Below are 144,179 nucleotides of genomic sequence, written 5' to 3' on the forward strand. Positions count from 1 at the left end.
CCCTCACACTCTCAACTAAACTAGAAAAGGATGTGGATCTAGTTGATCCAGAAGAACGGGTTTACAGATTAAAGTCGCAGGTAGGAACTTTGCCAAAGAAAATGTCTCCCTTTCCTCTCTCCGGGTCCACAGTGCCAAGGGAATGTCTTTCCTCTCTTGGCTGTTCACAGTTCTCAATGCAACATCAGGGTGATTAGTTCCCTTCCCCTGGTCTTCCCCAGGTTTCACAATGCCAAGAGGATCCCTTTCCTAGCTTGGCTTTTCACAATGCTCTCAACACAACAGCAGGGGGGATGTCTCCTTTCCCCTGACCTTTCTTACAGGGACATCATTTCACCAAAATGTCAGGGTTAGCGGAAGCGACATCACAAGACCCTTGACCTCTGATGACATCACACAAAGTGATGTCATTTGACCACACCCCAAAGTGACATCACGGGAAACAATGGAACATGGTCTTTCACCCCTTGACAAAACATTTAGTGTCACCACAAGGCATTGTTCCTAAGAACACTCGAAAAATATGGTTACGATATCACTGTTATATGATATACATTTCATACAAGAATGGATTACCATATTTCAAGGTCTGTTTTTTGACAAGTTTGGTGAGGTTTCGTCAAGGGAGGGCAAAGTTATACGGGGGTCGCAAAAAAAATGCCATAGATGCAATGGAAAAACAAATTTGCTCACGCCTACAGCCGAAACCGCCAGACGGATTTTCAACAAATTTGCGGCAGGATCTGGTGCTTGGTCCCAATAGCGTGCTTTTGTAAATTTGCTGTAAATATGTCCAGTAGTTTTCTTTAAAACAGGCAAAATTTAGGTCCCAAAATATTAGTGATATCTGGGTCCATTCTGGGGAACCACTTCCCAGTTCGCTCTGCGGACAGGATCCCGATTGGTCCGGAGTATTGAGGATTTCAATCTGGCGACACACACCTTGGTCTCGGCCTAGTATGCAGCGCACGACTGAAATGCTTATCTTTTTATATTGATTCAATATTGGGATGGTACACCACTCATATCACACCCCCTTTTCAAATACCCCGGGTCACATTGGACCATGAACCAGGCTGGTTGGTAAAAAACAATACTTATTTATTTATTTTAAAATTCAAAAGAAATCATACACTTTTTAATATAGGGCAGCAATCACCAATGGGGTGATAATTACAATGAGAATGTGAATAAATTCACTGTATTTAACTTTCTAGTGAAACAGATACACAGCACAGCGGAATAGAAACACTTTTTGATTAGTAAGGATAACAGCCAAGTTAGAATTTCCCCCCGCAATGTTCCCTCAACCCACAAATAATCAATTCTGAGTGGATCAGCAGAAGCAGCAGGTAATCAGGAATAATAAGCAAGAATCGGAAATACAATCTGACCTTCCCTCCCCAAATAGGAGAGAAAAACGGATTTCAAACCCCTGGCAATGTTATCAAAAGACACTCGGAAATTGACAAATAAATAATGAATGTGTGTTAAAAACCTTGAAGCAAATATAATTCCTCACTAAAGTAACAATGCAAACACACTAACACTCACAAAGAATGGATTACCAAAAGCATAGAGTTCAAAAATGAGTGGAAAATTTAAACTGATTGCAGCAAAATGACATGTGTAAAAGTTGCATTTTTTCCATTCCAGCCTAAAATTAACCAAACGGTTTTTAATAAAAACAGGTGAAAAACACTGATTTGGAGTACACTAGAGTATTCAGGCTAGGCCACCAAGAAGGGACACAATACGCTTTGGGGTTGATTCACGAGTTCAACCCTCTCACCCCAGCGCCCAACCCTGGCAGAACCAGTCCGGTCACTCGAAATAGGACTAAGGGCTTAGGATTACACAAGACAAAATCACTAAAGAGATGGCGCTAGCACTAGAAATCAAGGGCATGGTTGCAAGAATGATTATGACAGTTTTACAAGTTATTAGGGTAAGGATAGGATGACTGGGCAGTTCTGGTCACCGGATGGTACTGCACTGGCAATTCTGGTCACGGGATACTGAAGATCAGCTGGATGGCAGGTTTGAAGGATGGCAGGCTGCTTTCCCCAAAAACACCACAGCTTTCCCCTTTAGTTATTTGGGAATTTTAGTGGGTTTTCAGAATTTAGGGCTTGCTGGAGCAGGATCAACAATGCTTGGGTTTTGCAGTGGGCCCTGGAGTAGGGTCAGCAATGCTTTGGCCTTGTGGTTGGGATCTGGAGTCTGGATGGATGGAACAGGAACAGGATTTTTATTACTCCAAATTCTATGACTTTATACATGGGTGTGGATGATCATAAGGTATGTATGTACAAGAATGTGCATTTGCAACATGAGTGATTTTCCTGTAATCCACCATACATCGCCATTTCTGTCCCCAAGGTGTCAATGAATTCTACCAAGTCTTAAAATAAAGCCCAAAAATTCACTTTTACACAGCGAAAATTCTCCATTTTTACAAAGTTTTGCTGCAGAGATAAAAGTCTTTAAAGTTTCTTTGTGAAATAGTCCTTGGAAACAAATGGCAGTCCTTTGTCACTGGGTCATTATTTTTTCCTTCCTTCAATTGCTACCAACTGTCATTTCCCCCAAAGCAAAGTGGGGGTTTCTCAGCTTGATTGCAGGTTTTATTGCCCCTTCACACTTCAAACGTCCTCTCCCTGGGATTCCCATTGTCTGTGGGCTGGCCTAGACAAGATTCTTTCCAACCTAGCAATTTTCCTTTTGGTGTTAGTATCTGCTGAGAGTTTATGGTGTGCTCCCTTCCTTAGGGGGAGGTTTCGGGCACGGCCATTTGGAATAACTGGTTTTTGAGAGCTTGCAAATTCAGCCCATATGTTTTAAAATCTTTATTTTCTTATTTTGGGTCCTGAATTAAAACAAACCTGTGAAATAAAATAGCCTATGTGTGTTTTATCACCAACAACACAACCCCTATACATTGCTAAAAAAGGCAAACTTTCATTCACCAATTTCCTTTTTAAACAGGCATTTTTTTTGTTTAGTTTGCAAGGCCCCTTTTTACATGTGTGGTGAAAGCTAGCATTTCTTTCTTTAAATTCGGTTTGGCAGCTCCATCAGATTCCCCCACTGTCTTTGCAGCCAAAGTCATTTTCTTGAAAGCAGGAGTTTTATCTGAAGCACAGATATATTGAAACTGACCAGGCTCAGAGAGTTAGACTCTCTTTGAACTGCTGGCCTTTGAATACTTTTGGAAAAAAATAAACGCGTGTTCCTGTGCGAATAAAAAGTGAAGTTCCTTGTTGATTTCTCTCAGAGTTGGTTTGACAGGGCCTGTCATTCAGGAATTATGCCAGGTTTTGCTGAGGCAAAATGAAATATCCTGGCAATGGCAGGGCCTTTTAAATCACAGTAGTTTAAGAGAGAACAGATGGAATTAGCGTCAAAGCAGCATTTTTAAAGGGTGAAAAAATTTCATTTTGAAGGGGAATTTTGGGTCTTCAGCAAAGCAGTGCTGCCTTTTTACTTATTCCATTTATATGTTTCAGAACACACTGGCACGCTCCTTCAGTGTGCTTCCTTGTTCCATACTGCCTGAAGTGTGCTTGGCAGGATGGTGCAGCCATCTTTTTGTTGTGCAAAAATGCAGTTTTGAGCTACTGGCGTGGCACAGGAGCCAGTGCAACCATATTGCTGTTTCTTGCGCAAATGCAGCTTGGTGATATGTGGAAATGCTGTTGAGTGGGTCAATATATCCCACAAACACCCCCCCGACTCTTCTGAGATTTCGAGTCAAGGGACAATCGGGCAAGTGGGATTTCTTCATGGGACAAAGCAGGATCAGTCAGGTATGAGTCCTTCTTCCATCAGAGAGTGGTGCATCACGCTCCTCTTGCTGTCTCAGGTTGGAACGTGGAACGACACCCCCAACTTTCTCCTGGATCTTTCCTTATGGTGTTGAGCGACAACCCCAGACTTCCTTGGGTTTCTTCTTTCCGGGTCTCCGAGGAGGTCTTCCTTGGTAGTGATGGTGCAACCAGTGGAAATCTGTGAAAGAGAACACAAACCAGTTACAACCATTTCCCACTAACTACCCACCAATCGGATTGACAGCAGTGGGATACACAGGGATTCAATGATAACAATTGATAATGAAGAACAATACTCCCTGTTACATAATTATACCACCGACTCTATCTGTTCCCTTCTGGTTTTTCTTTTTCCTATTCTCATGTTTCAGGTGTGTCCTCTATTTGATTCTCTCTGGGCTCCTCAATTTGTTGCAAAGTGTGCTTAGGATGAAAACTCTTTAGCTGATTAATATGGACCCATTTCTCTTTTGGTGGTTTTTAGATCATACTGAGTCTTCATCCCCTCTGCAGATCTTTCTAGATTCTGCTGAGCATACGCAAAAGCATGTTGAAGGTGTTTTCTTAGATTCTCAACATACTCATGAGCTGTGGAGGCATTTATCAGTGTCTGCTCCTGCGTTCTATAGAGCAAATGCTGAGGTAACACCATCCTTCACCCAGTCATCAGCTCAAATGTAGACATCTTGGTTGCAGAAGAAGGTGTAGATCTGATGGCCATCAGGACAAGCGGTAATCGGATGTCCCAACTTGGCCCAAAGTCTGCCACAAACTTTTTTAGAATGCTCACAATGGTTTTATTGTACCTCTCAACTCCACCAGTAGAGGACAGTTGGTATGCAATGTGAAGTTTCCTTTTTACCCCAAGTATCTCCCACATCTTTGTCATCACTTCGCTGGTGAAGTGACTACATCGGTCTGATGCAATCATTTGGGGTAGGCCAAAATGCGAGAAGATGTGGTTGATCATCAGGGCAGATGCTGTTTCTACCTTGCAATTTGGGGCCGGGAAACATTCCACCCATTTGGTAAACAAGCATGTTATGGTTAACATTTACTTGTTCCCCCTAGAGGAGCCAATCACGGGCCTGATGAACCAAGGCAGTGTCATCCCCCTCTTCTGAAGGGGAGCTCGGTGTGTGATGAATGATGTGGGATGAAATTGTGCACACACAAGACAACCCTTAAAGTATTGGTTGAGGTCCTGTCCTGTGTGTGGCCAGTATGCAACCTCTCGCAAGATTTCTAAAGTAGTGTGAAAACCGCGATGACCGGCTGTGTCCGCGTCATGGGTGTGACCTAGCATCAGGCTTCGGAATGAGGTAGGGACCACACACTGGTCACAGCCGGTCCCTAACAAACCGTCTTGGATTCGGAATATTTTTGGACATTTCATCAACACTCTGAGGTCCACTTTCCCAATGTAATCGGTATCCATCAGGGGAAAGTACTCAGGGTCCTCAATGTGTTGATAACATTTACCAATAATCGGATCCCCTTTTTGTGCCATGATTAAATCAGCATCTGGGGTCTCCTTACTCCATTGGGCAGTTGAGAGTTCATTGTGAGCATTTGTCTGGGACCTAGTGATAGCAGTGACCTGGATTTCCCCCAACAGGGACTTGATCTCAAGGAGATACCCCTGGATGGCTCCGGTTTTGGCCAGCAGATCAGCTAGGCGATTTCCAGTTTTGTCTGGTCCCTCTGATCTAGAATGACCCTTGATCTTCTTGCAATAGATGGTCATCCCACTAGAGGTGACCAGATCATTAATATTTTGGATGAGCTTGCCATGTTTACTCGGTTTATTATTAGCACATAGCATGCCTCTGGTTTTCCAACCGGTTCCGGACATAATCTGAATCAGTGATTATCACCAGTTTGTGGAGTTGGTGTGGGACGGCAGTGAGGATGGCTTGATGAACCGCCATCAACTCTGCCACCTGACTACTATGGGGACCGTTTTGTACCCAGCGGAGGGTTCCGGGTCATCATTCACCCAGGCATTCCCAAAGCCGGCCACCAGTTCCTTTTTTCCCCATTGTTGTCAACATGGTAGGAGCACCCATCCACATAAACTGTGGGCATTCCCGCGCACTTGTCTTCTTCATAGACTTTCAGCAGGGAATTCAGGTACGCTTCCATGTTGTCCTGGGTTTGAAGACTTTCGTCCTTGAGACAGTTTTCTTTGACACAATCATGCAAGTCAGCCAGACCTTGCGCGAGGGGACTCTTCTTATTTTGGCCATATATGACCTCTACAGGAAAGCCTTGCATTCACAGAATCCAGGAAGTAATTTGGTTATTACTCACATTTCCGTCCCGGATTCTGTCACTTTGGAGGTATTGCAAAGGCTGGTGTGGAGTCTCCACTATGATGTGTTCACACTGGATGAACAGGCAGTAATTTTTCAATGCCCACACTGTTGCCAGGAGTGCCTTCTCACAATCGTTGAATTTTTCCTCCACAGAGGATGAAGTCTTGCTTGCATAGGAGATGACTTTATTGACCTTGTCATGCCTTTCATATAATACTGCTGTCAAGCATGCATTCGAGAACCCTGTCCCCAAAAATAACTCCTTGTTTTTGACAGGGTAAACTAGACAAGGCGCTTGTGAGAGGCTTCTTTTGAGTTGCTTTACTGCCTCAGCTTGTTCCGGACCCCACTCCCACTTGACCCCCCCTCAACAGATGGATCAGTCATCTTGTGATCTCTGCGTGATCCTCAATGAACTTCCTACTGTAATTGGTCAGTCCAAGGAGGCTTCTTAGCTCATGCAGAGTTGTGGGGTCTTTCAGTTTTAGGAGTGCTTCCACTTTCTTCTCCTGGGGACAGAGACCCTCGGGAGTTATTTCATGCCCCAAGAAATTGACATGGGTTCTGCACCACTATGCCTTTTGGAAGGATAGTTTTGCTCCAGCAACCCTCAACTGTGTCAGAACATAATGGATTTCCGCTATGTGTTCTTCCACTGTTGAGATTTTTATCAGGACATCATCCACATAGGCCAGGTTACCCCTTTCCCCCAAGTCGAGCATGGCCTTATGTAGGAAGATGTTGAATTTGTTGCCGGAGTTGATGTATCCGAAGGGAGTACGGGGCCACGTGTATTGCTTCCTCCCTAAGGTAAAGGCTAGCTTGCATTGGTCATCCCTACTAGCATGGATTGGTTGTAGAGGTGCACTCATGTGTCACAAGATAGAAATAAATAAATTGAGCAATGAACCAAAAAATTCTAGGTACTTACCTATTAGATCTGTTCTACCAGATCAAACGTACATTAGAAAACAAACAAGATGTCTCAGTAACATGCTAGACGCAAATAGGTGCACACTGGTACAATCGACAAGATTGCAAATGTATTTCCTTGATTAATGATAATTCATACAAAAATAAATGACAAGTTCTTAAAAAATAAATTTGTAATTTTATATGGCTTTGCAGACCAAATCAATTCATAACAGCCAGTGAAGGCAATATCACAAAATAAGGATTCACATAAGAAAACTGTTCACAATCACAGTACTTTGTAACTAAATAAATTAATGTACTTTGAAAATGTAACTAATAACGAACTCCAGTTCTTAATTTGACTTCATATGCATGTCACGATATCTGGACCAGGTGTTTGTTATAGATGTTTGTCTTAATATGCTCCACTAGTCTATTACTATGCGTTTCGCAGTTTTGCCCTTCTTCAGGTATTGATATCGTTGTAAATCTTCCTAATGGGTCATTAAAAATAGATAATAGTAAAATATTTATGTTGCTTCTGCATTCATTGTTAATACTATATATAAAGTATTAAATCAAAAGTAGGAATCATTACATGGTTCCATACACTAACCTGTGTCTTCTACAATGGTCAATCAGAAATATACAATGTTAGCTGTCGGGTGCATGAATAACACTCCTAAGATAAAATCAAAGTAAGGGAAATAATAAGCTATAGGGATTGGACTTCGGAGTACAATACTTCACTCAGATATACTAACAGTACCAAACAGAAGATCTGAGGTGGGACATTTTGCTGAAAGGCGCGGTGTCCCGCACAATAAACAGATCTTCAAAAGTACGAGAGATACATGTGATTGTTAATTAATCATCACTTCTTAACAAAGTCTCACCTCTTGGTATCTGTTCTACTTAAGTCGGACAGTCCTCAAAGGGTTGTGCTCAGTTGACAGAGCACTCTATGTGTTGAAGCACTTCCACTGTGAAAAAGAAATATATAGCCATCCTCCCTACTGCCAGGAACAGTCCAGTACCCATTGGTCAGGTCAATGGCAGTTTATACTTTTTACCCTTCGATCTGGGCCAGCCCATGGTCAATGTAGGGGAGAGGCCTTCGGGACATGTGGACCCGTTTATTCAGCTCCCTTAGATCAGCACAGAGTCTGCACTGGCCGTTTGGTTTTAAAATCCCCAGCACCGGATTATTAAAGGTGCTGTGGACTGGACGAATTATCCCACAAGACTTGAGGTTTTTGATGATTTACGTCAGGGACTCCATGGATGCGAGAGGCAAGCAGTATTGCTTCACAAATTCGAGGGTCCGTGGGAATTGTTGTATGGATTTCGATGCGACCACAGTCATACGAGTCCACTGCAAAGAGATCTTGAAAATCTAAGAAAACCTGTTTCAACTTTTGCTTTTGCTCCAGAGTCTCACAGGCATCAGCTAGGTTGGCGTGCTCTGAAACCTAGAAAGACTTGCGGTTTTGCTATCTCAGTGGCCTCCTCCAGCTGGGTGGAGAGGTCCCTGGTTAGAGTCTTGACCTGGATAGAGGGTTTCAGGTAGGCAAGGCCGTCATTGTGGACCTGGAAGATCACCTCATCCTGCCTGATGTCACAAGTCACTTCTTCCTCACCGTAAGGACAGGAAGAGTACACCAGGAAATTCCCACCTTGCCAGGTGAAGATCCTGTCTGTTGGTAAGTCATTGTCACTATCACTGTCAAAGCAGTCATTGGGGATTGGTCCTGTCAGTTAATTACCTAGATCCATGGTATAATGTCGGTTATCAACCGCCATTCCAATAATGGTGCCTGCGCCCAGAGTGATACTCCTAAGGTCGCTGTTATCCATCAATATTGGAATGGTGTTGTGTTCTACATTTACTAATGGTGTTGTGTTTAACATGAGGTGTACATATGCGTCAGGATTTTTCAGTTTCTGTCCTCTTTTAATTTTTAATTCAAGTGGGAATAGTCATGTCCGTCCTGGGATGGTGACCTCTTCTCCAATTTGAACTTCAACTGCATACAACAGCAATTGGGCTGACCAAAATGCTTTTTCTGAATCATCAGAAATCCATGGGCTTTCCCCCTAGTCGGGACCAGGCTTTGTAATTTATCAGGTCCAAATTAATGGCAAAATGATTGATAATGTCACTGCCTAAATAGAATGCAGCAGGGACATCTTGCACGACCCAACAGTTGTGTTCTATGCTTTTGTTACCTACAGAAATGTTGAGCATACACCTGCTAGGCAGGAGATGTTTGGAATTGGGAGTTTCCATGCCCATTTCCCACTTATAGATCAATTTAAATGTGGGAATTGCTGGATCTTTTAGGAGCTGTCTGTACGTGGCTTCGCTGATGAAGCTCTTCCCGTTGTCCATGCACACTCAGGTGAGAACAGATTCATTCCCCTCATACAACTGAATAGGGATGAACAACTGTTCTCTAATTTTCTGGAATGTCAGCTAAACTTTGAGCTGGTTTCTCATCACTTTTGACTATAGGATTGGGATTTTCAGATTGTGAATCAGTATTCAATTTCAAAGTATTTCCTTCCAGTGTGGAATGCCACTTAAAACTGTAAGGAAGGTTGATTTTCAGGAATGGAGAGGAGTTTCCATCACCAGTTTGTTGTCCTACAGAAATTACTGTCACGACAGGTATTTGATTGTTCTGGAAATTAGACTCAATATGATTAGGTTTTTTTTCAACCATGTGGCATGTGCCATTTAAACTAACATGGTTGACACTCTGTTTTAATTTTATTGGCCTGTTAGTCTGAGTCCAGAGGACCTTGTTCGCACAGTCTATTAGGGGGGACAACCTGTGCAGGATGTCATTCACCAGTAGACAGGCTGTGCCCTCTGGAGTCACGAGTATGACAGGGTGTTTCACCTTGTGTCGACCAATTTTTATTTCCAACTCTGCTCTCCCTTCGACAGGAATTTCATTCCCGTCGAAGTTCTGGAGTTGGCCAGGAAGAGGGGTGAGAGGGATCTGGTATCTCTCCCCCCTTTCTGAATTTAGCTGCTCAAAGGCCCTTTTTGACAGAAGAGTAGCTTGGGATCCAGTGTCCACCAGTGCTGAAAATGTACATTGCCCTTGCACTACCCTCCTTCTCCTCAAGCAGACAAAGGTAATGTGCATTTTGAGAAAGCTGGGTGGTCATTTTCTTTATTTTGGAGTCTGACACGGTGGCATTCGGGACAATTTTCTGTGTCAGAGTTTGGGGATCTGTAATAAAAATGTGACATCCTGAAATAGCAGAGATTTGGGAATCCCCTGTTTCCCTTAGCTCTCTGCTGTCCCCGCTTACTGGGTGGCAGTCACTACAACCAATTTATGGGGAGGATCCCTACACTACTATTTTCTTCTCAGGCTGACAATTCTGGGGTTCAGGGATGGGTGACTCTGAATCCGTCCGCACACCCATCCAGTTTTCATTTAGATCTCTTGGGACCCATTTTTCTTTGGGAGGAGTTCCCCCATCCCTTAAGGAGAAGATGGTTTTCCCAGAATACTCTAAGGATTCTTCCCCTTCAAACTGGAGGACACTCACTTCCTCCCAAAATGGGCCTTTTGAGGTCTTTATTTCTCTTACCTACCGTCTGTTCCCTGTGTGGAAGATTTTCTGGGGCAGGAGATTTTTGTTCCAGTTCTGGGGTGTCCAGGGCCTTTTCATGTGTGAGGAAGGAAGCATCCTCTAGGGCTTTACATTCCTCTTCCCCCCGTGCCTCCTCCTCTGGAACCAGTGAATTGTCGGGGTTCTCTCCCCGTCATTGTTCTGGGATGCCAGATCTTTGGTTTGTGGGGTTCTGAGCCAGCATGTTCATCTGAGGGTTCTGTTGAGCCCTCAACATGCGACCCAGATCCCGGGTAAGGTTCTGGACCTGGCGCTCCAGTTGAGACACCCGTTCCAGCTTGTTCAGGGGGTCTCTGTTCAAATCTAGGTGGTTCACGGGAAGGGTAACTATCCCTTCTCCCGTAGTACCCTGAATATGGTGGATTTTGGTAGCCCTCCCCCCTTGGGGTCCCCTCTCCCAGATTGGGTTGTCTGGGCTCCTGAACCTGGTGAAAGAAAGGAGTGTTGCCCTGCAGGTTGGGGTTTTGAGGGTACTGGGGAAAGAAACTTAACCTGGGATTTGGGGAATTACTGCCGTCCTGAGGGAAGTTAGCAGGGATGATTCCTGGGGGAGTACTTACCTGGTGCGACCCCCCCTTGGGCTGGAGGAGTCCATACATACCCCAAGATAGGCCGTTTGCCCTTGTACATGGGACATATATACTCAGGAGAATTAGGGGTCCCGTTAGTGGGATTACCTCCCTGATTGCCACCTGTTTGTGATTGGCCTGAAGGCCTTCTTGGCCTTTGGTTTTGCTGGTTTGGGATTGGTGCATTTTTAGGCTCCCCCATTTCTAGGTCTAAAATGGGGGCAAACTTCCCCTCCACCACCTTAGCAGCAGCAGGGGTGTTGGCTGGCTTGGAGTTTTTACCCAGATTTCTATTTTCAGCAGGCTTTCGGACTTCATAAAAATGCGGGTCGCTTGCTCTATTACCCAGTCCAGAGATCTTTTATCATGGAAATCCCTCACCAGCTGGGTCGTGAAATAATTTGGGAGTGCATGAAAGAAGGTAGGTATAAACTCCCTGCTATCCGTGCGCACCCTGTTAGTGTTTTGTGCAAAGGCGCGTTTTAGCTCCTGCACAAATTCTCGTGAGGCCTGATCTTCCCCACAATGCAAATTGTAGGCTGCTTTGTGAGCCTCTTGGAGATTTCTGTGATCGGAAAAGTGTTTCAAGATGGCCGCCCTGTAGGTGGACCATCTTGAATGGTTGTGGTCCTCCAGTCCAGCAAAGACGTTGGAGTACTCTGGAGAGAGCGGCCACTTAGCATACTCTATGCAGTTCTGGTTGACTTTAAGATGAAAAGTGTCCATCACCTGCTCATAGAGTCCCAAAACTTCCCAGACAGAATATTTGGCATTTTTGTGGTATGGGGTTATGAAATTTCCAATGGCCTTAATCTGCCTAATGGGGTCTTTTGCCATAATTCTATTTAGTTTATTTGCCTTCTTTGACTTTGTCACCCGAGTCCACTCGCCCTCAGACTCAGAGGCGCTACTGTTGGAGGACCCCTCCTGATCTTCTAGGCACTCCCGGATTCTTTGAGCTTGGGAGAGGCTTGCAGAATGTTGGTGCCTAGTTTCTACTCCCCTGTGATGCACAAGAGAGTAGTCCTCTGACTCCTCCCTGCTTCCAGGGTTGGCGGAGGATCCCCCCACTGCCCTGATTGGGTGGAGGTCTTCAAAATGCTCATTTTGGGCCTCATTTAATTCGGTTTTTCATCAAATTGAACCAACTGGTCCCTGGGCAGGTAGTATTTTTGTAGATCTAATTCCCTGACTTTCCCCTCACAGGAGACTTCCTGGTCAGAGACATCAGCCTTGATGTTTTGGTATCAATACAGGGATGCCCATCCATCAATTTATGGGGTACGCTGACCTGTCAGATCCATCATACTAAACCTATTTAATTCTGCCTGCCTCATGGTTTCTGGTCCATATGGACCAGTAGACAGGAAGTCAGCAGTGTTCAATGTATTAAATGGGTTTGAGTCACTTAGTAAAGAGGTCATCATACTATGATCGGGGGTTGCCCTGTCCCTCTCTACCTGTTGGGGGTCCCTCCAGTTTGTATTAGATCTAGGATACTCTTTCTCCAACCTTGCTAGTTTTTCCTTCTTAGTCCCTATCTCTTGATAATAGGCAAAGATCTGAGCCTTTTGCTCGGCTATCAGGGCTTTACTGGCCTCTATGATCCGCTCTTGAGCTGCCACTTGTTTGTGGAGTCCATCATTCTCCTCACAGAGGGCCTCCTTATCTATTTGGGCTGCCTGTATAATTTGGGCACCCTGAGCCAATTTTTGTTGTAGGACATGAGCCTCTCTTTTCTGCACATTTAATGCTATGACTCAAGTTCCATTTGTCTCCTATGTCCTATTAATTTGTCATATTGTTCTTTTAGGCTGGTCAGTCCCTGAAGATTTGACTCCCTTCTCTCCAGATTGGTTTTTAAATTACACATTTCCTGTTGGAGGGCCTCTTTCTCCTGACACGGGGCGACCCTTTGTTGAGCCAGGTCATCTCTTTGTTGTTCACCTGAGCTTACAGCATGGTTAGCTGTCATGAGCCGGCCCTGTTATATGTTGATTGTTGAGTCAGCTTCCCTTGACTCTCTTCCAGAGAGTCAGCCTTTTGCTGACACTCTAGTCTTAATGCGTCTAATTGGGGCTCTTGGGCCTGTTGGTCTACATTATTCTGTTGTTGGTGGAACACATCCTCTTTTCATTTTTTTAATGTAATCTCCAGATTCTGCCACAGAATCTTGGCTCTTTTGCAATTTTTGTTCTGCAAATTTCAGTTCAGTCTGGATTTGAGCTAAAAGTTTGGATTGATTTTGCCCAAGAGTTGTATTTTCCTCATGCTTTTCCCGCATCACTCCCATATGAAGATACATATATGCCGCAATTCTGACAATTTTACTCTGCTCCTCTTTAATTAAGAGTCATGTATAACTCATTTAAAGCTTGGTGTAATAGGCCACCGTCCTGCCATGTATCCATATCTATGGCGGTGACCTGTTGCGTTATTTCTTCGAGCCAGACTTTTTCATCTTGTTCTGGCCATCCCCCCCCCTGACAAATAGTTTGTGCAGAAGGTGCTACCTAGCTATGTTGATCTGTACTGTGTCCATTTTTGGAAAGTGTTCTTTCTTCATTAATTTATTTATGTAAGGGTAATCAGTCTAGACGAATGTCTGATGAGCGTGCAAACTTTCTTTGTCTTGGTCCATTCAAAGTTTTCAGGCTAGCAATTATCACTTTCATGTCCTGGGTGTGTATGGTGGTCCCTTTTGGTGGAAGCCTTAGCTTAGCCAGCAGGGAAAAACCTGTTCTGGAGCTTGCAAAATTCAGCCAATGCAGTTTAATTCCTTTTATTTTATTTTGTCCTAGTTCAAAACAAACCTGTTGGATAAAACATCCCCTCTATGTTTCCCAGCAACAAACCCAGCAACAAAACCCTTTACATTGCTAGGCACAGACATGGTACTATTAAAACAGGCATTTGTTCTGGTTTGCAAAAACCCATTTTTCCATGTGTAAAGCCAGCTGGCATTTTTCTACAAATTCAGTTTGTCTCTTCCATCTGCACTTCCATATTGTTTTGAAGCCATAGTTAGCTTCTTGTACACAACCGTCTGTACAAGGCCAAGGTCTCTTGAGATTGACATGTGCGCAGAGAGCTAGAATTTCTTTTAAAGCAGTGATTTTTGACATTTTGTAGCAAAAGTCAAGAGTTTTCCGTGTAACTGAAGTAAAGCTTTTGTTGATTTTCCCAGATTTGTCTGACAGAGCCTGACATTCAGGGATCATGCTTTCTTCTGCTGAAGCACCATGTGGATATGGATGGGCATGGCAAGGCCTTGTTAATAAAAGTAGTTTGATGAAAAAGAGATGAAAACAGCATCAGAGCAGCATCCTTTTCAATGTATAATATTCCCTTTTTCAGTTGGGTGTGCATGAATGTTTGTTTTTGTATGTTTGTGTGGTGTATGTTGAGATGGGGGGGTGTCGGGTGTGCATGAATGTTTGTTTTTGTATGTTTGTGCGGTGTTTGTTGAGATGCGGGGCTGGGGGAGTGTTGGGTGTGCAAGAATGTTTGTTTTTGTATGTTTGTGCAGTGTTTGTTGAGATAGGAGGGTGGGGAGTGTCAGGTGTGCATGAATGTTTGTTTTTGTATGTTTGTGCAGTGTTTGTTGAGATGCGGGGGTGGGGGGATGTCGGGTGTGCATGGATGTTTGTTTTTGTATGTTTGTGCTGTGTTAGTTGAGATGCAGGGGTTGAGGGGGTGTCGGGTGTGCATGAATGTTTGTATTTGTATGTTTGTGCAGTGGTTGTTGAGATGCAGGGGTGGGGGGTGTCGGGGGTACATGCATGTTTTTTTTGTATGTTTGTGCAGTGTTTGTTGAGATTCGGGTGTGGGGGGTGTCGGGTGTGCCTGAATGTTTGTTTTTGTATGTTTGTGCGGTATTTGTTGAGATGCAGGGGTGTCGAATCTGCATGAATGTTTGTTTTGGAGTGTAAGTGCGGTGTATGTTGAGATGCAGGGGTGGGAGGGTGTGGGGTCTGCATGAATGTTTGTTTTTAAGTGTGAGTGTGGTGTATGTTGAGATGTGGGGCGGGGGGGTGTTGGGTCTCCATGAATGTTTGTTTTGGTATGTTTGTGCTGTGAATGTTGAGATAGGGGGTGGCGGGTGTGCATGAATGTTTGTTTTTGTATGTTTGTGCAGTGTTTGTTGAGATGCGGGGGTGGGGAGGGGTTCAGGTGTGCATGAATGTTTGTTTTTGTATGTTTGTGTGGTGTATGTTAAGATGGGGGGTCGTCGGGTGTGCATGAATGTTTGTTTTTGTATTTTTGTGTGGTGTGTGTTGAGATGCGGGGGTGGGGGACTGTCGGTGTGCAAGAATGTTTGTTTTTGTATGTTTGTGCAGTGTTTGTTGAGATGCGGGGGTGAGGAGTGTCGTGTGTGCATGAATGTTTGTTTTTGTATGTTTGTGCAGTGTTTGTTGAGATGCGGGGGTGGGGGGATGTCGAGTGTGCATGAATGTTTGTTTTTGTATGTTTGTGCAGTGGTTGTTGAGATGCAGGGGTGGGGGTGTTTGGGGTTCATGCATGTTTGTTTTTGTATGTTTGTGCAGTGTTTGTTGAGATGCGGGGGTGGGGGGTGTCGGGTGTGCATGAATGTTTGTTTTTGTATGTTTGTGCTGTGTTTGTTGAGATGTGGGGGTGTCGAATCTGCATAAATGTTTGTTTTGGAGTGTAAGTGCGGTGTATGTTGAGATGCAGGGTTGGGGGGTGTCGGTCTGCATGAATGTTTGTTTTTAGGTTTGAGTGTGGTGTATGTTGAGATGCGGGGCGGGGGGTGTCGGGTCTCCATGAATGTTTGTTTTTGAGTGCAAGTGCAGTTTATTTTGAGATGCGGGGGTCGGGGCGGGGTGTCCGGTCTGCCTGAATGTTTGTTTTGGAGTGTAAGTGCGGTGTATGTTGAGATGCAGGGTCTGTATGGGTGCATGCTTGAGAGTTTGTATGCTGATTTGGGGATGGGGGTTTGGGTCTGTATGGGTGCATGCTTGAGTGTGTGTGCTGCGTTGAGGGCTTGGGGGGGTTCAGGTCTGTATGGGTACATGTTTGAGAGTTTGTGTGCTGAGTTGGGGGGTGGGGGGTTTGCGTCTGTATGGGTGCATGTTTGGGAGTGTGTGCTCATTTGGGGGGTGGGGTGTTCAGGTCGGTATGGGTGCATGCTTGAGAGTTTGTGTGCTGAGTTGTGGGTGGGGGGTTTGGGTCTGTATGGGTGCATGCTTGAGAGTTTGTATGCTGAGTTGGGGGGTGGGGAGTTTGGGTCTGTAGGGGTGCATGTTTGAGAGTTTGTATGCTGAGTTGGGGGGTTTGGGTCTGTATGGGTCATAGTGTTTGGTTGGGGGTGAGGGACATGGGGCATAGTGTTTGGTTGGGGTTGAGGGACATGGGACATAGTGTTTGCTTGGGGGGTGGGGGCCATGGGGCATAGTGTTTGCTTGGGCGTGAGGGACATGGGGCATAGTGTTTGCTTGGAGGGGTAGGAGCCATGGGGCATAGTGTTTGGTTGGGCGTGAGGGAGCCATGGGGCATAGTGTTTGGTTGGGGGTGAGGGGGTCATGGGGCATAGTGTTTGGTTGGGGTTGAGGGGGCCATGGGGCATAGTGTTTGGTTGGGGGTGAGGGACATTGGGCATAGTGTTTGCTTGGGGGTGGGGGCCATGGGGCATAGTGTTTGGTTGGGGGTGGGAGCCATGGAGCATAGTGTTTGGTTGGGGGTGGGAGCCATGGAGCATAGTGTTTGGTTGGGGGTGAGGGACATGGGACATAGTGTTTGGTTGGTGGTGAGGGGGCCATGGAGCATAGTGTTTTGTTGGGGGTGAGGGACATGGGCCAGTGTTTGGTTGGGGGTCAGGGGGAAAAGGGGCATAGTGTTTGGTTGGGGTTGAGGGACATGGGGCATAGTGTTTGGTTGGGGTGAGTGGGACATGGGGCATAGTGTTTGGTTGGGGGTGAGTGGGACATGGGGCATAGTGTTTGGTTGGGGGTGAGGGGGACATGGGGCATAGTGTTTGGTTGGGGTGAGGGGGCCATGGGGAATAGTGTTTGGTTGGTGTGAGGGGGCCATTGGGCATAGTGTTTGGTTGGGGGTGATGGACATGGGGCATAGTGTTTGGTTGGGAGTGGGAGCCATGGGGCATAGTGTTTGGTAGGGGTTGGGGGTGGGGGTCATGGGAGATAGTGTTTGCTTGAAGGGTGGGGGCCATGGGGCTTAGTGTTGCACTCCAAGAGTGAACCCAATAATAAAGCTAAAACAGGCACAGTTAGGAGATGTACATCCTTTGCTTTTTGAGGAAACCTGACTCAACGAAGGTCATACTCCTCTTGAGCAACCCAAACAGCAAAGTATAGCAGTCCAAAATAACGGAATGTCCAATCAAGGGTCAATAAAATATATATAATTTAATTAAACAGACGATATACAATAACTAAATAGAAATACATTATAACAATGAAAAATGTGTAGTACAAAATGTAAGTTTGAAATACAAATAAAAATCGTTACCCCTCAAAAACATATTCTTTTTCCATGTGTTTAATACAAATTGGGGATTGAAAAAGTCTCCTGCCACGCCCCGCCTACCACCCCGCCTACATTTACTTTTCGGCCCACTATAGCCATCATGTAAGGTACTTTTGGCCCTCTGTCAAAATCAGTTGTGCACCCCTGCTGTATAAACAGATAAGGACACCTTGACAAGGTGGGCTCAGTGATGTGTCATCCTTGAACGCACAAGTCCCTAACCTGACATAATTGTAGCGCAATGCAATCATGGTCAATTGGGATATTGTTGCCACGTCATCTGCTCCGTGCTATGTGGCGTCTGTCACGGATGTACTCGGTATACACGAAGAGAGAGTATGTCCCTGCTGAAATTAATTTAATTATTTTTTAAATTGTGTTCCATTGTTTAGAATCCGATTGTGACTCACAGCCAATTAATGGCAGTCTTTTAGGCAACCTGGTGGGGCAAGAGTAGTTGACATATTAAAATCACTGGGTTTATTTCTTAAAGGGAAAGAGCTGCATATAGCCAGTGTATTGAGCAGACAGTAGACACAATTATGTTTGATTTTAAACCTCCGCAAATCAACGCAAAACATACAAAACACGTTGAGCCTGATACCCAGAAGCCTTTTAAAATGGTGCAATCCCATTGAAAAATGCTCTGTGAATCAGGTTGTAACCAGGGTCAAAAGTGTCCATGTTTCGACCCATCCAAGTATAAAAGACGAATAGATTTACAAATATTACATAAATAAAAATGCACACGTACATTACAAACAATGTGCATCCATAATTCTTCTAAAAAAATGCATTGCTCAAACAGTAGTAAAAACTTCATAAAAACAATAATTCACTCATCACTCCAATTTCATAGGAATCAAGCAATCAAAACGGGCCAGATGGTCAAACAACGCAGGTTAGATCAAATGGTTGAAATAGGTCAACGGTCGACTGGGGTCAAGAGGGAGATTGGAAAGGGAGAGCTGCTCGAGGGCTGACTGAACCTCCCCCCTGACCCCCACCCACACCTCCCCCTCCACCTTCGTTCTGGTTGGTACGCTCACAGTATGAAGCTAAGATGCCCTCCTTTAAGTTACTGGGCATAAAATATTGGAACACAATCGCGGTCTAAAAAATATCAAGTCTTTAATTACTGAATGGTGGACTTGCCGTGGTCAGCTGTAACAATAAAACGAGAACGCGTTTTTAGGAGTACGACGTCTAACGTCGTCAGCCGAATGATTGATCCCGCCAAGTGTGTGTGAGGGAAATGCGTGGGCGAGGAGCACCGATCAAAGCGCAGTCTCCTCAAAGCGCGCGCTATCACAGCAGGGTGGAGGCTGCCTCGGTCCGTGTCACGGGAAAGCTCCACGTGCCGCCTTTCTCGCGCGCAGAGAGCAGTTTCCCTGACACCCAGACTCAAAACAAGCTCTAATGCACCGGGCACGACGTGCGAGGCTGTGAGTAGAAGGGGAGCGGACATCCTGGGGGCACGAGCGGAACGCAGACAAACCTTCACTGGCAATCTACTAAAAGGGGCACAGCGGCAGGTGCGTGGGACCGCCAGGACCCAGTATGGCTGTAGTGCACTCTAGAGAAACCAGAGTGTGTGCTGTGCTGAACGTATACCACACTGGCTAGTTGAGGTACTCCGTAAATATGTCGTTTTGATTGTGGTAACTGCAAATATGCCACAGAGGTTGTGCCAGCTAGAGACACGCACTTGAAGCTGTACCACACTGCAGCGGCTAGGGCACAGCACTAGTGCTTTCTATGTGATTATGGCTGTGGTACGAGTTGTGTATCCAGCACTGGTGGTGGTTCACTATGCTTCTCTGGCTGTGTTATTGTTAGATATATCACTATATCTATGGCACACTTCACACGTAGCAGTGTAGTTGTGGAACACTAGATAACCCCACTTTGGAGGCAGTGCAATCCATATATTGCAATGGGCCTCTATACAACTCTGATGAAGTGCAGACACCGAAGGCAAAGTGCCCGCCATTGCAGAGCAGCTAGGTTAGGCGGGGGATGGCCAGGATTTCCCCTTAAATGGAGGGGCCAGAGGGCGAGAAGAGCACAGTTCACCACCTCACCCTGCAGGAAAGATCTGAGCTGCCGCGCTCCCGCCGCCTGACCTGAGCCGCCAGAGCCGCCGTCCTCACCATTTTCCCCATCCCACGCACCCTTAAGTTAGGGGTGCGAGGAGGGTCGTTTAGGTGGGGGAGGAGCATGTGAACACTGAGATCCCCTTCCAGGTGACTCCAGAGCTGGAATAGTGCTGAGGGGAGAGTACAGCCCCCACGCCCCCCTTCGAAATGGGTATAAAGCCCCTCGGGGGTTGCAGCGAGAGAGGTTGGGGGGCGGGATCAGGAGACAGCTTGAGCCGGTAACGTAGGGGCTACTTCCTGGTATCGCCCCCACCAAGAGCATGGTGGGCAGGGGATTGGAACTCCCCACCATGCGCCTCGTTGGCGGGAGCCAAGGTCCACCTGCACCACTTGTCAATACAAGAATGTTGAAATACAATGATTTTGTTGTAGAGTGTTTTTGTTAGGAATGTCACAGTTTTGGTTGAAAAATGTGTGTTTCTGCTGTGTAATAAAATGTGGCCTGAATGGCATCCAAAAATAATGTGTCTGGTCTGCTCACTTCTCCCCTGGCACTGCACCCCTGCAGACCCCAAACACTGTGACTGTGGCATATTGCACTACTATGGTTATGGCGCTCTGCGTGTATACCTCTGTGCTTACGGTACAACGTAGATATACCACAATGCCCCGGTATTCTCTTCTTCTGTGGATGTGGACACCTTTGATAAACTGCCATGGCTTTCTAGATATACTCCTATAACTGAAGGACACTAGACTTCTGAATCAGTGCACATTTATCTGCATGTATCACTAAGGCTGTGATGAAACCTATTACACACACCGACATGACTCAAGTTGCAGCGCTCTCTGAGTGCATCATTGTGACACTGGTGCACTGTCAATATGCCACAATGGCTGGCACATTGTATACCACTTTGTGTTTCTACATGCTTCACATATACCAGTATTCCCATTGTATACTCAGAGATAACACTGTTATACACAATAGACCTGAGTGACTAATCCTAGATGCAGGAATACTACATATGCCACAGTCTCAGGTGTGCTATATACCGCTGATGTATACACACTGAATTCCACTATAGTTTTGGTAGAATATATGCCATTATGACTGTGGTACACATTAGATAACCAGCTGTCACAAACTTTAGCCACACCACCAGATAAGTGGTACACTCTGGGTATACCACTGGTTGATAGGCACTCCTGCAATGCCTGTGCCACTGTGCATCCCGCTGTGTACACGCTAGACACGCCACAATATCTGTGGTACACTACAGATGTGTGACTGTGGTACATTCTAGATATGCCACGTGGCAAGTGGTGTGCTCTAGATATACCACTTGGTGAGGTACACCCCCTCCAGTATAGGCATGCCACCATGGCTGTGGCACTATCCAGGTATGCCAATTTGGGACACTATATATGCCTCCGGGAAAAACTAGAGACACTCCCGCATGGCTGTGGCACATGCCAGATGTGTGACTGTGGTGCACTCTAGATATGACTCATGTGAAGTGGCATACTCTAGATATAACTCTTATTCAGGTACATGCCCACTGTCCTTGCGCCCCTATCTGTACAGCTGAGCACATTCTAGACATGCCATCATGGCTGGTGTACACTTCATGCCTGCCCTTTTGACTAACTCCACATATCCCGTGTTTACAAAGGTACACAAACAACAAAAACCTGAGGTCCTCCACTATTTTGATTTTCTATGTAGGGAGAACGTGGAGATCCTAACACAATTCACAAGAACAATCTCCCATACCATATTTAGTATCAACAACAGTGGTTTGGCTCAATTTAACGTCACTCAAGGTGATTTAATTCAACACTTTGAACTCACAAACCCAATACACAATTCATTTCACTCTAAACAAGTATGGGCAACGTAGCTAGACATGTGCAAATAACGCAGCATAGTGCACACAACACAATTCCAATATTTACTAACAAAGTGACTGCTATTATTACAGTCTGGAAACATTGATGAAGAGTATAATTTGCCCAAAACAATATTTTAACATTTGCATGACGAATGTTGTCACCGAAATAATGAACTTTAGAGTTTTAGTAATTTTATTTTACACCAATAAGATCCAACATTTTGAATTAAATCACCCTGGGTGGTGTTAAATTGAGCCAAACCACTTTTGTTGATACTAAAATATGGAATGGGAGATTGTTTTTGTGAAATGTTTGCACAGGTAGACATGCTAATGTGGCTCTTCTACACTTGAGCTATGTCACTGTTTTACACTCTAGATATACCACATGCCATGGGGTATACTCCAGGCATACTACTTGCTTAGATGTATTCCCATTATTACTGAAACAAGCTCCAGATGTGAACAAAGGCAGTTAAATATCCGTAAAAGCCAATTGAGGTGCAGCCGCAGAGATAGGGTGCTTTGCTTTGGGATTCTAGCTATGGATGCCAAAACAAAAAAAAACACACACACACACACACACACACAACACACACACACACTCTCTCTCTCTCTCTCTCTCTCTCTCTCTCTCTCTCTCTCTCTCTCTCTCTCTCTCTCTCTCTCTCTCTCTCTTCTCTCTCTTTTTAAAGGTTAGCATAAAAGGAACAGTCTGGCATGAGCATCAGGAGACCTGACTGATTTAAGGACTTGGAGAGTGACTTTGCACAGAAGTGCAGATGGTATCTCCCTGATATAAGTGCTGGTTCGGCAACATGCCAGGGAGTGCAATATTGGGAGTGCGGTGGCAGGCCTATGGAGCGAACTGGAGAGGAGGATCTGGCGGCAGTCTGCGTGGTGACGTCATCACTAGGCGCGGCCACCTGGTGCCAGAACTCCTTAGGCATCCAGGCTCTCTGGTGCAACATAAGATGGGGAGGAAATGGGCCCCCCCCTTTTTGTCTAGCGCATCCGAGACCCGGCGGCAAGGGTTGGAGGGAGCTGGAAGAGCTATTTTCTCTGGGCCTTATGGGGAAGAAGTCATGGCCGGCGCTCACTGAACGGTTCTTAACTGGTGCAAGGGTTGAGGGAACAGGACTGTGGGGGTGTGGGTCATCTCACATGGGTGTCCTCATTTTCCCAGGATCTGGTGAGCTGTATGGCCACCCTCCCACCCCAATTCAGGTTTAGGCGAGGTGCGTTTAGGGTCAGGGTAAGTGCGGTAGGTTTGGCACATGGCATTGAATTGATATTGTTGCCAATCATGTTGGAATACGGGAAGAGAGATTGTCTTCCTACTTGAGAGTCAAGGCTCAGGGCCTTACAGTGAATCAGTCGTGGCTGGCGCACACAGAACATTGCATAACTAGTAGATGCACAGGTGTGGAGACAACAGGAATGTGGGGTTTTGGGTCAGGTCACAGGGGTGTCTTCATCTTTCCAGGAAAATCCTTTGGGCATGGGGGAGATGGGGAGAATGACTGCCCTACGTGTAAGTAGTGATGGGCATGGGGGATGCTAAATATGATTGAATGACATGCATTCTCTTCTGTTGCATTTTGTTAAAGAATGCTCCCAAATTCCTTCCAAAATGATTATTATGTCTTGTCTCTCCTTGACCTTGCCGCTTATGTCGCCCAATGAAAAATCTGTGGAGAGTTTGTGTGACCCCCAATGAGCCTGTAACACAGCGGACAGGACACATGGCTGCTCATATGTGAGGGGGCTGGGTGGGGGTGCTAGCCAATCAGTATGATTATAAAGCAGGCCATATGCTGAAGGGCAAGTTTACATTGCAAGAGTTTGAGTGTTGCACTCTCCTCCCCTCGCTGCCCTTCCCTACTTACACCACCCGTCAGCCACCCACTTTTCTTTTAGCAAGCTCAAACGTATATAGCGAGGCAGATGTGCATGTCATCTATAGTGCCCGCCCCCTCACCTCCGTCATATTGGAAGAACAGCAAGAAGACACTGTGTGTGACACCAGGTATCATCCCAATACCGCATAAAAGATATGAGAGATGTTATGCGCTCAGACAACCATATTGAATGTACCATCAAACTTGCATGGTAGAAGGATGTCTGCAGACACCATTAAACATATTAGAGCTATCAGGGAAATTTGACAAGTGTACAGTGACATCATAAAAAGAAGACACAGGGACGCACTGAAACGATATATGACTACTTAAAGAATGAAGATGTGACTGAAGTACCAAAGTGAACATTAATGTGAATACGAAGAAATCACATATACTGAGAAGATAAGTGAGAAGAGATGCAGGTAGACAAACAAAACAAAAGGTAGATGAGGTATAGATGAGGTATATAGAAGCTTGCTGTGGTAGAATATATAACACGGGTAAAGCAGCCATGATGATAGTAAAATGAAAGTTGACTCTGTATAAATATTAAGCAAGAAGCCTGAAGGAGAGAAACCAAGGCTACAGAGCTGACAGGCACTGGAATACAGCTCTGTACAAAAACAAAGAATGTTTTCTTGGCTGGGGATCAAGGATTCCACAGCAAGAAGCAACTGCAAGGCACGAAAGGAGTTGAAGAGGATAAGCTACATACGCATGACATATTTCTCTTAGATTAAGCAAATGGGTAAAGATTTGCAAGTGCCAAGTATTGAACAAACATGAGGAAAACATATTTAAGACAGAGTAACCAAGTCTCCATGTGAAAAGAAAATCAAAATATCGAGGCTGAGTACCCCAAAAGGAAATACACCGAACACGGGTTACAAAGGAACATACTAAGTACTTTATTTTATACTGAATCCAGTTACAAAGAGCAAAACAAAAGAATCAGATAGCTATCGGCCCTCAGTGCAACACAACGAACTCCAGCGTGGTTTAGTGTGTTCAGTGAGAGACGCTGTACATTACAATGCATTGGCTTTTTATACTTTTTGTGAGCATGAGGTCCAGCCCCACTTCGGGTTAATATTCCACTAATACATCACTGATCTAGGGTTCATGCCAAGTCTCGCATATCCGCATATAACTGGTTTGCTTTTAATACATATATCAACAAGCCTATACGCAACTGTGTATTCTGGGATTTCCATGTAGGTCTTCTTAAACATTAATACAATGTAGTTAAACAAGTGTTCTATGTTCAGTATTTGAATACATTGTCTTTATCGTATACTCGTGGATTATTTTCATTGCACGAGTAATCCCTTACACACAGGTCAACGAAAGACAAGGTCTTAGTTCACAACCTCAACAAGTGGCCTGCAGGCAAGTTACATATTAGCTACGTACAGAGGTCAAGACAGCCATGTTGTATTTTGGAATGACATTGTTCCACCATTTTAACTCACAGGGTGACTTTACAAAGCGAATCCTAAAATGGCGGATTAACCTAAAATGGTGGCTTACATTGATTTTAAGGTCAGGACCTTGCAACACGGATTCTTTCGCAAGCGACTTATGAGCAGCTTGGCAGAGGCCAATATACATATATTTATTGCATTAGGAGGCACGATATAATTTCCCTTTTGACAAACCCTCCTTTTGGCCTATGCCAAGTGCAAAAACTACTTTGGATCTCCTTGCAAATAACTCCATGCATCATCGTCCATGCACCCTGAATCGCTGTCGGAAATATCTATTGCCATTAGGTCATTTGCTAAAATTTCTTTCAACACATATTCTTTAGATGTTTTATCTGGGGCATACACTTTATGTCCTATCGAACCTATCGCTTGTGCACAACCTCCCCCTAGCATCGAACATATACCAGGTAGACACTGAATATAGCAACAAAGAAACAACAGGATTCCCAAAATAATCAGCAAGACCGAAAGGACTTTCCAACTCCAAGACCGCAAGAAGTCCCAGAATCAAGCGCTAAGATCCCAGTTTCCCTCGGGAACATGCACTTCTGAACTAAGGATGTGTAGATTCTTTATTGCCTTGAAAATGGTTGGGGAGGAATCTGGTACGAAAACACAGCAAGCGGACCCCACTAATTTACAGACTCCACCACGTTCAGCCAGAATGACATCTAATTCCATCCGGTTTTGAAGTGCTACTAGTCTTATCGCCTTCTGTTCTAACGTCATATTATAGAGTATGTCTGTGGTCCGGTTGATGGTTCTCTCCAGTACTCTCGCTAGTCTTCTGATATCCTCTGAATTCGCTATCTTCCCCCACAATGGCACAACTTATTTTGCTATATCTCCCAAGATTTGTGCTGGGGTGTCACCATTCTCGTCCCGCCGTGGACAAGCCTTTGAAACTTCTTTTGTACTAGCTATAAACACCCCAGGTAACAGGATCCCTAAATAACAGCTTCCCTGCCAATCCCTGGGCAACCATGGGAATGCTACATTACTGCAGACAAAGTAGAGAGGTTTGCCTAGATACAAAGGTCTGTTTTCCCCAGTCAAATTTGCAACGTTGGCACAACATAGAAAATCTCCCATTGACTGAGTTCCATTCCTCTGTATGCAAAAAGAAACTGAATCGGGGCTATGATTAACAGTGTAAGAAGGATGCATGGAATCCTTATTGCCTATTGGAGCCATCTTAAAGGAAATCAAAGATTGGAAAGGACGAGACAGTCTGTCAGAAGCCCTAATAGAAGCAACGTTAGGTTTACTCCTGTTTGCGAAAAGTGAGCATCCCAGGGGAGTCAAAACACGTTTCTCCAAACTATTCAAATTGGGGCCATCAAAGTTCCCTGAGATGCTATCATTCCAATGGCCAAAGAACAGTGCTCTAAGAGAAGCATAGCAAGCAGTTGTCAGAGGTAAAGGATGAATATGCCAACCTAACCCCTTATCCCCGTGTTGCGGTAAATGTGAGCAGACCCAACAGTTAGACTTATTAAAAATGGCATGCGTAGCATTCATGATAAGTAGTAGAGTATTATTGTGGTACCTTTGTGCTGAGAGTCCCTAGCAGACAGAGTATGAAAATGTACAAAGAGAGTAGGAACAGCAGGTATACTTTCAGTGGGCAACAAGGATTCTAAAGGATGCATTTCCTCAAGGTACCACAATCCTAAAACAGTGACAATTATAAACCCAAATATCAATACAAAAACACAGCAATACGTTTTCAGGGAACAGGCATTTTGTCCATTGTCCCGGTTGGTCACCCCCTCATTTACAAGTACCATACGAGCGGTACCCGTAGCAGGCATTGTAGTCTGTATTTGTATGTTTGTGCAGTGGTTGTTGAGATGCAGGGGTGGGGGGTGTCGGGGGTACATGCATGTTTTTTTTGTATGTTTGTGCAGTGTTTGTTGAGATTCGGGTGTGGGGGGTGTCGGGTGTGCCTGAATGTTTGTTTTTGTATGTTTGTGCGGTATTTGTTGAGATGCAGGGGTGTCGAATCTGCATGAATGTTTGTTTTGGAGTGTAAGTGCGGTGTATGTTGAGATGCAGGGGTGGGAGGGTGTGGGGTCTGCATGAATGTTTGTTTTTAAGTGTGAGTGTGGTGTATGTTGAGATGTGGGGCGGGGGGGTGTTGGGTCTCCATGAATGTTTGTTTTGGTATGTTTGTGCTGTGAATGTTGAGATAGGGGGTGGCGGGTGTGCATGAATGTTTGTTTTTGTATGTTTGTGCAGTGTTTGTTGAGATGCGGGGGTGGGGAGGGGTTCAGGTGTGCATGAATGTTTGTTTTTGTATGTTTGTGTGGTGTATGTTAAGATGGGGGGTCGTCGGGTGTGCATGAATGTTTGTTTTTGTATTTTTGTGTGGTGTGTGTTGAGATGCGGGGGTGGGGGACTGTCGGTGTGCAAGAATGTTTGTTTTTGTATGTTTGTGCAGTGTTTGTTGAGATGCGGGGGTGAGGAGTGTCGTGTGTGCATGAATGTTTGTTTTTGTATGTTTGTGCAGTGTTTGTTGAGATGCGGGGGTGGGGGGATGTCGAGTGTGCATGAATGTTTGTTTTTGTATGTTTGTGCAGTGGTTGTTGAGATGCAGGGGTGGGGGTGTTTGGGGTTCATGCATGTTTGTTTTTGTATGTTTGTGCAGTGTTTGTTGAGATGCGGGGGTGGGGGGTGTCGGGTGTGCATGAATGTTTGTTTTTGTATGTTTGTGCTGTGTTTGTTGAGATGTGGGGGTGTCGAATCTGCATAAATGTTTGTTTTGGAGTGTAAGTGCGGTGTATGTTGAGATGCAGGGTTGGGGGGTGTCGGTCTGCATGAATGTTTGTTTTTAGGTTTGAGTGTGGTGTATGTTGAGATGCGGGGCGGGGGGTGTCGGGTCTCCATGAATGTTTGTTTTTGAGTGCAAGTGCAGTTTATTTTGAGATGCGGGGGTCGGGGCGGGGTGTCCGGTCTGCCTGAATGTTTGTTTTGGAGTGTAAGTGCGGTGTATGTTGAGATGCAGGGTCTGTATGGGTGCATGCTTGAGAGTTTGTATGCTGATTTGGGGATGGGGGTTTGGGTCTGTATGGGTGCATGCTTGAGTGTGTGTGCTGCGTTGAGGGCTTGGGGGGGTTCAGGTCTGTATGGGTACATGTTTGAGAGTTTGTGTGCTGAGTTGGGGGGTGGGGGGTTTGCGTCTGTATGGGTGCATGTTTGGGAGTGTGTGCTCATTTGGGGGGTGGGGTGTTCAGGTCGGTATGGGTGCATGCTTGAGAGTTTGTGTGCTGAGTTGTGGGTGGGGGGTTTGGGTCTGTATGGGTGCATGCTTGAGAGTTTGTATGCTGAGTTGGGGGGTGGGGAGTTTGGGTCTGTAGGGGTGCATGTTTGAGAGTTTGTATGCTGAGTTGGGGGGTTTGGGTCTGTATGGGTCATAGTGTTTGGTTGGGGGTGAGGGACATGGGGCATAGTGTTTGGTTGGGGTTGAGGGACATGGGACATAGTGTTTGCTTGGGGGGTGGGGGCCATGGGGCATAGTGTTTGCTTGGGCGTGAGGGACATGGGGCATAGTGTTTGCTTGGAGGGGTAGGAGCCATGGGGCATAGTGTTTGGTTGGGCGTGAGGGAGCCATGGGGCATAGTGTTTGGTTGGGGGTGAGGGGGTCATGGGGCATAGTGTTTGGTTGGGGTTGAGGGGGCCATGGGGCATAGTGTTTGGTTGGGGGTGAGGGACATTGGGCATAGTGTTTGCTTGGGGGTGGGGGCCATGGGGCATAGTGTTTGGTTGGGGGTGGGAGCCATGGAGCATAGTGTTTGGTTGGGGGTGGGAGCCATGGAGCATAGTGTTTGGTTGGGGGTGAGGGACATGGGACATAGTGTTTGGTTGGTGGTGAGGGGGCCATGGAGCATAGTGTTTTGTTGGGGGTGAGGGACATGGGCCAGTGTTTGGTTGGGGGTCAGGGGGAAAAGGGGCATAGTGTTTGGTTGGGGTTGAGGGACATGGGGCATAGTGTTTGGTTGGGGTGAGTGGGACATGGGGCATAGTGTTTGGTTGGGGGTGAGTGGGACATGGGGCATAGTGTTTGGTTGGGGGTGAGGGGGACATGGGGCATAGTGTTTGGTTGGGGTGAGGGGGCCATGGGGAATAGTGTTTGGTTGGTGTGAGGGGGCCATTGGGCATAGTGTTTGGTTGGGGGTGATGGACATGGGGCATAGTGTTTGGTTGGGAGTGGGAGCCATGGGGCATAGTGTTTGGTAGGGGTTGGGGGTGGGGGTCATGGGAGATAGTGTTTGCTTGAAGGGTGGGGGCCATGGGGCTTAGTGTTGCACTCCAAGAGTGAACCCAATAATAAAGCTAAAACAGGCACAGTTAGGAGATGTACATCCTTTGCTTTTTGAGGAAACCTGACTCAACGAAGGTCATACTCCTCTTGAGCAACCCAAACAGCAAAGTATAGCAGTCCAAAATAACGGAATGTCCAATCAAGGGTCAATAAAATATATATAATTTAATTAAACAGACGATATACAATAACTAAATAGAAATACATTATAACAATGAAAAATGTGTAGTACAAAATGTAAGTTTGAAATACAAATAAAAATCGTTACCCCTCAAAAACATATTCTTTTTCCATGTGTTTAATACAAATTGGGGATTGAAAAAGTCTCCTGCCACGCCCCGCCTACCACCCCGCCTACATTTACTTTTCGGCCCACTATAGCCATCATGTAAGGTACTTTTGGCCCTCTGTCAAAATCAGTTGTGCACCCCTGCTGTATAAACAGATAAGGACACCTTGACAAGGTGGGCTCAGTGATGTGTCATCCTTGAACGCACAAGTCCCTAACCTGACATAATTGTAGCGCAATGCAATCATGGTCAATTGGGATATTGTTGCCACGTCATCTGCTCCGTGCTATGTGGCGTCTGTCACGGATGTACTCGGTATACACGAAGAGAGAGTATGTCCCTGCTGAAATTAATTTAATTATTTTTTAAATTGTGTTCCATTGTTTAGAATCCGATTGTGACTCACAGCCAATTAATGGCAGTCTTTTAGGCAACCTGGTGGGGCAAGAGTAGTTGACATATTAAAATCACTGGGTTTATTTCTTAAAGGGAAAGAGCTGCATATAGCCAGTGTATTGAGCAGACAGTAGACACAATTATGTTTGATTTTAAACCTCCGCAAATCAACGCAAAACATACAAAACACGTTGAGCCTGATACCCAGAAGCCTTTTAAAATGGTGCAATCCCATTGAAAAATGCTCTGTGAATCAGGTTGTAACCAGGGTCAAAAGTGTCCATGTTTCGACCCATCCAAGTATAAAAGACGAATAGATTTACAAATATTACATAAATAAAAATGCACACGTACATTACAAACAATGTGCATCCATAATTCTTCTAAAAAAATGCATTGCTCAAACAGTAGTAAAAACTTCATAAAAACAATAATTCACTCATCACTCCAATTTCATAGGAATCAAGCAATCAAAACGGGCCAGATGGTCAAACAACGCAGGTTAGATCAAATGGTTGAAATAGGTCAACGGTCGACTGGGGTCAAGAGGGAGATTGGAAAGGGAGAGCTGCTCGAGGGCTGACTGAACCTCCCCCCTGACCCCCACCCACACCTCCCCCTCCACCTTCGTTCTGGTTGGTACGCTCACAGTATGAAGCTAAGATGCCCTCCTTTAAGTTACTGGGCATAAAATATTGGAACACAATCGCGGTCTAAAAAATATCAAGTCTTTAATTACTGAATGGTGGACTTGCCGTGGTCAGCTGTAACAATAAAACGAGAACGCGTTTTTAGGAGTACGACGTCTAACGTCGTCAGCCGAATGATTGATCCCGCCAAGTGTGTGTGAGGGAAATGCGTGGGCGAGGAGCACCGATCAAAGCGCAGTCTCCTCAAAGCGCGCGCTATCACAGCAGGGTGGAGGCTGCCTCGGTCCGTGTCACGGGAAAGCTCCACGTGCCGCCTTTCTCGCGCGCAGAGAGCAGTTTCCCTGACACCCAGACTCAAAACAAGCTCTAATGCACCGGGCACGACGTGCGAGGCTGTGAGTAGAAGGGGAGCGGACATCCTGGGGGCACGAGCGGAACGCAGACAAACCTTCACTGGCAATCTACTAAAAGGGGCACAGCGGCAGGTGCGTGGGACCGCCAGGACCCAGTATGGCTGTAGTGCACTCTAGAGAAACCAGAGTGTGTGCTGTGCTGAACGTATACCACACTGGCTAGTTGAGGTACTCCGTAAATATGTCGTTTTGATTGTGGTAACTGCAAATATGCCACAGAGGTTGTGCCAGCTAGAGACACGCACTTGAAGCTGTACCACACTGCAGCGGCTAGGGCACAGCACTAGTGCTTTCTATGTGATTATGGCTGTGGTACGAGTTGTGTATCCAGCACTGGTGGTGGTTCACTATGCTTCTCTGGCTGTGTTATTGTTAGATATATCACTATATCTATGGCACACTTCACACGTAGCAGTGTAGTTGTGGAACACTAGATAACCCCACTTTGGAGGCAGTGCAATCCATATATTGCAATGGGCCTCTATACAACTCTGATGAAGTGCAGACACCGAAGGCAAAGTGCCCGCCATTGCAGAGCAGCTAGGTTAGGCGGGGGATGGCCAGGATTTCCCCTTAAATGGAGGGGCCAGAGGGCGAGAAGAGCACAGTTCACCACCTCACCCTGCAGGAAAGATCTGAGCTGCCGCGCTCCCGCCGCCTGACCTGAGCCGCCAGAGCCGCCGTCCTCACCATTTTCCCCATCCCACGCACCCTTAAGTTAGGGGTGCGAGGAGGGTCGTTTAGGTGGGGGAGGAGCATGTGAACACTGAGATCCCCTTCCAGGTGACTCCAGAGCTGGAATAGTGCTGAGGGGAGAGTACAGCCCCCACGCCCCCCTTCGAAATGGGTATAAAGCCCCTCGGGGGTTGCAGCGAGAGAGGTTGGGGGGCGGGATCAGGAGACAGCTTGAGCCGGTAACGTAGGGGCTACTTCCTGGTATCGCCCCCACCAAGAGCATGGTGGGCAGGGGATTGGAACTCCCCACCATGCGCCTCGTTGGCGGGAGCCAAGGTCCACCTGCACCACTTGTCAATACAAGAATGTTGAAATACAATGATTTTGTTGTAGAGTGTTTTTGTTAGGAATGTCACAGTTTTGGTTGAAAAATGTGTGTTTCTGCTGTGTAATAAAATGTGGCCTGAATGGCATCCAAAAATAATGTGTCTGGTCTGCTCACTTCTCCCCTGGCACTGCACCCCTGCAGACCCCAAACACTGTGACTGTGGCATATTGCACTACTATGGTTATGGCGCTCTGCGTGTATACCTCTGTGCTTACGGTACAACGTAGATATACCACAATGCCCCGGTATTCTCTTCTTCTGTGGATGTGGACACCTTTGATAAACTGCCATGGCTTTCTAGATATACTCCTATAACTGAAGGACACTAGACTTCTGAATCAGTGCACATTTATCTGCATGTATCACTAAGGCTGTGATGAAACCTATTACACACACCGACATGACTCAAGTTGCAGCGCTCTCTGAGTGCATCATTGTGACACTGGTGCACTGTCAATATGCCACAATGGCTGGCACATTGTATACCACTTTGTGTTTCTACATGCTTCACATATACCAGTATTCCCATTGTATACTCAGAGATAACACTGTTATACACAATAGACCTGAGTGACTAATCCTAGATGCAGGAATACTACATATGCCACAGTCTCAGGTGTGCTATATACCGCTGATGTATACACACTGAATTCCACTATAGTTTTGGTAGAATATATGCCATTATGACTGTGGTACACATTAGATAACCAGCTGTCACAAACTTTAGCCACACCACCAGATAAGTGGTACACTCTGGGTATACCACTGGTTGATAGGCACTCCTGCAATGCCTGTGCCACTGTGCATCCCGCTGTGTACACGCTAGACACGCCACAATATCTGTGGTACACTACAGATGTGTGACTGTGGTACATTCTAGATATGCCACGTGGCAAGTGGTGTGCTCTAGATATACCACTTGGTGAGGTACACCCCCTCCAGTATAGGCATGCCACCATGGCTGTGGCACTATCCAGGTATGCCAATTTGGGACACTATATATGCCTCCGGGAAAAACTAGAGACACTCCCGCATGGCTGTGGCACATGCCAGATGTGTGACTGTGGTGCACTCTAGATATGACTCATGTGAAGTGGCATACTCTAGATATAACTCTTATTCAGGTACATGCCCACTGTCCTTGCGCCCCTATCTGTACAGCTGAGCACATTCTAGACATGCCATCATGGCTGGTGTACACTTCATGCCTGCCCTTTTGACTAACTCCACATATCCCGTGTTTACAAAGGTACACAAACAACAAAAACCTGAGGTCCTCCACTATTTTGATTTTCTATGTAGGGAGAACGTGGAGATCCTAACACAATTCACAAGAACAATCTCCCATACCATATTTAGTATCAACAACAGTGGTTTGGCTCAATTTAACGTCACTCAAGGTGATTTAATTCAACACTTTGAACTCACAAACCCAATACACAATTCATTTCACTCTAAACAAGTATGGGCAACGTAGCTAGACATGTGCAAATAACGCAGCATAGTGCACACAACACAATTCCAATATTTACTAACAAAGTGACTGCTATTATTACAGTCTGGAAACATTGATGAAGAGTATAATTTGCCCAAAACAATATTTTAACATTTGCATGACGAATGTTGTCACCGAAATAATGAACTTTAGAGTTTTAGTAATTTTATTTTACACCAATAAGATCCAACATTTTGAATTAAATCACCCTGGGTGGTGTTAAATTGAGCCAAACCACTTTTGTTGATACTAAAATATGGAATGGGAGATTGTTTTTGTGAAATGTTTGCACAGGTAGACATGCTAATGTGGCTCTTCTACACTTGAGCTATGTCACTGTTTTACACTCTAGATATACCACATGCCATGGGGTATACTCCAGGCATACTACTTGCTTAGATGTATTCCCATTATTACTGAAACAAGCTCCAGATGTGAACAAAGGCAGTTAAATATCCGTAAAAGCCAATTGAGGTGCAGCCGCAGAGATAGGGTGCTTTGCTTTGGGATTCTAGCTATGGATGCCAAAACAAAAAAAAACACACACACACACACACACACACAACACACACACACACTCTCTCTCTCTCTCTCTCTCTCTCTCTCTCTCTCTCTCTCTCTCTCTCTCTCTCTCTCTCTCTCTCTCTCTTTCTCTCTCTTTTTAAAGGTTAGCATAAAAGGAACAGTCTGGCATGAGCATCAGGAGACCTGACTGATTTAAGGACTTGGAGAGTGACTTTGCACAGAAGTGCAGATGGTATCTCCCTGATATAAGTGCTGGTTCGGCAACATGCCAGGGAGTGCAATATTGGGAGTGCGGTGGCAGGCCTATGGAGCGAACTGGAGAGGAGGATCTGGCGGCAGTCTGCGTGGTGACGTCATCACTAGGCGCGGCCACCTGGTGCCAGAACTCCTTAGGCATCCAGGCTCTCTGGTGCAACATAAGATGGGGAGGAAATGGGCCCCCCCCTTTTTGTCTAGCGCATCCGAGACCCGGCGGCAAGGGTTGGAGGGAGCTGGAAGAGCTATTTTCTCTGGGCCTTATGGGGAAGAAGTCATGGCCGGCGCTCACTGAACGGTTCTTAACTGGTGCAAGGGTTGAGGGAACAGGACTGTGGGGGTGTGGGTCATCTCACATGGGTGTCCTCATTTTCCCAGGATCTGGTGAGCTGTATGGCCACCCTCCCACCCCAATTCAGGTTTAGGCGAGGTGCGTTTAGGGTCAGGGTAAGTGCGGTAGGTTTGGCACATGGCATTGAATTGATATTGTTGCCAATCATGTTGGAATACGGGAAGAGAGATTGTCTTCCTACTTGAGAGTCAAGGCTCAGGGCCTTACAGTGAATCAGTCGTGGCTGGCGCACACAGAACATTGCATAACTAGTAGATGCACAGGTGTGGAGACAACAGGAATGTGGGGTTTTGGGTCAGGTCACAGGGGTGTCTTCATCTTTCCAGGAAAATCCTTTGGGCATGGGGGAGATGGGGAGAATGACTGCCCTACGTGTAAGTAGTGATGGGCATGGGGGATGCTAAATATGATTGAATGACATGCATTCTCTTCTGTTGCATTTTGTTAAAGAATGCTCCCAAATTCCTTCCAAAATGATTATTATGTCTTGTCTCTCCTTGACCTTGCCGCTTATGTCGCCCAATGAAAAATCTGTGGAGAGTTTGTGTGACCCCCAATGAGCCTGTAACACAGCGGACAGGACACATGGCTGCTCATATGTGAGGGGGCTGGGTGGGGGTGCTAGCCAATCAGTATGATTATAAAGCAGGCCATATGCTGAAGGGCAAGTTTACATTGCAAGAGTTTGAGTGTTGCACTCTCCTCCCCTCGCTGCCCTTCCCTACTTACACCACCCGTCAGCCACCCACTTTTCTTTTAGCAAGCTCAAACGTATATAGCGAGGCAGATGTGCATGTCATCTATAGTGCCCGCCCCCTCACCTCCGTCATATTGGAAGAACAGCAAGAAGACACTGTGTGTGACACCAGGTATCATCCCAATACCGCATAAAAGATATGAGAGATGTTATGCGCTCAGACAACCATATTGAATGTACCATCAAACTTGCATGGTAGAAGGATGTCTGCAGACACCATTAAACATATTAGAGCTATCAGGGAAATTTGACAAGTGTACAGTGACATCATAAAAAGAAGACACAGGGACGCACTGAAACGATATATGACTACTTAAAGAATGAAGATGTGACTGAAGTACCAAAGTGAACATTAATGTGAATACGAAGAAATCACATATACTGAGAAGATAAGTGAGAAGAGATGCAGGTAGACAAACAAAACAAAAGGTAGATGAGGTATAGATGAGGTATATAGAAGCTTGCTGTGGTAGAATATATAACACGGGTAAAGCAGCCATGATGATAGTAAAATGAAAGTTGACTCTGTATAAATATTAAGCAAGAAGCCTGAAGGAGAGAAACCAAGGCTACAGAGCTGACAGGCACTGGAATACAGCTCTGTACAAAAACAAAGAATGTTTTCTTGGCTGGGGATCAAGGATTCCACAGCAAGAAGCAACTGCAAGGCACGAAAGGAGTTGAAGAGGATAAGCTACATACGCATGACATATTTCTCTTAGATTAAGCAAATGGGTAAAGATTTGCAAGTGCCAAGTATTGAACAAACATGAGGAAAACATATTTAAGACAGAGTAACCAAGTCTCCATGTGAAAAGAAAATCAAAATATCGAGGCTGAGTACCCCAAAAGGAAATACACCGAACACGGGTTACAAAGGAACATACTAAGTACTTTATTTTATACTGAATCCAGTTACAAAGAGCAAAACAAAAGAATCAGATAGCTATCGGCCCTCAGTGCAACACAACGAACTCCAGCGTGGTTTAGTGTGTTCAGTGAGAGACGCTGTACATTACAATGCATTGGCTTTTTATACTTTTTGTGAGCATGAGGTCCAGCCCCACTTCGGGTTAATATTCCACTAATACATCACTGATCTAGGGTTCATGCCAAGTCTCGCATATCCGCATATAACTGGTTTGCTTTTAATACATATATCAACAAGCCTATACGCAACTGTGTATTCTGGGATTTCCATGTAGGTCTTCTTAAACATTAATACAATGTAGTTAAACAAGTGTTCTATGTTCAGTATTTGAATACATTGTCTTTATCGTATACTCGTGGATTATTTTCATTGCACGAGTAATCCCTTACACACAGGTCAACGAAAGACAAGGTCTTAGTTCACAACCTCAACAAGTGGCCTGCAGGCAAGTTACATATTAGCTACGTACAGAGGTCAAGACAGCCATGTTGTATTTTGGAATGACATTGTTCCACCATTTTAACTCACAGGGTGACTTTACAAAGCGAATCCTAAAATGGCGGATTAACCTAAAATGGTGGCTTACATTGATTTTAAGGTCAGGACCTTGCAACACGGATTCTTTCGCAAGCGACTTATGAGCAGCTTGGCAGAGGCCAATATACATATATTTATTGCATTAGGAGGCACGATATAATTTCCCTTTTGACAAACCCTCCTTTTGGCCTATGCCAAGTGCAAAAACTACTTTGGATCTCCTTGCAAATAACTCCATGCATCATCGTCCATGCACCCTGAATCGCTGTCGGAAATATCTATTGCCATTAGGTCATTTGCTAAAATTTCTTTCAACACATATTCTTTAGATGTTTTATCTGGGGCATACACTTTATGTCCTATCGAACCTATCGCTTGTGCACAACCTCCCCCTAGCATCGAACATATACCAGGTAGACACTGAATATAGCAACAAAGAAACAACAGGATTCCCAAAATAATCAGCAAGACCGAAAGGACTTTCCAACTCCAAGACCGCAAGAAGTCCCAGAATCAAGCGCTAAGATCCCAGTTTCCCTCGGGAACATGCACTTCTGAACTAAGGATGTGTAGATTCTTTATTGCCTTGAAAATGGTTGGGGAGGAATCTGGTACGAAAACACAGCAAGCGGACCCCACTAATTTACAGACTCCACCACGTTCAGCCAGAATGACATCTAATTCCATCCGGTTTTGAAGTGCTACTAGTCTTATCGCCTTCTGTTCTAACGTCATATTATAGAGTATGTCTGTGGTCCGGTTGATGGTTCTCTCCAGTACTCTCGCTAGTCTTCTGATATCCTCTGAATTCGCTATCTTCCCCCACAATGGCACAACTTATTTTGCTATATCTCCCAAGATTTGTGCTGGGGTGTCACCATTCTCGTCCCGCCGTGGACAAGCCTTTGAAACTTCTTTTGTACTAGCTATAAACACCCCAGGTAACAGGATCCCTAAATAACAGCTTCCCTGCCAATCCCTGGGCAACCATGGGAATGCTACATTACTGCAGACAAAGTAGAGAGGTTTGCCTAGATACAAAGGTCTGTTTTCCCCAGTCAAATTTGCAACGTTGGCACAACATAGAAAATCTCCCATTGACTGAGTTCCATTCCTCTGTATGCAAAAAGAAACTGAATCGGGGCTATGATTAACAGTGTAAGAAGGATGCATGGAATCCTTATTGCCTATTGGAGCCATCTTAAAGGAAATCAAAGATTGGAAAGGACGAGACAGTCTGTCAGAAGCCCTAATAGAAGCAACGTTAGGTTTACTCCTGTTTGCGAAAAGTGAGCATCCCAGGGGAGTCAAAACACGTTTCTCCAAACTATTCAAATTGGGGCCATCAAAGTTCCCTGAGATGCTATCATTCCAATGGCCAAAGAACAGTGCTCTAAGAGAAGCATAGCAAGCAGTTGTCAGAGGTAAAGGATGAATATGCCAACCTAACCCCTTATCCCCGTGTTGCGGTAAATGTGAGCAGACCCAACAGTTAGACTTATTAAAAATGGCATGCGTAGCATTCATGATAAGTAGTAGAGTATTATTGTGGTACCTTTGTGCTGAGAGTCCCTAGCAGACAGAGTATGAAAATGTACAAAGAGAGTAGGAACAGCAGGTATACTTTCAGTGGGCAACAAGGATTCTAAAGGATGCATTTCCTCAAGGTACCACAATCCTAAAACAGTAACAATTATAAACCCAAATATCAATACAAAAACACAGCAATACGTTTTCAGGGAACAGGCATTTTGTCCATTGTCCCGGTTGGTCACCCCCTCATTTACAAGTACCATACGAGCGGTACCCGTAGCAGGCATTGTAGTCTTCAGATGGATACCCCAATGTTCGCTGCTGGCGACCTCCCGGCCGTGCGACTTCTTAGTCCTTCCACAACCCTAGCCAACAGAATCCCCTTTCTCAAATTTGGGGAAAAACAAGCCCTCGATGATCCTTTTCTTCTTCGAATGCACAGCCGAACCGTGCCGTAAGTCTATCAGATGCACAGCAAAACCGTGCCGTAAGTCTATTTTCTTGGACGCAGATTGTACCTTACTTTTCCCGGTACTGATTGATCCGGAAACAATATGTCGTCACTTCCCGTTGGAGGCAACGTGTCAGAAACAAGTGAAGATGCCGAATTTGAAACAGCAGTTTCCGGATGCAAAACTTTTGGAGAATGTGGACACAACATGCCGGCTTCCCCAAGCCTCAAAGGAACAGAGAGATTCTCCGACACACTCTCAGTGCTACTTACTGCTTTGGGATCGTTGGTTGCAGCATTAGCGAGGGGTTCTGTTTCTTCTGTAACATGTGGCAGTGGGTGAGGAAGTTTCTTGACGTGGGACGCGTGGATCCAGTTCTTTCTTCCAGAGACCTGCACCGCTGTTTGGGTGACCAACAGGACTTGGAACGGCCCACGCCAGCGAGGCGCAAGGCAGGAAGAGCGCTCGAATGCCTTGATGAGCACCCAGCTTCCAGGCCGTATGCTGTAGCCCGGGCCCTCGTATCGCACAGGTAAAGCTTCTCGTACCTGGTGATAAATCAAATACAGGTTTTTAGTCAACTGTCTGCAATAATCTGAAAGTAATACATTTTCAACATTTCTCAATGAATTGCATTTAGGAAGGTTCCAAATATTCGCAGGTCTCCCCATTACCACCTCAAATGGAGAGAGCCCAGTCTTCGTTTGAGGGGTTGTACGCATGGATAATAACACGATCGGTAAGACGTCCGGACATTTCAGTTTGGTGTTGGCACACGTCTTAGCAAGCTTGTTCTTGATGATACTGTTGTGTCTTTCTACTAGTCCGGCGCTCTGAGCATGTCTGGCCGAATGGAACCAATTTGTAACGCTGCACATATCTGCAGAATTACAGCAGCGACAAAATGAGTACCATTGTCTGACCAGATAACTCTTGGTAGCCCGAACTGTGGGAAGTATTCCCTTAACATGGTTTTTGCAGTAGTCATGGCTGTAGCATCCTTAACAGGGAAAGCCTCAACCCATTTACTAGAAGCACAGATGACCACCAGTACATATTTCTTATTGTCACATCGTTCCATTTCAATAAAGTCAAAGTGGATAACTTCAAAGGGGACGGAGGGTGGCCCAAAACTTCCCCTTGGAGTTACTGTCCCCTTTCCCACATTGTGTTGTAGGCAAATCAAGCAATCCTGGACGTAGCGCTGGGCAATTTTCGAAATTTTGTCATTTACCCAAACTTTCTCTAACATTTTTGTCATCTGGGCGCATACATGCGTAGGACCATGGGCCATGATGTACATCATCATTACATATGCGTCAGGGAGTAGCCATTTCCCTTCCGCTAGACCCACCCAACACCCGTCATCATCAAGGTTCCCCAAGCCTTCAGCCCACCTTTTGGATTCTTCTAACGTGGCATCAGCTTGGATATCCCGTACAGACCCAACACCCTCATCCATTGCATAAGCATTTACAGTCTCCCTCGAAACATATATCTCCATGAGGGGATCGGTAGCAGTTTGTCTAGCTATCTGATCAGCGAAAGCATTCCCTTTCCCTATGTCATCTGTAATTTTTCGATATGCCACACATTTCATAACTGCTAACTGAGTAGGGAGCGCAAGCGCTGAGAGTAGTTGTACTATTAGGGAGCCATGTTGGATTTTGATGCCATGCGAAGTTAGGAACCCTCTCTCTGACCAAAGTTGTGAACCACCCCAAAGGCATGCTGACTATCAGTATATATATTTACTGCAAGCCCTTCGGAAAGTTCACAAGCTTGGGTCAATGCTATAACCTCTGCGGCCTGGGCAGAATTATGTGTTATTCTCTTAGTTTCCACAACCGTGCTTAATGTAGTGATTGCATAAGCAGCTGTGGATGTACCATCCGGAAGTTTGAAGCAAGAGCCATCACAGAACAGTTCTCCTTGCGGATTATCCAAAGGAGTGTCTTTCAAATCAATTCTACCCTTTGTCTCTTGTTCGGTAGTATACAGACAATCATGACTCTTCATCGCCGCAAGAAGTATCTTGCGGGAAATGTAGGAGTTCAGCTGGATTAAGAACATCTACAGAGTGAGGCACCATCAGGGTTAGATCATGACCTAGGACCAATCCCTCACTCTGTTTTACAGACGCAGCATCAGCAGCGACAGCGCGTAAACATTTTGGCAAAGCGCATGCTACAGGATCAAGGGCGGAAGGAAAGTAACCACACAGCCTATTTTTCCCTCCATGTTCCTGCGTTAATTCAGCCAAAGCACATCCATCACATCATGCACAAACAACACAAAGGTCTTTTCATAGTTTGGTGTGCACAAAACTGGTGCAGAGCATAATGCAGTCTTAAGCAAGTCAAACGATTGCAGGTGTTCCGCGTTCCATGGCAATGGCGAATAAATGCACTTCTTTGTCAAAGCCAACATCGGTTTGATCACTAGTGAAAAATGTGGGATCCACAACCTACAGTAAGAAGCCATACCTATCAAGGATCTAACTTCCTTCTGTGTATTTGGGACAGACATGCCAGAAATGTGTTTTATTCTTTCAGGTGTCAATCTTCTTCCCTCCTTTGACAGGAGATAGCCTAAATAGGCGACCTCCTGGCAACAATATTGACATTTTTTAAGCAAAGCTTTGTGACCATGCTTAGCTATATGGATAAGCAATAACACAGTACCCTCCTTACAGGCGCTCTCAGAGTCAGCAGCTAAGAGTAAGTCATCAACATATTGAAGCAATGTACAAGTAGAGGGCAATTCAAGGGTATCAAGTTATTCTTTCAAAGGCCTACTATAGATGCTAGGACTCTCTGTGTACCCTTGAGGTGCACAAGTAAATGTGAACGAGCGTCTCCCTAAGGTGAACGCGAACAAGTATCTACTATCCTTATGTATAGAAATACTAAAGAAAGCATTCTTTAGATACACCACACTAAAGTAAGTAGCTGTAGCTGGAATCATGGTTCGGATTGTCGTTACATCAGGCACAATTGGAAATTGTGGAACGACAACTTTATTAATGGCATGTAAATCAATTTTAAAACGGAATGGAATTGCATTATCGCCTTTCTTGTACACGGGCAAAATCAGATTATTACACAAACTTCTTGAAATTTCTTCAATCACCCCGCGATGCACAAAATCGGAATCAATGAATTTCAAAGCTTGCTCGCCCTCAACTGAAATCTTATACTGGGCAATGCGTGGCAGCTCAATTCCGTGTTTCAAAACTATCTTAACAGGTTCAATCTGTAAAACACCAACATCATTATCGTCAACAGCCCATGAGCTCTCTGGTACATTAATGAATTCTGGCGGCAAAGGTCTAGTCAAGAATTGCGAGACAGAAAATTGCTGTGGTGAAATCGTCAAGCGCATTCCATCAGAAGAACAATAAATCACTGCATTTAATTCTTTTAACGGATTCAACCCCAGCAAGTTCTCTTCACAATAATTCAAAGTCAACAGAAATGGACAGTGGTCCGTAAAGGGACCCAAAGAAATAGGTACCCGCGAAGAAATCGGACAAACAACTGGTGTGCCAGAAAACCCTACAGAAACATTGGTTTGCCCTGACAGTGGAATGTTTGGAACCCGTGAATGATCAATGAAACACTTCTGTGCTCCGGTATATATCAAAAACTGATGTTTCCTATTTCCCACCACCATTTCAACGTAGGGACCTTTCTGATTGACAGGAATAGGTGTAGGTTCCAAACCCTGCTTCGGGCAATCCTAACGAAACAGAATGTCATCAAAAGGAAGCTCTTCAGATAAATATGCAGCGGAAGGATGATCAAATATGTTCCTGGTGTCCACACTCGGAATCTGATTGTCCTGTGAGTAAGTTACCGAGGATCCTGTGTGAACTGACCTCTACTAGAGACCCCTACACCCGGGCGACCTCTGGATCGTCTACCCATATTCCCGAATGTGTTATTTGACCTTTGTTGTAGGACAGGGCATTGTGCACACCAATGACCCTCTTGACGACAATAGGCACACTGGTTAATGTTCACAGGACCCAAGGGCACATTCCCTTATGGGACATACTGACCTCTAATCTGAGAACTACCCCCTCTGGGGCCTCTAACAATTTGCTGCAATAGCACTTTAGTTTTCAAATCACCTTTTCATTTTTCAACTCTATCTTTTTCATTATTGACACGGTTCTCATAGCACTGAGCCATGTGCAGTACTTCTGATTGCGATTTCGCATGCCAAGCGCTCTCAGAAGACATAATTTGTGAATGGATGTCAGGCAGCAATCCATGCACAAATTTGTCCACAAATAATCTTTTCCCAGACTCTGTGCCTAGGTCTTGTCCACTGAAATCCGAGAATACCTGTTTGAACCGATCAAATAACTCGGTAGCACCCTCAGACTTTCCTTGGACACAGGCCGTAAGTTTGTCCCAAATCATTCTTCTCTCTGGAATTATAGTTTTTAATTTTGCAATAATTCTATAAGGCAAAGTCAATATCACCTGAGGCGGTCTTTCACCAGCTGACCTTTCTCCATTGAGTCTAGTTATATTCACCCATGTATCTCCCAACCCTGGCACATCATCTATAGTTCTAACTTGTTTCCACAAATTTACGGGCAGGAGTACAGGGAATAACAAATCAATATCACTTAAGGTGAACACTGAGGATTGCAAGACGGACTCTATTTCTTTATAGAATCCTGTCAGATTTTTCCTAATATCAGGAATAGATTGTCTAATAGTATTCACTTCCTGTCTTCAGAACGGGACATGTACGAACTGTGATACATAATGTGCAGGATGTCCACTGCGACTATACCCTGTGCAGCATTGGCCGCAATCTCAACCTTCGGGACAAATGTCGGAGGAACCTCTCTCATAGGCAACTGAGAAGTAGGTGGCTCCGAAAGCTTACTTAGCAACAGAGCTAAATCGATCGCTTAAGCAGTCGAAGAAGTGTCAAGTAAAAAAGCTCTCTTGTAAATACTCAATAACTCTGTGGGACAACTAATCTTTCTTTTTACACAATCATCCTGCAGGTACTCTATCATTACCCGGATCACTTTCCTCTGCATTTCTGGCGTATACTGACTATGGGCCTCATTCCAAGTATGGCGGTAAGGGATACCGGTCACCGTTAATGAGACCGGTGCCGGTAATCCCTTACCGCCACATTCTGAGTTCCCTTTGCGCCCTCGTCCTTAACGCCTGCTTTTAGCAGGCATTAGGAACGAGGGCGCAAAGGTGCTTTTAAGCCAATAACGGTGACCGTAAAGCACGGTCACCTTTATTTGCAATTTCCCCATTCCCATTGAGCCCTATGGGGGCTCATTTGGGAATGGGGAAGAGCCCTGGGGAATGGGAAATTACCGCCCTGGTCAACTCGGAATAGGGCGGTAATTTCCCATTCCACCAGGGCGGTGCCGGTACGGGTCCGGCGCCGACCAAGGCGCTAATAGCGCCATTGGTTAGCGCCAGACTCGGAATGAGGCCCTATATGTGTCATATACTTCAACTGGAGTTATCGACATATCCGAAATCCATCTAAGTGCGTCCTTCGTACAAATTCGTGCTTCCTCAGATATCGATTTACGACAAGGAAGGAACCGTTCCTGTACATACACACATACTTTCCTCCTCGTCATCCTCATTCTGCAACTTTTTTAACTCCTTTGTATACCCAAATAACTTCTCGACATGCTCATTTACTTTCTCCACAGTGTCTCTAGAAAACGCTAAAGTATTTAGATCCCTTAACCCTTGCGGGAGATCAGTATTATTTAATTTTCCCCACATTACACACAAATGAATCCCTAAACCTTCAATAAAAACATTTTTCTCAGGAAATGTATTCATATTACAAAGTGTGGCAAAAACATAAGCTTGATCATCCTTCTCCATACAATACTTAGCCCATGCAATCAAATCACGTTTCTTCTCTGGTGGTACAGTATTGCGAGTGGCAACTTTTGACCCTGCACCTTGATCAACTACAAGCGGCTCAGGACCACTTGGAAGAGAGGGAGCAGGCGAATTCAATGGAGGTACTGTAACTGGTGCGATAAGAAGAGTTGGAGGAGCTGGAGGAAGGGGAACATTAGGAGGAGCTTGAACAACGGGAACAACAGCAGGTAGAGTAAGAATATCAAGAGGAAGAGGCAAAGCATCAGGAAGAGGAACATACGGAGGTGGCGAAGAAGCACCAGACCTTCGTTCATTTAACAATTTGTCTATAAATTCATCGGAAGCATGGAGGTCTTTGGAAGGATACATTTTCTGAATTCCAAGTGAGAAAGCCCTATCCATATTCCTAGTCGATTCAGAATGTTTATCTTGGTCATACAATAATGCTTTTTCGGCGTTCGTCTTATGACGGCGCACATGTTTTTCTCTACTTTTAAGTTGCTGCAATACTTCTTTTTTCCAATACTGCAAAACATCAAAGGCTGCAGGTCTAGCCTTTTTCTTTAATAGAATTGACTCTAAATACTCAATACGAGGGATTTCAAAACTACCATTGATTGGCCACTGAAGTTCGGAGGCATGTCTGGTTTGTCTGTGCCAAATGTCATTAAATACTATACTTCCAATGCCATGCTTACAATACATAGTACATGCCAGCGACCCCTCCTGTGGTGCGGGATGGCTAAATTCCAAAGATTGTCTATCGCTGTGGAACAGCGCCCTGAAGCTGGTAGACAATTTCCCAGGCATATCAAATTATTGGTGTTACCTGGTCAATAATTGTGTCTGCAGATACAATGCGCCAAATTCAAATTTTCAGGGTTGAATTAAGAGCCGGGTCACACTCACCTGAACAAACCTAAGGAGGTCCGATCGCATTTCAAGGAATCTTACCTAACTAATCTTACCTCGTGTATGGTGATTTCGGCATATCTGCCCGCCTCGATAAGTGGACCCTCATCAAGATCCGTCTCGGCCACAAGCTAATCGTCAAGGGATCGGTTCATGCAGCGCTGCTGAGGTGTCGCGTCTCGTTCAGTGGGGACCCTTTCTGTCACACCGTCCGATCCCGGTCCGATAGCCTGAGTCAACCTTCAACAATACAGTGTCGGGGGGAAATTCTGCCGGGGTCGGCCGGGCCGTCCGCAGACCTCCGGGCAGGGAGGCCCCAACTCCTCCCGTATATCCCAAAAGAGATAGAGTATGAGACACACGCAAGAAGCAAGGTGACTCTGCTGTTTATTAGACAAACGGCAGGGATGGGTCAAGGAGCGTACGCGTCCGTCCTGACACACACACAATCGTGGGGCTCGCAGGCCCTTTTTACCTTAGTATGATGCGCTACTTGCATCACTTGGAAAGTTTAGCAAAAACCTATCTCCACTCTGGATTGGTTACTCGAGTGGTAGGGTTAGTATAGCGCACATATACAGAACGGTGTTAGTGGTTGAGGGTTAGTCAGGTGGTACACCTGGGCTGTCCCTTCAATTTGATACATGAAAATTGTTACATGAAGACCTCTGAGGATTGGTCAATGTTAACGGCGTCAGTGATAAGAGCCCCATGTTCTAATTGGTCCGCTCGCGAGCCTTCCAGTCTGGGACTATCGCTGTTCCCAGCTCGCGGTGCACCTGTAATTTGCAACAATGTTTTAATATGGGTAGGTGTAAACAATGTGAGGATTTATTCATATGTTGGGAGGTCGACTACTCCCACTGCTGCAGATGTCCAATGAGTCTTTTAATTGTATATGCCTGTGTCTTGAAACGTGGGATTCAGGCGTCTCCTTCCTCCTGGGCTTGGCATCTTGTCAGGTTTGGCTCTGTCACGTTAGGTGGGACCGTGTTTGAGGCAAAATTCAACATAATTAATATTGTTTTTCCTACTGTGTGCCTGGTTTATCTTGCAGGTGCGACCTTGGCGTTGGCTTGCAGCGTGCGAGATTGCAACATCGTGCCCTTGGCGGTGTGCTTTCGCCGGGCTCATTCTGCAGGGTCAGCAGCCCAGTTCTTGCTCATTCAATGTTCATGGAAGCTTTTGCTTGCAGCCTACTTGGGCCTGGTGCATAGGTGGAACCGTTTGATGCAGAGCGCTTTAGGTTACGATATCATATTGCTCTATCCTCAGTATTGTGTCTCCGTTATATTCTTCATTATGGTACATGGTTCTTAGAAGAAGCGTGAGCAAGCTTTTTTAGATAAGTTCATGATGCGTCTTGCGTTTCTGTATTTTGAGAGCCTATGTGGAAAATAATAAAGATGCACGTTCATGAGTATGTCTGTCGCCTACGTCATAGCACTGAGTATATCCTTCGTGTAGATTGGTGTGGAAGTGTCCGGTGTGTATATTTGCACAGGTGTGCTGACCGTTGGCTAGGTCGTCATGGCATCTCTAACGACGTGTAGGTTTAGTCGAGTTGATCCGTGCCGCAGGTGTCGGCATGGACAGGGCGGGCTACTGGGCAGGTAGGTGGGCACATCCGTATGTTCCTGTACCAGGGTATTTGGTCGTCTGGTAGATAGGCAAACTCCTCTCGTGGCGGGTGTCTAGGCCGTGATCCTCTAGGCCAAGCGCGAGAGGGGAAGGGCGGGAGCCTGGTCTTCCATTCTCCCACTTCAGTCCCCCCTCTGGTCGACTTGTCGACCACAAACATATCCTTTTCTTTATCTCCTCTTACTCTCCATATTTTAGTTATTCCTCCCAAATGTCCATAGTGGTTAACATGGTCTTCGAATGACCAATACATATATTCACAGGTTCCTCCAGGAGTGCAGTATACCCATTTCCCTATGTAGCTCCTTGGGTTTCTTGGGTTTTCGAGCTTCACAGATGGTGGGTCCAGGTGGTTGGTGATGATCTGGTTGCGCAACTTCTCTCTCTCTTTTATGATTGTGCCTGTGTGTTGGCCGTCATCTGTTGGCATCACGAGGTGTATACCAACCATTTCGATCATCTCGTCTGTGGTGCGTGCCTTCCGGGCTTTCCAAAGTCTTATTATGATCAGTGTAGCTCCAGCCAAAATAGTACATCCAACTATAATCTTCAGTCCATCTGACAGCCAAGATGGCATCCATGACCATAATATTGAAAACCAGCTCTCATCCTTTTTCACACCTTTACTTTCATCCATCATTTTTGAGTGCATTTGGGCCAATTGTGATACAGCTTCCGTGAGTGTGCCATTGTCAGCATCGTTAGCAGGAATGAATGTGCAGCATGATTGTCCTATCTTTGCGCAAACTCCTCCTTCCATTGCTGTGAGGAGGTCCAGTACATATCTGTTCTGTAGTGCAACCATTCTTACTGCTCGCAATTCCTCTTTTATTGCGTTGAATCCATTTACTGTAGAGTTAATTGTCATCATTAGTTCCCACCTAGTTATCTGGAGCCATTTTGCGTTTGCGTAAGCCTGCAGTCCAGGATGTATTATTGAGGAGAAGAACATAGCTGCTCTGCTGAATAGTCTGTGTTCCGGCGGGATTGAGGTCAGTGCTATTTCCGACCTTCCCCACAGGTAATTTCCTGTCAGAGGTTCACCTTGTCTTTTCCTTCTATTGAGGACAGTGTTGTTGCCGTTGCGTCTGTTCTCTGGCCCTTTCCGAGGCTGTGCAGATCTCTTCTTCCTTTTGTTCCCTTCATCCATCTTGGGGAAATTCGCCATATTCACATGCTTCTGGGGTACCACTAGTGATGGTACATTAATGTGTACTATAGTGCATACACCATTCCACAAAGGGGGCAGTGTGTGATACGCCTTGTCTCCACAGGCCCAGTAATGGTCCATTACTACTGCTGTTCCTGCTCCCCCCTCAGGTAACTCCATCACGCTTTCACAGTTGGTATTGTATCCTACATCCACCTCTCCTTTATGTTGGTAGCATACCTTAGGCGCAGTTAGCGGCAGTATTGTTATTGGGTCTTCATCCTTCTCCATCCACGTGAGCATGGGTACGTACTTGATCCAAGTCATCCAACATCTATGGTTATGAAATATTTTCTCTTGTTACCATGTTGCTGCCAACCACTCCTATGTCCCATTTGTTGTCCATGTACACCTTCCCTGTTATTATCATCAGTGGTCTTTCCCAACATCCGTTTTTACCAGGGACTTCAGTGGCGTACCAATCATATGGTAGGTATTGCAGTGTTACTTTCTTTGTTTCTCCTTTTTCAGGACCACTTGTTATGTATTTGAATCCTTCAGCATGTAAACTGCTCTTGTGGTAACTCAAATAAGTCTTGAGGAAGTTGTTTTCATATGGATATGTATCTCGTGTTTTCCACACCAGATGCACCACTGTCCCTTGAAATCTTCCTTTCGTCTGGAACAGTGCCAGGTATATTATACATCGTGCTATTTTTCCATCTATCTCCGTGGCAACAAATGTTCGAGAAGCGCGCATGGTGTATGGGATCAATGAGCAAACGTAGCAGCTGTCTTCTGTTGTCTGCTTACCTATGTGGGTCATGTGTTGATACCATATGTTGTTTGAGATGTGTGCTGAATCTTGTACGTAGTTGTCAATGCCTTTATTATCTGAGTATGTGCTGCGTTTAACTCTATTTTCCTTGTGTGGGATTTTACTAGTACCAACTGACATAACACATGTTGCAGCTGGGAGTGGGGGTATATTAGGTTTGGGTACAGCAATAATATCAATAGCATAGCTGTACTGCCATACAGAGGCAGCCAAGAACCCGGTGATCATTAAAATCCCTATCAATTTTATTACAAATGCTAATTTCACCGGCATTTTGCTCTTAACTTGCTGCAGTCCGGCAGCTTATTCTTGCAACGTTACAGTTGCCCGCCTGAAAACTCTTAATATGATCGTTATTAAGGTTAGTTATTGTTATTAAGCTCTCCCTATCAAGTAGTCATTCAGTGCCCAAGCGAAGAGCTGTTCCCACGCCAATCTAAGCGATCTATCTCTTAGGGCAGGCAAGTATGGTTGGAGGTGGGGCATTGAATGTTCTATGGCCAAGAGGAATGCTGTGTAGTAGACATGTACGCTCCTTCTTTTCAGGTACGTTGGCCGTTTTATTTCATATACAAATTGGTGTGACAATTCTCCTAGGTAATTATCGTCTGAGGGTACCATCTACTCCTGGGCAGTGAATTGGTTAGTTATCTACTTTCTTAACAGTACAATAATACGCTGTACCTGCATGTGCGAGAGAAAAGAAAGAGAACATTCAGGTGTTTACATGTGTATATGTGCAAAACAATGTCCTTCAGTTCAGTTGTTACTACAGTGGGTAGGGGGTCAATGGGCAGAGGGTTTGGGGCTCAACTGGCGGAAGTCTCTTTACCCTTTGATCGTGTAACCATGGGGTGAGCGGTATGGGGATCACCCCTTTCTTTTCTAATAGTTGTCTCTGGGGAATCTGGGAGGTGGCAGGGTATGGGGACACTTAGGCCGTTAGTTGTGGTAGACGTCTCTTCCTCCGTTGGTGACGCTGTCGTTGTTCTTCCAGTGGCCCTGTCGGTGGCGCTGGGGCGGGTCTGGAGTTTGTAAATCTTTACGTCGTGTAGGTGGTTCCAGGCATGTTTGTCCTGTAGCTTTACTGCTCTCGTTGATACCTCCTCTACCAGATGGGGGCCAGTGAATCGTGGACTGTTCCACTTTCTGTTGAAATTGCGAAGTAGTACGTGGTCACCTTTAGCAACTTTGCACAGTCCTTCCTTTTCCAATTCTTTATCCACGTCCTCTTGTTGATCGCTGTTAGACCTGCCCCGCGTGCGCTCGAGCTGTTGAGACACAAACGCTACACTAGTAATCAAAGAAGACACATATTGGTACATTTCATCACCAAGGACACTCGCAGTACTCTCGTGGTCGGTAAATGCTCTTGATGTTGGCGTTAGGGGAAGGCGCATTTGACGTCCGGTAACCACCTCGTGAGGGGTGAGGTGGTGGTCGGAACCTGGTCTATTCCTTAGCTCAAATAGGGCTAATGGAAGGCAATACAACCAACTCTTCTTTGTTGTTTGCTGTATTTTTGCAATTGCCTCCTTTAATAGGCCATTCAGGCGTTCACATATACCATTGGCCTGTGGGTGGTATGCACATGCAAATTTATGCTTGATGTTCAGCAAGGATGTGATGTGCTGGAACATTTCGTTTGCGAAATGTGGGCCATTGTGTGACCTCAGTACGTCGCACACTCCCCACCTGGGGAAGACCTCCCTCACTAGGAATTTAGCTGCTCTAAATGCATCTGGGTGTGAACAGGGCCCTGCTTCAATCCACCTCGAAAATGGGCATACTACTACAATAATATACCTATTTCCTTGACATACATTGATCATATCAACATAGTCAATATGGAGATGCCGGAAAGGTCCCTCTGGCCGGGGTATAGTACGTCTTATCACCTTCAGAGTGTGGCCGGCCGTAAACTGTTGACATGTGAGACAATTGCTGATAAAATTTGACACATGAGAATTTAACTCGGGGCAGAACCAGTCTTCCCTAATTCGTGCTGCAATTACTTCCTTGCCTGTGTGGGCTGGGTAATGTAGTTGGCTCAGGGCGGTGTTCAATAGTGCCAATGGTATTACAATATTTCCAGTGTCACCCTGGCGCCATAGTGCGTCGGTTGGTGACATTGTGCATCCTCTTTTTACCCATATTTCTTTTTCGGCCATTGGTGCAGCCGCTTGTAGCTCCATAATCTGTGTGGCTGGGAGATGGGTGTACCCTTCTCTTATCAACATCTCCTTAGCCATTCCCCTCCCTCTCCCTCTCTGTGACTCTGGGGGGTTCCATATCTCACCAAAGTATGCAGCATACTTCGCATGTGCGTCTGCTGCTGCATTCCCTTTTGAGATGTGGTCTTCACCATTGGTGTGTGCGGTGCATTTGACCAAAGCTAATTCTTGGGGGTCATTTATTGCTTCAATTAGTTCAGCCAATAGGAGGGCATGTTGCACTGGAGTGCCATCAGCTCTCCTAAACCCTCTTCTTCTCCATTTCGACAGCCCTGAGTGGACAGTGGATGTAACATATGCGCTGTCGGAATATATGGTCACTCGTTTGTCAAAGCTTTCCTTCAACGCCAAGATCAGTGCAACTAATTCCGCTGCTTGAGCGGAATAATGCTGTGGTAGTTGTACACATCTCATTGCCACACACATCGGTACCTCCATCATTTTTACCACTGCTGCCCCAGTCCTCCTTATACCATCCCTTTGGTCGATAGTTGATGACCCATCAATGAACAGGAGCTCACCTCCCTCTAGTGCGTTTTCTTCAACCTTTCTAGTACATGAGTACATTTCAGTTATTTGCGTACAGTCGTGGGCATAATCTCCCTCCACAATTACTTCTGCTAGGAACCTTGCAGGGTTGACCGTGCTACATCTAACAATTGATAGTTCAGCTCTGGGTAAAATGATCTCATAACCTGATGCTCTTTGCGTGGTTAGGGTGGACTTAGGTTTATTCAATATCGCAAATAGTGCATGTTCCACAAACAGTGTAGTTGGGCACCCCATGGTGATTGCTGATGCTTTCTCTTGTTCGCAAGGGAAGTGACCTAACATCACAGGATCTAAGTGGCCGCTGTAAAATGCTACTGGTTTGTAGCCCATGCTTGTTTTTTGAGCCAACACTGCTTTCATTACTGCTGAGTCGCAATGTGAAAATATATATAAAATTGTCGCTCATAGTCTGTGGATGCCAGTACCGGAGCAGTTGATATCGCATCTTTCAAATCATCAAAAGCCTCTTTCATTTCCATTGTCCACCCCAACTTTTTCTCCCCTTTATTAGCTTCCTTTAACGCCTCAAGCAGGGGTCCTATGTATGAACTGTAATCAAATACCCATGCTCTACAGTAGTTGCACAGACCCAGGAACTGCTGCAGTTCCCTCACTGTTTGTGGCACTGGTGTGTTTGAAATGGCCTGTGCTCTTTGTGGTGCAATCTTTCTTCCATATTGGGATATGAGCTGACCAATGTAAAGTACCTGTTCTTGACAGCACTGTAACTTTTCCATGTCTACCTTGTAACCTTTCTCAGCCAATATTGTCAACATCTTTAATGAGTCCTCTCTGCATGTTCTTTCGTTGGTACTGCAAATTATTATGTCGTCGACATACTGCAACACTGTGCTTTCCACTTCAATGTTACCCAAATCCATCTGTATTACTCTGTTGAAAATTGAGGGTGATTCGCAATACCCTTGTGGCAATCTAGTGTGTTTCCACTTTGTGTTTCTGTAAGTGAAGCTTGTCAGATCTTGTGAGTCTGGGTGCAATGGTATTGAGAAGAATGCATTTTTAAGGTCGATCACTGTAAATCGTGATGCTTCTGCTGGAATGCCACACAATATTGTGGCCGGGTTTGCGGCTATGGGGTATTCTGCTTCTACTATGTTGTTCAAAGGCCTGAGATCCTGTATGAAGCGCCAAGACCCCCCTTTAGCCTTGCGCACTGGGTATACAGCCGTGTTACAAGGTGATTCTGAGGGGACCAATATGCCATTATTTATAAGGGCCGTTATGGTTTCATATATGCCCTCATCTGCCTCTTTTGATAGTGGGTTCTGTTTCACTCTGGGGAGTATTGCACCTTTTTTCAATTTTATCCTTACTCCCCCTATACTTTTTATACACCCCACGTCATAGGGGCTAGTAGTCCACAATGATGTGGGTACCTTTGTCATATCCTCCTTAAAGAAGGGAACTGGGGTGGATGTGGGTGCCTCAAGTGCCATTGCAATTTTCTGTGCTACTTGTTTGTACGCCACTCTTAGCCATATTTCCACACTCATCATAAACACCATTTCACCTTCCTCCTTTTCTTCTGAGAACAGCTCCTCATCTGACACCTGGGTGAGTCTACATCCTTCTGCTAGTGCTATCACTGCCCGCCATGCTCTTCCTTCTCTGTCTTGGGCATGTACAGCAATGTAATCAGCTGTTGCTATAATGCTCTCAATGTCCACTGGAACCACCTTTCCTTCTGGTTCATTGACTGGTGTTTCTGGTCTGAACAAATAGGCTGCTGGCCTCCTCCAGATCTTTCCCTCTATTCCTGGCATCCATGCAAACGCCATGTCTGTCCCGTACTGGAAGAGTTCGCCATCTACTGGCTCCGCCCTAATCGCTGTCTGTCCGCAGTATGCTTGCATAATCTGTCGTGCTGTGAGCATGTTAATCCCTGGAGTAGAGCAAATTATGCCGTCCTCAGTAAAGGAGATCGTCATATTCAACCTGTTCATTATGTCTCTCCCCAGTATATTTACTGGTGAGGCACTATAATATAAAAGTGGAACTGACATGTCATAATCTCCTATAGATAAGGGAATGTTATCAGTAAAAGGAACAAACCCTCTAGCCCCAGAAAATCCTTGGGTGTTCATGGCTTCGCCTGACATCTTAAATTTACCCTCCCTTATGCAAGACCGGGTCGCCCCGGTGTCAACAAGGAATGATAACTTTTTGTCACCTATCGTTACCTCTATGCGTGGTTCCTCCGCACTATTAGGTGTTACTGACAGGATGGGACACACCAAGGCCGTCTGTGGGCTGTCCTATTGAGGGTACAACGATTGACCATTTCCTGTGTAAGGGTTGTGTCCCAGGACCGTCACCCAACCCAGTTGTGTTTGTTGTACTTGGGGTTGTTGTGTTATCGCTACCTGTTGTTGTGTCAGTGAATGTGTCTGTGGCTGTTGTTGTGTTATTAGTTGTTGCTGTTCATTTCCCTGTTGCAACGTCTGCTGTTGCTGTATGCCCTGCTGTTCCTGTGTGGGCCTTGGTTGTCCCTGTTCACTCCATGATAGTGTTCCTGGTCTTACTCTACACATGCGTGACATGTGTCCTAATAATCCACAACTCCAACACACCGGTGGTTCCCTACTCTGCCATGGAAAGCTCCCTGTGTTGTCCTGGTATACTGGTTGCCCTGTGGGGTAGGAATTTCTAAGTCCTCCCACCTGTTGTTGTGTGTTATATCCGTATCCTCTCCCTCTCATAATTCCTCCTCTTCCCCTGTTGTAATTATAATACCCAGCTCCTGGCATTGAGTATCCTCCTCCCATGTTGGTCGTGTATGGTTGGAGTGGCGGCACCTGTTGTGTTATAGTCTGTGAGGGTGGTATTTGGGAGGGATCTTGTGCAGCCACTATTTGTGTGGGGCTTTGGGTCATTGTTGTAGGCGTAGTTATTAGTGCCCCTTCCATTGTGTATTTAGTAAGTTTTTTCTGTACTAGTTTGGCCTCTTCTGTTTTCCTGTCCTCTTCCTTTTGTTTCATTTTTCCTTGCCATGTCCTGCAATGATGCACTATTGTCAGTTGTATTTCTGGCCATGCTTTTGCTTCCATTCCCACTACTTTCTTCAGTTGTTTCTGAACTCCTTCTGGGAGCCCTTGTACTTGTATATGATAAAATATTGCTGGTGTTTTGTCTCATTGTTCTCTAGTTTCCATGCACCACTTCTCTTGGATTTCCCGGATATAATCAACAGGATCTTCATTCTCACGCATCTTGTGTGAGGTAATTGCTCCTATGTCTGATGTGTCTGGGTACTATACCCTCAGTGCCTGCCACAGTGCATGTCTGCAGTTTGCGAATGGTGCCCCATCGTGCGATGTGTTTACTATTGTTACCCCAGGGAATCCCGCTCTCTTCCAAATGTCATGCGCTGCATCCCCTAATATCGATATTAGAAGGCCCTTTACATCTCCCACTGCCAGTTTCTGTCCTGCGGTGTGTTTTTCCATTTCATATATCCACTTACCCGCACCTCCACTTAATGATGGGAGCCTGCATTTTATATTTTCTTTGTCTGTATGCTTCCAAGGGACATACTGTGGTCTAACCCCTCCCCTCTCCAGAAGTGGCATTAAGTTATGTCTCGTTTTACCCTTTGTGTTCCATAAAATCGAGTCCTCACACCCTCCCTCTTCTTCCCTCTCTTCTACATCGTCAATTTCGTCCGTATTTCCCCTGCTCGTAACTCTTTCTTCTCCATCTTTTCCCTTTCTTCCATCATTTCCTGTATTTAATGTGGGCATGTGTATTCGTCCAATCTGCCTGTGTCTAGGGAGGTCCCTAAGCCGACATGCATAGGGTGTCAGTTCGTCTGTGAAGGGCGCAAGTTTTATTGTACGTAACGAGCGTGAGGTGGTTGAGCATGTAGGGTGGGATGGGAGAGGGCGTGATGGGGACGGTGCGGCCTCATGTGTCTGTCTTTCCGCTATTCCTTGCTCTCCCTCCTCACTTCTCTCCAGTTCATCCTTTCTCCTACGGATCCATGGTGAGTCTGTGTTGGTCCGGGTGATGTATAGTTTATCTAGGCTTTCCCTTTCACTGTTTCTTCCTTCCTTCTCCACTCCTTCTTCTTCCTCACTACAAAAGTCAGGCATAAACGGCACCCCCCACTCGGTCTTTTACTGTTTTTAAGTCTATTAGGTCCAGTTCTCCTTTTTCTCCTTTATCAACCGCTCCCCTTTGCGCTGATGTTGTTGCTACTTCTGTGTCTCTATATACATCCCCCATACTTCACTCTCCCTTCTCCTATCTTCTCTTTCTCCTTCATTTCTCTCCTCCATCTCCCTACCATTTTCCTCCCTTTTCCTTTTTAATTCCTCCATTACTTCACTACTCACCTTTTCCAATATCCTTTCATCCTCTTTCTTCCTTTCCCATCTCACCCCCTCCCTTTCTAATATACTCTCTATCACCCTCCCTTCTTCATATTTCTTAGTCGTTTCTGATAGTAATCTCCTCTTCCACATTGCCATTTCTCTTTGTTTCTCTTCTTCTTCCCTTTTCTTTTCTCGCAGCACTGCTCTTGATACCCTTTCTGCTGCTGCTTTTACCCTTTCAGCTTCTCTCCTTTGCTCCTCAGTTCGTTCCCTTATTTTTTCCAATTCGTTCTTACCTTCTTTCCTTTTCCTCGCTCTCTCTCTTTCCTCCCTCTCGAGCTGTTTGATCAGTTCATTCTGCTCATCCCTTAACTCTGCTAGTCGTTCCTCCAAAATCTCTTCCTTTTGTCGTAACAGCTCTTCCCCTCTCATTCCACTCTCCCTGGTATTATCCTCGTCTGTTTTCCTTATTACCTCCTTCTCTTCTCCTGTTAATGAACCTCGTAATTTTAATAGTATCTGTGCAGCTACCCACTCATCATTTCCTATTTCCACAGTTTGTTCTTCTCCAGTCCTCCCCTCCCCTGCTGGCATCTTCCTATGAGGCACATATGGTGGAGGGCTGTATGCCGGGTTCGAGTACCCCTCAGCCGCCCTTAACTGACCTCTTTCTATTTCTCCTAATTCTCTTAAAGGGTACAACCCCCCTCCCTCTGTTTTCACTCCCTTTGCTAGGGATATATCGTTGCTCGGTTCCTTTTTTATTTCATTTGATTTATTATTCTTTTCTCCTCCCTCTTGTCCGTTCCCCGTATTCTTTGGGTCTTCACTCCCCTTTTTCCCATCCTCTCCTTCCTCCTTAATCTCTTTTTCTTCCGGTATTTCCCCCACAGTGAACATTCCATTTGGTCCTGGTCGGGACCCTTGGAACATCCTCCATAAGTTAAACACCTCCACGCTGTTTGCCAACTTCTTCCCTTTGTATGTATTATGCAGATGGTTTAATAGTGAATGTTGGGCATATGGATCGAAGCTACCATTAGGCGGCCATGGTGTTATCATTTTGTTGTCCGTCCCCTGTGTCCATTCTATGCTATACTTGATCAGTTTCTCCCTATGGGGTGACAGTGTGGTACATATGTGTTGTAGTGGGGTAGTGAGGGTGTTCCCCCACCCTCCCGATCCTGTCCCGTGTGACATAGTAGCGCTCCACTTGTTACCCTTCCCCTATTTGGTAGCGGTTATCTCACTAGCAGTTTACAATATACAGCCTTATATCGTTACCTGGCCCCGTAAGTTTGGGGACTTGCGATAGTCCGCTAAGGAAAATTATTAAAATATAGTATTTACATTTGTATATTTTCTTCTTTCTTTCTTCCTTTACACGACACCCTTACGGCCCTCTGCGGCCGAGGCGCACGTAGCCCCCTGCGGCTGCGTACCCCTTATGACGTTCTTATAAAGTCGTCCTATTTTCACTTGCTCCTCCTCCTTCTTCTACACTTGCCGTGGCCGGCGTTCTCCGTGCGCCGCCACGTCCCCCGTTTCGCCTTTCCTTGATCAATTCATGACCGTTTATCTCCGTTCCCACTCCCTTACCACAGTTCTCTTCCCCACCACCCTCAGAAGGAAAGATGCCTTGTGCTCGGGATATCCTATGAAAGCCCTATTGGTGACGTCACCGATCTCTTCGAGCTACTGGTAAGTTCTTCATATATTCTTTAAGTTCAATATACACTTGCAATCTACCCCCGTTAACCTCACAGCTGTCTTCCTGTCACTCCTGGAACAAGGTAATCAATAATATAATCGGACTGCGCACGCTGCGTCGCCTCGCGTGTGATACGCCCCTCGACAGGAGGGCTTAACCAGCCAATTATCTTCCGTATTGGGCAACTAACTAGCTACCGCCTACAGGGAAACGTCATCTACCTATCGAGTTTCTTGCTCGAACAATAGGGATCCTCATCTACTCATTGATCAATAAATGCCAAATCGTAGGAAACCACACACACACACACCCTTACACACGGTTGCGAGCTAGGCCAATCAGTGTCTACGAGCGGCCGCACGTGATGTTTTCGTGCTCCACCCCCCTCTCTCGCGCAACGCAGCCGACTGCTCTCGCACTCGTTCGGCTACCATTAATTTCATTGCCAATACTAAATTGTCAAACCTTCGCCGCGCACCTGTGCAACACCTCCCACCTCCCGTATTTAATTCCTCCCCCCTCCCTCACAATTTCACATTGCTTGTTGTGCGTGGCATGCTCACCAAGTTCTCTTGATGCGGGGCCGCTCGACTGCGTGCACCCCTCCAAGCGGCTCGCCACCTCCCCTCGTCTGGACCACGTCTGGACACTCGCCAACCGCGGGCGGGATACTTCTCAACCGGCTCCCGAAGGCCAATATCCGGATTGCGCTGTCCGGTCTTCTCGCAGTTCCGCGATGGTCCTGTAGTCTTCAGAAGGGGGCAACGGCAGAGGGGGCCGCGCCGCCGGGCCTCCTCGCAACGGGAGTACCTGGAAAAAATTAAAAATAAAAAAGCAGATCTTAAACAGATCTCAGCAGTGCCTCCAACTAGTCGGGGGGAAATTCTGCCGGGGTCGGCCGGGCCGTCCGCAGACCTCCGGGCAGGGAGGCCCCAACTCCTCCCGTATACCCCAAAAGAGATAGAGTATGAGACACACGCAAGAAGCAAGGTGACTCTGCTGTTTATTAGACAAACGGCAGGGATGGGTCAAGGAGCGTACGCGTCCGTCCTGACACACACACAATCGTGGGGCTCGCAGGCCCTTTTTACCTTAGTATGACGCGCTACTTGCGTCACTTGGAAAGTTTAGCAAAAAACCTATCTCCACTCTGGATTGGTTACTCGAGTGGTAGGGTTAGTATAGCGCACATATAGAGAACGGTGTTAGTGGTTGAGGGTTAGTCAGGTGGTATACCTGGGCTGTCCCTTCAATTTGATACATGAAAATTGTTACATGAAGACCTCTGAGGATTGGTCAATGTTAATGGCGTCAGTGATAAGAGCCCCATGTTCTAATTGGTCCGCTTGCGAGCCTCCCAGTCTGGGACTATCGCTGTTCCCAGCTCGCGGTGCACCTGTAATTTGCAACAATGTTTTAATATGGGTAGGTTAAACAATGTGAGGATTTATTCATATGTTGGGAGGTCGACTACTCCCACTGCTGCAGATGTCCAATGAGTCTTTTAATTGTATATGCCTGTGTCTTGAAACGTGGGATTCAGGCGTCTCCTTCCTCCTGGGCTTGGCATCTTGTCAGGTTTGGCTCTGTCACGTTAGGTGGGACCGTGTTTGAGGCAAAATTCAACATAATTAATATTGTTTTTCCTACTGTGTGCCTGGTTTATCTTGCAGGTGCGACCTTGGCGTTGGCTTGCAGCGTGCGAGATTGCAACATCGTGCCCTTGGCGGTGTGCTTTCGCCGGGCTCATTCTGCAAGGTCAGCAGCCCAGTTCTTGCTCATTCAATGTTCATGGAAGCTTTTGCTTGCGGCCTACTTGGGCCTGGTGCATAGGTGGAACCGTTTGATGCAGAGCGCTTTAGGTTACGATATCATATTGCTCTATCCTCCGTATCGTGTCTCGTTATATTCTTCATTATGGTACATGGTTCTTAGAAGAAGCGTGAGCAAGCTTTTTTAGATAAGTTCATGATGCATCTTGCGTTTCTGTATTTTGAGAGCCCATGTGGAAAATAATAAAGATGCACGTTCATGAGTATGTCTGTCGCCTACGTCATAGCACTGAGTATATTCTTCGTGTAGATTGGTGTGGGAGTGTCCGGTGTGTATATTTGCACAGGTGTGCTGACCGTTGGCTAGGTCGTCATGGCATCTCTAACGACGTGTAGGTTTAGTCGAGTTGATCCGTGCCGCAGGTGTCGGCATGGACAGGGCGGGCTGCTGGGCAGGTAGATGGGCACATCCGTATGTTCCTGTACCAGGGTATTTGGTCGTCTGGTAGATAGGCAAACTCCTCTCGTGGCGGGTGTCTAGGCCGTGATCCTCTAGGCCAAGCGCGAGAGGGGAAGGGCGGGAGCCTGGTCTTCCATTCTCCCACTTCAACAGGATCAATCTTGAGGGTCCCTATTCGGGCGCCAACTGTGAAAACAAAATCAAAATAACGAGGCTGAGTACCCCAAAAGGAAATACACCAAACACGGGTTACAAAGGAACATACAAAGTACTTTATTTTATACTGAATCCAGTTACAACGAGCAAAACAAAAGAATCAGATAGCTATCGGCCCTCAGTGCAACAAAACAAACTCCAGCGTGGTTCAGTGTGTTCAGTGAGAGACGCTGTACATTAGAATGCATTGGCTTTTTATACTTTTTGTGAGCACAATGTCCAGCCCCACTTCAGGTTAATATTCCACTAATACATCACCGATCTAGGGTTCATGCCAAGTCTCGCATATCCGCATATAACTGGTTTGCTTCTAATACATATATCAACAAACCTATATGGCAACTGTGTATTCTGGGATTTCCATGTAGGTCTTCTTAAACATTAATACAATGTAGTTAAACAAGTGTTCTACGTTCAGTATTTGAATACGTTGTCTTTATCCTATACTCTTGGATTAGTTTCATTGCACAAGTAATCCCTTACACACAGGTCAATGAAGGACAAGGTCTTAGTTCACGACCTCAACCAGTGGCCTGCAGGCAAGTTACATATTAGCTACGTACAGAGGTCAAGACAGCCATGTTGTATTTTGGAATGACATTGTTCCACCATTTTAACTCACAGGGTGACTTTACAAAGTGAATCCTAAAATGGCGGATTGACCTAAAATGGCGGCTTACATTAATTTTAAGGTCAGGACCTTGCAACACAGATTCTTTCGCAAGCGAGTTACGAGCAGCTTGGCGTAGGCCAATATACAAATATTTATTGCATTAGGAGGCACAATATAATTTCTCTTTTGACATCCAGAGGCCAAGAGGAGTAATATCACTCAGTATAATTCAATCAAATAGCATAGAATAGAAGGGCAGGATGGACAAAAACATGGTCTCCTCACATGGACTGCAAGACCAGGAAACAAGGCCTATTCATAAAGCTCCAGACAAAGACACCAATATTTACATACTTTATTGAGCTGATATTAAAGTAGCATTTGGTCGATGGGTGCCTCTTTGAAGAAATTCCTTTCCTGTCCCCATGGGCGCCCCACGGACCGAAGGCAAAGTGGTTGATCGGGGAAGAGTCGATACCGAAGGGCTCAAACTGAACAACGGATTTAAGTAGAAACAAATAAAGTGTCAAATAAAAGGGGAGGGATCATATTATATATATATATATATATATATATATATATGTATGTATAATAGGGGAACAAAATGGGATTTGATAAAGGAGAGATACCTCGTTCCTATTTTCAAGGAAGATAGAAGGGACTGCATCCAACTCTGGAATGGAGTATTTTTTAAGGGATTCCTGCTGCAAGGCAAAAGAAGGATGCACAACACACTCCGAAATGGAGTAAAATATAGATTAGATACTTTTACTAGAGACAGTAAAGAAGGCAATCATAGAAATTTTTCTGCACATTTATTTGGGATTCTAAAAAATGTTAGTGTTAAAAATGGACATGTTTTGTATTAGATTGTGAAAATATAGGTTGTAGGCTCAATCTATAGAATGATAGTAAATAATTTGACTGGTTACAGATTATAAAAATCAAGTGATTGGCGCCAATAATAAGAGAGCAGCAATACAGAAAAAAATAGAATAAAATAAAATTCTTAGGTTGTCAATAATAAAAACAGGATAGAATGAATCGATAGAACGCTAAACAAAGAAAACAATTATTGCGCAGGCTTGGAAATTGTTTTGCAGGATATTTTGGGCTAATGGGTGGCGATTGATGGTGCTGGCCCGAATTGATTGTTGTGGTATCATTTACTTATTTGTTTATTTCTTTATTGTTCCACGCCGGAAACTTGCAGGCATCATGGTACACAAAAAGAGATGAACTTCTATTGAAAAAGAACATTAGGGGAATGTTCAATTAAAGTAAAAACAGAATAAAAAAAATGGTAATTATTGACAGTTAAAAACAACTTGTCTTTATGGGGGCACTCCCCTACTACACTTGTGCAAAACATCACTGAGATAGACAACTCCAAGATTAGGAAATACCATGCCGAATGGGTAAAAGGCACAACTGGCAAAATGTTCATGCTTTGGCCTCAAGAAGGTTCGCTATCAAGAACAATATTGCAACACATGAAAACATACTTACATGCTGAATACACAGGGAAGAAGTTACAAAAAAGGTTAGCCATTTTTAAACTATGGAAAATGTATCAGAGCGGAAAAGAAGACCAGCCCGAAAAGGAGTGGATGTTTAATCAGCTTATAGTGGAGGACGTAACACCATTTGCCCCTATTTCCCCTCCTAAAAATAATAGTACAGCTGAGTAAAGTAGGGAATGTATCCTCTAAAGGAGTTAAAAGCAGCAGCTGGGTATGTTACCCAACATACGCGCCCCCAGCTTATAGAAGGGAGGACAATATGGAGCAAGATTAAAGAACGTCAATATATGTCATCATGCGATGAACATAGATCGAGATAGAAGAAGAAGAAGAAGCCAAGAGACAAAAAGAAAAGAAAGACAAAGCCAATAAAGTGACAATGGTACAGAACAAGTGTATGGGAGAAGAGATACTACTAAAATTAGCCGGAAAGTGTATTGACAATGTTAAAGAAAGAGGTGAACCGGAAAAGAAGGAAATGGAAAGAGAAAGGGCATATAAAGAGAAGTAAAAGGAGAGGAAGTGAAAGGATGAACGAAGAAGGTATGAAGAACAGAAGAAAGAAAGTAAGAATAGAGGAGATGAAACATGAAGAAATAGGAACACAGAACTTGAAAGAAGAGAAAGGGACATGAGAAGAATGGAAGAAGAAATGAGAAGGAGTAGGGGACAAAGGGATGATGAAATAGACCACATTGTTAATAGATGTATAATACCAATTGAAGCACGAGAACGATGGTAAGACGGGAGAGGGTCACAATAGCTTGCAGGGAGCTGCAAGAAATACCGAGAATATAGACATGGGCTGATGAACATGAGGCAGAAGGCATTGGGAAATGGATTGTGTATTTATATAGGCAAATGAAGGAGAAAGATGGTTACAAAACCAAACTAAATGAGAGCATTGAAGGCTCTCCACCAAAAAAAAAAACAGGAGGCAGATTGGATGACATAATGGTGGACGAGCATGAAAACGCTGTCTCTACACAGACTAGATCTTGATGATGAGAAAAAAACCAACAGCCATACCAACTGGCGTATAAAGATGTCAGATGAAGAATGGGAAGAAAACGAAAGTGAGCGATGAGAAGGCGCATGCAGTTTTTCAATAGATTGAAATATAGAAAGAGGAGTAAAGTGGTCAGATTTAGAAGACCCAAAAGAAAAAACACCAGAACTGACACCATATTCTGAATGACCACAAGCACGGTTGCATAGTACACGGGATATATCCCCACATTATGTAAGTAGATTAAGGTAATTGCGAGGAGGAAGACAAATGGGCTAAACTAGCCTGGCCTGGAAGACAAGAATTGTAAGTGGGTATGATTGTAGACCAGGATTTACACAATTCCCATTATCAGAGAAAGGGGGAAGACGACAATAATATATACCATGGCCACAAATGGACAAGGATAATTTGAAATGTAAATTACCTAGTTTGACTGCAGGTCTGGGAAAATGGATTTATGAGTTAGAAAGAATGATTGCGGGAATGACGAGGCGAGCAGGACATGCGAGTGTGACAGTGCAAAACACAACATAGACAGAGCGCCATTTAATAATTGTAGAGAAGACATATGGACGGCGCTTAGAGTACAATATCCTGGCACATCAGACATTGGTGCGATTATGACAAGGAAAATGGGTGAGGACGAAGATCCTGTTGCTTTTAGTTAGGATATTGAAGAACGTTGGTGTCGTGAGACGTGGAAACCATGCGAGAAAACAGTAGCATTATTCTATCATATTTTATGCCAGAGACTGCCGGAGCCAGTGCAACGGCAGATGAAGAAACATGTAGAGATGGAAGCGAAGTCATGGCCCAAAATACAGTTGACTTTCGTACATCGTTGTTGATTATTACAAGAGACGAATAAGAAAAAAAGCTCTGAATAGAAAGCAGGGGGAAGCAAAGTTAGTTCAACAGGAACAGTATTGATAAGTGGTGAAGGTGTGGCTACACAAGAGTTACAGTCAGTGCAGCCAAGCAATGTAGGGTAGCCTATAGATCAAGGTGGGTAGCATTTCTGGCCAGAGGTAGAGGGAATGGACCTAGATGAAGCAGAGGTGGATTTCTAAACCCTCAAGGGGGAGGAGAATTTAATGGAGGACATCCGCAACAATGCTGGAATTGTGGGAGGACAGAAAATATTGCCCGAATGTGTGGAAGTAGAGGGGGCATGCATCAGAACTGGCAAGCTCCAAGAGGGGGGATGGGCTATTCTCCACAATATACTATACATAGCGCGGAGTTGGCTGCTGAGTTGCTGCAGTCTGTGGCAGTCTACTCTTTTCTACTCTACAGAGACCTGAGTCTCTCTACAGTTCAAGCTTTTTTTTGTGGGAGGACCCATAAAAATCCTCATTATCCGCGGAGCTGGCTGCGGAGTTGGCTGCTGAGTTGCTGCAGTCTGTGGCAGTCTACTCTTTTCTACTCTACAGAGACCTGAGTCTCTCGACATTTCCAGCTCTTTTTTTGTGGGAGGACCCATAAAAACCCTCATTATCCGTGGAGCGGCCGCTGAGTTGGCTGCTGAGTTGCTGCAGTCTGTGGCAGTCTGGGAGCAGGCTGAGCAGGCCCTCACCAACATGGAGGAGGGACGGGGCGCTACACCTTTCACCCCGCCATCGGGCGGTGAAGATGAGGAGGTGCGATGGATGAGAAGCTCAAGGCTTGCCAGCTACAGATTCGACCTTCCACGCCCTCCGGCAGTTCGCCCCTCATCTAGACCCAGATTCTCACCAAAATCAGGGTCTGACCACCCCAGTACTTTTCAACAAATGCAACAAGTGGCTACTCTGGATGAGACACCCCAGGCTGCTATGCAATCTTCAAAGATTTATTCTCAAAACACTCTGCTAACAGCAACTAATGCGGACTGTGTGGAAGTCTTGCCTACTCATTTTACCTCTGCTAAGAAATTGCCTGAACGGAGCCAGGAGGCCAGTGAGATGGAATCGAAACGGGATCAGGCGAAATCCCCTGCGGAGAAGCTCCCGGAGCTGCCGACCGTAGGGTGGCCGGTGAAGGACTTGCAGGGGTTTCCCTGGCCCGGGACGCCTGCCTTACACCAGGAGGATCAACAAAAAGCATTTTTTCTCTGCACTCTACCTACCATGAACGAGGGGGCGAGGTTGGCCGCAATGGCGGAGGTTCCCGTGGCCTGTCCCCGCCTGGAGCTCCATCCGTGCGGCTTCGAGGGGGTGCTACCACATGGCCATCCAGCTGCGGGCCCGCAAATGAGCGTGTCCGACGCGCCGCAGGCCCTCAGCGTGTCATCAGAGCTGAGGGAGGTGCATGCTCTGGTGCACTCTCCCGAGAGCGAGGCTCTGCTTCCACAAAGAGGTGGAGCTGGAGCCAAGGACAACAACACAGGAGGCCCTTCGTTTAAAGACGACTTGCAACAAATCACATCTCCAATTCACCCAAATGGGGAAAGTGAAGACATATCCACAGATTCCACCCCCCAATCTACCCTTCCCAAAAAAAGCCTTTTTCCCCAAAATAAAAAACACTCATAAAATACACAGCAAAAAGAAAGGACCACCAGGACAGCAGTTTAAAAATAAACAAAAGAAACCTTTGGGGCATCTCCTCACCAATTCAGTGATATGCAATTCCTTAAAAGCATATTTTACCAGTCAAGGTAAACGGAAATACGATGTCCTTCTCGAACTAACTGATGCTGAATTACTGGATGCAACATCTGATATCTCCGTGGGCCCAAAAGCCTGCAGGTTTCCGTACATACCAAAAGAGGGAACGCCTCTCGAGTCAGCTCCTGCCAGGGAAATGTCCCCAAGTACTGAAGATTCTGAAAATTTCTCTAGTGAATTCACCTCACCTCCGAGTTCGAAAGCAGGCCCACCTGTAAGGCCTGAAGGTAAGAGTGACGTCCCATTCAACCCTTCTCCTCTGGGACTACCTCTCTCCTCTCCTGCTACGCCACGGGTGCCTGGCACCATGGGGTCTCAGTGTCCTCGACAGGCATCTCAACCTACAGACGACTACTCTGAAAATACCATTTCAATAGCAAAGGCTGATCATCCTTCAAAGCAGAGGGCTGACGCCAACCTTATGGGTCCTCAGCAAAAAATCAACTATACTCCGACCCTTCTGTTTACTCGCTGGCCAAAGAGCAGCGCCCATACGAAGACTCAATTTCTTTCATCCTCCCCATCTAGCTGTCCTCAAAACTCACCTCGAAGGAAGTCCAGAGGGGCGGGTTTACCTGAAGAAGTTCAAAGTGACTCTCCACCCAAAAAACGAGACCTGACAACATTGATGTCCGCATTAACGATTGCTCTCGCTCCATTTGGAAAACTGTACGAGGCAATAAATGATACGCTGAAGGATCAAACTACCCTAATTGCAATGACTCACACTAAAATGACCTACTTTGAAGGATACATAACAGCTAAAGAAAAAGTAGATAGTGTGATATACAATAAAATAATAGGAGATCTTGCTCGATCCAACTCTCCCCCATCAGCTCCTCTGTCGCAACCAATCCTAATTAAAGACTCAAAAGACGGTGCGTCTCAAACAGACTTCCCTTTCCCAAAAGAAATAGTGCAGCGGGACCAGAATTCCTCAGCAGACAAGATGACTCCCAACAGAATTTGTTTTGATTTCCAGAATAAACAAACAAAAATCAAAAGCCGAAGGAAACCACTGAACCCATTTGACACTTCTTGTTTGAAGGAGTGAAAAAAGGAGCAGCTAAATCCTACTTGAAAGAGCCTGTTCCAAAACAAACGCAACTACCTTATGCGGTGAATCCAACTAAACCCCTCTCCAAGGAAACTCTACTTTCGCCTGCAAACCAAACTGGGGGGTAAAAAAAAAACCCTCAACTGGGAGCAGCCCCAGTTCATTCGGGCCCGGCAACGGAAAATGGGCCGGCTCCTCTTTCTAGGAAAAGAAAGTCAGCTCCAACACCAAACCAGACTTATGAAACTCCAAATGTGCCTATTCAGGTCTGTCATTTTGTGAGGAACCCTATACAGACTCCACCAGCACACTCGCCAATTACTGCTGAAGACTTTATGAGAGATGAGCTTTCATGAATATCTCCTTCCACTTAGCTCCGGGGAGCCCCTCTCAAAGTCAAAACGAGGAAAGCGAAGGCAAAGCTCCAACCACAAATAACTACTGCGCAACTTCCCCAACACCAAAAAAACCAAGGAAGAGCAGCGACAATAAGAGGACGGACTTGCGAAGTGCCAGCTCGAGAAGACCGAAAGACCATGAACTTTTTAGATCAAAATCGGTGGCACAAAAAAGAAACTACACAGAAACCAAACCACTTAACAGAGCCAATGGTGAACGAAGAGATAGTTCGAATTTGCATAAAATATTAAAGGAATTCACTCAACAGAAAGAAAACGATCCCCCTGGAGGGAGAACTCTTGCTCATAAAACAGCAAAACATCAAAGGAAAGCACCAGCTATCATCTTTAAGCTGGAACAGATTCCGAAAAACATGGAACACACAACCCTAAACAGGGGTACGGTACTCAAAATACTAAAACACATGAAAGACTTTGAAGACTTGATGACGGATGATCTGATACTAGTTGAACCATACCACAAAGATCACAAAGCAAAGGCCTACCTCCATGTAAGAGAAAAAGCTTTAGATAAATGGTCCAAGAAAGGCGAAGCTGACCTTCTGAAAAGGGGCTACTACATCACAGAGCTAAAAAGACTACCAAATGACCAATCATCTCAGAGTAGGGGGAACACCTACTCAACGGAAAAACCTCATTACAGGTCAAAAACAGAATTTAACACACAAAACCTGTGCCATACACCTAAGCGGGACTTACTTCGAACATCGGCTAACAACGATAAGTACGAGTACCGGCACTCTCCAACAAGGGGACTATCTGAAAGAATGTCGAACCGATCAAGAGAAACCAAAGAAGCAAAAGAGTTCATTAAGAGCCGGACCATGTCTCGCTGCGAAACCAAAAGAGACCAGAATCCCTTTGGAAGAAGCCCGAAGGCTCCGAGAAGTCTGGAAACTCCTACCACTCGAAACAATCTGTCAACATTTGCACCACTCAAACAACTCTTGGCATGGCTTCCGAAAACTTCAACAACCCACACAAAGAAATAGCAACAAATACCACCCAGTGAAAAGCCGAGAATATTCAAAGGAATAGTAAGCTCAAAAGACATTAGCTTAGAACAAGTCCATCCAAACCGGTCGCTCAAAATGATGTCCTGGAACACCAGGGGCTACTCCCACCTCACAAGATCAGGAGGAATTAACTTAGGGGAATTTGACATCATAACCCTTCAAGAAACATGGCTGTTAGTTCCACCTACAATCGACGGTTTTTCAGTTGCGGTTTCACCAGCAAATAAAGGCCGTCTGGGCCGTCCTTCAGCTGGTCTTTTAGTGGCAGTTCGATCTGGGTCAGGCCTCTCAATACAAAAGAGGCTAGCCGCCACTCAAATGCATCTAACAGTACTAGTTAAGTGGGAACGATTTGAAGCCGAGTCTCTCTCTAAGACATCTTCTCTGATCACCATAATCACAACTTACTGGAATCCTCAAGCGATATCGGATAAGCTCTTCTTAACCACCAGCGAATCCGAGATCGATGGCATCATGACCATGCAAAATGATCCTCTCATAATACTAAGTGGGGGCCTGAACGCCAAATGCCCAAACGGCCACCCAAGAAGCAATCCATCACGCCCGATATGTCAGGTCGAATCACGTGGCCAATCATGGCAATCACTCATGGATTCCAGAAATCTCTACAATATCGAGCAGTCTCTACCACCGCTATATTCCGACATGGGAAAGAGGATCACAAGCAGGGACAATCGACTATATATTTGTATCAGAACCAATGCTGAGACGGATCACATCTTTTGAGGTTATAGCACAGTGGCTAGTGACCATAATGTCCTAAAAATTACCTGGCCGACTGAAGGTGGTGGCAGACTTCAAAGGCCTGAAAGAATTGAACCCAATGCCCAAGGAAATCGCCTAAGACTCACGGTGGAACGAATCAAAGAGCTCTCAAAGAACTACGCAACACACTGTCTACGGAAAGAAAGGGGGGAAATAAGTCAAGTTGATTACCAACTCTTACTACTCCCGTACCACGCGCCCAGGAAGTCAAAATAAAAAGGAATCCAACAACCATTACACTCCTTTGATAAGGTGCTGGTAACGGAACGCCGTAATCTGAGAAAACTGAAGAAACTGGCAGCAATCGCTGTCTCAGATGGCCCAAAGAAAGCTTACTCGGATGAACAAAAACTCTATAAATCCTGGTTAAGATTCCATCAAGCTCTTCTCTACCATCATGATGCAGAGGAAATGCTGAGAAAGCTGGCAGACAAAAACTCAGGAGCATTCTGGCAACTCATTAGGAATTCTGAAGGTGGGTCAAGCGCAATAGGGACAAACAGCGTCCCAGAAGAAGTCTGGATTCTACACTTTACTAAGATATTCCAGCTCCCCAGTCAAATTAGGCCCCCTATTGACGAAGAGCCCGTACCAACAACCTGGGAAGACTTCTCAAACAAAGAAGACATCGCAACGGCCATCAGGCGGCTCAAATCTTCCAGAGCACCCGGTCCCGATGGAATTACTAACATAGACTTTAAAAACCACCCGGAATAATGGGCAAGTTTTATTAGCCAGGTGTTCAAAAAATGCTGCCTTTCTAAAACGATTCCGAAGTCCTGGTGCTCTGCGGTGATCGCCCCAATTTACAAAAAAGGAGACAGAACAGATCCAGGGAATTATCACCCGATCGCACTCCTGGACACAATCGGCAAGCTATACAGATCATTTCTTTTAAGGAGCTTGCATGCCTGGGCAAAATCAGCACCATGCCACAATCCTTTTCAAGCGGGGTTTATGAAAACCACAGGAACAACAGCAAACATCATGTTACTAAGCGCCATAAAAAACAAACTGACGCAAGGACCTGGGAGAGTACACCTGGCGTTTATAGATCTCAGCCAAGCTTTTGACCAAATAGACAGAGGCCTGCTATGGTCCAAACTTGAAAAATGGAGATGCCTGAGCAAACTGCTTGAGCCTATAAAGTCTTTCCACAACATGACTTCAATGATAATCAAGCTAAATCAAACAGGCACATTGTCTGAAGAAATATCAACGTTCAGAGGGGTAAAACAGGGCTGCCCGCTGGCCCCGGCTCTGTTTATCTCTTTCCTTGGTGTCATTAGAGAAGATTCCTAAAACACAAGATCATTTCCTCCCAAAATAGGCGAGACTCCTGTGCCCCGCCTATTATATGCGGACAACATCATCCTTCTCGACCAGACCGAAATAGGCCTCCAAAGACAACTCGATAATCTGGCCAAATAAATCTCTAAAAACAACTTGGAGATAAACAAAGAGAAAACAAAAATCCTGACTTTTGGACAACCTTCAAAAAAAAAGAAGAACTCAAAAACCTTCAGGTGGCACATTGAAAATTCAGCGATTGAAGAGGTGAAGGCCTTTAAATACTTGGGCGTGATGATGGACAGTTCAAAGACAGAGACATCAATGCAAAACCACCTGTGGGGCAAGGTCCGAAAACTCAAAACTCAGGCCAAAATAATCGATTGGAAATATGGTTGTTTCGCTGTCCAGTCATTTGGTCGAAAGACATTTGGTCGAAAGAAAAATGGTCGACGGAATTTGAAAGAAAGCCAAATGGTCGAATTTTTTTTTTTATTTATATATATATATATTTTTTAGGTTTTCCTTTAGGGAAAAAAAAGGTTTTTTAGAAATAAAAGGGGGTTGGGGGGGACCCACCCAAAAAAAAAAAAAAAGTGAAAATACTACAAAAAATAATTCGACCATTTGTCTTTCGACCAAATGGTGTCGACCATTTGTCCTTTTACCTTTTTTTTCGACCAAATGTCTGGTAACCGTCGTTTCTCACTCATACCTGCCATAAAATTATACAAAGGAAAAGTAGTCCCGAGCTTGACTTACGGAGGAGAAGCAATGCCTGCGATCCCTACGACAATATGGCCAAAATTGGAGGCCTACTTCTGGCGGAAAGTTCTTCAGCTTCCCAATTCAACATCCATCTCGGCCATCAGGAGAGAATTGGGCATACTCTCTTTGAAAGCTGCCATCGAAGCTGGAGAAATGGCCTTGTTCAGAAAAATAATAATTAAGGACTCACCTCCTCTCTACAACATAATCAAAACTGAAATGACAGAGGGAGGCGGCAAGGCCCTTACAGCCTGGGTGGAAACGCATCTAGCACTCCTGGATGAAATAGGATGTTCTGAAGACGAACTGATTCGAAACCCTACAAGAATTAAGCGAAAAATGGATCACTACGATTTGATAGAGACCTTAACTTCGGCAGAAAAAAACAAACTTCTCACTCACCTAACTTTCCAGCCCAAAAAACTGCACTCAACTATGGAAGCCCTAAAAAGGTTCCCATACAAAGCCCTGAGATCCATCTTTTTGAGGTCACGTCTCAATTTACTTCCGACCAATGAAATAAGGGCAATTAGGGGCCAGTCGCCAACAAACCATTGCCGCCTATGCGCAACTGAAAGTAAACCAGAATCGGTTAAGCACCTCTTGATGCACTGCCCTCATACAATAAAACTGAGAAGAGCACACATCGGTCCAGTGATTCAGCCTAGCATCCTGTATGAAGAAGAGGTCTGGTGGAACCGCCTTCTGAGTGGATCTCAGACAGCATGGTCAATAGCAACTGCAAAAGTCCTAAAGGCAGCTTTAGAGAAATGTGAGGCTTTGCAGCCATAGACAACCAGCGACAAAGCTTCGGCTAACTGAAACTAAAGCTCATGAACTTGGTCGAGTATCAGAAATCAAAAAAAGAAAAGGAACTAAACTTGGAAAAAACAAGAAAAAGAACGTCCTAAGAATGTCTTCTTATTTGCAAAATCATTGATTTGATAAAAGCAAACAAATAAAAAAAAATAAAAGAAAATATATAATATAGAACCACAGGAGTATTATGCCCAAGGTCACATGCAGAATCAGACATGTGCACCGCAAATATAGCAAATGCAACAAGTTCTGTTGTAATCACCATCACCACAAGGGCGACCACAGCAAACGCCTAAGCAAACACATCAAGTAAATACCCAGCAAGCACAGACACAACAAACAATGGTGCCACAATGGAATGTGAATACAGGAGCCCCACAAGCATCAACACACAGGATAAGGAGTGTGACAGTAGTGTAGGGAACACTTTTGCAGGTACAGCGATTAATGTATATCCACAATACATAAGTCCACGGAGCGACCTGATGTGTTCAGTACTATCAGTGACACCAGACCCCCAAGAGGAAACGAAGGTGAGGGTAACGATAGGAAGCAAGACATTTTAATTTCTTGTAGAAACTGGAGCGACTCGTTCCTGTGTTTGAGAGGGAAAGTACCCAAAGTCTGGCCTTGCCATGAATGCGCAGGGATTCCCTGGGCATATTAGTTTAGTTCCTTTTACTGACAAATTTCCAATTTCTATAGGAGAGCATGACGTGTCTGTGTCACTATTGTATTCTCGGCATACCCCAGTTTACATATTGGGACATGACTTGATGACAAAACTTAGCATGAGGATATTTTTCAATGACAACGGGATTGCGTGTTCCACTCCAGGAATACATTTTATGAATGTAAGAGAACTCATATTAGCTTTTACAGGCCAAAAGGTACTACTAGGAGTTCCTTTGGACCCAGAAGCGTTTTCGCATGGAGTAAATATTTTGTTGACATGGTTTTCTGGATTGATAGGTAAACTGTTGAATACCTGACAAATGTTTGTTTAGGCTAGAAATACCTACAGATGTTGAGGTAGGACCTATTATCCCTATAGAGTTGGAGGAAGTGCTAGTGAGAGAGGAAAGGATGATTATTCATGGGACAGATGATGAGGGAAGAGCGTGGAGAACAGTGATAGCCCTTGATGAAGGATACAGACTAACAGAATTGACAGATATGAAGCTGTTTAGAGACAAGAATTCCAATAATGAGTTAATATTTTTCATAGGTCTCACTTATTGGATTAAAGTCGAGAATAGTGAAATGCCACAGCGAATGCATTGGTAAAAAAGAAACAATAATGTCTCCAGAAAGATTTAGAAAAGGTGCCAAGCATCTTATGGGCCAACAGTCCATATGACGTGGGTCTATTGAGTGGAGCAGGAACAGTTAAAATTAAACTCAAGCCAGGAGCAATTTTGCCACCAGCAAAACAGTACCACATATCCAGAGAAGCAGATGAGGGTATATTTGAAACTATTTCTGCTTTAGTACAGTAGGGAATATTGGTGCCATTAGAATCCCCATGTAACACGACTGTATACCCAGTGAAGAAATCAACAGGGCGGTCACAGAGATTTATGTCCGTAAACGGTATTGTCGAAGCAGAGTTTCCTCTGGTTCCAAATCCAGCTACGATATAATGTAACATCACAGATAAAGCCAAATATTTTACAGTTATGTAGTTAAAAAATGCCTTGTTTTCAATTCCCCTTCATGAAAGCTCGCAAGATTTGACCTTATTTTTGTATAGAAATTAGGGCTGAAAACATTCAAGATTACCTCAGGGGTACTTTGAGTGCCCATCGATCTGTAATAGGGTCCTTCGAGTGGACCTAGGTAACACACAACTTGAGAGCACAATTATTCAGTATGTCAATGATATATTAGTTTTCAGCGAGACAGAAGAAAAATGCAGAACAGATTCAGTTCTACTAATGACCATTCTTGCAGAGAAAGAATATAAGGTAGACAAAGAGAAATTATAATATTGCCAGGAGGAGGTCCTGTACATAGGACAGCTAATCTCTCAAGAAGGGAGAACAGTGACACCCGATAGAGCAGAAGCAATCATGAAACCTGCAAAACCTAAGACAGTGAGGGAAATGCAAAAGTTTTTAGGCCTATGATATTATTGTAGGACCTGGGTTTTTGATTACAGTAAATATATTCAACCACTTTTAAAAGGACTCAAGGAAGCACAGATAGGTAGGTAAAAGTGAGATAATATGGACAGATAAGAAGACTGGAGCATTTGAAGAACTAAAAAGGGCCATTTGTACAGACCCTGTGTTAGGGATTCCAGACTCCAATGAGGAGTTTTTCTTATTCTTACATTGAAATGGAGAAGTAATTTTAGCAGTAGTCATGCAGAAGAAAACATTAGGACATGGGCATAAACCATTAGCCTACTATAGTGGGATTTTAGACCCAGTAATAAAAGGACATTAACCTTGTGAACAAGTGCTAGCTTCTGCTGCCTTCCCCATTGAAAAAGCTGCGTGTATTACAATGTGGTGCTCAATTACATTATTCGTTGAGCATTCCTTTTTTGCCATTTTAGAGAAACCCAAAAGTACATTGACTACACACAGAGCATCACTATATGAAGTCATTATTTTCAACCCAGTGATCAAAACTGTTAGATGTAGAGAAGTGAATCCAGCTACATTCATAGCAGAGACGGTAGGGAAGGAGGACTATGTACATGACTCCACAACGTACACTGAGTTTTATGATGATATTCCCCATGTTAGAGAAAATGCTCTTGGGTGGGAATTCTATTCATTGACAGTTCTTGAAAAAGTGACCAAACGATAGTAGACAGACATACGGGATCGGCAGTAGTGAAGCTAAAAAAGAATGGTGAATTTGAAGTAGTGACAATTGCGAGACTGCCTTCACATTGTTCAGCACAGGCTGCAGAATTTGTGGGGCGCTTATCTCTGCACTCCAGAAGTATGAGGATGAGGAAGTGACAGTGTGCTCTGACTCCGTCAATATGATATCGACTGTACATGCAGGATTGTCATGTTGGAAAAGTAAAGCTTTCCTCCTCGCAGACGGCATACCAGTGAAACATGCATATTTATTGGATAAACTCATTAAGGTACTAAAGCTCCCATTGTCTATTGCCGTGGTGAAGTGTGCAGCCCATACTGAGAGGACAGGTGTGATACCTCTCGGTAATGAAGCGGCGGATGTTGAAGTGAAAAAGGGAGCATATTTTTCACACATTTCTGATTTTGAAGTAAAAAGTGTTAAGTAAATGTCAGAGCGATGTATGATGGTGAAGGAAGGTTTTAATATGTTATCCATTGTACAGTTAATTGAGCTACAAGATCAAGCTCCAAAAGAATAGCAGGATTTATGGAAGAGACAGGGGTGTTGTTTATCAACCACAGAGGCCATATGAAGACAAGATAATACTGGAAAGCCAGTTATGCTACTAGCATTTTTAAAGGTGGCACCGGATCAGCACCACTATCCGGCGCACATAAATAGAAAGCATCTTGCTGCCATGATCGCAGAAGACTGGTTTTCACCACACTTGTTATAACACGTGGCACTGTTTATTGTGAACTGCATTGTCTGCCAGAAGTTCACAGCAGGGCACACCTTGCGAACAATGAGAGGAGCAATTCCTAGACCGAATGGTCCTTTTCAGCATCTACATATAGATCATGTGGATGTATTGCAAATGTTCAATGGCTATAGATTCATGTTAGTGGTGGCATGTCAGTTTTCTCAATATGGATTGAGGCAGGTCCATGAATGCAATCAGATGCTACATATCCTGTCAAGTATCTCATACATGAGGTGTTTCCTCGATGAAGTGTGTGCGAAGTCGTGCGCTCTGATAATAGGACACATTTTGTAAACTAGATGTTAAAAAAAAAACACTCCTTTATAGGGTATAAAGCACAAGGTTTCACATGCATATCACCCACGGGTGAATGGTCTTTTTGAGAGGCCAAACATTCTGCTTAAAGAAAGGATAGCCAAAACGATTTTGAAGAAGGGCTGGTTACATTGCCTACCCCGTGCATTATTCGTACTGAGAAACAAGCCTGGCTCAGATCACCACCTGACTCCTCGTGAATTGGTGACAGGGTGCTGCATGAGAGTACCCCTTGCTCCTCACACTCGAATATAAACTGATGTCCATAGTGTAGCAAACACATTAGGGGATGAGATGCATGTTTATTTGACAAATATGACCACTGGTGTTTCTTTTATTTCCCAACAGATCAAAAATTGGACGGAAGGGTCGAAGAAGATTGAAGACAGCCAAACAGTCAAACCCAACTACTTGCTCAAGGACCATACCTTGCAGAGGGGGTCACTCCCACTGCAGTGAGGCTTGAAGGAAGAACAGCTTGGTTACTCCTGAATGACGGAAAGCTTTACAAACAAAGGAGAGACCCTTACCCTTCCTGCACCCGCTAGCAGTGCAGCAAGAGAAAATGTTCCGCAAATGCAGAAAAGATCAGCTACCAAGAGCCAAAACAAAGAACAGATGAAGTAAAACCAATTTGAACTATTGTCAATTGACAATTCCCAAAGTTTAAAGGGAAACAAATGAACTATACAAATATTCACTGAACAATTCCAGTTAGGCTACAGAGACAATACTTTGAAGATAAAACACAAACAGCACACATGACACGTTATGTTGCCTATAACGTTGCACACATTTCTGCTTGATGTCTTTGTATACACACTTCAATCTTATCCAGTTTTATTAAGACGACACAAAGATATACACATTTTTTGGAAACCTTAAAAACAGTCCTACCATTTGTAGGATCATCATTGAAATAACAGTACAATTTCTATTATAAAAGAGTGTGGTTGTTATAAAGAATGACAAGAATAACACATTGATAACAGAGAATGGGAATTTTCCAATTTGTAAGAGACACACTGCCAACAAGAAGATCGATTAATTATTTTGCCATTCTTCTTGTGACTTCATTCTGTACAATGTGTTGTCTTTTCTTCCTTATTATAATAGGATTTCGTCAAAAAGAATGTTCTAAAATACAGATTAAGTGTTAGGAAATGATACATCTATTTCCATCCCTAACAAAAGCATGATTGATATCTTCCCTGATATTGCCAAGCAAATTATCCAACTTAAGAGGTATTCTGAAGAAGATCATGAGGATATAAATGCATGCCTTGATAATTCAGCCAATTTAAAGAATAGCATGTGGTATCAGCACCTGAAGGAGCTGGGGAGAAAAATGTCAGATGAGAGCTGCCATGTGTGTTCTCTCATCTCTTATGCCATGAGCACAGCCAGAACATTAATCACAAAAGAAATATCTATACATGATGTGAAGTGTCTCAGCCATCTAGCAGCAAGCACGACAAGACGACAATTTGAAGGAAGATGGGAAACCCTATGATGGAGGTCGAAAAATATGTTCCCATGTGAAGATACATACATACAAAAGCAGTAAATGGAAAAGGACCCAGGTTGGAAAAGCAGAATGCTCCTATATTCATTCTGTGGTATGTCTGGAGAACAGATAAAGACTATTGAACAAAAGAGACTGGGTTGTGCAGAAACCTGGGACACACCAGGATTGCCAGGATGCTGGGAGAGACCTCAGTTATTGGTATATGGACGAATAGCCACCAGTACAGGGTGGGAAGAAGTAATGTTAGCATGCAGCACACCTTTGTTGATGACAGCACCAGTACAGATAGTGCAAATAGTGAATAATGGATTCCTGAAAGAATAGGCCACATATTTAAAATGATTAACATGGGTCGAAAATGAAGCAGGAGATGTATCCAAACTGCCAATGAAGAATATGACAATGTGTTTCAGAAACAGGGTTCTGACAAAAGCTGGAGAAAATAAAGGATGCAAGAAAACAATTGATGTACCAGGAATTAATGGAGGAACTGCTGTGCTAATGGACCACCATTGGGCGTGTGGATCCAAAGCTTATATGCAGCTACCTAAAAATTCGGGAGGAATATGTTCCATAGTGATCATACATTTTTCTGCATTGGTAATGCCCCAATGTGAACTCCATATTGACACCTTTCTGAAAATGGATGCACAACAAAGAAAGAAGAGGTTACTCAGCCTCATCCGACAGAAGGGAGAGGATTGTTTTTCAGCAAAATCAATAGAAGCTTATCACGACATTCCTGGTGGGCATAATTTCTTCGGTAGAAGGGCAGTGATATTCACAGCCATATTCATGCCACTAATTCAAACTGCAGTGAACGCCAAGTGGTTACAAATACCTAGGTGGGAGCTGCTACAAACAATTAATACGATGATAAAAGGATTTAATGCAATTAGAGAAGAATGAGAGCCATCAGACTCATTATACTCCAGAACAGGTATGTCCTGGACTTAATTACAGCAATGGAAGGAGGCATGTGTGCCAAGAACGGCCTTCTTGCTGTACATACCCACCTGCCCATGATGGAGGAAATGGAACCCTGACAGAAGCAATAACTATGCTGTCAACTCTGCACGTAAAAATGGTGGATGAAGTAGATGAGATCGAAGATCAAGACTGATGTTCGTCTCCGTGGCTGGAAAATGTCCTTAAACTGCTTGCATCAATACTAATGTCAGTGTTACTGGGATTTTGTCTTATACGAATAATAATAGGACAGTGCATGAAGACATCAAAGAAAGCTATTGGGGTGAAGATAATGATTGATGTAAATGCTGTGAATTTTGAGCTCACACAGACTCAGTCTAAAAGCACCACCCATGAGCACCTGAAAGGAGGTACTCTGGCACAACCAGAAACAACGTTTTATTACCCCAAGGATCATAAGAACTATGTGGGATAGAGAATAAAAAATGGTCTTGATCTTCGGTCTCATCTACTTCTTCTACCATTTTTTTATTTGGGTGTTCTGCTCAACTGGCTGGGGAGTGTTGCCATATGACCTGGATTGTGGATGAGCACATAAAGAATGCAGGTGACCTGAGGGGGTGACAAAGATATTGATTCCAAAGAAACCACAGTGTGAAGAAAAGGTGAAGAAAATTGAGGAGGTTGTCGAAATTGTAGAGAGGCAGATGTACATGTCATCTATACTACTCTTCTGAAATTCCGTGAGGACCTGCTCTTGAACCTCGACTCCAACACTCCGTGTGTTCTCATTCTGCTCGATCTCTCTTCTGCCTTTGACACTGTCAACCATGCCATCCTGCTCAACCGTCTCCATGATAACCTGGGTATCACTGGTCAGGCTCTGGCGTGGCTGACCTCTTTCCTTTCCAATCGACCCTCCCAGGTCCAACTTGGGTCCTTCCTCTCTGACATCTTTTTCTCCACCTGTGGTGTTCCCCAGGGATCTAATCTCTCTCCCTGGCTTTTCAACTAGTATCTGGCACTCCTTGCCCACCGCATCGCCGCTCTCTGCCCCTACTTTCAGTGCTATGCGGACGACACCCAACTCATTTTCAGGCTACCCTCGGCCTCCTCCTCTCCTTCCCTCATCTCTGACTGTCTGTCTGCTATCCAGGAATGGTGTGCCGCCAATGACCTCTGCCTTAATGCTAGTAAGACTGAGATTCTACTCATCGGCACACCCACTCCCTCCTTCCCTGTAGCTCTCTGGCCAGCCTCGCTTGGCCCTCCTCCTGCTCCTACCTGCAAGGCAAAAAACCTCGGGGTCATCTTCGACTCCACACTCTCCTTCTCTCCTCATATATCTGACGTCTCTAAGAAGTCACACTACCAGCTGCACCTCCTCAGAGGTATTCTTCCCTTCCTCTCCTTCCCCCAGAAGCTCACTGTCTCCCAAGCCCTGGTTCTCTCGAAGCTGGACTACTGTAACAGCCTCTATCTTAATCTGCCTGCCTCCACTCTCCGCCCCCTGCAACTCATCCTGAACAGAACTGCGAGACTTGTCCTTGGCCTCAAGCCCAGGGACCGTATCTCTCCAGGACTGAAATCTCTACACTGGCTCCCAGTGCCTGCGAGGATTAAGTTCAAAACCCTCTACATTGTCCACAAGGCCTTCTGGGGCCTGGGGCCTAAATACCTTCAACTCTCTCTTCCTGAATATCTTCCCTCCCGAGCCCTTCGCTCATCCATCTCCAACTCCCTCAGGGTCAGCCGCTTCTCGAAGCAACGAGCTGGGGGTAGATCTCTCGCCGTGGCAGGGGCCTCCCTCTGGAACAGCCTTCCTGCCTCCCTGAAACTTGAGGAGAACCATCTCCGGTTCAGGAAGCACCTCAAAACCTTCCTCTTTGCTTCTGCTTTCTCTCTCCCTCTCCCCTGCTAAATTCTCGACTGAATCTGCACCTAATCTGCAACTGGGCCACTCTCACCGACCTCGGTCCTGGGCCCAGCCACTCTCCTCTTGCACTGCCTCCCTGGCAACCCCTGCACTGAGGGACTGTTTCTGTTATCCCTACAGCCCCCCCCCCTTTCCCAGCACTTGTCTGCACTTACCTTGCACTTGCCACCAGCTGGCCCTATTTATTTACTTTATTCTACTTACTTGTACTGCACTTCCCCCCTGGAAGAACAGCAAGAAGACACTGTGCATGACACCGGGTATCTTCACAATGCTGCATCGAAGATATAAGCAATGTTATGCACTCAGACAACCATATCGAATGTACCCATGAACTGACATGGTAGAAGAATGTCTACAGACACCATTCAACATAGATGAGCTATAAGTGAAATCTGACAAGTATATAAAAACGCCATTAAGAGAAGACACAAGAACGCACTGAAATGATATATGAATACTTAAAGAATGAAGAGGTGACTAACGTAACAAAGTGAACATTTATACAAATACAAATAAATCATACACACTTAGAAGATAAGTGAGACGAGAGGCAATAAATGTATATATGCAAAAATGCAAGGTAGATGAGATATATAGAAGCATGCTGCAGTAGAAAATATAACACAGGGAAAGCAGCCATGATGGGAAAATGGACATCGACTCTGTATAAATAGTAAGCGAGAAGCCTGAAGTAGAGATACCAAGGCTGCAGAGATGACAGGCACTGGAATACAGCTCTGTGCAAGAAAAAATAATATTTGCTTGGCTTAGGATCAAGGATGTTACAGGACCACAGCAATTAACAACTGCAAGGCATCAAAGGAGTGAATGAGGATAAGCTACATACGCACAACGTGCTTCCCTTAGATTAAGCAAAGGAGTGAACATTTGCAAGTGCTAAGTATTGAACAATCAAAGATGCAGAAAGAATATGTGAGATGGAGCAACCAAGTCTTCAGAGGACAAGAGGAGTAATAGCACCCAGTATAATTGAATTGTATAGCATTATATAGAAGGGCAGGATGGACAAAAACATGGTCTCCTCTCACGTGGAGCAAGACCAGGAAACAAGGCCTAGTCATAAAGCTCCAGACAAAGATAGCAATGTACCTTCACTCCCTTTAAAGTTCAGAGGAAGAGAACAGTCAGCAAGGTCGACTACGAAGAAGAAGCCTTGTCTTAGGGCTTAATTTATGAGAGATGGTAGACTAATTGGCCAAGTGGGCAGTTGTCTGATGTTGTTCCCACACTTGTATTTATGTGCTGCTAATGATTCAAATTTCCAAGGTTGGAAGAGAATGCCAAACAATAAAACATTGTTGCATAAGCCAATCCACGGCTGTTATCCGCTATTATCTGTTTTATACATAGCTGGAGGTACTTCAAGGTGTGCCTACTATTTAAGGGTCAGCCAATGATGTTACTAACACCTAAATTAAATATTGGTATATATGTTCCCTTAACCAATCCCTCAGTGCAATAGGTTTTTACTGTTTGCCACGTAGGATGACATAAGAGCTGACGTACATCGTGGTATAAAGTCTTGTGAATAATGGAAATGTATTCAAGAGTGTGTGAATTGATATCTGTTAATTTCACCATGTTTCCCTACTTTATTGAGCTGATAATAAAGAAGTATTTTGCCATATATTTTGAGTCTGTGCAGTTATTTGGGCCTGAGGTCATTTATTGGTAATCCCATCTGGCACTTGGAACGCTCCAGGTGCTATTGTGCATTTCTGTCGCTGGTACAGAAGGCAGATTTGTAATTCTAAAATCCCATCCTCACCCATGGTGTGATTGATATGTGACAGCCCGTTTGCACTTCCAGTCTGCAGCCACTCAGCTTTGCTCTGAGAGGTGTCAGTGGTGGAATTGGGACAGTTTTTCTCAGCTATACAATACAGAAGAAACTGTCTCTCTAGATTACTGAAACCAGGAAACCAAAAACCCATGCTAGAGCTGACAAATATTGCTGCACCCGCAGTGATCAGCTGTTCCCAGTGTGTATTGAGTTAAGGTTACATTGTGGCCAGCATAGCTGTGTAATTGTATTTATTTATTTATTTATTTATTTATTTATTTATTTATGTATTTATTTATTTATTTATTAGATATTTTTTACGCCGTCTATACTACAAATGGTGTTTCAAGGTGCGACAAGACAAAAAATTGGGGGAAGGAACAAGGGAGACAGATAACAATAACGGTCCTACTAGGCCTTGTGAAATTCGGATGGTACAAGTGCAGTAACAAGAGGTGCAAGGGAGAAGGGCAGGGGTTAATTGGTAATCACTATGTTCCCTTATGAGGTGCACATGGTGGGTGATTAGAACACGGATGAGATCCTAAAGGTGAATGTTCTGGGGAGCAATATCTGCAAACAGGTGATAGCGTGATGTATTTTCTTTCAGTGTTTCTTACATTCCAAAAAGTTGGAAAATATATTTAAAACAAATATATATATTGCATTACTTTTTATGCTGATAAAAACATGCTCCCATTTTGGAGGGGGAAACTAATGTAACAATAATATGTTTTGATCAACATGTTACTTTTATGATGTATGTGTTGTAACGTGTCTGTTATATGGTTTAACCACATTTCAAGGAGTCGCTCTAAAATGAAGCATTATTTTAGCCCTTGTATTATTTCCACTTTTTTCAAGGTTACTGCTTGCCTGCCATAACTCTGCTCCTACCCCTGCCCCCCGCACTCTCCTGTACCCCGGCTAGTTATTTCTGGCACTGAGAGATGTTTCATTATACTTTTGGTTATCAGTCCCCGTGGTATATTCTGGAAGGTTCTAATTCATAACACATTATCTGTATTCACTATAGATTTCAGCCTGTTGCATTGCCATAAATGTGTCTGCAAGACCATTATGTGGTGCTTGTTTAAGGCCTGTTCTAGGTCCTTGCCCAATCCCACCTCATGCCTTTGTTTTCCTAAACTAGGATTTTGTTTTTTGCTGTCTGCGCCAGTAGGAGAGAGCAAAACAAAAGAGGTGATGGCTGGAAGGTTTAGAATGAATCTTAACCTCTGGCATTGCTCTGGGCAGCCCTCCCGGCCTTTGTTCTTCGCCTGCCAATCCATTACAGAAAGGGCAAACACCATATGCAAATCAGGCTTGGTCGCCCACCCCAAAAGGGGCAGTCCAGACCAAACTGCTTGATCACATCCTTTCTGCACTTGACCACAAACAACCCCAGATATGGTTTGGCCCCTTTTCATGTGGGACCCCACCCATCAACTCTTTTGTTTTGATGCACCCAATTGGAAAACCAGGCTGATTGCAAGTGTTTGCTTTGGTTTGAGTAGAGGTTGTTCATTCTTCCTTGACTGGATTTGTGAGGGCACCTCTTTCAGTATTATTTATGTGCCAGCATCAACGTGCTTCTAGATATTAGGCGGCAGGTTGAATGTATATATTTATTTTACATTTGTATAGCGCACAAACAGCCCCTGGGCATCGAGGCGCTGTTACTTGTGAAGAACTTAGTTACACGAGTAATCGAAGTACAGGTTAGACATATACACGTATAAATTAAAGACAAAAAGGGTAAGTGTTCTGCCGGAATAGGTCACAGAATTGCAAGGATGTGGTAGATGACGGTGATTAGGTGAAGAGTGAATCTTCTCAGCACCACCACTCTGCACCCTGGATGTGGGCAGTGAGGGTGCCCAAGTAGTAGTGCCAGTTGAAACAGTGAGGGGATAACATGAACCACCCACATTTCAAATGTTTCGAGGTCACACAAATTTTCCAGAGCTTCACCTGGAAAAGTTGGATGGTCACCCAGAGGTGACTAAATAGAGCCCTGAGGGCGTGGGAAGACTGGTGACCTAAATCAGTGGACCCTACAAAATGCCCCACTACCCTATGGGGACCTGGTAGGCCCCTCGCAGGGAAATAAGGCATGTTTGCATTGGAAATATGAAAATCGCATTATTTTTCGTGATTGGGACGTTGTGTGGGGATGACATGGACACAGGGCAAGGGGCACAGGATGCTGCTTTGGGAGACTTAGGACTGGCCTGTACGACTCTTAGAACGTGACCAGCAAAACAAATATTTACATGTCACCGAACGGTTCGTTTACTTTTTGTGTTGGGGTGGGGGTTGGGCAGGTTCCATGTGTTAAAATCGCAGCAAAAAAAACGCAGCAAAAAGGCAGTGGTTTTGCCGCCGCAATCCATGTAAAGGATACAGGGACCCCCGCAAACCCCAGACCCATTATATCATTTAAGGGGAGTGGGGTACACCCCTGCAACCCCACTCCCCTTAAATGGTATAATGGGGTACACCTTTACCGGGTCAAACCACAGCCTTTTTGCCGCAATTTTTTGTAAAGGCGACATTTTTGCCTCCATTTTATCACTGCATACCGTTGGGTGGGGCATTCGACCGGCCTTAACAATTGCAGAATCAATGGTTCTTACTGCTGCTTCCTTTTTTATTTGGAAGGAAGCCCAAAAACGTTGTTAAAATGACTTAGAACCTGTTTTATATGTGAAAGTGTAAAGACTGGATTTTATGTATATTTGTATGAGCTATATTTTTTATAAGATATGTATTTTAGATATTTTGCTATCAATTGGCTGTTTATATCAGTTTTATTTTTAAGATTGTTGGTATTTTAATGTGTGATAAACGGTTTTTCTTTTAATCAAATGCACATAAATAAGAGGGGGGGAAATGAACAAGTAAAACCTGCTGACAGTTGTCGGGGTGTCTCTTTTTCTCCTGTTGAGACCACACAAACACAATGCCCTTCCATAGAGTAGGTCCAGAGAGCAGAGTTCGAGATTTTAGCTCTTCCGGAGTTTGCCGGGTGTGCTGAAAGCACAGAGAGGCGGTGAAAGTTTGACTGGGCGTTTAACACTTCCGGGTGCCCTTGTTCAGTGCCCCCGGTAAGCGCGCTCTACTTTACGCGTGTTTTACTTGCCATTAAGGAAGCATTTCATTTCGTGTCCGTTGTGCTTTGATTTTTTTCTCTGGACGTCCATTATTTTGGTATGTTGAAGTGGCGCTAGCAGGACCTGGCTTGCAATACTTGTCTGGGAAGTCTACGCCATTATTTGATGGGTGCCGGGATGGCTGGCTCGTCTTCTGACCAAGACCTTGGCCCTACTGGCACCTTTTGGGAAAGCCACACAATTCCCAATGTAAAAGTGCTTAGGTGCTTCCATGTTTGGTCTAATAACAATATTTCCATGCTCACAATTGTGAACAGAAGTCAATGTGAGCACTGTGCTGCCGATAAGAAAACCTTGCCCGACATGGCACATAGCTTTCCAATATGGCCTTGGGGACTGGAGGGGTGCACTCTGCTGCGAGGTCAAGAAAAAAGTCCTGCAAGACTTCTGAGACCAGGGGTGGACTGGGAACTAAAAAAAGACCCCGGAAATAATCCCTGGGAACCAAAAGAGGCCGTGGAAATAATCCCTGGGAACCAAAAGAGGCCCTGGAAATAATCACTGCAAACCTAAAGAGGCCCTGGAAATAATCACTGGGAACCAAAACAGGCCCTGAAAATAATCACTGCGAACCTAAAGAGGCCCTGTAAATAATCACTGGGAACCAAAATAGACCCTGGAAATAATCTCTGGGAACTAAAAAAGACAGTAGAAATAATTACTGGGAACCAAAAGAGGCCCTGTAAATAATCCCTGGTAACCATACGAGGCCCTGGAAATAATCACTGAGAACCAAAAGAAGCCCTGGAAATAATTACTAGGAACCAGAAGAGACCCCGGAAATAACCCCTGGAAACCAAAAGAGGCCCTGGAAATAATCACCCGGAACCAAAAGAGGTCCTGGAAATAAGTACTGGGAACCAAAAGAGGCCCTAGAAATCATTTTCAAAGAGCCCCCATATTACACCTTTTCAGCAAGCCAACCATTTTCCAATGGGAACATTTGGAAATATCACACAAAAGAGGCCGAGTGTGCAGAGGTCTACCGGAAATCTCCAGAGTTCCCTCCACAGCTGCAGTCTTTATCTTGCTGGGTCCTATCTCGGGGCGTAAATCCATGCAAAGGATGATTGATTGGGGCACATGGCCTGGGCTTCCTCTAGCCGCCTGAGCGCGTGCCTGGTCCTGTCGTGAAGCGAGACTGGTTTGGGCTGCAGTGGCAGCCGCCCGGCAGTCTCTGCCACCCCTCGGCTCGGAGGATCCTCCTTCACCACACCCCCCCTCCCCACACACACACAATTAAGGCATCCACCGTGTGCCTTGTGGACGCCCCACCCCATTCTAGCCCCCATCGCCGAGGGTCCTGTTCTGGGGGAGTCCTGTTCTGGGGGGCCACTCATTGGCTGTCCTGGCGTGGAGTATGCTGGGGGGGCTGGGGGGGGTGCAATGGGTAAAGCCTGCTGCCCGTCCGAAAACCAGCATCACCCCCCTCCCACCCCTGACACCCCACTTCGCTCCTCCTCAGCGGAGCTAATCCCACTCATTCCACTCCTAGCTTCTCGATAGATATTCAAGGCACCCCTTTCCAAATCGGAGCAGCTTCTTTACTGAGGAAAGCCCGCCACCTCCCCATCCTTCCTTAGCCACCTGCCCCATCGTGGCCCTGCCCCGATCTTCGGTTTAGTTCGTCCCCGCTCTTTCCTGATGCCTAGTGCTTCTGCTCCCACTCTCTCCTTCCAGCGCTCTCTCGGCTCGCACCCCTTCTCTTCCTCGCCCGGCCTTTCTTTGTGCCTCTCGCATCCTCCGCCCAGGTCCACCGTGTGCACGCTTCTTGCGGCCACTCCCCACCTTCTCATTCACCTTCACCTGTTGGGTTCCCAGGGCGGGCGAAGGCATGGCTTTGCGAGGGCAGTCCCATTGAAGTCAATGGATGCGCGACTACAATTGGGTTTGCTGAAAGAGCAGCCCCATAGAAGCCAAGAGAGGGTGTGCATTTCAGCAGTTTGTGGTGTGGTTGCTGGGAGACCGATTCCATTGAAGTCACTGGAAGGCAGATCCTCGGGAGCGTGCCGCCGTTTTTGCCAGGAGAGTTACCTCACTGAAGTCCATGGTGTCCTTTTGGAGAGGGTGTGGCGGGGGAGATGCGCGAGCAATCCGAGTGAAGTTGACGGGGTTCGCCCCTTTGGGCTGGGGGAGTGAGGTTCGGGTACAGCCCCATCCAAGTCCACCGATGCCTCAAGCTCGCGCGGGTGGTCGCGGTGAATTTGATTCCAAGGCGGCCGAGTCCGTCGAAGTGAGGGTGCCTTGAGTTGAGAGGTGATCCTCTCCTCTCTTTTATTCTTTCCCCAAACCGCTCACCGTTCTCCACCCCGTCCGTGTCCTTTCCCCGCCCCACGGGTCTCCACGCCCCTTACCCCTCCTCCCATCTATTCCCACAACCTCTCCCTCCTCTGCCCTGCTGCCTCCTCCTTTCCCCGCTCCCCTTGCCTTTCCCCGCCCTCTCTCCTCCCCCGGCAAGTCCGAAGTTTCCCGTAGCGCCGGGCTCTGAGCTCTGACAGGCTGGGCTGCAGCTCTCACTGTCGGGATTATTGCAACTAACGGATTGAAGGAGCCCTCCCCCCTCCGCCCCGTACCCACCTCTGGAGCCCTTCTCGCCACCGGACCCTGGACCCTGGGGGGCTCCGGGGAGGGGGCGCTCAGGATGCCGAGGCCCCCCATCAGCCGCATCCTGCTCGATCTACAGAGCCCGGACGAGTGGACCCCGAAACCCGCAGCTCCCCTCGGACACTTTCCCTGCTTCTAGGTCGGGCTCCTGCGCACTGGAAGGCACGGCTATGCTTTTGGGAAGCCATCAGTCCGGGAAACTAAGGTACGAGCTCCCTCCCCCTCTCCCTCTATGTCGCACCCCCAACAGACCCGCCTCTGCCCCTTACCCTAAACTTGAGAGGGCCGTTATTACCATAATGCCCTTAGTGCGGCCACCCTAGAATGGACTTTCTTGAGCATTTGGATAATGGCAGATACAGCTCGGAACGGGCGGGGGGGGGGGGCGATATGTCACCCTTAGGATGCTGCAATTCAGGGTGCTGTTGCGCCAGTTATGGCGTATTCGCTAATAAGATAAGGCGAGTTTTGGGTGGTCGCAATTGACGCCCCGTATTCACTAGTCACGGGGCCTCGTGGAATGTTCGGTGGCGGCTTCACTCGGCATTTTTGCTGCGTCCTTGGGGACCAGGGAGTGAAGCACGCAGGAGAGAGCATGACAAGAGCGGAGAACCATCCTGCCCCCTCAGCCCCTCCCACACAGAAGCACACCACGCTTATTGATGGAACTACACTTCGCCCTAAATCCAAGCCCGGCCTACTACGGCCCTCAACTCCTACTGCCGCCGGGTTCTGCATGCATGCGCCCAAACTACCTTGCCTGCCTTCCGCCACTCCCATCGAAACGATTGCCTGTTCCAGGTGTCACCCGGGCGCCCCCAATCCAGCATGTAGCCACTGAACAGCACATGCACCAATCATGTGCCCCACATGCCGAGGCACACCTGTTTCCTCATTCATTCAGATGCCCAGTATGAGGCCCGCCCATAATGGGGCACAACCCTCGCATGTGCCCTTCAAATGCACCTTCCACTAATGCATATGACCCCCTCCCCCCCTCTCCCCCCACTCCTTCGACTCGTGCCCAATATGCACGCACCGCCCATTTGGGCCCATAGTCTGCCCCAATTCCTGCTCAATCCATTATGTGCCCAATCTGATGTGTGCCCATTGTGGGTGGGACCCATTTTGCGCAGATTACCCGGCACGTGCCCCATCTGTACATGATCTCATTACGTCCCCCATCGCCAAATATCCAGTATGTGCCCCATTCCCCCAGATGGTCAGTGTGTGCCTTGGTGGGCACAGGGGCCCATCGGGGTCCCCGTTCCCGCATATAGCCATTGATCGCCCCATTCCCTATCCCCTCGCGGTATATCGCAGTCGGTGTGCCCTTCTCAGAGGTGCATATGCTGTGCCGTCTTACCTCAGGTGGAAGGCGTGTGCCCATTCCCACCGCCCAGCTCGTGCAATCATGTGTGTGTGGCGTTCCTCTCTCAATCTATATCCCTTACTTGCAGACCCCCTGCATGTTATGCATGTTACCACCAATGCTTGCCCCTTTTCCTCTATATGTGCATCTCAGTATATCCAACGGGAACCGATCCCCGGTATGCTAGCAGCATACGCTCTGCCACGCGCCCGATGGTCTACACCACACCGTGTCCGCGAACGCGCCCGGCCGCGCCGCCGCGCATGTGCTTCGTGTGGGCACCTAGTGCCAGGCGCTGTTTCCTTACCTTCAGTGCATTTGTTCTCCTATTGGGCGCGTGACGCGTCCATTAACAAGTAACAAGTACTGACAGAGGAAGGGGTGCACCGTGCTACGTACTTAGAAGGGTCATTTCTTTACTCCCCTCACCCGCCCCCCATAATACACATCGCGAGCTTTTCTTCGAACTGGACATTACTTGCCAATGTTTCGCGCGTCCCAGGGGGCGGCTGCTTGCCGAACAAAGGACCCCGGCGTGTCATGTATATATGTGTGTGTGTCTGTCCAGCTAGCTGGTTGTGTAGGGGGCAGAGGGGTGTCTGGGGTGGCAGTGGGACTAGGGCCTGCCAGCCGCTTCTTCCTCCCTCCGGCCCATCTCCTTTCCGCATTCTCGTGTACATCGCACCCGAACTGCTCGCTCTGCTTATGTTTGTTTAAATCGAGTTTGCAACCCAGCGAAACTTTACTCTCACGCTTGTTGACGTGGCCTCCTGTGCCTTTTCTTCATTCATATACTTATTTATTTCCTCCTCCACCCCTTTTCTATTTATGTGCATAAGCGCTCCTCAACTCTATACCGTTTCTATACCGTTTCTTGTGTCTTAAGTTCTGACCAATCACTTTGACGTATTCATTCTTTATTCCCACTAGTCCGTTTTCTATGATTTATTTTCTTTCTTCATCAATTATTATTCTCTTTCCCTCCTTTCCTGTCTTCCTCCCTCCTCTCTTTTCTTCTTCCCTCCTTCCCTGCCTTTCCTTTTGTTTCCTCCCCCCTCTTATCCCCCTTCCTCCCCTCTCTCCCTCCCTCCTTTCCTTCCTTCCTACCTTCCTCCCCTCTCTCCCTCCCTCCCTTCCTTCCTCCCCTCCCTCCCCCCTCGTATCCTTCCTTCCTCCCCTCTCTCCCTCCCTCACCATCCCTCGCTCCCTCCCTCCCTTCCTTCCTTCCTTCCCTCTCACCCTCCCTTCCTTCCTTCCTCCCTCGTCCTTCCTTCCTGCCTTCCTTCCTCCCCTCTCACCCCCCTTGCTTCCTTCCAGCCCTCCTTTTGTCCCTCCCTATCTTCCTAACCTCCTCCCTTACTTTCCCTTCCCTCCCTCCCTCCCTCCCCCCTTCCTTCCTTCCTTCCTTCCTTCCTTCCTTCCTTCCTTCCTTCCTTCCTTCCTTCCTTCCTTCCTTCCTTCCCTCCCTATCTTCCTACCCTCCCTATCTTCCTTGCTCCCGTCCCTCCGTCCTTTCCTTCCTTCCTACCTTCCTCCTCTCCCTCCCTCCCTCCCTCCCTCCCTCCCTTCCTTCCTTCCTTCCTTCCTTCCTTCCTTCCTTCCTTCCTTCTCGCCCTTTCTCCCTCCCTTCCTTCCTTCCTCCCCTCTCTCCCCCTCCCTTCCTCCCTCCCTCCCTTCCTTCCTTCCTTCCTTCCTTCCTTCCTTCCTTCCTTCCTTCCTTCCTTCCTTCCTTCCTTCCTTCCTTCCTTCCTTCCTTCCCGCCCTTTCTCCCTCCCTTCCTTCCTTCCTCCCCACGTCCTTCCTTCCTGCCTTCCTCCCATCTCGCGCTCTCTCCCTCCCTTCCATCCTCCCCTCACCCCCTTGCTTCCTTCCAGCCCTCCTTTTGTCCCTCCCTATCTTCCTTACCTCCTCCCTTACTTTCCCCTCCCTCCCTCCCTCCCTCCCTCCCTCCTTCCTTCCTTCCTTCCTTCCTTCCTTCCTTCCTTCCTTCCTTCCTTCCTTCTTTCCTTCCTCCCTCCCTCCCTTCCCACCCTCCCTACCTTCCTTGCTCCCCTCCCTCCCTCCCTCCCTCCCTCCCTCCCTTCCTTCCTTCCTTCCTTCCTTCCTTCCTTCCTTCCTTCCTTCCTTCCTTCCTTCCTTCCTTCCTTCCTTCCTTCCTTCCTTCCTTCCTTCCTTCCTTCCTTCCTCCCTCCCTCCCTCCCTTCCTTCCTTTCCTCTCTCCCTCCCTCGTATCCTTCCTTCCTCCCCTCTCTCCCTCCCTCCCTCCCTCCCTTCCTTACTTCCTTCCTTCCTTCCTTCCTTCCTGCCCTCTCTCCCTCCCTTCTTTCCTTCCTCCCCTCGTCCTTCCTTCCTGCCTTCCTCCCATCTCGCCCTCTCTCCCTCCCTTCCTTCCTCCCCTTGCTTCCTTCCAGCCCTCCTTTTGTCCCTCCCTATCTTCCTTACCTCCTCCCTTACCTTCCCTCCCTCCCTCCGCTCCCCTCCTCCCTCCCTCCCTCCCTCCCTCCCTCCCTCCCTCCCTCCCTCCCTTCCTTCCTTCCTTCCTTCCTTCCTTCCTTCCTTCCTTCCTTCCTTCCTTCCTTCCTTCCTTCCTTCCTTCCTTCCTTCCTTCCTTCCTTCCTTCCTTCCTTCCTTCCTTCCTTCCTTCCTTCCTTCCTTCCTCCCTCCCTCCCTCCCTCCCTCCCTCCCTCCCTCCCTCCCTCCCTCCCTCCCTTCCTTCCTTCCCACCCTCCCTACCTTCCTTACTTCCTCCCTTACCTTTCCCTTCTTTACTGCCTCCATCACTTACTTCTTCCCTCCCTTCCTCCTTCTCTTCTCCCCCTCCCTCCATCCATTCCTTCCGTCCTTCCTTTTCCCACCTCCTTCCCTTCGTTTGCCCTTTCCTCTCCCCCTCCTTTCGCTCACCCTATTACTTTATTCCTCCTGCGCGCGCCCCCAGATGTGTGCCCTTGCCATCCTGCATCCTGCAGCCTGCCTGACGTCCTGCCCTCTGCTCCCCCCCAGGTTCCGTCTGCTATCATGACTGATGGCGAGAAGAGAGAGCCCTTCCAGCCTCTGGCAAGCGACGAGGTGCGGGTGCCCATAACCCCGGTGCCCGAACCCGTGGAGGACGACGACGAGGATGTGGGTAGCGCCGGCAAATGCAGTCTGGGCTCCGGAGGGTCCTATGCCCAGGACCCGGCCCCAGAGGGGGACGAGGAGCAGGTCCCTTACCCGGCCCTGGCGCCCACCGTCTTCTTCTGGCTCAAGCAGACCACCCGCCCCCGCAGCTGGTGCCTCCGACTGGTTTGTAACCCATATCCTTTCCCCGGTGCCCACACGTGCAGTGGGCGCAGCGAGCCGGCACGTGCTCTGGGGCAGGTGGTGTACTCACTGTAACATATTGGCAAGTTATTCGAAATATGACGCATGCGCAGGTGAAATGTTGTGCACGGGGACGGGGATTCCCGTATATGCGTCGTTGTACATGTTCTGTGAACCAGGCGGCAACCCAGGAGGTGTGTGCTCTGCCGCCAGTGCTCAAGGGCGGAGTGGCACTGTGGGCGAGTAAAGCAGCACATGGGTGGAAAGTGAACAGACACACGGGCACATTCACCAGGCCTGTGGCGAGGATTATTAGCCGGGGGGGGGGGGGTGGGGGGGAGGGAGCAGGTGGAAAATGTTGTGCCTGAGAGTCAGAAACTTGTGTTCACACATTTGGTGAAAAGAGACAGATCGTTGTGAGCAGGGCTTGCACATTGAGGACACGAACAGGGTCTAGTTGGAAAAGAAATTATAACTGTGAACTAGACCATACACCGGTGACATGATATGCTCATTGGTGAAATGGATCAAACTATAGTGAAACGGATATGTCCACTGGTGAAATATACCTCAATGACGTGCACGGCATATGTCTAATGGTGAACACGATTGCAACAAAGTGAAGAGGATATATTCATTGGGGAAAAAGATTAGACTATATTAAAAAAAAGAACTTGGCAGGCAAGTGTATGCTCTATGTAACCCCGAGCAACTACCATGAACCTAGTGTTCTTTTTTGTAAACAAGACAATATCATGCAACAGTTTTGGGCTGTAGCGTGCTTTACAAATTCAAATAAATCAACATGCCAATTGGTGTAATACACCAGCATATAATGGCACACTTCTGTCCACTGGTTAAATAGATCAAGTTATAGTGAAACGAATACATCCACCAGTATAATAAATCACAGTTAAGTGAAAAGTGTACATCCAATGGTGAAACAGATACGACTGCTCTGATGATAAATGGCCATTTTGCCAAGTAGAGCAGAATACAGAAAAGGGGATATGTTCAATGGTGAAATAGATGGGACTGCAGTCTACAATGATATCTCCCATGTTGAAATAGATCATACTAAAGTGAACAGGACATATCCATGGTGAAATAGATCAGACAGTAGTGAAACATATATCATTATTTGTGAAAAAGAGTGGTACACTGTGAAAACGACATGCCAATTAAGGAAATAGACCAGACTGGAGTGAAAAAGAACATGACAATTGGTGAAATACACGAAAACACAGTGAAAAGTCTATGGGCTTTATTTACACAAGATTTTTGTCGTGGGGAATATACAATTGAAAAACACACTGTAAATCGGGCCTTATGTCTATTGGTGAAACAGATCATACTATAGTGAAAAAAGATATGTTCACTGGTTAAATAGATCACACAGGAATGAACGGGACAAGTGGATTGGTAAAAACAGATTGCAATGAAGAAAACTGAATTTGTTATTTGTTGAAATGGATCAGACTAGACTGAAAAAGGATATGGCAATTGGTAAAAACAGACCAGAAATGGTGAACATTGCATGTCAATGGGCGAAACGGATCATAGCAAGGTGAACATACATCTCTATCGATGAAGTAGATCAGATTGAACTCACAAGGATATGCCAATTAGTGAAATAGAACAGAGCATCATGTACTGCAAATTGAAAAATTGACCATAATAAAGAGAAAAAGAGATCCCCTTGCTGATGTAGACCAGATTACAGAAATCTAAAAAGTTATGAGATTCTGGAAATATATGAGAACAAAGGGAAATTGATATTTCAAATGGAGAAAGAGGTTGAAATCTACATATATTGGGAATAAGTCAACTGGTCAAGTAGAAGATCATTTGTTAAACCATGCCTAGCGTATGGTGAACTAGACAAGAATTAGTAAAAAGGATATGGTGCTTGCTAAAAGGTCATCTTTGTAGATGCAACACGTGGCTACTAGTGATGAGAAAATACTAGCTGTATAAGATGAATGGGTCAAACTATAAGATTTTACCTTGAGAAATACTCAGAATAAAACAAAAGAGAAGGTCATGGTCTCGAATATATGGGGGAGAGGGTCTAATGATATTGTTGAGAATGTTATGTTGTCTTGTATTGCACACGGTTGCAACTTGCATGGTCTCTTGGTGAGGGTTGTGGGGTTTGCTAGTGGGATGTAGAGGGAGAAGAGCAAGAAAGCTTTCGTTTGGAAAAAAACGGTCACGGAGCGTTGGTGCTATTTTGGCTCGTAGCCAACATGTGGTGCTGGCGTATCAATGAGCATGGGTGCTTTGTGCGTTCTTGTGATTGGTTTCATGTTGGGTGTTGTGAAGTGTGTGAAGTTTCTGGTATGGTAGACGCTATTTAAGTGGAACACTTTTCTTACCCCCAAAAATACATCTAAGTGTAACACATTTCCTACCCCCAAAATCCATCTAAGTGCTGCACACAGTTAACTTCCAATAGTTATATGGGACTATCTAGGTGGTGAAGCTGGTAATCTACACAGTGTTATAATATGATGGTGGTAATGTCGAAGTGTGATGCATGGCTAATCTACCTGATTCCTTTTAAATGTGACGCACGGATCATCTTTACAATTCTCTGTAAATGTGATGCAATATCATAGGAAGAATTGGTGACAGCGATACTTCTAAGACAATTTGGGACAACGTTAACGTGTGATATCATGCAAATGACGTCACACGCAATATGTGACGTAGCCGTTTGAAAGTTATTTATCCTGTGGAAAAAAATAACACCAGGGCACACTCTGTGTTTGCTTGGTGACTGACAGTGAGGACCTGTGGTATTGTATTGGGAGGTTATAATCTGAAGGGCTGGTATTGAAATAGGTGGAGTATATTGATCACTGATGGTAGGATGTTTGATATTCAGCTTCTACAGGAGGAGAAGAATAAGGTTGAAAAGTCCAGATAAGTGAAACACAGGAGAATCTGGATTTATAAGGAAGACAATAGGTGGGATGTTTTTCCCCTTACAATTAGATATGATTGCATTATTTTAATGTAGAGTGGGGTAACTTGAGTAAGAAGTGATGTGGATTGATTACTCTCTTTAGGTCGATTGACCTTTGTTGTGAAGGAGATCAAGGGACACCATACATAGGTTCGTCTTTGAAAATGGCGATTAACATTAAAAAGAAAAACAAAACTACATAACGGTTTTATTAATAATTTTAGGAAGACAGATCAGAACATTTCCTGAAGAAGGACACACTGTCCGAAACACATAGAGAAGTTGGGATCTTTACACAATAACACGATCTACAGGCATTCTTTTTGATCCGTTACATTTACGGAAGAAGTTTAATAATCCAAAAACTGCAACAGATGACTTGATTTACATTGACAAATATATTTGAAAGAGCTGATTTATAACTTGTGATGAACTTATTATTTTGAAAAACTGAGCTGAACCGAGAAATGAAAAGTTACTTGATCATTTGATTTTATAAAAAAAAATAAGGATTACATGCTAATGTATTTGTAAAGCTTTGAGGGATTACATTTCGACATTGATTGGGAGTTTAAGAGAAGGGCGTGGCCCCAATAAGAGGGCTTGCGTGGAGCCCATAAATGGTATGGCACATATTTTTTGCTGATTGTTGAAAGATGCTACAGTATAAATATAAGGAGAAGGATGGATTGGGTGAGCTGATTTAGAATGTATTCGATGGTGAATGGGGAAATGAATCAGAAAACAGTGAAAAGTGTATAACAATTGGTGAAAGAGGCCCCGCCCATTATGCATATGCTGAGGGGGATATGACGATTGGTGAAATCTATTGAAATATAGTGAGAGAGATTTGGGATAGGATGAAAACATTGTTCGAAAAAGTAGTAACGGCGTGTGAATTAGGGTAAACAGGTGGCAAGGCTGTGGGATGACACGTGTGGAACTATGGATTAGACCACGGATACGGTGCCAGGGGCCAATCACAGCATCAAACCTGATGTGTGGGTGGGTGAGGGGCGGCCTATGCGAGAGAATGAAAACATAGTGCAGCTCATTAGTCAAACAGAGGAGAGCGAAATGAGAACTTGAATGCACGATATGATGAAAATGAGATGGATTATAAGGAGTTCGGTAACAGCTAACGCAGATCTGACATGCGACGGCCCGCATGTGTGATATAGACGTGCATAGGAAGTGTGCACCGAGTGGCTGCGACCCTGGGAATACATGACCCCCCACTATCCCCCACTACCATCTGCATCGCCTCCAGGCGCTATAAGGGTTCTAAAAAAGAGGGGCGTGGCTTAGGCGAGAGGGAGATCGCAATGGGGATTATTACCTTGCGACCGACTGTTTGGAGGAAGCGATTTCCATGGGTGCAATTACACTGAGCCAGTGCACGTGGTAGCACGTGGTAGCACGTGGTGGCACTTTTTGGGAAATGTTGCATGGCGAGGTCCGTGGAAGAGGGTTGGGGCGACAATGCCAAGGCCGCATTAGCTGGACGCACACTGGGCGCGTGCATCGGGTGCAGAGCTGCCCGGCAGGCGGCAGGTCACGCATGAAGTGAAGGGGTTAGCCGCACCTCGTGATTATCGACCACCTCCCGCGGAGTGGCGCCCGTGATGGATTGACTGTCTGCGGGCGGCGCGGCTGACCGCCCCTTGGACGCTATTGCTCGACATCTGTGCGGTTACACGGATTGTTGAAGGGCGCAGAGTGCGCCCGGCAGCCAGTCAGTGGGTGCAGCACGGCGCGCCTCACACGCAAAAGCACTGTTAGAGTGCATTAATCAGTTCTGATTGCCTTGCCCCCGAGGCGGAGGAGGTGGCTCTCGGTGCGTGCACGGGTGCTGCTGGGCGAGTGGGGAGGGCGGGGCGGGCGGCTGCAGTACCGCGGGCGAGCAGCTCGCGGATAAGGCTGTGGGCCGAGACTCTTGAGAGGAGTTTCGGCAGCTCGGAAGGAGAAGTGCGCCTGCTGCAGCGCTGGTTGCCGAGGGTAACTGCGCGGTGTGCGGATGCGCCGGTTCGGTGTTCAGGGCTCTTCTGCTCACCTTTGCTGCTTTGGAATTTAGGTTACGGGATCTCCCTCCCCTCGCACAGCACCTTGGTGACAGGGAAGAGCGGTATTCTTCTACAGGGGTCAGAGAAGGCGCCGGGACTTTCTGGCTGCACATCCACGGCGAACTACCGGTCAGAGCCGGGGAGGCACGGGGCACTTGAGGACAGAGAGCAGGGACATATGTCCGGGTCTTCCCCGCCGATCATACAGGATGCCGCTAGGACGGATGCACCATGCGCCCATTGGGGACAGGACGCGTCACGTGCGTCGGAGAAGGGGTGCGCGTGTGGAAAGCGTGGTTGGGATGTGCCGACATATGGACTCGTCTGTCTGCACGTGGGAGCAGTGTCACGTGTTCGCTTCTTTCACTGAAATGCATATGCTATCACAATGCAGCGTTACAGCATTACCCAGAGAAACCGTGTAAGCACGCGTCATTAGTGAAGTGGCAGAATTTCCCGGAGCAAAGCACAATCTGTTATACCACCAGCGCAGGGGCAGGGGGCGGAGGAGAGAGGGGTTGGGGGGGGATGTTGTTGCCAATCATGAACCTCTGGGGAAGAGGGGCAAGCGAAGAGGAGTGTGTCCTGTAATGTTGCAAAGTATAAAAGGTGCACACCTTTTATACCCAATAAGCAGTATTTTCACGGGCATACCGACCAGCCGTTCAAGTGGTTGTGTGGGGGAAGTGTCACAACCTGGGCCCTAAAGCCGATCGAAAGCACCTAAAGGGTGTACATGGATTTCTCATATCCGGGTAGACATTTTTTTTTGTTGGCCAGATCCCGGGTAAAGCGGGCTTGCCATGCTTGAACTGTTCTCCGTACAATGCTGTCAACTAGGTACAGGAAAATTACCGTAAACTTACCTAGTAGCCAAACACGTGCAGTAGCCACTCTGCTGCCGGCCCCACTGGGTACCCGCGGGCTCCGCAGCAACCTTCACATCTGAACTCAGAGAACTTTTGCTTGAGTATGTATGGACTGGGCTCCTACTATGGCACGATAATGTAGCTTAGTGGTATAATGCACCTGCTGCGGGGAATTGCGTGCCGTATGCTAGTCAACGTTGCCGAGTTGACCATTTATACTTCTGAGAATGGGCCCTACTTTGTTACGAGCTTGGTTTTATATTTGTTTTAATGTATTTTGTCTTGTTTGTTATGTATTGCATTTATGGAAAACATTATTTTGTTTCCGGAATAAAGTTTACTTGACTTGCTTCAAGCATCAAAGAGCTTAAGTGTCATCTAAGAGCCCATTAATAGCAGAGCACATGGGTGGGATGGATTGCTTGAGACAGTGGCCTGAGCTAGGTAAGGCTGCGCTGCACAATACTATTAGTGCACAGCAGAGCACATGGGTTGGATGGATTGCTTGAGACAATGGCCTGAGCTAGGTATGGCTGGGCTGGGTAATACTATTACTGCACAGCAGAGCACATGGGTGGGATGGATTGCTTGAGACAATGGCCTGAGCTAGGTAAGGCTGCGCTGCACAATACTATTAGTGCACAGCAGAGCACATGGGTTGGATGGATTGCTTGAGACAATGGCCTGAGCTAGGTATGGCTGGGCTGGATAATACTATTACTGCACAGCAGAGCACATGGGTGGGATGGATTGCTTGAGACAATGGCCTGAGCTAGGTATGGCTGGGCTGGATAATACTATTAGTGCACAGCAGAGCACATGGGTGGGATGGATTGCTTGAGACAATGGCCTGAGCTACGTATGGCTGGGCTGGGTAATACTATTACTGCATAGCAGAGCACATGGGTGGGATAGATTGCTTGAGACAATGGCCTGAGCTACGTATGGCTGGGCTGGGTAATACTATTACTGCATAGCAGAGCACATGGGTGGGATGGATTGCTTGAGACAATGGCCTGAGCTACGTATGGCTGGGCTGGGTAATACTATTACTGCATAGCAGAGCACATGGGTGGGATGGATTGCTTGAGACAATGGCCTGAGCTACGTATGGCTGGGCTGGGTAATACTATTACTGCATAGCAGAGCACATGGGTGGGATTGATTGCTTGAGACAATGGCCTGAGCTACGTATGGCTGCGCTGCACAATACTATTAGTGCACAGCAGAGCACATGGGTTGGATGGATTGCTTGAGACAATGGCCTGAGCTAGGTATGGCTGGGCTGGGTAATACTATTACTGCACAGCAGAGCACATGGGTGGGATGGATTGCTTGAGACAATGGCCTGAGCTACGTATGGCTGGGCTGGGTAATACTATTACTGCACAGCAGAGCACATGGGTGGGATGGATTGCTTGAGTCAATGGCCTGAGCTACGTATGGCTGGGCTGGGTAATACTATTACTGCATAGCAGAGCACATGGGTGGGATGGATTGCTTGAGACAATGGCCTGAGCTACGTATGGCTGGGCTGGGTAATACTATTACTGCATAGCAGAGCACATGGGTGGGATGGATTGCTTGAGACAATGGCCTGAGCTACGTATGGCTGGGCTGGGTAATACTATTACTGCATAGCAGAGCACATGGGTGGGATGGATTGCTTGAGACAATGGCATGAGCTACGTATGGCTGGGCTGGGTAATACTATTACTGCATAGCAGAGCACATGGGTGGGATGGATTGCTTGAGACAATGGCCTGAGCTACGTATGGCTGGGTTGGGTAATACTATTACTGCATAGCAGAGCACATGGGTGGGATGGATTGCTTGAGACAATGGCATGAGCTAGGTTGGGCTGAGCTGCATAATACTATTGATGCACAACAGAGCACATGGTTAAGATGGATCGAGTTATATGAGGGCCCGAGCTAGGTAGGGCAAGGCTGCATAATACTATTGCTGCACAGCAGAGCACATGGGTGGGATGGGTCGAGTAATATGATGGCCTGAGGTAGGTAGGGCTAGGCTGCATAATACTATTGATGCACAGCAGAGCACATGGGTGGGATGGGTCTAGTAATATGATGGCCTGAGGTAGGTAGGGCTAGGCTGCATAATACTATTGATGCACAGCAGAGCACATGGGTGGGATGGAACAAGTTATATGATGGCCTGAACTAGGTAGGGCTAGGCTGCACAATACTATTGCTGCACAGCAGAGCACATTGGTGGGATGGGTCGAGTAATATGATGGCCTGAGCTAGGTATGGCAGGGCTTTATAATACTATTGTTGCACAGCAGAGCACATGGGTAGGATAGATCGAGTAATATGATGGCGTGAGCTAGGTAGGGCTGGGCTTCATAATACTATCACTGCACAACAGAGCACATGGGTGGGATGAATCAAATTATATGATGGCCTGAGCTAGGTAGGGCTGGGATGCATAATAGACTCGCTGCACTACAGAGCACATGGGTGGGGTGGACGAATTTATATGATGGGCTGAACTAGGTAGGGCTGAGCTGCATAATACTATTGCTGCTCTACAGAGCACATTGGTCGGATGTTTTGAGTTAAAGGGTGGGCTGAGCTAGGCAGGGCTGCATAATGCTATTTCTGCACAGCAGAGCAGAAGGTTGGAATGGACTGAGTGAAATAATGGGCTGAGCTGGGCAGGGCTCAGCTGCATAATACACGTTAATTTGTGAAGTTTGGAAACGTTTTGGACATACCACAAAAAACGTCGGGCTATGACAGAAAAGCTATTTTCCATTAGTTCACATATCCATCAGTTTTGTGCATGCACAGAGCGTTTATAGCGTGGATCCGTGCAGAGAATTCTGTGCATAGTCGTTGGCGGAATACGGGTCACTGAAAGTGGGCATCAGCACATTGCACCGAAAGATAATACATTTTGATAATCCCTCCTTTTTTTGGGTAAAATTGCATAAATATATGCTCATCGCCAGACCCATGTAGACTGTGTCTGAAGCATTATAGTCCCGCCAGCTGCAACCCTTGCCACCTGTAATCCTTGCCACCTGCAACCCTTTCCATCTGTAATCATTGCCACCTGCAACCCTTGCCACCTGCAACCCTTGCCACCTGTAATCCTTGCCACCTGCAACCCTTGCCACCTGTAATCCTTGCCACCTGCAACCCTTACCACCTGCAACCCTTGCCACCTGTAATCCTTGTCCTATTAGCTCACTGTTCCTCTTATGGTCTTATCAGGCATCATTTGGCACCGTCTGTAGAGTGTAACTCATTTCCAGACGGACAACTTTGGTGATTTGATAAACACAGCTGTTCAACGCTTTCTCTATTCCTCTGAAGAGGTAGAGCAGTCCAAAATGGCCGACTGGCAACATGGCATGCTCTATGCAAGATGGACGTACTCATGTTAAGAGAGCAATGAGGATTAAAAAGTTACTTTGTATCACCGGGCTACTTTTCTACCGAGTTGCCAAGTCTGTAGCGACTTACCTCTAAAAAATACTTGCACTGGGCACCGCAAATCCTCTCTAACCTCTACCCATCTCTCTGGTAAACATCTCCCACATTCTGTGGCTTATCTCACGCGTACAAGCTGTGGATTGGGAGATGGGACCTTCCAAAGAAAATTTTGAAGGTCTGCAGAGCCTGTGTTTATATGTGCCCCCTTGAAAGAAGTGGCATGTGGGTGCAAGCGTATAATTCTGGCCAAGCCAACCGGTCAATCTCTGGGTGTTTTGGCCTGTCCCGCTCAGCCTACCTAACTACCGGAGTCAGCAGTGATGGATCAATGCAGGTGTAGGCCAACACGGCCAACAGTCGTCAGACTGGCTGCCCCATGAGTGTGTGGACTTCTGGTGGAGCTCAGATAGTTTGCTAGCCTCAGCCCTGCTTCCTCAGAGGTACACGAAGAGGCCCCTGTGTCCATCGAAGCCACTGCATTTCCCAAGAGCTCTCCATGAGGGCTGTGCAACAACCCTTTTCCATGATGGTTGGCTCGGGTGGCGTTATTTCTCTCTGCAACCGTAGAAGACGGCTCAGGGCAGCTCAGTGAGCGAAGAAGCTTGGTGAGCATTTCAGTGAGGGAAGAATTTTGGGGAGCATTGTCTTGCTATGGCAAGAGTTTTGGTGAACAACCCATGATAATGTCTTTATGGGCCAAAACATTTTTCCTACCAGAAACGACTCAGACAGGAAACCACTGGGGCGCCATCAAGGGATTTTTCGGTCCCCAAAACTGTAATTGAACAAAATTATCCGTATTCATCAGCACATTGGCCTTCATTCCGAGTTTACTGCTACCACCTCGCACCGCCGTAGCATGACTGTGGAATTACGAGTGGTGGTGTAGGAGATAATGGGGATTTTTGGCATATTTTAGAAAAGCAGTAATTCCTTCTTAAAATCTCCTGAGGTTTTGAGGGTAAAGCGGAGAACCTCACTGGAGGAAAATGTTGGAGTGGCAGCCTTCACTTCATTGGCAACTCCATAGTACATCAGTGCTGTAATGCAGGCCTAAAAAGGTGGAAACAGAATTACCGCCACTTTATCGCCATTTATATCGCAGCTCTGTACTTACGTTGACGACCATTATGTTATCACCTGTTGCCGTGCCCTATGTCTGACTTACAGAGGGGAAGCCAAAGTGTGCACTGATGGGGCGGGGGGGGGAGGGGAGGGTGCAGGTGAACTCCAGGTTGGGCTGTTTATCTTTTGAATGCATCACTGGTGAAAGCAGAGATTGAATGTCCATTATTGCCTCAGGTTGCACACTGCTGCTTACCTATGATGTTGCAAATGTATTGTTCGCACTCATAGGCAAAGTACACGCGATTCTACCCGAAAAAAAGTCACCAAGAAGTGAACAAATGTGATACTGGAGAAAATGGTGCAACCTTTTGTACAATGTGTAGATTAGTTTTGATGTTTTAAATGAAAACAAGTGCGTTTTCCTTCAAAACCAATAGAATGGAACGGTTTGGGCTTTAGCAGTGCTCATGGTGTCTTCAGTGTAGCTAAACATGTGATCTTCTCTCTATGCTGTGTATGTTTGCATGTGCGCTCCGCTCTTTACACATGTTCTGGTGTTAACGCTCTTAGGGCCTGATTTACACAAATGTTTTCAATGGAACTTTCCCCATGGTAAAACGTTAGTTACTCAGGCACCTAATAACCCTTAAGTGCCAGGCTATTATGCAAGTCTATGCAAAAAGGATGAGTATAATCGCCCTTGGCACTTAAAGGGTATAGGTTGCCTTTTTTTACAATATATACATACATATATGGCCTTTGCGTGTCCTATGCGTTTCTTCTCGGTACTGTATGTTTGGGATCTATGAGTTATATGCGCGTATCGGGTTCATACTGTATGCACTTCTGTGACCATCACGCCATATAGGAACTTAGCACAATATACATGTATGATTTTAGCACTCCTTGCATGCCAGCTGTATAATGTATGTGTGCAAGGGATGCCTATGTGTATGTTCTTTATGCTGTAAATGCACTAGGGCCACGAGGCCTTTACACATAGTGGGCCTGATTCACTAGGGCCACGAGGCCTTTACACATAATGGGCCTGATTCACTAGGGCCACGAGGCCTTTACACATAATGAGCCTGATTCACTAGGGCCACGAGGCCTTTACACATAATGGGCCTGATTCACTAGGGCCACGAGGCCTTTACACATAATGGGCCTGATTCACTAGGGCCACGAGGCCTTTACACATAATGAGCCTGATTCACTAGGGCCACGAGGCCTGTACACATAATGGGCCTGATTCACTAGGGCCACGAGGCCTTTACACATAATGAGCCTGATTCACTAGGGCCACGAGGCCTTTACACATAATGGGCCTGATTCACTAGGGCCACGAGGCATTTACACATAATGGGCCTGATTCATGGAACTTTTTTCCACGGGTCAATGTGGCTTGGCACTGCCGACAATGAAATGTATGCCTCAAGAATCCTATGGGGCATGTACCTGGTCACTCTACTCGAGAAAGATTCTCTTCTTAATTATTGGAACTGTGCAAAGTGTATTTTTGCAATGCAGATTCAGTGCAACGTCATTTTGTACTGCAAAAATGACCACTTGCACTGCAGAAATACACTTTGCACAGGTCCATGAATCAGGGTTTGTGTCAGCAGTGCAAAGTCACTTTTCAGCAGTGCAAAGTCACTTTTCAGCAGTGCAAAGTCACTTTGAACCGTGCAAACATTCCATGAATAGGACCCAATGTGTCTAGTCTCGTGCAGACTAAGGACCAGTTCATGAGGCAGAGGGCTGTTTACAGGGTGGGACTGGGGCATGCACAGTGCTGGTCATTGGGGCGGCTCTCGGCAGATCCGAGATCCGGCACCAGATCTGGAGCCCGATCCCGGGTTCCGGCCAGAGACAGCCGCCCAAGCCCATGAACCGGAAATGTTGAATTAAACAAAAAAAAACGCCCGCGACGGCTGCATTGCCTTTTACTGCGGCTTTGGCACTGTGTGTAACGCACAATACTCGCTACATGTACAACTGATTCAGTTGTATATGTAGCGAGCATTGTGCATTACTCACCAATGCCAAAGCCGCGGTAAAAGGCAGCAATGCTGCTGTCGCAGGCTTTTTTATTTTTAAGCATTCCAGCATTGCTGGATGTCCACTACGAGCCCCGCCCCTCTAGACCACGCCCCTTGGGCACCACCCCCAACTCCTCCCCCACCCCCGGCCCTTGTGATGTGGGATCCCCCACCACATTTTCTCCATTTCCACCACTGTGCATGCATTTGTCTCGGACACCAAGGAAACAGTGTCCCACTATTGCAAATGGCAATTCATTCCTTTTGTGACAGACTGTTTGAGTAGTGCCGAAGGGGGAGGTTTTGATCAAAATTGTTGTATATTGTGCATTAAAAAAATATGTATTCAGTAACACTGGTCAAAGCCACTAGCTGCATGGTGAAGTAACTTATCCAAAAGCAAGGGCCAAAAAAAAAAAGCCCCACACTAGCATTTTGCGTTCTCGGTTCGGGCATTGCCCTATTGCCCTACAGGCCAGTCCACGTCTGGCTGCTAAATGCATTGCCTCTTGAATTGCTGCTCGCGCGTGCTGCAATGTTTCCCGCCTCCTATCACAGCATGGGGATGTGTTGCTTTGGTCTGTACCCATGCCATGATGGTGCCATGTGGGCCGTAGTCCCAATTTCCTTCTGCTCGACATGTCTCCCCTCTCTCTGAATATCCTGGCCATCCATATGAGCCAAGGCCAAATCCGAGAAGAGGACTGGAATGGCGTAGGTACGTGTATAGCACCTATCCTGTGCAAGAGCTGCTTCAAAGCACTGGAAGTTACATTTAGCTTCGTGGGCACGGGAGTAAAAATACTTAGCATTGTGCCCTCTGGGAACTTTAACATGTCAGCATGGCACAGAGGTGCAGTCTGGGTTTTATGAATAGCAATCTGTGCTATTCCATGCAGCAGATGTGTAGAATATTTTTTTTTAATGCTTTTGATGGATGCCGTCCATAGAACACCTTCCATGAGAACTTATAAAACAATTAACTTACTTTTTTAAATCAGTCTGTTACCTTTTTGAAAACTCTGATTATGTTTTAAAAATACAAATGTAAAGCTTGCCTCAGCAATCCAGCCGCTTTCCCTACATGAAAATCATGGATATATAGGGACCAAAGCCTGGATAGTGATCACATCGGCCACAGAATGTTTGTGATCTTCTAGTTCGACCCTTGTATTTCGACTATTTTTCAGTTTAAAAATAAATAAATATATATGTAACCACCAGGTATGCAGGTGTCATGGCAGCCTTTGCAAATGCCTGTTATAGCTATGCATAAAGTAGCACTGCCCTCTTAGACAAAGACAATTTCCTGTAGAAAAGGGTTTGCATTTGAGCAAATGTGCATAACCACAATGCCTTGCTGTTGTGGCTCAGATCTGGAGGTGAACTTCCAGTGATGGCTACTAGGTGGCGTTGTGGAATGTGTGACTTGGCTCAAATGGACTGTCCTATATATATACTTGAGGATTGCACTCCTAGACGTCCACAACAATGCCAAAGAATCCAACCTCCATCAGCCAGAGAAAGTTTTCATGAACCAATTCCAGTTTATTTGGGTCACAGGATTAAAAGATATTACGTGTTTCGCAGCCTTCTGGCCACTTGCTCACACATACTTTCACACGGTTACTGTGGTAGTTTATTTAAATGAGCAGTCAGACATTCCCCATGGTGAAGGAAAATACAGTCCCTTTACTGTTTCCACAGACAAAAAGGCTTGCCTGGTCGGCAATAGGTACAGGTTTTGTGAAAGCCTTCGGCCATTTGTAAACATGTACTGGGTGTATGCTGCAAATCTGGCTGTAATGGTTTGGGGGGACACGAGATTGCTGGCTACGAGCCTGTTGGGGAGCAAGACCAACTGTAATTGGGTGGTGCATTGATTAGTAATAGCAATTTCACACTTAGTGTGCAGCGGTAACCGTTTAAAGTGCATAGTGCTTTGGAATTGCGGAACCATTCTGTCTTGGGACATGCATTAGGTAATGATACAGATGTAATAAAATATAACTGTTCTGGTGAGGACGTACATCAAATAAATACTATAGTGCATATTATAGAGAATTCAGTTTGGCTGTCTATAGTTTATGCCACTTTGTGCTGCGGATCGAGAAAGTTCAAATTGTGCAATATTCTTATTGTTGCATTGGGGGCATTACATTGATCAAATGAGGCCAGAAGGTTGCGTACAGTAGCGTCACAGACTGAATCAATGTGTATAGGAGTCCGACAAGCCAATTCATGTGCAAAATCGCAGATAAATTGCATGGTGCTCACAATACAATCCCCTGGTTGAATGGCTTGATGCGTTGGTTTTTGGACATGCGGCCCAAGCAACTGGGCACGAAAACAAAAAACGGGCTGTAGATTAGCTTGCCTGTAATCAATAAAGCAATGCTTAGTGCATATGCTATAGAATGAATATATTTGATTAATCACATGAGGCTGGAGGGTTGCATGCAGTTGCATCATGAACTGGATCAGTGTAAATATGGATCCAACAAACCAATTTGTGTGCAAATTTGCAAATAAAGTGCATGGTGCGGAACAGGCTTAGTGCATCTGCTACAAATTCATCTGTGTGCAGACAAACTGCATGATGCGGAAAATGCATAAAGATCAAGACTGAGCTTGCCATTATGGCTTTATGCATCTGGTGCCCGGTAATAAGAAGGCAATTTGAAATGGCCTTGGCCATATCAAGTTAAATGCAATCTAAACCATAGATCACAATACCAATACAGTAAGAATCGACAGCTTGAAGTCTAGTTTGCATTAAAGATGCCATCACAAATGTCATTGATGACATCACTGATGACATCACATGTGAAATTCATTTTGATGAAAAGTCCCTGCAAGGGGTGGTGTTTATCATGTTGGTAACAAGATGTCAGGGGTGATTGGGAGACCTATCATGAACTACTTAATCTATTAAAGAATGTACTCATCTGAACAACATTGTATTGGAGTGTTGTTTTTAATACAGGAACCTAATCTTACATAAACATAGGCTGCAGCATGCACTATAAAAGTACACTATTTATAATCCTTTCATTTTGGATAGTACAATAATGAATGCTACTATATCAGAGTTTTAAGTAATGTTAATCATGTAATAACTAGCTAACAAGTCAAGATTTACTACAAACTTGTGCTAGTACAAACAATACATACGAAGACCCACAATGCATACAAATCAGAGGCACATACAGGGAAACTAAAGTAAGGAAGAAAGAAACAGCATCATCAGAAAAAGTTAATAACATTAAAGTTTATCTTCATGTATACAAATGAATTGTGTGTTTGAGGCCTGCTTATTGCCCCATGTGTGTGCACCATGAGCTGAGACCAAAACCTAAGGGAAGTACTTTAAGAAAGTATGACAAGGTTAACGTCTAGATATATAGCACCTTTTGAATTTTAATATTCTGTCAGTAAAAAAACCACATGGCCTAGATATGTCAGTGAACAAAAACAACTGGCACAGATATGAGATGTCATCAGTGATGTCATCAATGACATTTGTGATGAAATCTTTGATATCCTGGGTGTTACTCTTAGCAGTGCACTGTGGTGGTGTGAGTTATGGTTGCTTAGCTTACCATATATATATATATATATATATATAATTGCGCCATAAGAAATGCAGACCTTAATTATCCAATGACGGCTCACTCTTTGGAGAAACATAATAGACACGTGACGTGTATGAAATTTGTTAGATTGGCACATATTCCAGAACATCTCGATTCCATGATGATTATATGTTTTGACACCTTGAAATCCAAAGGTATGAATGGAGATGGATTTTTTTTTCAGTAACCTCCTGAACTACACTAGTATCTTTTTGTGAATGATCGTGTTGAGAAATCCCTGTTTAGTGCTCTATATTGACATTGATGGTTTTAGTCTCTTCTGTTGGTGTATAGATGTTTTTCAGATAAACATACATGGTACCACGCTTATAGTCCAATGCAATGAAAGAATATTTAGATGTGGGATGATATGAAATTACATGATTATTTTGCTAGAGATGTTTAAGAGTCCATTTTGCTAATTTGCTCTTTATTAGCATTGCTTTTCACATCAGAGCAGATTTTGCACTTGCATTTTTGCACAGATTTGTTGCACTGAAATTGCTTATTTGCACTTTTTAGCCTATTTGCTTAACTATAGTGAGGTTTTGTCACATGTGTGACTCTGTAATATTACTTATTTGCAGCATGGAGCATCCCGCATTTCTTTCAATTGATTATGGGGAGGAAAGCCAGTTAGTTATAGCACTTGCACTTTATGAACTTTTGAAGTGATTATTTTTATTTGGGAATAGCATTGTAGAGTGTTTGTCTAGTTTAATGTCATATGGGATTTTAATATGACATTGAGGCACTGGCCCTAAAAGGCATTTTATATATTGAAAGATGATATACTTGACATATACTTGAGCGGCTGCTGAGTAATTTAGTTTTCAGGGAAGCACCCACTTAATGGCGTGAATTAGAGCTGAAGTCTGGATCAATATATTTGAATTTGAAATTCAGCTCGGCAAAAAAATAATGCACTTGCCCTTTGAGCTTCTGATTGAAATGCAATCTTGTTTTTTAATTAGCACTAACTGTTCATGACATTAGAATGAATGAACATTTGGAGAATGTCGTGGCATTTGCCTACTGACTGCAGCATTGTATTGCATTGACTATGACACTAGTCCAAGATGGAGTAACTGTTTGAATGGTCAAAGCTCCCAATATGGGAGAAGGCACATGCTATGTTGGTGAACAGGAAGTGCTTCATTTTCAAAACTTTATTTAGAGAAGCCATTTATTGTTTGAAATTTGATCCTGCCTGAACAAGTCTGAGTCATGGATGGAACGCATGGCAAATTTTAACCATGTGGGTGTGTTCGAGTAAACCACTATATTGTCATAAGAATGATCATGCATCTCACTTTTAAGAAATGTTTTGGTATGAATAATTTTTGCATCTTTTTATACTCTTACCCACGAGTGCCGGGAATATTTGTGTGTGTGTTGTTGTGTACCGCTGCTGCTAGTCTGCTGGTAGAGAATATGTTGCTTTGTTGCAGGGACATTAAGGTGAACATGTAACGCAACAAAACCCCTCAAATTCAGCTGAAGCCACCTTAGCTTCGAGCCACTTGTTGCACAACTGATGACCACATTGATGACATCACGGATAACATCCCTTATGACATCACTAATGACATGACTAATTACACAAACCCGTGCATTGCCTTTGGCCGTGCCAACTGCATATTTTAAACAATTTGTGGCCCACAGCCTTTAGCCGTGCCCACTGTATATCACACCCAGTCGTTCATGCACTCTCTGGCCATGTTCAGTGATTTTTATCCCCGGACCTCACTGTTTCTGTTAAAATGACCAAAAACGTTTTTTATTACTTTTTTTCCATGGCCACGGTTATAATTATAATTGAGGTTTCCTGTTTTCAGCGTTTATTATTATTTTTTTTTACTTCTGCAGGTGTTTTTCCAGTGTTTTCAAAACATTTCAGAATTAGTTTTTATCAGTGTTTGTACATGTGTCCCCTTCAAACATGAGGTATCATGGCCTGAGGGGGCTGTCTCCTTCCTCGCCTTGTATCTAAGCAGGGCGGCCCTGGTTACTTCATGGATGGGAGTCTGGATGCCTATTTCCAGTGTGATGATGCATATTTCTAGTGTGATATTAAACCATGTATACCCGCAGGTATGAGTATGAGCAGTTTTACAGTCACGAACATCGGAAAAACAGCTGAAAAAATATTTGTTTGCCCCCTCATCTGTGCCAGCTCCACCCACTCCCCTGATGGACTCCTTACTTCCCCTTCCCTCTCCCATTCCCCCCCACAACACCCAGTGTTTCTGTGTTGCAGTTTGCTTTGAGATGTCGGCTATTCGCGGGTACACCCCAGGTTATACCCGAGGGTATGGGAAAAATGTGTGAGCCTCGTATTGCCAACTTGGTCCAAAGCCCCACTGCAACTCACACATTTCCCTTGGTGTTCTCTCCCCCCCACCCCCACACCTCTAGCCTGATAGCATTTCCATGTTTTTTTACCTGCAAATGGCTTGTTTCTGCGTGTTATTTTCTGATACCCTTGGTTATAACCTGGGCGATAACAGCAGCTCTATCGAGAATCAAAAGAAAAAAAATATGCCGTCTGTTTCATTTATAAACAATATACACTAGATATAGCTGTTTATATCACCCCCTTCTCGGTCAAATAATTAAAAAGTACTGGACAGAATGACCCCAAACCACAAAAGGATTGCTAGTCAACACTTCGTGCCCAAGTTGTTTTGGAACTGGTCCAAATCCATCCACCGGTTTTCGCTGTGCACTTGTCTATAAATGTACCCTTTTTGTCTATGGGAAAATTAATGAGGAGTAGAATGAACGTGCTTTTTTTATTTTGCAATAACCTTTTTATTTTTTAACAAATGTTTCCCAAACTTCCCAATCTCCAGGGTGGCGGGGGGGCAGAGAGGGGGCAGGGTGGGTGACACATGTACAGTTTTGTCTGCAAAACTTCAGCCAAATTCATAATATGAGTCAAATGTTATTAACAATACAATTTCCCATGGATCTCCCACTCACCTAAACTATTGGGTGACGACCACTGCCCTATTAAAATAATATATATATATATATATATATATATATATATATATATATATATATATATATATATATATATATATATGTACATATATATATATATATATATATTCCCTAACGTGATCAAGCAGTGTGTGCACCGCGAAACGTGTTGTTTCTTGACTTTTTCCTTGCCATGCTGACTAACTAAAAAATAAAGGGATTTGTTAGTCTGGATTCGCTTTGGTGTTTTTGCCTCTTTGCAGAAAGTCGTCTGGGCTTTTTCTGCTGTTCTTGGGAGTGCATCCCGTCTACTTTTTCCTGTTTCAATTCTGGATCAGGTTTTGGTTCTTTTTGAATATATATATATATATTGCGATAAATTTGGTCAAATTAACTAAACTTTAACTAATGTTTTTTCAGTGAATTTCAAGGATTTTCTTATACCATCGTTTTTTTTTTATGTGCCACTGCCCATGGCCTTTGGCCATGTCCACTGTATATGTTCCCTAAATATGTTTCTTTTACACCTGCTAGCCTGTGGCCACTTTCCATGTCTTTCGATCCACCTAGCCCTTGTTAGTGAGCACAGCCTTAGGCCGTGCCCACTCTATATTTTAAAACTCTATAGGGCCACTAACCATGGCCTTAGGCACATGTCCTCCCTCTGTTTTACGCCCACTAGCCAGGACCTTGGGTCACACCCACTGTACACTTCCAGCCCACTCGCCATGGCCTTTGGCCATGGCCACTTTCCATGTCTTTTGAGCCCACTAGTCACGGCCTTTGGCCGTACCCACTCTATATTTTAAAACACTACTGAGCCACTAGCCATGGCCCTTGGCCACTGAACATGTTTCCCTGCTCTTTTGGGCCCACTTTATATTTGTAAACACTTACAGCCCAATCGGATAACCGCGGCTAGAAGAAATTGTGCTCTTAACTTGGGCCCTGGCCCCTCCTACTCCACAATTTCACATGGTGTCCCCACTGTACCCCCCAACTCCAGTCTGATGCATTGCATAATTGTTCCTCTTCCAAATGGCATTTTTCTACCTTTTTCGTTTTCTGGTAGCTGTGGGTAGCCACAGTTATCTCATGAATCAAACAAAAAAAACTGCTTTTTCACTTCGGAAGAGCCTCTCTGCTGCAAAGCACCATTGCTGCAAAGCACCATGGGATATATCACAATAATTTTGGGAGAATGGAGCACCCCCTTCTCTGTCAAATATTTTAAAAACTACTGGACTAAAAAAAAACAGACCCTCCCAGAAATAGAGTCAACGCTTCTTGCCCAAGTTGTTTCGTACATTTTCCAATTTCATCCATCGTTTTTTTGAGGTGACCGCGAGCAAAAATTCCTCAATGGAAAAATAAATTGGGACTGGGCCAAAACTGTTTTTTTTATCTAAATAACTTCTTTATTTTTTAATGGATTCTTTCCTAAAATGTCCAGTCGGGGGTGTGGGGGAAGGGGGCGCTGTAGTACGAGTCAAAAATGATTAGCAATTCACTTTTCATGTTTCCTGTTGTACTTGATACTCAACCATAGTGTGGCGACCACCGCACTATAATATATATATATATATATATATATTCTTTTTTTAATTTGTATATTTATTTGTGTGTGGAGTGGGAGTATGGGTGTGAGGTAAAGGTCTGGGAGGATTGCCCCATAAAACAATAATTGAAACTAAGTCGAGTTACAGGAGTCGCACAAGAAGACCAGAAACTAACTTTGCTCGATGAAATCACATAGAAGTGGAGCAAAGATTGCAGACTAGTGTGTTTGCTTCAGAATAAAGGCTCATCGAAAGCGTGTCTGAAGCCAAAATTCGGCACACACTGGCATTACTCATTGGCGACACATTGGCTGTGTTTGCCCCGCACTGACAGCAATTGGTCATCACCTATAGGCTTAATGCCACCCGCCGTAGGTGTTTTCAGGTAGTGCAATGCCCCCGTGTATATCGCTGCAATATCTCCTTGTGCTTGGAACCCAAGGGGCGAGTGTCACTGGAAGGGGCCGCCACTGAACCAGGTCGCTGTAGAAGAAGCCTTTAGCTACTGCCACAGGGTGATTTTAGTTATTTCCCCAGAGTCCTGATGAAGACACGAGGAATGTGTGCCTTCCTGATTAGGCCTCTGATTGTCACTTAGGTGGAACCGTTCCGATGACTTTGCCTCATTGATTACCACGTGTTTGCAAGAGCCAACATAAAGCAATAATCACCAGCTGGTCTGGATTGGACGCTTCCCTAACAGCGCACAGAAAACATTGCTCTTAAGATTCTATGCTGAATCAGTGCAGCACGTGGTCCTACGACGGCGCATCACACGAGAGCCTGCCTGCCCTTACCACCACTTCCATCATCTGCCACCAAGGTCTGCCAGGATTGTCTATGCATAGGGTAAGCTTCTGCTCAGGGCATGGACAATGTGTGACTTCTTGTGATCCAGGCAGGACGCACACCCTGCACAAACAGCGCCAAACTAGCGTGGATACATCTGTCATAGTGCTGTCTGAAAGACCGGAAGTAGAGGTGGTATGTGCCCGGATACAGGCACTAAATATTACGGCTGCCTTGACCGCGCAGGTGCTGTACGGGGTGTGTGCTCTATTCTGTGAGCAAGTGCTGTACGGGGTGTGTGCCCTGTTCTGTGAGCAGGTGCTGTACGGGGTGTGTGCCCTGTTCTGTGAGCAGGTGCTGTACGGTGTGTGTGCCCTGTTCTGTGAGCCGGTGCTATACGGGGTGTGTAGCCTGTTCTGTGAGTGAGTGCTGTGCGGGGTGTGTGCCCTGTTTGGTGATCATGTGCTGTACGGGGTGTGTACCCTCTTTTGTATTGGCTTTGGGGTATTAGTATCATATTAGTATATATGTTTATAGTGCGTACGCAGCTCAGTAGTAATGGAGGGCTGTACATGTTAGAGAGCAAAACATTAGTAGTGACAATTGAACAAGTCAACTAAACATTACTAATACTTGTCACAGCACAATATCATTTATGATTGGTTATTTATAATGCGCTTAGTACCCAGAGGTTTCTAAGCGCAGACCTGGGGATCGAACCTGTGTTGCTCTGCCTTGTCTTGCTTCCAAGGAAAGCGGGATGCCTCTGAGCTATCCTCCCGAGGATGGATTCCCTTCAGATTGATTGACTCCATCCCATGTCTCTATAAATGTGGTACCCAAGTTGGTCCTTGTCTATCCTTGGCTCAACACTTTCTTGGCAGAATATGGAAGTGGCTAGATTCAGTTGCTGTTTCTTCTCTGTGATGTTGTAGGCTAACATCACACATGCTAGTCCCACAAGGGTGCATTGGTGCTGATGGTGGTGCTGTTGGTGTTTTAGATGCCACCTAATGTTGTGATGTACTTTCTGATCTGTGGCAGGAAGGCCGATCTTGAAGAGACAGTACACAGGTGGAGTGAGCTTCTAGTTCTACGTCAGCCTCTATATCTGTGGTGTTTTTCTCCTTCACCTCAGTCTCTGTGCTTTTCTGCAGCAATACGTGTTTCTTTCTGGATCATGATCGATCATAATTGTTGTCTTCATCATCATCCATGTTGTCACCATCATCAATATTGTCTGATGGATCAGTGGATGGGTGAGGCAAGATAGACACCTTTAATTTCCAATCTCCTCTTGTTGCTCAACTACACTGTGTTGTTCTTCCCTGATCCTCAGCAGATAAGCTCTTCACTCTTCACCTTGTGCCCCCGAGATGGAGGATGCAACCGAAATGTCCTTCCTCTGCAACCTTCTTTGTCTCAGTGGATGTTCTTCATTATGGTGCAATACTCTGGGATTCGCTTGTACTGGTGCGTGTACTCCCTAGCGACTTGTGATGGGAGTTTGTGGTACATGAGTTGGTGTATTCCTTTAATTGACTAAATGCAATTATGGTATCCCCAGTACACACAGCATTCTATTGCCAATGTGAAAAATCCATATGTTGCATGTATATCCCTACCTCTGGCTCCATTGGGTGCTGACATGTAGTCCTGATGTATCATTCACTCACTGAATGCCTTCTCCCACCTGAGTTACTAAATCTCTGCTAATTCCTCTCATATAAATCACAAACATATGAATCTCGCACAAGCTTCCCTCATGGATTGCCAGCTCCTCCTCCCAGGAGTCACCCGATGATACATATTGTGTCCACTCACTTCAACGGTTTATAGTGACATTTTCGAATGTCACAATTTCGGATGCATTTTTTTTCTCGAATGAAAAATGCCGGAGGAAAACAAAGTAGAATTTTTCTTTTTTTTTTTTTTTAATGGCGCGGGGGTTCCCGCTCTAACCCATAGTTTTTTTTATTGACCCTTTTTTTACTAACTAAACCCCAAAAAAACATATAAAATAACAAAAAAATATATTCAACATTTTTTTTTTGACATTTTTATTTCGACAAAACTGCATTCGAAATTGTTCATTCGAAATTTAAACTGGACACCCACTTCGACAGATGGAGGACATTGACATCTCCTGCCTCTGTGAATGCCTGCTACTTCTTTTCAAGAAAATGACAAATGGGTGTGTCTCACAGCAGGCATTCTATGTTACTCCTCCTCCTTCTCCCAGGGGTCACGCGATGGCATGTATCTTCTCCATTAATTTAAAGAGATGGAAATTGACTTGTAACTCCCAATGCCTGGAGTCTCTGTAAGTTCCTTTAATGCAATTCAGGCAAGCATGAGTTTTACAAAAGCTTCCCTCATGGATTGTCATCTCCTCCTTTTGCGCTTCCCAAGTGTGACCCGACGACAGGTGTCTTGTCCACTCACTTCAAGAGATTGACACTGACTGGATCTTCTGCCTCCCTTAATTGATTCACCTCCATCGCCCGAACATGATGTGAGCATGAATCTGCCCTCGTGAGTCTCTATTCTGCATTCTCATCCTTTCCAGCGTCACCAGATGTCGCAAGTGTCGTTCACTCGCGTCAAGAGATGGACACTGAATGGTGACTCCACCCTCCCTGAATCTCGGCTGCATGTTAAGCAAAATTCGTTGTTGTTGTTGTTGTTGTAAAAATCAAACAATTGTGAGTCTTTCATAAGCTGACCTCAGAGATTCTCGATTCCTCCTTATCCTCCTACCAATAGTCACCCGATTGAACGTGTCTTTTCCACTTATCGCAGGAGAAGGACACTGACTGGTATCTGCCACCTCCCTGAATCTGTGCTACTTCCTCGAGGAAAATCACAGAAGATTGAGTATCGCACCACCTGCCCCCAGGGATTCTCTGCTCCTATTGCTCCTCCAAAGTGTGATACACAAGATGTACACAGGTTCTTTTCTCTCGATGCACATCTGTCACTTACAGTCACTTAGACGCAGTTTGGCTGCGTTCTTCTCCTGTCTCCAGACTTCTATAGTTGTCACACACAATCCAAAGTCATATGTGCATCTATCGAACAGTGACCAAGAGGTTCTCACTCTCAGGGATTCCCTCTTCCTAAACGCAACAGATGCCACTTGTGTTTTTCGCCAGTTTCAAATCACTGAATGTGTCACATAGCTCCGTGCAAACAAACCCCACCTTAAATCCAACTCCCTGACTTTGTTGCCAGTTGCTCAGTGCCTTTCCTTACTGTTCTTCCGCCTTAACTACTCTAACTGGAGTCTAGTTTATTTACCCTTCCCGGAATATCATAAGCCTTCCTCGTGTAACAAACTCCTGTCTGTCTTAAAGCTTGCTATGGCTAAAATCAAACTCCAACCAGGTGTATCTCTACAGAGGCCATGTGGTCGAAGTCTGCCAAACTTTAAAAAAAGGTTTGTCTGAATTTCTATCCGTTTGAATCACACAAAATGCAGGTGTTTTCAGGTTCAAGTAGTTAAGTTTGGCCAGCCCTGATGGAATCTATACGATTACTGCGACCTCCATCACTGCGACCCCGAAATTGCCGACTTTTTTCTTTTTAATTCGATCTGCTTTACACAACATATATAAGCGGGGGGAGACCAACCGCGGCCTTCCCTACATGCATTACATACCATTACACACCCCCACATATATATGTGCTGTAAAGGGGGACGAAATAAAAAAAGGTCGACATTTTCGGAGGTCGCAGTGATGGGCGCGCCGTAATGGTATAATCCCGCCTAACGCTGTCTTATGATGTCCTCCTAGAGAACGTGTGAGGGTAGTGCAAAAAAAAAACCCACCTCCTCTGAAATGAAACAGCCATTTTCTGGCTCTCCACTCAGTTGCAGTTGAGGACGCGGTCCGCCATTTCCGGGGGCAGGCCTCCACTGGTTGGTATTGCCTGCTGTGTCATGTGGGATCTGCGGCTTTATTAATATTCCTAGATCGGCGGCTGGATCCTTCGCTGCTCCAGTGGGGCCTGCCCCAGGCTGGCTCATACATCTGCTTCAGGGGGAAATTAAAGCAGTCTCCAAAGAAATTAATGAACCAGGCCCCAGGTGTGCTCTGCGCTAAAGATCACCACGAATTCCTATATTTCTTTTGAATAATTCACAGTCATTGGACTTCCCTTACCTTTGCGGGCCTTTTATCCCCTCTGAGTGATCTTTCTTATGTGATAAATGGCAAAGGGAGCAAAACACGTGATATTGGCTTGTCCTTCAGTGGGGCTCTTTCGCACAGGAAATAATGGAGGTTCTGTGGCACAGCGAACAGGGCCTCGCTTGAAAGCAACAATTCTTCAAAGTGTTTACATTTGCGCCACATAAAGTAGTCTAAGCCAAAGATCCATAGTAATTGTGCTGCTAATTAGTTGCCCAGATAATTACTGCCTGCACAGCACCCAGTGGCTTGTAAAAAGCAGAGCCGTGATGTGGAAGAATTCTCGATTGATTTTGTTGTTTCTGTCCTTTTTTTCCTTTGTTAATATTATTTACTTTTAGTTGCATGCTCTTCGTGATCCGACACGGGACCTGCATCATTAGTTTAGCCTATAAGTGTGTGCCTCGTCCATGGAATTTCCTTGAATATTATCCTATCAGATTATAACACTTTACTCTCTCTTCCATATTGCGCTGGTACAATAGTGAGCATTCGTGCAGTAAGTGGAGTGGAAGAGTGCTGTCCTCAAACTCAGCCTTCATCATATATGTACCAGCTAACCATCACAGATGATGAGTGAATGGTTGGAGTTTCTACTTCAGCTCAGGAATATTCCCAAAAATTGAAGACAAAAATCACATTTTATAATAGTTGTTGTCCCACACTGTCAGCTTCCACTTTTGCTCTGGAATTCTCCATTACAGGAGTCTGCAACCTGTGGCTCTCCAGATATTTTGGACAAGTATCATGATCCCATGCCATTTTCTGATGGCTAGAGCTGTTGGGAGTTGTAGTCCAAAACATATGGAAATCCACAAGTTGCAGACCCCTCCATAAGAACAAAGGAATCTCAGTAGTTATGTTATGTTGGGTTAGAATTGTTTATACTTCAACACCACCATAGTGGTCTAACAATGGTCATGTTTGTCGAGAGAGGACCCTATTTTGCCAGACCTTCTTACCTGGGAGAATAGTAAAGGGCAGCAGAAGAGGGACGAGGTGAAAAGGGGAGAAAGGTTGGACTGGTGAGAGATTAATGAGCTGTGGACTACACAGGGATGTTTAAGGGGTTTAGATAAATTTTGGGGTCATGGTCAAACCCACTGTTATGGTCTGTGACTGTGGAAAAGCTGTGATAGCTCATGCATCCGATTCAAGTAAGCAAAACAAAGAGGTGATGGCTGGATTGTTTAGAATTAATCATAACCTCTGACATTGCTCTGGGGAACCCTCCAGACCATTGTTCTTCACCTGTCAAGCCATTACAAAAGGGGAAAGTCTGTAACAAATCAGGCTTGGTCCCACCTCAAAAGGACATTCCAGCCCAAACTGCTAGATTATATATATTCAGCACAAGATCACAAGCATCCCCAAACATCTTTCAGCCTCATGGACCATCATCCGTGAGGAGCAGCTTGAGTCTCTAGATCCAGCAGGCATGGGACCCACATCTGGGCATGCCCGTCCCACTCAGGGTGATCTACACAAAACAAAAGAGGTGATGGCTGGAAGGTTTGGAAATAATCCTACCCTATGGCATTGCTCTGGGCATCCATCCAGACCATCATTCTTCACCTGCCAAGCCATTACAAAAAGGGGAAAGCCCATATCCAAATCAGGCCTGACCCCACCCCCAAAAGGGGCAGTACAGCCCAAACTGGTACATCACACCCCTTCTGCACAGGACCACAAGCATCCCTAGACATGTTTCAGCCACATTGGGCATCACCAGTGAGGAGTGGCTTGGGTTTCTACACCCAGCAGGCAGAGGACCCACGTCTGGCCATACCCGTCCCGGGGGCGGAGGCTGGGGAGGTGACAACACAAAACACAGACGTTTACAAAATATCTGGAGAACCGCAGTTTGCAGACCACCGGTTTAGAGGCTAAAGTGGCAAATGAGCAGCAACCAATCCTACAGCCAATGCGCCTCGGGGTGGTCACTCGTCTCTCCTATGCTAAATTAAGATGTCCAGCTGTGTGCTACATTAAACTCCTCTGCTTCAATGTTCCACTGGCTCAGCAGTATTTAGCAGTATTTAGCAGTATCTGAAACCTTAGACTCTCCAGATGCTCTTGACTGCACTCCCTTCAACCCCAGACAGCTTAGCCTATGGTCGTGGATAACTGGACTCTAACCTGCAAGATCTGGAGAGTCACATTTTGCAGACTCCTGTCACAGAGAATTGGTGGTTTTGGGTGATTAGTAGATTTTAGCAAATACCTCATCAGTATCCTACCCCAATCAGAGACTCAGAATACCATGATAAAGTTGGCACATGCTTTCCAAAACATTGGGCCTCATTTCGAGTTTGTCAGTGCAGTAAAAAAATGGTGATATTTCTGTTACCACCACTTTTTTTGGTGGGACCAGAATTACTGCCAATGTTGCCTTACTGCTTAGTTCCGCATTTGCAGTTAAAGTGGAGGATTCACCTCCAGCAAAATATTAATGGTAAATCCTGCACTTTTCCTCCAAAAAATCACAGATTTACTGTGCAATATTACTGCTCGCGGTAAATCGGCTAATGGTACATAGACAGGCTCGGCTATCTGTTTGGTGTGTTCATGGCTTGCACAGTAGCATTCTCCCAAAGAATCAAAATGGTATGATATCCACATGTCAAGCTTTCTTCGGGTGCTTCTTCTCATGTGTGCTCTGTTCAGGGGGTGGTGTCTGAAGAATTAGGACAGGCTGCTGTGTGTTTGCCTAACATTGCTGCACCTCCATGGGGTCAAGAAAATGAGGTTTAAGTGCCACATCCACCTGCAGAGACAAGCAGCAAACTCTGAGAAGAGAGTGTGTGATAACTGAAAGTAGCACACCCTTTTGGGGAAAGCGAAGATAGACATTCAGGTGTCGCCCACGTATGGCGTGGTCTGCCCAGGCGACCGCCCAAGGCGCCATTTGCCCCCCACCACATCTGTTCTGTTTGGTGGAGTTTTTCAAGGTCTCCCCCGAGGTGGTGTGGTAAGAGAAGGTGTGGCAGGAACCCTTTTGAAATTTAAATGAGCCCCGCTCTCGGGAGCATGGCACATTTAAGAATAGAGCATTAATCCTTTGGCATCAGCGCCTATTGAAAAATGTGGCACCCACTGCGCATGACCATGGGCGCGCAGGGGGAGGGGAGAGGCACATTTTTGTTTTGAAAACCGAGGCGCTGCCGCCACTAAGGCCGGCCCTGCATCCACGTCATCTGCCCTGGGAGTGCAGAGCTAGTGGGTCAGCATGTTTGCATGATGACGTGTGGAGCACAGAGCTGGAAGTTTCCTACAGGATGGGATTTCAGGTCCCAGGGAAGAGAGTGGATAAAGAGTATAAATGAACCTCCGGGGCGAGGTGGGTCACTGCTCAGGTGGCATGACTACAAGCGCCATGCAGACACCATTGATATTCTGCTCAGGGGAAGACAACAAATGGGGGCTATGTATGAGCAGAGTGGAAATTTGGACTGTTAGCTAAGCGTCATCACCAACGTTTTTAGGGGGTTCTGGTAATCAGGAGGAGGCAGCACCACCACACGTGAAATAGATCTTATCATTACTGGTCGGATCAAGCAGCAGATTGGTTTTGGTTATTGATGGTCCCCCTAGGCCTGGTGTATGAATAATAATAATAATAATAATTAGGCTTTTATATAGCGCTACAAACCCTCAGGTATCTGAGTGCTGCTTATTATTACCCACGGTGTGTGGTGCTCATTTATCGACCTCGGAAGGATGAAAGGCTGAGTTTGGCCCCGCCGGGATTCGAACCTGCGTTAACAGGCTCTGCACGGGTGTCAAAGCGGGCGCTCTACTCGCTGTGCCACTTGACCGGCTAATAGATAGATTTAGAGGTTGTGTTCCAAATGGACACGCAATATAGCAAAGTCCCGGGCCAAGTGGAGAACAGCCATCTTCTTCCCCCGGTAGGAGGGGGCAGGGCATAGATAGGTCAGCTGACCTATCGGGGGCACTCAAGATCCAGTGATCAGGAAGCCCAGTGGGCCTTTGCCACCACAGCAGTTCCTGGCATGCAGGCCACCTGGTGTGGCAAGTGATGACTTTTCTGGAATTTCACAGACATCTAATTGTCTAATTGTGGGTGTGTTAAGAAGGATAGTGGGGTGGGTATTTCTGTACTGGTGCTCCTTGTTCAGCACATTCTTTATGGTTGGTGAGATAGGAGGTGAGTAGAGGTGGCTGTCAGAATGCTTCTAGTGGCCTTTTGGGACTGATACTGATTGACATGCTAGAGCAACACTCAACGGCAAGCGAGAAAGGGTCAAGTGGGATAGTGGGGATGCAGTGGTTGCGGCCATGGATGGGTTTGTAGACCTGAAATAGCATAGGATTATAATGGAGATCCAGGGCAATAGGAGTTTGTGTTGGGTCTTTCGTAAGTGTATGACATTCGGGTTGGATTGGCTTGTAGGAAAGGGGTGGTTGACTAATGGGGAATAGGTCCGCCCGCATTGGCTTTGGACATATGCAGAGTGATTGTATCATTATCTTTAGGCACTACGGACATTTTCTGGAGATTCTCCTTTCCCTTTTGGAAGTAAGAAGGGGTGCTGTGAATATTTGAGGAGAATTGCGAGGTCGAAAAGTTGGTGGATGAAACTGGGTTATTGAGCTTAATGGGGACTGCCACACAGGATACGGTAACAGGACATGAAGAGTTATTGACTCCTCCCTTTTCTTCCAGCAATGTAAACAGTGATTAGGTGAGGTGTGGTTGAATTCAGTGCTGGAAATGTAAAACATTTCCTGGGGTAACCCCTCCTCCTTGATAGGTGGGAGATGCAGTGAGGATGGGAGGGCTTGGCTTAGGGGCGTGGCCGCAAGCCAGGCAGCACAGTATTTCTTCATAGAACAAAGCCTGGCCATTTGCATAAAATCAAATAGAATTATGGGAACATAGTAATGCAGTAATTCAGCAAGAAACCCTTTTGAGCGAGCAATGGAAGTTGGACTCTGCTCTTTTCATTAGTCGCAATATTCACACTAGCAACAACAGTCTGCAAATCGCAAGACATGTATACCAATTTCGACAACTTTAAATAGTGCGTGAGGCTTTGGCTGTTTATGCATTCAGTGTCCTGCGCTGATTAGTCTTCTCAATTCTTCTCAAGTGTTCGCCGGAGCTCTGCTCTGTCTTGTTCCGCCTCATATCCTACTCTGGTTGTATTGTTGGTCACTCGTCAGTGAAGTCAGTCGGTGGAAGGGCTGAGCCTGTGGAGAAGAGGGACACAGTATGCAACGCTAAATGGCAGGGGATGGCAATGCTTGGAGCTCCGCAATGCTGTTGCCTTTGGTAGGAATATGTATGTCACACTTAACAGTTTCGGGGGTGCCCTAGAGGAAGTAAGCGCATTGCCCCAAACCCAGATGTGTGTTGCGCTCCTCCACGTCCTTAGTGAGTTGCCAAACTATTTTGCAAATAATTCTCAAGCCTTTAGGCCAGCGGTTTAGGTATTAGTCCAAATAGGGCACACGGTTCTTTGTTGAGCTTGTACATTAAAGACTTTGCTCGCACCATTAGTTGGCGGGGTTAGGGCATGAGTAAGGGCAAGCCACGTGCATGAGGTGTCTGGGTAATTTGACTTGGGGCGGATGGTCAAGCGATAGGTTATTTCCGGTTCTTCACAGCAGGTCTGCTTCCAACGTGCTAATGTTATCCTGCCATCAATTGCAGTATTTTGATCACGACTCATTTATGTTCTGAATTTTAATTTGAAGTAATATTATTGAATGTTTACTACTGTGGGCAATTTGAGGGGTGATGTTTTGGAGTCTATACAGCCTATAAGCCTTCTACACTGAGGGAGATGTCATTATAGCAGGTAATGACACCCAATTAATTGTCTGAGAGGAAGCAGAGGCTATAAATTGGGGGGAAAGGTCATTTTCCCAAGTGGTAATGACTCTACAGAAGACATCAGCAGTTGGAGTTGTCCAACCTATAAAGGAAGTGTTTTTAATGACGGGAGGAAATGAGCACACACAAGTAATTTATAATATAGTTCTAACGTGCAAAGAACTAGCAACAATAATCTTTATATATTTTGTGTCTTACTACTGTTTTTTAGTTGGGGGAATTGCCTTTAAACAGCTGGAGGCAGTTCTTTCAGCACATCTTGTCAGCCTGCTGTTCAAGTCATAATATTTGTCACGAGGTCTATACCACAGATTACGGACCACTTTCAAATCCCTCTGATTGGCTAGGAGGAGAGCTGTAATGCAATCCCAGAACTAATGAGAAACATAAAATGCGTACAGGGGAATCTTTCAAAAACACAATGGGCCCGATTCATGGAATTATTTGCCTGGAAAATAGGGGATTTGCGCGCCAAACTGCGTGCGTAATCCCTTTTCTCGTTCCATGGAATCGAATGCACAGAATTTTCTTTGGACTTGTGTGGATTTTGTGGCAGCCGGGCACCTAACTCTCTACTTCCGCTCACACCCTAACCACCCCACTTCCTACCTCAAGCTGTACTGTATCACATCATGTCTGTATCACAATTTCTTTGTTTTCAAAATGCTCTTAAAATGCAAATATCCATGTAACCACCTTGCCTTCCTCTGTAACCAGCAAGATTGCCATCTCTGTAACAGCACCACGATGCCCTTGGGCTGTTGTGCACTTTAAAAATACGAATAAATAAATGTCCCTGCGAGTGCTGAGCACCTTGAGCTAGACACCACGCAGAGCCTGGGTGAGACTTACGCAGATGGCGGGGACGAAGGCAGAACACACCGGAAATGTGAAGGAACATGTGAAAAAGAGGGCGTTACGAGGAACGTCCGCAGGCAGTGCATCTCATGCCCACTATTGAGCAGAACAATGCGTATTCAGGGACCCGAATGTTCAACCTCCCGGCAGGGAAATGGCCATGCACAGCCCTCATACTATCCGCTGCCCGTAGGTAGTCATACAGACACTTCCGCATAGGAATCACTGAGCAGAGGCAAGATTGGGTGTCAGATTTAGGGATGCGTGCACACAGCTTGGGTTCCTATCTAACTAAAAGGTGCTTGTACACAGTGTACCGGGGTCAGGAACGGTTTATGGGGGTTTGCACGCAGATTTTCAGTTTTACCTGAGTTGATAAATTGCACACATGTTGTTGGGGTGCAGGTTACAGTTACGGCGGACCCCTCTCAGGGTTCTTGAGATGCAGGCCTGCTTGCGGGGTACCCCACGCACTGTTTAGAGGGTGCATGTATTTGGGCCCAGAGAGCATGCAAAGCTGGCTGTTACTGGCTGTTTTTGATTTGCATGGGGACATGTCACGGGCACTCCGACCGTGACTTGCCCATACGGTTACTTTGCGCAAGCAATTCCATAAATAGGTGGTACAGGCAGAAAAACGTCTGCGTGCAGGCTCACACAGTGACGTTCTTTGCACGTGTGGCGTTGCAGGATTTCTGCGCCCTTTTCCCTGAATCGGGCCCCTATATTGTCAAAGACAGGCCTTTTGTTTAATTGTAAAATTAGAACATTTGTTTTGTATGGATTTATTTTGTGTTTTTTAAGACGCTACACAAGGACAAGATACTCCAGAGCACACGTTTCGTCAACTGCTGCAAAGACAACAAAACCAGTGTTATATTCCAAATTTCAGCTTTTTCTAGATACATTTGCCTTTATGAAGTACTCCACTTTTGTTGTGCATGCGGGTGGAGGATCTGTGTTCGGTAAGCAGGGAAATGCTGAGTTAGTCCGGCTAAGGGGCTCAGCGCTATTTGCCTTGACTCTTCTAGCTCCCGCGGCTCCTTTCTTAGGCAAGGAGGAGATGGATGCGCTTGCCAGCTTCCCTTTCTATCATATGTCAGCCTGAGTATAATAAGAATCAAATGTTCGGTAATTTGATGAACTGCCTTTTACTGAGACAGAAGCATCTTCCCGCAATGGCTGCAGAGTGTATTATGATTATTGTTATTTATTATTATTTTAGTTCCCTGGACCCACTTACTAAACGACAATTTGCTGTAAATGGAGTCTTGATTAAGACTGGAAATGACTGCCGTCTGGTAATGGTCCCGTTTTCAGGGCACTTAGTTGCCGACAGGTTCCCATCAACATCATCAAAGTTCTTTTCATTTCCTGTTTTCCTCTCAAACATGTTGGGCTATGATTCAGATTCTTACAACAGGTCTTTCTCTAATGCGATGTACAGTTTTCTACATCTAACTCTTCCCAAGAACACATACCCACTTGTTAATGTTGGGCCCCTGGAGTGTCTGCGATTAGTCCAGAAGATGGAACGTGTATTAAATAACAAAAGGCAAATGCCGGCAAGCAGCAATTTTCTCCCGCTCAGTGGCCATTGTGTTTTTACTTCTGTTTCCCGAAGTGACCTCTTTGTGCTTAATGCAACCTCTCTATAGTATATATGAAACCCTTTATGAATTGGTTACTCTTCAGAAACGTTTTATTAGGAGCAAAATTGGACAACAGTGCTGAGAGATGGAGATTAGAGGGAGGATGAAATGAAGACTGAAGCCATCGTGCTATATGAAATCATTGCCACATGCTGATTGACAGCGCCCCTGCTTGGTGACTGTGTTCATAGCACACACCAAGAGTGTTCTAGCCTGGATCCTCAACTGACTCCCAGTGAAGAGAGCCTGGATGGAGCACTGTTCACTTCATTCTTCATTCAGTGAACTTCAAAAATGTTGCAAAATAGGTTTCTTACAATTTATGTGATCTCATTTTTCCTCGACAATATATCTGTGGGTTCAGCTCATTGGTGTATGCTTTGCATTCATTGTTATACAAATGAAGCTGGTTTCATTACATTGTAATTCAAGTACTTTACAGAAGAAATCTAATGTGAAAACACAGTGGTTGCTGCACAAGTTATGCATTCTTCTATCACCTGCTCTTAAGGAAGGCCTTGCCTGAATGCAGTTTCAAAGTGCCTGTACTGGCACACTGCGGTATAACCTTCCTACCTGGGTCTGAGGGCCCATTGAACACTGGCCCTGTGTTGCGGGAATTCTGTTTGTACCATCTCACTTGTATTTTGCAAGGGGAAATACTAGACTAACCATATGATATATTTTCGGATAGAAGGTTATCATTCCAAGATGGGCAGTCTGGTAGACACCTTTTGTACCCTTTCAAAATACCTCAATGAGAGTGGGAAAGTGGACAAATAGCACCAATGAAGGTTCATGTCTCTATATTTGATCAACAAGTCTGTGATAAAAGGGTTGTATGTGTGAATCCCTAAATAGAAAACAGATGGCTTGCTGCTCATATCTCTGTTCACAACATTCACCCTAACATTAACATTTTTGTAACCATGAACCATACATGCTCACTCGGACAGCTTACATTTTGGGATGTGAATTTGAAATGGCTGAAACATCGGCCACTCAAATGGGGTGCAAGGGCTCTTTTGCTTTTTGTTTCTGGAGAATTTTAGATGAGGTGGGGCTGAGTCTAAGTGTGAGCATGCTCAGTCCCCAATACAGAAACATCTTTAGAGAATTATATCTATAGGCATGAAAATATACACTACAAGAGACACGCAATAAACAATGCACAGAAAGGGAAGGCAGAAAGGATTGTACCTCTTACAAATGTTACCCTCACCAGTAATGAGCTGATGGAGCTTTTTAAACAAAACTGGCTTCTAATGCATGGTAAAGTGTCCACAGTTCCTCAGCCACTACCTCTTCACCATTATGCATGACTCATGGGTTATATCTGCAAAAAGAGCAGGCCCATGCTTTATCTAGAAGAGCTGGCATAAGCATCTCTTATTACTGCTGGCCTGCAGCTTGTGAAAATCCTGGTGTGGCAGTCTCGAAAGGGCATTTGGCCTAGTGGATGTACAACTTGAGGCAACTTTAATTGCTTTATGGGTTTAAGTGTGGGCACAGTATGAAATACTCATCAGAGCCACATACACAAAACGGTCCAGTGTGCTATTGTATGGACATGGGACACATCATACGAAAACAGGCATATGTGCTGTTAGATAGAGGAGCACCAGATAGACACTATTAACCGACACAGCTGTGACTTGTGCCGCGCACAAATCATTGCTGCACACATATGACAGCATTCATTTGCCATGGACTGCTGTCTGCATGGTAACGCACAATGAATCCTGCTTTCCTAATCAAGGTGCCAAGTCACCTTGAGGTGCCATTTGGTGTGCACTGGGCAGTGGCTGGCTTGTTAAGAAGATGAAATCTGCTCCGATGCTGAGTGGATGCATTTAGGCCATGTCCCAAAGCAGCCACTAGAATAACTAAAAAGTAATATACCAAAAAACGTTTTGGCATGTCTAATAAAAAGACATGAAAATAGCGAACAATGTTTAAAACGGTTTCTGAGTGGCTTGTTAACTCTCTTGGAGGAGTAGGTTTTTGTGAGATAACTGATGCTTTGTGCTGGCCTTCAGAATAAAAATGCACCATATTCCGTTCTTAACACTGAAATGTTAAGCGCATACTGTGTAAAAACAATGGCTCATTGAATGAGCCATCACTTATCAATTACCCCCATTTTAAAGGCTCTGTCAACACAAAGGGCAAGAGGCACATGGTGTGTGGCTGCATTCGCAATATGCATTCCTTTGTTTGTAACAAAGGAATTCTTCACTTTTCTCTGGAGGCTCAGAGGCAGCAGTGTGGATGGGCCCGTTCCTGCACCCCTCAGCCCCCTGAGCTATGTAGGTGTGCTCCCAGGGCAGTTGCCCTCTTTGCCCGCACCAGGAACCGGGTCTGTGTTGGAGCAAGCTTTTCTAGCAACCCTCTGCTGTGTCCTTCTAATAATGCTATGTTTGTGGTCTTTCCAGGCCGGACGCGTTGCCGCACCTTTCTATTGAAAGCTTTAGAGTTGAATCCCAGTGATGACGAAAAATCACCTCTTCTCGCAGGCTTGCGGTGAAGACTCGAAGCAGTCCATTTTAGAGTTCATGGGCAATATTCCATAAAAAGAGTGCAGAGTTTAATTGCCCCAGGTGCACTGGAAACTGCCCTGCACAGCAGCAAGGAGACTAGCTACACTTGTGATCCTGCTTTGGAGCAAACTGTCGGTACAGCTGCAATGGCAAGACGCAATCACTGTCACATTGGGGCATTAAATTGGCTCGGGCACCAATGAAAAAGCGGCCCACAGTCAGGCATGGCAATTCATTCCTTTGGTGACAGACTCTTTCAGTAGTACCTAAGGGGAGGTCTGTGATCAAATGAGTATTGTTTCAGTAACACTGGGCAAAACTACCAGCTGCACAGTGAAGTAATTCATTAAAGTGGCCCACCGGTGCTAAACAACTAGCTAACTTTGACCCCAAAAAAATGGCCCGCACTAGTACGTTGGGCCTGCACTTCAGGCATTGCCGTCTTGCCTTACAAGTCATTCCGAACCTGGGTGGGCGGCAGCCAATCACGGAACACCCAACCATCAGATGGGCCGTCAGACTGTCACTCAGACAGCGCGCTATTGTTAACCAATAAGTGCAGAGCTCGCTCAAATATGGGCTGATTGGGCATGGAGGCATAGCGCTATGCGTGTAATGCTACGGCAGACTATCACTATTACAGGGACTGTTAACCCCTTCTACAGTAAACATATGCGGCGGTGCACATGCGCGGGCACTTTTCGCTTAACACTGAGGCGGCGTCGTGGGCACGCGGCCTTCCGAGTCAGCGGCAGACCTGACGCAACGTCAGGGGTCAGCTATGGGTTCCAAGCATTTCAGCGTGGCGGCGTGACGTCCCCCCCCCGCACGCGGGCACTTTAGCCCTGTGTCCCCTCGCGCTTCTTCTGCTGGATAATTGCTTCCCTGCGCGCTGCAAGCACTGCGAGCTTTCTTTTTATGAGATCTGGTTGCCATGATAACAAAACCATTTTATGGCCTCCGCTCTCCGATAATGCTACCCGGAGGCTGCAGCTGATCGGGCAGGTGCGCTGCGTGGTGCCTCTGGACAGTGGAAGCCCCGTCAGTGAAAACTCACTGGAAGCGGCTGGGAGCCCGGCTGCCGCCTTTGGTGTGCTCTTGGTTGCCGGGCTCGACGCTCCTATACCTCAAGGGTATGATGTTAATGATGGTGCAGGCGCTTTATTACTTTGTTGGTGTGAAGGCAGCTCCTGGTGGGTGGTTTTTCTTCTACAGTCCAGAAACCCCCACTCAAGCCATGAGGACTAACTAGGGTGACCAGATTTAAAAAGTAAAAAAACCCGGCCAGGGCAACTAACATAAAAGTAGGACTGACTTTTCAAAGTGACTGTCAAGGCACTATACTTCAGTAGCAATTGGAAGAGAATGGGGTTTAAGTGTGATTGTTCATATAAACAATTAATTTAACACAAACTAACACTATCTTAAATTGTAAATTGCAGCATTTCTTCTGATCGAGACTGTGCATTCCTGCCTGCTAGCCATAAAGACTTACTACCAAAAACCGGGACCACTGCAGTTTCCAATTGAAACAATCTCGACAAAGTGGGACAGAGCTCCAATTTCCGGGACATTCCCGGCAAACCCAGGACCTCTGGTCACCCTAGGACTAACCCACCGGCCAATGAGCCACCTTGACAGGACCTTGTGGGCCACGATTGGGGGCCATGTTGGGCCAGTTGCATGTTTCTGCGCGGTGTGCACTTGTCAGTTGTGATCAATGTTACTGGCCAGTGGCTAGCCTCCTTTGCCATAAGCACCACGATAATTCCCAGGCAGTACTGAAACCGTGTGTCCTTACAATTCACAAACTACCACTAGGGCACGCCTGCCCGTTTTAATGCCCTGACTTGTAGTTTGACTTGGAGACCTCCTGACACAGTTTACGGGCGTATGTCGTATGTTGGTGTTTGCCAACACTGTGCATTTCACATGTATGAAAGTGAACAGTGAATTGTATGAGGGCACTAATCCAAAGGTTTGATGAGTCGCAAATATATATCTATATATCTCATTTGTTTGTATTGTTTTTTCAAAAAAAATCAAAAATACAACACACATCTGAATACGCACATCAAGTCAATTGAAACACATTTGTCATTAACCTAGACAGTCTCCATAAAAGAAAATATTTCAATAAAACGATATAATAAAAACCTAAAACTAAATCCATAAAAAATAAGGAAACAAAAATATTCAAAACAACCAGTCAATCATTTCATTAGGTTACACTATAAGTCCCACTACAATTAAAAAGGACTAATTAAAAAGTGTGCACATATTTTTTTAAGAATCTAAGTACAGCTACATTCAAATAAACTGATTAGCCAAACATGAAGTTCCACCAGTAATTATCCAGGGGAACCCAATGTACACTGCGAACATGTTTACTAACACATTCTATTCTCTGATTCCGTCAAGCTGAACCATGGATTACCAGGCGAGGGAGCGTTTCTATTTCATCCACACATGTATACCATCGACAGTAGGCTTGAGCACCCGGGGGTCGCAAATATTCACTTGTCACTTTGGCGGCGGGGTTGAACAAGTCACCCCCAGAGGACCCCAATCGTGGTGGTTCGATTTATATTGCAATTGGTTCTCTCATTACTTATAAACATTCGAAAACGATTTAAAACATTATTTTCAAAAACTTGATCATGTGACTGCACTTTCACTTTACCCATCAAAGTTTTGTTAGCTTCACCGTATGAATTATTTTCAAACGGAGAGAGAGTGTGCGTGCGCGTGCGTGCGTGCATGCGCGTTTTTCTTTATGCCTCTAACCGTGGGGAAATCAGGTTTTGCAGTTGCTAGAAACTCTTTGCCCACCACAACCCTTGCAAAATGACTGAGCCTGACTCGACAAAGCATGTGTGAGTATTCTGCTCTGGCTCGGACCAGCAGTAGCCTGCCGCAGGCCTTGAGTCGGAATCAGACTGGAGCTGTTTCTCGAGACAGTTGTCAGTAGAACACTCACTGCCCGGCTTGGCTCTGGCGCCCTTCCTCTAAATGACACTGCGGTGCACCACACAAGGCAGATAAGAAAAGGCGAAGAAAGCGGTCGTGCTACAGACTGCCGGGGGAGAGCAGTGGCTCTCCTGGAATGTCAAGACGTTTTTATTTGGAAAATAAGGTTTTTAAAGTCTTTGAGCGCCTCAAACTTATATGCCTTAAGCACTCAAAGGAGGACCCCAATATTGCCTCGCGCTCGTATCAGTGATGCGCATATATGCACATGTGGGTTGGACGGAAGCAAACATTACAGAGAACCCAGATGAAAGCGGAAAGCAAATCTCCTGCAGTGAAGAGGACAACTAGAGAAACTGCAGTATTGCTCCCCAGCCTGAGAGCTCCGAAGACACCAGCCGTGTAGGCTCCATCCTTGAGTCACAGTACACTCACAGACAGGGCCGGCCTTAAGGGCAGCAGCGCCATGGGCGAATTGGCGCCCATCCCTCGACCACCGCGCCGCCCTGGTTAACAGGGGGCGAAGCAGAAGGGGGCGAGGCCAGGAGGAGCCACTTTTTTTTAATCCTCCTCGCTGTGGCGAGGAGGTTAAATAGGTGGTGTTAGCACCCCATTGCCATTGAATGAGCCCGCCGCCGCGGGTTCATTCAATGACAATGAGGCGCCTGCCACGCCTTCTGCCACCAAGCCAGCTCAGGGGAGCCCTTGAAAGACTCCCCTGAGCTGGCGTGGTGTGGGGCTTTTCTTGTGAAAAGTGCCCGCGGCAGAGGAGCACATTTAAATGCACCCACCACCGCGTGCACATTTTACAGTAAAAGGCCACCTGCTGCGCCTTGTCCCACAACACCAGCTCAGGGGAGCCCTTGAAAGACTCCCCCGAGCTGGCGTGGCGGGGGCAAAAGGCGCCCTGGGGGCGTGGAGCCCCGGGCGGTCGCCCGGCTGGCCCCCCCTAGGGCCGGCTCTGCTCACAAAGTGAAAGAGCAGACACACACAAATAGAGCACAACCACGCACTGAGTGGACATCTATGTAGATGGGCAAGGCCGATGCATGCCACTGAGCACCCATTTCCGGCCATCTTGTGTTTCACTAAATAGTGCATTCTGGGTGTTGTAGCCTTATATTGAGTCAATTTGGCCACATGTTTGTTTGTTTATTTATTTGTAATGGGCACCAGCCCAAGGGTATAAGGGCGCAGAAGATACATGAATACTTTCAGTTTAGGGTTACAGAGTTATATAAGAGGACAGAAAACATATGCAGAGCGAGAGGGAATGGGGTACATTAGCAGAATAAAATTATATATATATATATATAAACATAGTTTTCCAGTGGCAGAAAAACAGCACACACTTCCACCCTTTGGCCATATTGCAGATATTGCAGTGGACAGATGTTCAATTGACCCAAAGAACACCAGCATTCTCACCCTTGCTAATGACCTCGGCAGGGCGGCTTCGGGAATGATGGGAGAGGGTCCTGAACGACCCCCTCGAGTCGTTACACAGAACAGGGGAGATGCAGCCAACAAGCCGTCACCACGAGCAACCCACTCGCGCTGGATGGAGATATGCGCAGGGCGAAGGCCCCGATTCATTTTACAGAGAACGATTGGCCCATTGCAATGCCTCACGTTTTTCACCATTATTGTCTCGCTGACGTCTTCGGGAGTCAATATTACTAAATTCGTGGTCCCCCAATAACTCTACTATCGGCTAACGGCTTTTCTGGCGTGGTTACGGCTCAGAGGTCACCGGGGGTCAGCGGTGATTGCGTGTTCGGTCCCTGACCGGATCACGCCGCGCTCATTACAAGGAGCTGGCTCATTAATCGCTCATTAATGCCAAGTCGTACTGTTTTTTCTAACCCTGTTCTTGCTCATTTTTGTGTTTTCTAAATTGTTCCCGTGATATAAATCCTGGTCTCTGTAAAGTGGCCACAGAAAGGAACAGACTGCCGGGCGAGGGCCCTGCCTTCGTCATAGATACCATTTTGTTCGGCTCTGGGAGTCACGTGGTCACAAAGTCGAACCGCCAGTCCCAATAGCCCCGGCCCCTCCAGTTAAGCGAAAGTCAACGGGGAGCGGCATACCGACCAAAACAGATTACATCCCCAAGACCTGCTCATTGATATTCATAGTAAACATTTCTGAAGCAATTGTATCTCAAATTCCCGCATTGGGGAACCATGCCAAGAAACAATCAGTGGGTCAATACACCTCAAAAAAACAAATGGCCCTGTTCTGCGCGTGATACCTGGCGGAAACGCGCAATTAAGCAGCACAAAGCATCTGGGAGCGTGCCTTTCCACTCGCTCTTCAGTTTAAGCAAATGTTGGCATGAACGTTGAATGTCTATATTCGGCGAAGGAGGGGCGTGGGGGGTGGGGTGGGCGAGCGATGCTAGCAGCCGAAATGAGAACCAAAACATTTTAGATTTTTCGGGGGAAAAAAAAAAAACATAAGTAATGATCACTGATTTATTAAGCAACGCAAAGGGGAAAGTTTCAGTCTGTAACCAATAACTGTACACTACATTGGACAGTGTCCCCCCTATGGTCTGTCGCACACCTTCATGATGTAAATAGGAGGCACGTCCCAAGCGGGGGCCCAAGCCAAAACCTGTTAGGGTGCCAGATTTTCAAAATAAAAAACTGGGACAGACCACTGACATAAAAGTAGGACTACAGCTTCAGCAGTGAAACTGTAGACCTACTTCTATGTGGGTGGCCTGTCCGGTGTCATGTTGCAGCGCCCGCGACCCAGAGGCTATTTTAAGTTTAAAAACCCTATCTGGGATTTGGGGATCGGGTGGATACCATCCCGGTTTTTGGCAAACCAATGGAAAAATCATGATATCCGGCCAAAAACCGGGATGGTATCCACCCGATCCCCAAATCCTAGGACAGGGTTTTTAAACTCAAAAAAATCTCGGGACGGAGGTGCATATACCCGGACAGTCCCAGCAAAACCGGGACGGCTGGTCACCCTAACCCCTGTAAACTTGTGAATTCCATCTGCTTGTTGGGCCTAGGGTGGGACAACCACTTGCCCAGGTGCCTGACCCCTCCCACCCTCAGGCCTGCCTCAGCCGTCGTTCCCTTCCGCCTAGCCAATAGACACTAACGGGAAACGCTGACTTTCTGCCTCACCCGGACGGCAATTGCAGCATAATGAAATAATCATGGAGTGGGACCAAATGGGTTAAAATACACCACTCCCACAGGGCGAAGGGTAGATTACTGGATACCCAATCCTGTTCGGGCAGCCTTTTCAGAAAACCCCCTCGGGTCTTCATCAATATCTTTGTACCTCACGTGGACAGTTGAGCATGGGTGGTTCCAGGCACGTGCTCGGGAACGCTTAAGCCGTCCCACTTTGAGTTAGAAAACAGCACCCTGCTGTGCTGCCCAGCTCAGGGCTGTCACATGTCTGCCCTTTATTTAATGTGTATATTGTTGCTTATAGCGCGACCATAGCTCATGAGCAGCAGAGCGCTTTGCAACCATCTCCTGCATCTAATATATTCTGAATGACTATAATGTATAAATGTATGTCTAACCTGTATTTCTATCAATCATGTAACTGAGTTTTGCACAGTTAACAGCGCCCCCTGCCTAAGGGCTGTTTTGCGTGCTACACAAATGAAAACATAAATAAATAAATAAACAGGATTGTGGCAGAATTGGGCTTGGCTTTTTACAGAGTAATGTAGTACTGTTGGTGGAGGATGAGAGGGATTTGCATGCGTCCATCGGGTATTGTGGAACGAGCCATGCTTTTAGTGTTTTGGGGAACTGGAGGACGGTTGGGGCATTTCAAGCCTCTACTGAGACTGAGTTCCAGATGGTCAGGCATAGCAGGAGAAGGGCTGGTTGTGAGTCTTCTCTTTGCTGTGTAACTTTCACTGCAACCTTTTGTTAGTTTAGCTGCATGGGGTGCGAGCACCTCTAGAGGTGTGGAGTGTTTACCCACCAAGCTTATTGGTGTTCTGTTTGAGACTGCTTTGTGGATGGCACGTGCAGTTTTGAATATGATGCTGGTAGAGAGAGGGAGCCAGTGATGCACGTGCCATGTTGGAGAGATACAGTCAAACCTGGGGGCCCATGTAATGATGCAGGCTGCTGTGTGGTGTGCTGCTTTGAGGGGGAGCAGGTCTGCGTTTGGAAGCCCAGTAAGGTGGGCATTTTCCCCATCGAAGTATGTGAGATAACAAAGGTTTGGTCACTGTAAAATAAGTTTGTCAGCTGAGGGGGGAATCCTTCCAGGCACATGTCATCCAGCCATTGTTGCACAAGTTGTTGTTTGTTGGGGGGATCAATGAGGAACAAATTCTGTCTTGTTCAGGTTGAGTTTCTGGTACACGTTTGACATCCATGTTTGGATCTTAGCCATGCACTCATGGAGGTGAGCAATGTCCTGGGGGCCACTGACCTTAAGGTACAGCTTAGTGTCATCAGCGTACCGAAGGATGGCTACTGGCGGGGTCATTTCAGAGAGTTCCCAAGGGTACTATGTATTGATTGAATTAGATTTAGGAGAGAATGGAACCTTGGGAGAACCCCACACATAACTGGGAATCAGTTGAATCTGAATGAGCCCATTTATACGACCTGATGCCTACTAGGTAAGTAGGATGCAGACCATTTCAGGACAGTTGCAGATAAGCCCTTTCTGTCGACGAGGAGGGAGCAAAGTATTTGGTGATGAACTGTGTCAAGGCAGCTACAAGGTCTAAGATGACTAGGAGACACGACACCCCAGTGTCTGTGATTCTGAGCGCATCATCCACCACTTGGATGGTTGCAGTCTCAGTGCTGCATTTGGGGCGGAAGCCAGACTGGTAAGTGGGAGGCGTTCCAGCTGGTCGATTTTGCCAAGTAGATGGGTTGCAACTACTTTCTCAATACGCTGCCCATTGAACGGGAGGCTCGTGATGGGTCTGTAGTTGGCTAGATCCTCTGGGTCAAGCAAGGATTTGTTAATAAGGGTCGTATGTGACCTGTCGTATGCAACTTCACTGAGTGAGGCATTCACAATACTGATGCGTGCATTAAGTGCTGGGATAGTGAGTTGTTTAATGAGTTAGGCTAGAGGGGAGTCATCCGTGTAAGTAGTGGGTTTGAGTGAAGCAAGTGTGTTTGAGAGATCCTTAGGGTAGAGGAGTGTATATTCTGTCCAGGAGGGCAGTGCCCAGAGGGGTGGGGAGGATGAATAGTAGGGCTCAGTCTGGTTATGACGCAACACTCTGATTTTTATCAATTTTGTTGATGAAGACAGTGCTTATTGCACTGCATTTCTCTTGTGAAGCTGACACTTTGGGGACAGGTGAGGGCTTGGTGCAGTGCTTGACTTCTTTGAACAAGGCTTTGCTCCTGTTAGAGGTTGCCTCGATGGTTGAAGTCAAATAAGCAGACTTAGCCTTAGAGATCATGCATCTGCGTTGGGTACGCAGGGATTTGAGGGACGAGAGATAGTTGCGGTCCTTGTGCCACCGCTTCTTAAGGGATCTGATCAACAGTTTGTTTTCAGTGAGCTTGGGTGTGTACCAGGGTGCAGATGCTTTCACTTTGGTGTGACTAGACTTTCGAGGTGCACGGGCATCATCCACTAGTTCTTTGGCATCCACCAGTTCTTTGACTGCGCTTAAACAGTCTTTAACTTGGCAGCCGCAGCAAAGTTACAGAGGCAGAGGACAAAAGCCTGCCCCAGCGATATCAACATACCCCTATGATGAAGCCAAAGGCTTAACTTCTGTACTAACCTTTTAGGTGGCTCACACCTCCAATGATTAGCATTGCTTTGTGAAACTAAAAAGCCTCTGGATCGTGGTGAAAGATTCATCTGAGCCAAAGGAAGGCATAATAGCTATTCCGGCTCCTCGGCTCATAGGAAGGTTGGGGTCGGCACTGCGATGAGTAAAGAGCCCTACTCCCGATCAGCTTTCAAAGCTGTCATCAATCTGCCCCCTAAATGTTGAGGCTTGTTCTGTCCGTGGAGGCGAGCCCCATCCTTATATATGGATTCTTCGAACATGCACGTAGTGAACTTCAAGCTGCCCTCTGCCAGCTTAGCCATATCTGACTTCAACTTCCGCACAGAGGCGTTGAGTTTCTTTTCTGAAACCTGCCAGCACCACTTCGTCCTAGAGGCCATTGAGGACAGGTTACTACTGCATTTGGCAATATTAATGTTAACCAGCACAGTTCTCGCAACAACTTCAGTCACTGCTCTCCTACACTTAACCACCATTTCAATTTCCGTAGGTGACCTATCACAGTCTCGGGCATAGCTAAGTAATCTCCAGATATTTGTGAATAGTCACATTCAATTGCTATAACATGAGCCTGCTAATGCCGCCCCTGCAGGTCGATCACTTTCTTCAATGCACCCCAATTGCTTTCGATTATTGCCCCTTGCCCTCTGGGTAAACACTGGGTGAACACATACCTCACCACGCTGTCTCGGGAGGATAGCACAGGGACAACGTGCTCGCCTTGGAAGCAATATGACACAGAGCAACACAGGTTCGATCTCCGGGTCCGCGCTTAGAAACCTCTGGGTATTAAGCGCCTTATAAATAACCTATCATATCATATCAACCACATTATTTGATCAGTCACCATGTTCCTGCAGGGCAAACATAGAAAAGGGACCCATTGTCAGTGCCTCCGATACGGCAATTACATTACACTTTACTGACAGTCGCTGTGCGTGGACATACCACTCAAAACCCTTAGACTTTTACCTGGCAGTTCTTTTTATCTCCAAGCATACTGACCCAGTAATTGCCGCTGACGGTGCTGCCCCTATTCTACAGGAATGGGTTGTATATCTATATCCATCTCTATTCATTTTGCAGCTAGACCTTCCTTACACAACTTCATGAACTAAAACAAGAACAAGGAGGACCCATAAGGGTGTATCGAGAGGTCCTGTAGGCCCCCGGGGGCAGGGAAGGGTGCGTGTCGGCAGATATCTTGTGTACAGGCGCGTTATAAAATTACTTATCATATCATATCTATCCAATGGGCAGCACTCATGGACTGGTGCCCTACTCATTCACATCCCCACTTCTTACCCCCTTTGCACTGTCTTTGACCTCGCGACACTACTTTCAATCCTGAACTGCAGCAGCCAACCGAATGAAACTGTCAACCCCCCCTCCGTAATGAGTCTGTCCTTGTACCTGCCACCACCTCACTCATCCTGAAAGCCGACAGAAAGCCTGTGTGAATCCCGCCCTGAACAAGTCCTCCTGATATGGAGTGCTACACACCTCTTCCAGCACTCCCAACAGATGGTCCAGTTCGGCAGCATCCAGAGTCCGCCTGCTCTCCTTGACCTTCCCTTGCAGCCGGGACCATCATTTAAGCACTCCAGAATTATGAAATATTATAACCAGAGGGGTCAAAGTGTCAAAAAACAAGTGGTGGAAATATGCTCTCCCTGCCCCACCCCCTCCTCCCCACCATGTCCCTGCTCCGGAGACCTAATTCTCAGCTCCAACCTCCAATTCAAACCCCAAACCTGGATCCTTCCTTTCCTCCACTCCACCGCACACCACTGGGTTTTACAACAGTGCTATCAAGACTGACGAAAACACACTGAGGGAACATGCATTTAAAGGACCACCACTAGTTTGTCATTGTCCCCCATAGCATGCAGCTTTAAGCAGTGGCCCTCTTCGCACCTCTTAAGGGACATGCCCAGGACTGTAGCCACACACCATCCTCCCATATTAACCGTATAGACACTGTCTTTGACACAGTGCATACTTCAATGCGCAAGACACACACAGATGACTGCCAAGCAGGGAATTGCACCGGATCAGCAATGGGTGTTATGTCCCAAGCAGTCCATAGAAATAAACAAAAGCAATGCATCACCTGCAAGGGAGCGCAGTAAGGGTGGAACCCTGGAATGTTACCAACAGCAGCGTCGGTGTCAGAGCCTTTCAGTTCAAAGGGTCCTCAGTGGGGCCACCAGCAACTGCCCCCTTGTTTGCAGTCATCGGTCTTCTAGCACGGAGATATATCATTCTGTCTATATTACCTTCATTCCTGGCCTTTAAATGGATGCTTAGCAGCGCTCGCGTTACTAGCAGCATCAGCTGGAGACCTTCAGGGTCGCACTTCTCTAGGGGTATACAGAGGTGTTTTTTTATGACCTTGTTGCCTTTTAACGCAGGTTTCTCCACATCAGCCTCTTGCTTACAAAGAAGGATTTATAGCTTTTCAGGGGGAATTTAGTGTTTCAGCTCCCTGCTGGCTGGCTGTCTCATGATAATCGGTGGCTATTAACCTTCGGCTGAATTTCATTGTCTCCATCATCACATGTGCACAGCAAGAGGGGCCCCTAACCATCATTTTGAAATGGCTCCCACACAGCTTTAGCTGCACCGGACCAGCAGGGCACAAGTTCGAATCCCTGGTAGGGGAGAAGTTGACAAAAAAGTGTTCTTTGCTGCCATGCTGCGACAGTGCTCAGGGTTACATAAGATAAGGGAACGATTGTGGATTTCCCTGAAAGTAAGGCAACGGGCTACTTCAACCTCTGGATGAACATGTCGGTTCCCGCTTCCATTTTGAAAAAGAATGTGATGGCTGCCAGCTGGCTTTTCATGTAGCTGAGCGTGTGCCTCTGCTCTATTAGCCATGACACACATCCGGTCGCTGCTTTCAACATAGATGGTCTGCCAAAGACATTTGTGTCAAAAAGCTCTGCAAAGGTCCTTTTCGTGTGCTCCCTTCGTCTTAGGTGCTAACGCCACAGCCACTAACTCTGAGAGATTGGGGCAACAGCTTCCAGAGTTCCTCTGGGAATGGAGTCATTTGCTCGTTCGCCACTGGCGCCAAACCCTAGAAGTCCTGCATCTTGCGATGAGCTAAAAGCATCAGCAGCATTGCCCCTAACTCCTGGCACGTGCCCATCCCTAAACACAATGTTCCTTCTCAGATACACTGGCACCAGCCTCTTCAACAGTTTTAATTGCTGTGGGCATGCTGCCCTTTGATTATCAGTAACATCCACTGCAGACATGATGGCTTACCACAAATGACATTCCTCTGATCAAACTTGCTGCCCCATGTCTGCACTGCCACCATAATCGGAAACAATTCCAAAAAGGATACGCTCCTTGCGAGCCCTCTGTTATGCCAGCTAGTTGGCACTTCAGTATGCACCAATGACTTCCCACACTTGTGCCAAATCCTTTGCCACCTGCCGTGCCTGTGTACAAACCGAGATCTCTGCTATCGGCAGGCCGCTCGTGCCAGCCCAGAGACACAATGAAATCATACAGGATATCCGCCCAGAGCCTGACATCCGGCCCCATTCCACATGATAAACCCTTCCTATGATATTTTCACTCCAGGCCGGATATGCTATAGTCTGGGGAAATGGGCATCCCATTGGGATAATGCGCAGAGAAAAAACGATCAGCTGCCAGACCAGTGTCTGAAGATGGGGTAGCATATAGTTCCTGGCAGACAAACATGCCTCCATGTTGATCCTAAAAGCTGCCACTTCGTTCTTTTGGGAACCTACAGACCCCTGGATGGTGTCCAGTTCAGTCCCCAGGAAACAGAAGCTTGTGATTGGATCTGCTATCTTCTGAGCCTTACACAAGCCCAAGAAAGTCACAAAACAAAACCGGACACTTGTCCATGCCTGCTGGACCCAACTACAAAGAAGTCACCCATATTGTGTACTACCTTGTCGCAGCCTGATTCCACTTTAACCATCTACTCAAGACCTGCACTGACGCATTCAACATATGCACATGATATTGAGCACCCCATTGGCATACACTTCTCAACTTTGAAAGCCCTCTTAAACTGGTAGCCTAGCATCCCGAAATCCTCAGGATGCACTGGGAGCAACTAGAATGCAGGTTCTATCTCTGATTTTGGCATCAATGCCCCACTTCCCAATCTCCTTAGCGTAGCTTCTGCCTGGCCGAAGGCTGCATTAGTCACTGGGCACATGTCAGGATCAATGACATCATTTGACAACTCACCACTTGCTATAGACGGATTACAAAGCAGCTGTAATGGTCCCTTTTCTTACTTGGGCACCAACCCCATTGGGAACATTCAAAATTCTGGGTCCTGAATTAGGGATACAATTCTGGCCAACATCTGCTATTTGGCAATGTTCTTACCAGTGACTTCCATGTTTCTTGCTTATGGGACCTGGCTAGCATGACTCACTCCATCATGTACCCCTTTTTCTGGTATGCAGAAGCCCTCCGGAACTCCCCCCGTTAAAAATCCAGCCACCTTCCTTTTGGGATACTGTGACAGCCAACAGGTTTCTGAAATGGAGCTTCCCCCCGCTTCTGCCAAGGTTCTGTGTCCTCGTCGCTGCTTCGGGGGTGTTCTCTGCTTCCTTTTCTGGTTGCAATCATCCTTGCAATAGGGGGCTGGGGGGGATGGCAGAAGTCACATGTGTGCTGGCACTTGCATGTACCTGCTCTCTAACTGCAGTTCCGTCTATTAAAAACATGGCATACCCCTTTCTTTTCGCTGAAATGAGAGGACTGAGCATTTTACCCATTCCTGCTGCCTTTCTGGGGAAAGGTCTGCATGCTGCTGACTGCCCCTGTATGAGGTGTGCCCCAGCCCAATTTGGAGATCCGTTGGATCTCACCTCTTATGAGGATTGATTGGCTTTGACAGCTGCAAATCGAAGCTCTACTGCTTCTAACCATCAAACTCAAATTTGTTAGGCAAACAATTGACATGTGAGCCCAGGGCTGCTTACCCAGATCCGAGTTCCTGTTGGCCAAGGTATGATTATAACTGTTCTTTTATAACGCGCTTAATACCAGAGATTGATTACTAAGCGCAGGATTTGAATGCAAACCTGAGTTGCGCTGCCAAGACAAACGTGTTGCACCTGAGCTATCCCCCCTCCCTTTCCCCGTTTGTGTAGCTTAGTTCAACAAAAGGTTTTGTGCTCTAGCACCTTGAAGTGTCTCTCATGCCTCATGGAATTACCATTAAAGGTCTCAGACCAAATAACCAGACAGAATCAAAGAATATGGAAAAGTACCACTTTATTCTCAATTTAATAAAGGAGGGTACACTGACAAACATTGAACTAATGCAGGGTTGTCCAACATACGGCCCACGTGCCACAATGCGGCCCTCCAAGCCATTTTATGTGGCCCATTAGGCAGATTTATTTATTTATGCAATGTTTGTCGGGTATCTGCATCCAACAAACATTGCATAAATAAGTAAACTGGGTCGTGGCTGAGGACCGGGTCGCGGCGGAGG

This window comes from Ambystoma mexicanum, chromosome 2p (genome assembly GCF_040938575.1).
Source record: "Ambystoma mexicanum isolate Mex_15411 chromosome 2p, UKY_AmexF1_1, whole genome shotgun sequence".
Classification (NCBI taxonomy): Eukaryota; Metazoa; Chordata; class Amphibia; order Caudata; family Ambystomatidae; genus Ambystoma; species Ambystoma mexicanum.